This window comes from Nicotiana attenuata, chromosome 3 (genome assembly GCF_001879085.1).
Source record: "Nicotiana attenuata strain UT chromosome 3, NIATTr2, whole genome shotgun sequence".
Taxonomy (NCBI): Eukaryota; Viridiplantae; Streptophyta; class Magnoliopsida; order Solanales; family Solanaceae; genus Nicotiana; species Nicotiana attenuata.
The window spans coordinates 35,375,803-35,519,981 of NC_031991.1; the positions used below are offsets into that span (position 1 = coordinate 35,375,803).

A 144,179-nucleotide genomic window follows, 5' to 3' on the forward strand; every position below is an offset into this window, starting at 1 on the left:
TCTGTGTGCGTGCCTTTGATGGCATCAAAAGAGACACCATAGGCGAGATTGATTTGATTTTGACTATTGGTCCTGTGGATTTCGAGGTGACCTTTCAGGTCCTAGACATGGATACTTCTTTAATTTCCTCTTGGGAACACCTTGGATTCACGCGATAGGAGTCGTACCTTCCACTCTCCACCAGATGGTGAAATTTGAATATGAAGATCGGGAGATTGTAGTCATCGGGACCCGTCAGCCCCATCTCTCGAAGCTAGGGAAGGTAATGAACATATAGTATATCAAGCTTTCGAGGTTGTGATCACAGACCAATATGAAGAAGGAAGCCCTTGCCCTCAACCTTGTCTCTCAAATGCCTCAATTATGGTCGCCAAGGAAATGATCAGGCATGGTTATAAACCCAGGAAGGGGCTCGGGACATCATTGCAAGGTATCACAGAACCTATCACCCTACCTGGCACCAAGAAGTTCTTCGGTGTAGGTTTTCGCGCCACAGAAGCTGATGTGACAATGGCAAATAAACGAAAGAGCGATGGTTGGGTGTTACCTCAGCCAATTTCGCATCTCTACAGAACATTTGTCAGGACCAAGTACAATGAAGAAGAAGAAGATGAGGCCTTCACGGCCGAGGAAATTGAAGAAATCTATGGGGCTATGAGGCAAATGTTGTACGAAACCCACATGGTTCAGCCAGGAGAAGGCTCGAGCATCGCCGAGGAGCTGCATATGGGGCCCAATGCCAAATTGCAAAACTGGAAGGCTACTCCGTTTCCAATCAGGCGGGAATCCCGGTAGTCCAGTCTTGCCACCTTTTCTACATCACGAGTTATTTCAGGGTGTATCTTGGATGTTTCTTTTAGTTTATTGTCTTTAAATTCCAATGTAAACCCTGTTATCTTCAAAATTCAATGAAATGAAATCAATATTTCATCGTTCATCTCTCTTTATTCATTCTGATTTTTGTTACCTTTTCTTATTTCCTCTTTCAGTTCTAATAATGCGGCTATAAATAACATGACATGCTTGTGGACTTCATGCCCAGATCCCGACATGCTATCTAATTGTGAAATAATGAATCAAGAACCTGAATATGATGAAGAAGAGGCTTTTAGGTAAATAAATCGAGAATTGGAACAATTTGAGAATAAACCTAAGCTGAACTTAAATGAAACCGAGCCGGTTAATTTGGGTAGTTTTGAAGAAGTCCAAGAAACCAAAATAAGCATTCACACAGATGAAAGAACTAGGGACGCATTTATCCAACTTTTGTTTGAATTCAAAGATGTGTTTTCTTGGTCTACGATGACATGCCAGGATTAAGTGTCAATTTGGTGGTCCACAAAGTGCCGACCTACCACGATTATCCCCCTGTCTAGCAAAAACAGAGGAAATTCAAAACTGATATCAGTGACAAAATTAAGGAAGAGGTCACAAAACAGTTGAAGGCGGGAGTGATCCGAGTGGTCCGATACACTACATGGCTGGCTAATGTGGTTCCCGTGCCAAAGAAAGATGGGAAGACTCGAGTGTGTGTTGACTACCTAGATTTGAACAAAGCAAGTCCCAAGGACAATTTCCCTTTGCAAACATCTACATGCTTGTTGATAACAGTGCCAAACATGAGATATAGTCTTTCATGGATTGCTATGCAGGATATCACCAGGTGTTGATGGATGAAGAGTATGCGGAAAATACAGCCTTCACCATACCCTGGGGCACCTATTGTTACAGGGTCATGCCTTTTGGTTTGAAGAATGCCGGGGCAACTTATATGAGGGCCATGACCGCCATTTTTCATGACATGATGCACCAAGAAATCGAGGTGTATGTGGACGATGTGATCGTCAAATCAAGGACACAGGACGACCACGTTCGGGACTTGAGAAAGTTTTTTGAGCGGTTGCGTAAGTATGATTTGAAGCTAAATCCGGCTAAATGGGCATTTGGGGTTCCATCTGGGAAACTCTTGGGATTTATAGCCAGTCGGAGGGTCAATGAGTTAGACCCAACAAAGATAAAGTCTATTCGGGATTTGCCTCCTCCAAGAACCAAGAAAGAGGTTATGACTCTGCTGGGAAGGTTGAACTACGTTAGCCGATTCATTGCTCAGTTGACTTCTACATGTTAACCCATCTTCAAGCTGTTAAAGAAAGATGCAGCGATTAAATGGACGGATGAGTGTCAAGAAGGCTTTGACAAGATTGAAGTATATCCGTCGAACCCGCCAGTCTTGGTCCCACCTGAACCTGGGAGGCCTTTGTTTTTGTATTTGACAGTCCTCGAAAATTCCTTTGGTTGCGTCCTAGGGCAACATGATATGACCGGAAAGAGAGAGAAGGCAATCTACTATCTGAGCAAGAAGTTTACCAGTTACGAAGCCAAATACACTTTGATGGAAAGAACTTGCTGCGCTCTAACTTGGGTCGCTCAGAAGCTTAGGCATTACTTGTTAGCCTATGCCACTTACCTCATCACCAGGATGGATCCTTTAATGTACATATTTCAAAAGCCGATGCCCATAGGGAGGTTAGCAAAATGGCAGATCCTGCTCACTGAATTTGACATAGTCTATGTCACCTGCACGGCAATGAAAGCCCAGGCTTCACCTGTCGACGAGGAATATCAGCCATTGAGCACTTACTTCCCAGACGAGGAGGTGAATTAAGTTGAGGTACCATCAGAAGATACCAATTCTTGGAAAATGTTCTTCGATAGAGCTGTAAACGCAAAAGGCATCGGAATTATCTCACCCACTGGTCAACACTATCCAGCCACAGCTCGGCTTCAGTTTTTCTGCACAAACAATACTGCTGAGTATGAGGCCTGCCTTATGGGTATGAATATGGCAATCGACCAAGATGTTGAAGAACTATCGATCATGGGAGATTGGGACTTGATTATCCGACAAGCTCAGGGTGAATGGGAAACCCAGGATGTCAAGCTTAATCCCTACAAACAACATGAGGATGATCTTGGCAAGCAGTTCAAGTCAGTTGATTTCAGGTACATTCCTCGTTTTCACAATGAGTTAGTCGAAGCACTCGCTACTTTGGCCTCGATGTTGCCTTATCCGGGCAATCTCCACATTGACCCGCTGGAAATCCAAATCCGAGAAAAGCATTGTTACTGCAATACGGTTGAGATGGAACCAAATGTTCAGCCATGGTATCATGATATCAAGAGATTTCTGAAAACGAAGGAATATCCCGAGCAAGCCAATGGAGACAAAAAGAGAACCATTAGGAGACTTGCCGACAGTTTCTTCTTGAGCGGCGAGGTCTTATATAAAAGGACTCCAGATCTCAACTTGCTAAGATGTGTGGATGCCGAAGAGGCCGAAAGAATCATGCTTGAAGTGCACGAAGGAGTGTGTGGACCCCACATGAATGGGTATCACGGAACCTATCACCCTACCTGCCACCATGAAGTTCTTCGGTGTAGGTTTTCACGCCACAGAAGCTGGTGTGACATGGGCAAATAAACGAAAGAGCGATGCTTGGGTGTTAGCTCAGCCAATTCCGCATCTCTACAGAACATTTGTCAGGCCCAAGTACAATGAAGATGAAGAAGATGAGGCTTTCACGGCCGAGGAAATTGAAGAAATATGTGGGGCTATGAGGCAAATGTTATACGAAACCCACATGGTTCATCCAGGAGAAGGCTCGAGCACCGCTGAGGTACTGTATATGGGGCCCAATGCCAAATTGCAAAACTGGAAGGCTACTGTGTTCCCAATCAGGCGGGAATTCCGGTAGTCCAGTCTTGCCACCTTTTCTACATCACGAGTTATTTCAGGGTGTAACTCAGATGTTTCTTTTAGTTTATTGTCTTTAAATTCCAATGTAAACCCTGTTATGTTAAAAATTCAATGAAATGAAATCAACATTTCAACGTTCATCTCTCTTTATTCATTCTGATTTTTGTTAGTTTTTCATATTTCTTCTTTCAGTTCTAATAATGCGGCTTTAAATAACATGACATGCTTACGGACTTCATGCCCAGATCCCGACACGCTGTCTAATTGTGAAATAATGAATCAAGAACCGGAATATGATGAAGAAGAGGCTTTTAGGTAAATAAATCGAGAATTGGAACAATTTGAGAATAAACCTAAGCCGAACTTAAATGAAACTGAGCTGGTTAATTTGGGTAGTTCTGAAGAAGTCCAAGAAACTAAAATAAGCATTCACACAGATGACAGAACCAGGGACGCATTGATCCAACTTTTGTTTGAATTCAAAGATGTGTTTGCTTGGTCCTACAATGACATGCCGAGATTAAGTGTCGATTTGGTGGTCCACAAGTTGCCGACCAACCCCGATTATCCCCCTGCCCAGCAAAAACAGAGGAAGTTCAAAACTGATATCAGTGACAAGATTAAGGAAGAAGTCACAAAATAGTTGAAGGCCGGAGTGATCCGAGTGGTCCGATACACTACGTGGCTGGCTAATGTGGTTCCCGTGCCAAAGAAAGATGGGAAGACTCGAGTGTGTGTTGACTACCAAGATTTGAACAAAGCAAGTCCCAAGGACAATTTCCCTTTGCCGAACATCCACATCCTTGTTGATAACTCCGCCAAACATGAGACACAGTCTTTCCTGGATTGCTATGCAGGATACCACCAGGTGTTGATGGACGAAGAGGATGCGGAAAAGACAGCCTTCACCATACCCTGGGCACCAATTGTTACAGGGTCATGCCTTTGGTTTGAAGAATGCCGGGGCAACTTATATGAGGGCCATGACCTCCATTTTTCATGGCATGATGCACCAAGAAATCGAGGTGTATGTGGATGATGTAATCAACAAATCCAAGACACAGGTCGACCATGTCCGGGACATGAGAAAGTTTTTTGAGCGGTTGCGTAAGTAAGATTTGAAGCTAAATCCGGCTAAATGTGCATTTGGGGTTCCGTCTGGCAAACTCTTGGGATTTATAGTTTGTCGGAGGGGCATCGAGATAGACCCAACAAAGATAAAATCTATTCGGGATTTGCCTCCTCGAAGAACCAAGAAAGAGGTTATGAGCTTGCTGGGAAGATTGAACTACATTAGCCGATTCATTGCTTAGTTGACTTCTGCATATGAACCCATCTTCAAGCTGTTAAACAAAGATGCAGCGATTAAATGGACGGATGAGTGTCAAGAAGCCTTTGACAAGATCAAAGAATATCTGTCGAACCCGCCAGTCTTGGTCCCACCTGAACCTGGGAGGCCTTTGTTTTTGTATTTGACAGTCTTGGAAAATTCCTTTGGTTGCGTCCTAGGGCAACATGATGTGACCGGAAAAAGAGAGCAGGAAATCTACTATCTGAGCAAGAAGTTTACCAGTTACGAAGCCAAATACACTTTGTTGGAAATAACTTGCTGCGCTCTAACTTGGGTCGCTCAGAAGCTTAGGCATTACTTCTTTGCCTATACCACTTACCTCATCACCAGGCTGGTTCCTTTAAAGTACATATTCCAAAACTCGATGCCCACAAGGAGGATAGCAAAATGGCAGATCCTGCTCACTGAATTTGACATAGTCTATGTCACCCGCACGGCAATGAAAGCCCAGTCTTTAGCAGATCATCTAGCTGAAAACCCTATCGACGATTAATATGATCCATTGAGCACTTACTTCCCATACGAGGAGGTGAATTCAGTTGAGGTACCATCAGAATATACCAATGCTTGTAAAAATGTTCTTCGATGGAGCTGTAAACGCAAAAGGCGTCGGAATTGGGGCAATTTTGATCTCACCCACTGGTCAACACTATCCAGCCACAACTCGGCTTCGGTTTTTCTGCATAAACAATACTGCTGAGTATGAGGCCTGCATTATGGGTATGAATATGGCAATCCACCAGGATGTTGAAGAACTATTGATCATAGGAGATTCGGACTTGATTATCCGACAATCTCAGGGTGAATGGGAAACCCAGGATGTCAAGCTTATTCCCTACAGACAACATGTGGAAGATCTTTGCAAGCGGTTCAAGTCAGTTGAGTTCAGGTACATTCCTCGTTTTCACAATGAGTTAGCCGATGCACTTGCTACTTTGGCCTTGATGTTGCCTTATCCGGGCAATCTCTATATTGACCCGCTTGAAATCCAAGTCCGAGAATGGTATCATGATATCAAGAGATTTCTGAAAATGAAGGAATATCCCGAGCAATGGAGACCAAAAGAGAACCATTAGGAGACTTGCCGGCAGTTTCTTCTTGAGTGGAGAGGTCTTATATAAAAGGACTACAGATCTCAACTTGCTAAGATCAGTGGATACCGAAGAGGCCAGAAGAATCACGCTTGAAGTGCACACAGGAGTGTGTGGACCCCACATGAATGGGTACGTCTTGGCAAAGAAAATCCTCCAAGCGGGCTATTACTGGATGTCTATGGAAAAATATTGCTTCATCTTTGTCCGGAAATTTCATCAGTGTGAGGTACACGGTGACCTGATTCATGCACCGCCTACAGAACTGCATCCTATGTCAGCACCGTGGCCATTTGTTGCCTGGGGTATGGACGTCATTGGGCCGATCGAGCCAAAAGCTTCAAATGGGCATAGATTCATATTGGTCGCTATTGACTACTTCACAAAGTGGGTTGAAGCAATTACTCTCAAACCTGTCACCAAGAAAGCTATGGTAGACTTCGTACACTCCAATATCATCTGCCATTTTGGTATTCCTGCAACTATCATTACGGATAATGCTGCAAATTTGAATAGTCACTTTGATGAGGGAGATAAGTGTGCAGTTTAAGATCACACATCGAAATTCTACCCCTTATCGGCCCAAAGCCAATGGTGTTGTCGAAGCAGCAAACAAAAACATCAAGAAGATTTTAAGAAAGATGATCCAAAGTTCCATGCAGTGGCATGAAAAGTTGCCGTTTGCGTTGTTGGGATATCGCACTATTGTGCGCACATCAGCCGGAGCAACCCCGAATCTTTTGGTTTATGCCACTGAAGCCGTGATACCCGCAGAAGTTGAAATCCCTTCTCTTCGGTTCATTGTTGAAGCTGAAATTGAGGACAATGAGTGGGTCAAAACCCGTCTGGAACAGTTAACTCTGATGGATGAAAAGCGATGGCCACAGTCTGCCACCGATAGTTGTATCAACAAAGAATGGCCCATGCCTACAACAAGAAAGTGCGGCCCAGGAACTTTGAAGTGGGGCAACTCGTTTTGAGGCGTATTCTCCCTCACCACCAGGAAGCAAAAGGAAAGTTTTCTCCAAATTGGAAAGGTCCATACATTATAAGAAAATTGCTGCCAAAAGGGGCGTTGTACCAGGGTGACATTGAAGGAAATGACCCCGAAACAGCTGTCAATGCAGATGCAGTCAAAATGTATTATGTTTAGTCTTTCTGCAGCAACAACATTATCCGATTGGGATGACGAAGGCTTTCGTTCTCGCTACCCCAAACACTCCAATCCTTTGCTACCCCTTTGAGCCGGTTACCTTTCTTCATTACCCTATTTGGAACCCGAAAACATTTGTAATAAAAGGAAGAAAAGAAAAATAACAAAAACAACAAAAACAAAAGTTTTCCCTGAACTACGTTCGACTTGATTCCGAAAGGATACGTAGGCAGCATCTCTCTGGGGTTCAGTCATACCAAAACAAAAATGCAATTCCCAAAAAAAAAATGAAACTGGGGCAGATGTTATAATGGTTCGGCGGTGATCCTGCCTGAATGGTTCCAAAGTTGTAATTCGATCCAAATTCCTTTTACCCACACCTTGTTCAAGTCCTTCCGATCAATCGGTGAAAGATGTTCAAAATCAGAGAACGCAGTTGTTTGAACCCGATGCAATCAAGATAAGAGAAAAAAAATGAGAGAGTCTTATTGGTGAAAACCTACGGGCATCGTAAGGCGATGGTGAGCAGAGAAATTGAAATGAGAGAGTCTTTTTAGTGAAAACTCGTAAAGAGCACTATAAGGCGACGGTGAGAAGAGAAATGAGAGAGGTCGATTGGCGAAAACCCGAAAAGGGCGCCGTTGATCGGAAAGAAGGAATCCCTCACCACCATTGGCACTGAAAGAGTCCTGGCAAGGTTTCTCGATTTTAAAACACAGGTCGTAATGGGTTTATGAGAAGTTGGATAGTTGTGCAGATCGAGTATCTAGTCCAAGAAGTATGTCACGTCTATTGAAGTCTGCATGCACTCCAGATAAGTCCTTCTGTCCTCCCCGAAAGGGACACTTCTCTTTAAATTCACTTTCTTGTCCTTTGTTTGTTTTTCTTTGAATCCCTTTCGGCCTAACTCTGTCCTGAAACTAATACAAAGAAAAGGTGGCAAGATTGGTTTTACAGGGTTCTGCTTAATAAAAGCCAAATCCAAAGAAAAGCAACCAGCCCCAGCGGGCGCATCAAGTCAATCCCGACTGGCCATGATGGCCGATGCTCTAAAGTCAAAATTATTGAAAATAAAAGAAATCCAAAGTCAAGTGCCCATAGAGGCAGAATAAGATGAAAGGGCCAAAGCCCCATACGGTTGAAATGTCATGTGAAATTTTGGAAAGTTGAGTTCCTCGTTTTAGAAGAAAGATCAATCTTCAGAAAGCCAGCAAGCAACAGAGGTTCTCATTAAAAGAGTTGGGCCGAGATCAAGTGATCAAAAAAAATGAAGGCCACAAATCCAGCCACCATTTCAAACTAACAATTGTTCTTTGTTTGGAAACCTGAAACATGTGCAATTCAAAGCAACCATGCACGAAGCGGGTGCAGCCAAAAGAAAATGCGCAAGGGCTAAAAACAACTTTGCAGCAACGATCCATAAAGGGAAGTCCCCTCCAAACTCTTTCATACATAATACTCATTCCATGAAATAAAAAGAGAAAAAAAAAGAAAAATGAAAAAATGAAAAAAAATAGAGATAAAAAAAAATTCAAAAAAAAGGTAGCTTAGGACCCCCAATCTCAATTTTTACGCTTTTCCAACATAGGGTATCCACTCCCTAGTTGAGTTTATTTTTTAGACATAGGGTCTCCACTTCCCAGTCGCCTTTTGCCAACATAGGGTCTCCACTCTCTAGTTGAGTTTATTTTTAGACATAGGGTCTCCACTCCCTAGTCGCCTTTTGCCAACATAGGGTCTCCACTCCCTAGTTGAGATTATTTTAGACATAGGGTCTCCACTCCCTAGTCGCCTTTTGCCAACATAGGGTCTCCACTTCCTAGTTGAGATTATTTTAGATAGAGGGTCTCCACTCCCTATTCGCCTTTTGCCCACATTGGGTCTCCACTCTCTAGTTGAGTTTATTTTTGGACATAGGGTCTCCACTCCCTAGTCTCCCTTTGCCAACATAGGGTCTCCACTCCCTAGTTGAGATTATTTTACATAGGATCTCCACTCCCTAGTCGCCTTTTGCCAACATAGGGTCTCCACTCCCTAGTTGAGATTATTTTAGACATAGGGTCTCCACTCCCTAGTCGCCTTTTGCCAACATAGGGTCTCCACTCCCTAGTTGAGATTATATTAGACATAGGGTCTCCACTCCCTAGTCGCCTTTTGCCAACATAGGGTCTCCACTCCCTAGTTGAGATTATTTTGGACATACAGTCTTCACACCCCTAGTCGCCTTTTTCCAACATAGGGTCTCCACTCCATAGTTGAGATTATTTTTGGACATAGGGTCTCCACTCCCTTGTCTCCTTTTGCCAACATAAGATCTCCACTCCCTAGTTGAGTTTATTTTTAGACATAGGGTCTCCGCTCCCTAGTCGCCTTTTTCCAACATAGGGTCTCCACTCCCTAGTTGAGATTATTTTAGACATAGGGTCTCCACTCCCTAGTCGCCTTTTGCCAACATAGGGTCTCCACTCCCTAGTTGAGAGTATTTTAGACATAGGGTTTCCACTCCCTAGTCGCCTTTTTCCAACATAGGGTCTCCACTCCCTAGTTGAGATTATTTTAGACATAGGGTCTCCACTCCCTAGTTGAGTTTATTTTTAGGCATAGGGTCTCCACTCCATAGTCGCTTTTCCAACATAGGGTCTCCACTCCCTAGTTGACTTTTAGTATAGATATACGGCTCCACTCCCTAATCAATTTTTCCCAAGGATGCACAATCCTGATTTTATTGCTTTCAATAAAGAAGTAGTTTAGAACTTTTTTACAATAACTCAAGTAAATTTTCCTAGTGAAAACTGGGGCAGAAAAATTTTGTTCGTTCGTTTGTTTTGGTGTCTAAGCAGGTTTTACCTCGAGGCACAGGGTTCGAGACGACCAAATGAATGAGTCTCAATCCAGAATAAAGAAAAGAAGAAAAAGAACAAAAAAAAAAGTGAACTCAAAGTGGAGAAGCAGAGAAAGATGCGGACTGCTCAAGATATGATTGAAGTCACAAGATTCGAATGTCCTGCCTTGATCCAAAAGCTGAAGAATGAACCAGCAGTCGTAGCTAATGAGCTTCATGATTCAGATCAGAGTCTGCAGGAAGAACCAGTCAAGACTCAAGATCTTGTTTCAGAAGATTTATAGATAGGAATCTTGTAACTCGTAGTTGATAGGCTTAGCTAGCTTAGCTTTTTATTTTCCATTTTGGTGTAATGAGGAGTTCAGCAAGCAGCAGTAGCAGCGGCAACAGTTGAAATCATAGCTTCATGGTTGTCCCAGCTACCGAAACTTCCAGAACTACACTGACCTGATTCCTTTATAGCCAAGGATATGTGGGCAACCTCTGAAGCAAGGTTCGGTCAGACTTTTTCAAAAAATGCTTCTCATGGAGTTTCAAACGGGCAAAAATCCCTCATAATTGCTCAGTTTATCTTTGCCCGAAAACCCTTCGTGTCTCAGAGCAAAGAGGGGAAGCTGTGATCACGTGATTTTTGCCCTATATGAAATACTCCTACAGAATCCCAAAGAAATAGATTTTTCTTTTAATTGTTTGTCATTTTAGGAATTATTGTAGAATTTTTCTTTATTATTTGCATTTTTTTGTGCATGTTCAATTTCAATTCATGAAAATACAAAAATACTCTGCATTTGCATTTAGGATTTATTTCTATATTTTTAGGGTTAATTAGTGAATCAGTCATTTTTATAAAAACAAAAAAATCACAAAAAATGACTCTCTTTGCATTTTAACTTTTTAGTTTCTAATTTTATAGTTTTTCTTTTAGTTTAGGAGTTAATTAATTATTGAAAATACTATGATGAGTAATTAGTTTAATTTGGTAAGTTATTTGAGTATTAAGAGTTAATTTAGGTTTTAATTTAATTTGAAAAGGAAAAAGAGGAAAATTGAAAATTAAAAGAAAAGGAAAAGATTCAAATAAGAAGGTTGATTTTTGGGCCAATTCAGCCAACCCAATTAAAATTCCCCATGACCCGTTCAAAATCCGGCCCAAACCCATGCCTTTACCCGGACCAGTCTTCACAGCTTAACCAAACAACGTTGTTCTGAGTTTGTCTGATTTGAACAGATCCTGGCCCTTCGTCTTCCATCATCCAACGGCCAGGGAAGCCCCGTTGAATTCATTTAAAAATGTCCAAACAACCTAGGACCCAGTCATTCCCACTTCATCTTCCTCATCAGACCTCTAACCCTAGCGCCGCCGTTGAAATCCTTCACCATCTCCCGCTGGCGCGCGGCTTCCAAATCCTCTCAAAACTTAACCACACAATCCCCATACCCCATGTAACACGAATCTAACACTAATATCCCCAAAATCCCCACTCTTACCCTCAAATCCCAAATCTAATGCCCAAATTCGAAACCCTAATTTTGCTCCCTTTTTCCAAGTTGAAGCAGTTTTCCTGGGCCGATAATGAGTCGAGACCTATGCCAGTCGACTATTCTTTTTGAGGATGAGTGATTAGAATGGATTTCAACTTGTTTCGAAGTCTACCAGCCCCATGCAAGGCCAAAGACCGGCAAATCTTGCCAATGCAAACCTCACTCATGTGTTTCTGGTAAGATAGTACATGTCTTCTCCTTTTGATTGTATACCCTTTTCTTCTTTAACTTTGTTTGCCTCTCGATTCTGGTTTCACCTCTTCTTTTTACCATTCTTTCGTTCATTTATTTCTGCCATGGTTTATTCAAACTAGTAGGTCGAGTTCCTCTTGTTTTCTTTATTTAAATCAGAGTTCCGTTAAGTTTGTAAATGGTACCAGTATGCTCAATTATACTATGCTTCTTTTGCTCTTGTTTTTCTTTCTGGCTGTATTAGTCATTGGGTTTGGGTTCATCACGTCTGGGTTCTACAGATTATTTTGTGCTTTGTGGGTTTTACTCGATTTGTTTCATTACCTTACTGATTTGGGATCATGTTTGGGGTTTATGGTGGTCCAAACCCGGGGCATTAGAAGCCCATTTATTTAGGCCCAGGATTGGGATTCAGGTAGCCTACTTTGGCTTAGACTAAGAAGGTTAATAATGGGAATTCGAGGGGTAATTGGGAATTTGGATAAGGGAATCTTCATTAACTGATTGGGAAGCTTCTAGGAAAGCGGGGATTGGGACGGACTTAGCAAGCAAACTAGAAAATCAGGGTGTAAAGTGAACAAATTAGAAATTGGGAAGGGGTAATGGTTAAAAATGGCAAAACCAATTCTGCTGCCCTACAGGTCCTCTATAAGAAGACTATTTTCCTTCTTTGTCAAGCAGATTTCAGAAGATTTTAGAGAATACAATATTAAAACTTAGAAACGGCTGAAAACTTGTTCTGAAAAATACAGAAGTCCCTGCACCATTCTGAGGTCAAATTGCTGGAATTGGGTTTTCAATCTAACTTTTAGCAGTAATCAAAGAGTTTTCACAACTTTTTTTGACTTATTTGGTACTCAAAATGGTTTGATGAAGCTAGTTTTGCTGAGTTGTTTTGCTGAACTGCAAGCTGCTACTGTTGCTGATTCTTTCACTTTCCTTTTGCTTTGATTTTCTCAGGTACTTCATGAATCTTCTTAATGTGAGAAGAATCTTTGGAAGCCCTGTAATTGATTTCATTAGTTGTGGGTGAATGTTCACTGAATACTAGTCTATATTCTTCAAGTTTACTTGGTTGTTCATTATTGAATTGGCTTTACTACTTCAAACTCTAGTGTATTCAATCATGCTTAAGCAGTGCAATTTGGATTGTATTCGAACTCTCTTTGCCATGTAATTAATTTGGACTGTTGTAGCATGGTTTTATTGTAGACAAGTAGTATCTTCTTTCATGAAGTTGTTGACTGAATTGTTTCCAATCGAGTAATCAGTCTACAATGATTTTTCTCATAGTTTTGTCGTAACTAATAGTAGTTATATTTGGTAGTAATTATTTGGGTTTGTTTCCTTTCAAAGTTTGGTTCTGAATAAAATTGCAGCTCTAGTATTGTAAGTATGTGGGTAGATGTGGATGTTATAATGTTAATCTTCGAATAAGCCTCAGAAGGTGATATCTTAGTATGATTGATAGCATGCCTAGTGAATCATTGTTAAGATTAACAAGTGGCTTTGATAATTTAGACCTTATGATTAGCATGAATGGCAGTATTAATTTTAAATCCTTTAACATGGTTATTCTTATGACATAATTTTCGAAATGCATTTGGAATTCGGTTGGGTACAAGGTAGTCAGTTGAGCTTTGTCAAGGCTTGCATGTTTGATTGACATCGCACTTCCCCAATGTGTATTTTATGTAAATCTCATTCAGGCTGTGCAATTGGGCTGTTGTCGTTGGCTCAGTTGTACCTAAAGTATCCCATTGTCGATTATATTCTCAATTTGGGCCTCATGTTGAGCCCAGCTTTGCTCTCGTGCTTGTCATGGAGTTGGCTCATGGCAATTGGGCCTGCAGCCAGCTTGGGCCCCTTTAAACAACCAAATGCCGGTTTCATTTACTTCTTGTCCACTAGTTATTGAGTCTAGCTTAAATATTTGCTTAGAATAAATTAGAATTCCCTTAATCTTTTAATCAATTAATTAGACTCCTTTAATTAGATCGAGGTGCGCCGTATTAGCAAAAACCTATAATTTATGGTCCTTGAAGATTAGATCAAGACCTCTTATAGAACAATTGAGGTGTGCCATGATAAACATAACCCTTAAGTCCATGGCCCTCATATAATAACTCTTTTAAAATCGAGGTGTGCCATTATCAAACTTTCCATGGCCCTCGCAAACGTTGTTATTAATTTGAAATTTCGTTGTTGCTTTAGGCGCGCTATTTAAATTGATATTATTTTATTTATTAAATTCGGGTGTGCATTTCATGTGACCTAATTTCAATTCTTAACAAAGTTAAATAGAACGTGTCGCAAATCACGGGTGCATTTCATGTGGCATGGTTCAAGGCGTGGTTCTATTGCAATATGTCTAGTTGGATAGTATGCGGCCTTGCCGGCTTCCAATTTTGAGGTATATAGTTGTCTATTGCAGCCTTGTCGGCTTGCCCTGTATATATATATATATATATATATATATATATATATATATATTATATATATATATATATATATATATATATATATGTGTGTGTGTGTGTGTGTGTGTGTGTGTGTGTGTGTGTGTGTATATAGATATATACATACATATATATATATACATATATATATATATATATATATATATATATATATATATATATATATATATATATATATATATATATATATATATATGTGTGTGTGTGTGTGTGTGTGTGTGTGTGTGTGTGTGTGTGTTTATGTGTGTGTGTATGTGTGTGTGTGTGTGTATATAGATATATACATACATATATATATATATACACATATATATATATATATATATATATATATACATATATACACACACACGAACATATCATACAAAAATTAAAAGCAGCTCCGGATCAAGTGGAGCACGCCAACTCTCGCTGATCAAGGATCCTAAGAAGGGGAACTGTCAGCTTGCGTACCTGCACTTGCGGGCACGAAACACAGGCCCCGTGAAATCGGGCGTCAGTACGAAAAATATACCGAGTATGTAAGGCATGAAAATCAGTACATAAATGACATAGATGAAATATGGAATAAAGAAATCCATCTGTAAATCTGAATAAACTTTGTAAATTCTGAAACATTTATAATATCATGCACATGCGTATACGTGTCATGCATAGGTATGGGTGTACATAATATCATCAAGCCACTGTGGGCAACATCATCAACATATACCAACTAATCGGGTGGTGGTGCGTATATAACGCCGTAACCTTTTTTCCATATCCCATATATATATATATATATATATATATATATATATATATATATATATATATATATATATATACGCGTATATAACGCCATCTGGTCATGGGTCAATGACATATATAAATGAATGAAATGCATGAAAGATATGTAATAATCTCAATATTCCTTCCGGATAAACTTTTTCAATTGTATATTATTTTGAGACCCATGAACAGAAGATATAACAATATGTCACATGGGGAATCAAGAACAAAAAGACCCCTAGTATTTCTATGAACAGAGTCATTTATGAAAACTGTGCGTTTGCTCATTTCTTCTGTATAACTTGGACCATGCCAAAACGGAAGAAGGGATGGCCTTAACATACCTGGAGTAGGGAAAACTCCGTATAATATTATTTGTGAAGATTGCACTGTAATCTTTTGTAACCGCAAAATTTTGATGGAATTACGCTTCTGTGCCTTGAATTATTTTGAACGAAATGAAGCTTTTGTTTCTGTGAATTATTTTGAACGAAAATGAAGCCTTTGTTCTCTGAAGTATCTTGAATTAGAAAGAATGGAACATGTCTCTTATTTTATAATTTTTAACGTTTTTTGGTTCTTCTTTTGTCCAAATGGAATGGACGAGATTCTATATTAAACCTTACTTGAATGTTTTAATTGTCCCAAGATTAGACACCTATACATGGAATGACTTAAGAGTCATTCCTTTATTTGTGGCCTTCTGCCACGTTACTTTTCTCGTGGGGGAGGGGCGGGGGGGTTAATCTGATCTCATTTTTTTAATTATTAACTAGGTGAGGTCCCGTTACCCGGTAATTAACCAATTACCCGTATAATTAAGAATTATCTCAAATTACCTAAAAATACTACTTATTTTTAATATACTTTATACATTATACTACCGTAGTCATATGGTACATTGCGTGGTACTAGTTCATAATTATCGGGTATTGTCGCTCGACCCGTATTTTATCCCAAATTGGCCACTTTCAACGAAACTCGTTTTCTTTAATTCGTGGACCCTTCATCCTTCATGACACTTACTTATCGGTTATTATAAGTAGCGTAAATACGTTAACCTCAAGATAATCTCATCCCAGAGTCTACGTCGATCAACTGAAGACGAAACTTCTAACGTACGAAAATGCGAGATGTAACATCCTTCCCCTCTTAGAAACATTCATCCTCGAATGTTCAACTCCCCGGGATCTATATAACATTGGCAGGGTCGCCTTTGCAACAATGCTACTACCCACTCTTCTTGTAGAAACTCAGTAATTTAACGCCATATAGGACCATAACTATCAATAACTACAATGGCCTCACACGACCAACGACAATAACCAACACAAGAATTTGTACACGTACCTTATTGTTGTGATGTCCCAGTCGGACCCTTTTCTGGAGGAGGAAATAAGTAGGGATATCTAGACTTCATGTCTTCCTGGGCCTCCCAAGTCATTCCTTCCACATTGTTGTTTATCCAAAGTATTGTCACAGAGGCTATCCTCTTATTCCGCAGCTTACGGATTTGTCGGTCTAGAACGGAAACTAGAATTTCCTCGTATGATAAGTCCTCATAATCTGTACATCATCTGTGGGAACCACTCAGATAGGATCGCCCATGCACTTCCGTAACAGGGATACGTGAAAAACCGGATGGATAGACTTCAATTCCGAGGGGAATTCTAACTCATAAACTACTTGGACACTCTCCGAATGATCCTATAAGGCCCAATATATCGTGGACTAAGTTCGCCTTTCTTGCCAAACCTCATCACACCCTTTATAGGTGACACCTTTAAGCATACCCAGTCATTAATCCCGAACTCCAAATTTCATCGCAGCATATCAGAATATGACTTTTGACGACTCTGAGCTATCACCGGTCAATCCCGGATAAGCTTTACTTTTTCTATGGCTAGCTGAACCAGGTCTGGCCCATGTAATCAATATTCTCCAACATCAGACCACCATATAGGCACCCTATTCCGTCCGTAAAGAGCTTTGTATGGAGCCATATGAATACTGGAATGGTAGCTATTATTATATGCGAACTCAATAAGCGGCAGATTATCATCCCAGCTACCTTTGAAGTCTATTACACAAGCTCGTAACATATCCTCCAGTGTCTGAATAGTACGCTCAGCCTGTCCGTATGTCTGGGGATGAAATGCTGTACCAAGACTTACTTGAGTCCCTAATCCTTTTTGGAAGGACCTCCAGAAGTTAGTTGTACATTGAGATCCTCTATCCGAGATAATAGAAACAGGGACACGATGCAGTCGTACTATCTCCTTAATATAAAGCCTTGCAAAATCCTATACGGAATATGTAGTCCTAACGGGCAAAAAATGGGCTGACTTTGTAAGCCTACCAACAATCACCCATATCGAATCGAACATACGATGGGTACTAGGTAAGCCTACGATTAAATCCATATTGATTACTTCCCATTTCCAATTCGGAATCTCCATAGCCTACAATAACCCACCGGGTTTCTGATGCTCAATCTTAACCTGCTGACAATTAGGACACTGAGTAACAAACTCCGCTATATCCTTTTTCATTTCGTCCCACCAATATACTTCCCTGATATCATGATAAATCTTTGTTTCTCGTGGATGGATAGACTAACGAGAATAGTGAGTTTCTCCCATAACATGCTGACGCAGCCCTGCAATATTAGGCACACTTAATCTCCCTCGATATCTGAGGACCCCATCTTCTGTAATTTCAAATGGTGTCTTCTCCTTCTGAAGGGTGGCATCCCTATAATGAACTAACACATGATCCTCGTACGGGCGTTTCTTTACTTTAGTTACTAAAGAGGATGTTTGTATACGGCAAAATCGGAGGGTCCAATTTCCCGTCATCGAGGCATTTCGGAAGATCGCTTCGAAGCCTCGAGCCTGCAAAGATGCACTCGAGTCTTCTTCTTCGGTGCTCGTTGGGCCTGGTCTACATAGAATATCGGCCGAGACTAGAGTAAAAATGGGGAGTCCCCAAGACGCGGCTAAGTCTGACAAAGCCTAGCCAGGCTACTCTGAACCCTAATCGGGGTGTCGCATCCAGCCGTCCAATCTCCACACCTTTACAACTAATGTATGCCTTACCATATAAGCTTCCCCCCTTCTATATAAAGGGGATTCTTACTATTTTTTAAAGGACTGATGTTGCTCCTACTACTCGATAAGAAATATATGATAACTCTCTCTCTCTTTTCTACCTAATACATTCTCTCGATATTGTTGCTCTATTTTATTATCTTCATACTTGTTCTTCATTTATTACTTATAATTGGCTATAAAGAGACTCCTTTAATATTATTGCATCTGTTAGCCCTTCCCCGATTGCCCCTGATAGCTCGAGCCCGAGGTCGAAAATCGACCCCGAGGCCCTAATCTGCCTAGCTCGAGGCCCTGAACGACTATCTTTCGGTTCGATTGCCTCTCCATTTTAGCTCGCATCTCACCCTTAAACTTCACACACATAGCATCAACTACTCCATAACTAGCATAAAAATAGATCACATATTTTTAGAATCCCATCATCAAATTTAATTGTTATTACCATTTTCACGGTAAACAGTTTGGCGCCCACCGTGGGGCTAAAATAATAGTGATTATTTTCTTGCTAGTTTCGTTGCACAACACAAGTTATCTTTAGCACTTCTTCTTGTCCAAGATCTTCGATTTCAGGTCAAAATGTCTGGCTCAGTGAACAGAGTTGAGAACAACAACCTCGAAAACCACGAAGAGAATGGTATGGCTATTCCGATCGTTGGCGCGACACTGCTGAACCCCGATAACGCACCTGGACCGATTCCAGCGGACACGGGTTCGCAAGACGCCCAGCAGGTCGACGAAACCTCACACACCGACAGAAGCAAACAGTAAGACGACCAATAGGAAGCCTAAAAAACCCCAGCTCGGGAAGAACAGGAAGTTAGACTTCATGTTATTTTTGAAATGTTGCAGGCACAAAAGCTGGCTATCACCCAGCTGCAAAGCCACAAAAAACTCCCAGCGCCGTACTACCGGGAGAAGCTCCCCCGGCCGAATAGGTATCGGAGAGACTGAGCAATAATGGTTCGATAGTCAACCCTGCTATCGTAAAATTGCTTGAGGATCTTACCAGAAGGATCGAGTCGGGCGAGAAGATGATAGCTGCCAACAACAAGAAGGTCGAAACTTACAACTCCAGGGTCGACCAAATCCCGGGCGCGCCCCCGGTCCTGAAAGGCGTAGATTCGAGGAAGTTCGTGCAGCGGCCGTTCACGGAGGAAGCTGCTCCGAAACGCATCCCAAAGAAATTAAGAATGCTGGAACTCCTGAAATACAACGGGACCTCACACCCCAACGAGTACGTTACCGCCTACATATGCGCGGTAAAAGGCAACGACATAAAAGACGACGAGATCGAGTCCGTCTTACTGAAGAAGTTCGGGGAAACGCTCTCAAAGGGGGCCATGATGTGGTACCATAATCTAGCTCCCAACAACATAGACTCATTTGCCATGCTGGCAGACTACTTTATAAAGGCACACGCGGATGCCATCAAAGTAGAAACAAGGAAGTCTGACGTATTCAATATCAGACAAAGGGAGAACGAAATGCTGCGGGAGTTCGTATATCGCATTCAAACAGAATGAATTGAACTACCCCCGGTCTCCGACGATTGGGCGGTATAGGCCTTCACTCAAGGCTTGAACGAGCGGAGTTCAGTGGCCTCAAGGCAGCTGAATGAAAATCTGATCGAGTATCCTACTGTAACCTGGTCGGATGTCCACAACCGATACCAGTCAAAGATTAGGGTCGAGGATGATCAATTTGGAGCCCATTCGGGCTCAGTATACCCGAACATGCTCTTAGCAAAGGAGTCGAAGCCAAACAAAGAAAGGTATCAGCCATACACCGAAGACAGGAGAAACGCCCCAAGACTCAACCCGCCTCGCAACGATCGACTGGTCAACCGAGGGCAGAATCCCCGAGGTTTCATTAACAGAGCCGGATTCGACGGAAACACGGGACCAACAGGGGCACCACGCCTGTCAGAATATAACTTCAATGTTGATATTTCAGACATCGTGTTCGCCATCGGCAATATCAAGGATACCAGATGGCCCAGACCTGTACAATCGGATCCTTCCCAAAGGAATCATAACTTGGTATGCGAATTCCACAACACGCATGGCCACATAACCGAGGATTGTTACCAACTACGAGAGGAAGTGGCCAGGTTACTCAGCAAAGGTCATCTCAGAGAATTATTGATTGACCGAGCCAAAAATCAGTTCCGAGAAAGAGAGGCAGCCAAGAAGAACGAAGCAAACGAGCCGCGACATGTTATCCACATGATATTAGGGGCCGTCGACGCTCCTTAGGAACCCGTGATGAGAAGGACAAAAATATCCATCACCAGAGAAAAGCAAACCCGGGGATACGTACCCGAAGATGCCCTCACATTCAGCGAGGAGGACTCCGAGACCCTGTCCCAACCTCATAACGACGCACGGGTAATCTCTTTCCTCTTAAATACGTTTAAATTAAAACGTGTACTCGTGCATCCAGGTAGCTTGGCCAACATTATCAAGTCGAAGGTAAGAGAGCAGCTCGAACTGCTAGACCAAATCATGCCCGCCACTCATGTCCTAAACGGATTCAACATGGCAAGCGAAACAACAAAAGGAGAGATCACTTTCCCGATTAGCGTGGCCGGCAAAACTCAAAATGTCAAATTCCATGTCATCGAAGGAGACATGAGGTACAACGCCTTGTTCAGACGATCGTGGATACACTGCATGAGAGCAGTACCGTCCACCCTCCACCAGGTGATGAAATTCCCAATAAAAGATGGGATTAAAATCGTCCACGGGGAGCAATACGCGGCAAGGGAATGTTCGCGGTGCACGACGTGGCACCAGCTCCAATATCTCCACTCTCGAGAGATCCTAAGGATAATCAAACTACATCTTCGGCTAAGCCCGATTGAACACAGCGGAGGACCGTACCGAGTCCTCATTACAAACAACAGGGGCATACCAGACCTCGGAACGTCGCCAAGCGCATCCCTCGATATGGTATAACCATCTCCCTATTTATTTTATATTTTACACTAATCCTTTATGCAGGCACTCGGTCAAAGCAGTTAAAAGCGCTCACCCGGCCCGAAGACCTTAAGGTTTTAAAAGCATCTATTGCACTCTTTTCCTTCGACCGAGCTTTTGTCCAGAAGAGGGTTTTGCCGGCAAGGTTTTTAACGAGGCAACACCTATATGCTACCTAAGGGGAATCCAACAAGTCTTCAAGGCTTCTTTTGCTATCTATCACGAGCGCCGAAGGACATCCTTTCGGAAGATCACCCGCTCAGAAGAGCCAAGAAATGCCAAACAGGGTCCCAATGGGAAAATGATTTACCAGACCAAACGGTCAAATGAACCATGTGCGCACAACCAAGCCCCCGATGGCAGAAGCACATGTACTAGTGTCAAATAATCAAAGAATGCTTTTTTACCAACATGACTCATGCTCCAAAGAAAATCCAGCATTTTCGCCAGAACGATTCCTCCATCAAAAAACGTCCCGAATACTCGGAGACTTGCATCGATAATTCGGCACCCGCATGACCTCAGGGTCGAAACTCCAAACTAGTAAGCCCTCCACAGTGCAACACGGAAATCATGAAATATCTCCCAAAAGAAAGCGTCCCGAATACTCAAAGACTAGCACCAAAGAACTCAGTATACGCGCGACCTCAGGGTCAGAATCTCCAAAAGTCGTAAGCTCTCAATGAGGTGATCCCGAGCTCACAAGTAATGATTCTCAAGCAAAAACGAACTCGATGACTCGGAGACTGTCGCCAATCGCCATTTAGCAAAAAACTCGAGACCATAAGACCCTGAGCAGGCAGACTCGGTCTTGTAAAACTTACACAAAGCAACAACACAAACTGTAAGACCTCAAGCAAGGCATGAATCATACTTGTACCAAGTATCAGCAAAAACTGTAAGACCTCAAAAGGCATGAATGTTTTGTAAGACCTTACTACAGGCATAAAATCGATCTCGAAGTTCGGGCTATATATCAAATTTGTAATACTCCTAAAAAGGCATACTCTCGATATACACGCCTAAACTACTATACCCGAGACCAAAAAATGGCTCCGGCCAAACATAAATCACTACGGTTATATGGCTGCACCAACCAAATTAACACGACTAGGGGACGCCCGACCGTCGCCACAAAATCATAGACCATTAGTTCGAATCTACTTCGGAAAAAACCGGTTAAATAGGTTACCCTCGAAAAGAAAAAGAGCTTCGACCATGTCAGCTCCAAATCATAAGGCTTCGAGCTACTCAGCCTACGAGCCAAACATTACGAGGTGCTCGAACATCGCCGCAAATGACTGGAAATGAAGGTTCTTCCCGAACCGACGACAGGTCAGGCAAAATCATTACAAAAGTCCTTAGTGAGAGGAAAATAAAGCCTACATATGCCTAAGGGCTAAGTGTAAGAGCCATTGTCGCCAGCCTAACGAGCCTCAGGGCCACACATATGCCTAAGGGCAAAGCGTAAGAGCCGTTGCCGCCAGCCTAACAAGCCTCAAGGCCACACACACGCCTAAGGGCAAAGCGTAAGAGACATTGTCGCTAGCTTACATAAAAGATCGCTCCAATCGAAGACGTAAGAGCCATTGTCGCCCGCGCAATACAAACATAAAACTTGAGGGTCAAATGAGCTCGAGTAGTAGCCCGACTCGGAGACTGAATCCAAAGGAGTTAAAGCGTAAGAGCCATTGATGCCAGCACATGCAAACACAATAAGCCCAGGGCCATTCACGTAAAAGATCGCTTCGATCAAAGGCGTTAGAGCCACTGTTGCCGGCCCATCCAAACATAAAAATCTTGAGGGATATATGAGATTGAGTCGAAACCTAACTCGGAGACATTACCCAAAATATTTGAGCCAAAGTGTAAGTGCTCAAATGCCTGCTTACACTAAAGGTCGCATCGACCGAGCGCATAAGAGCCCCTGGGCCTGCCTAATGAGCCCCAGGGCCGTATCACGAATCTGAGGATTCTCACTAACTCTGAAACCAGTCCACCTGGCCATAAAAAAACCAGAAAGGGGGTACAGAAGAACTAAAGCCACAAAGGGTTTTTTCTTTTTGTGTACATACGCAGAAAAATACATTCTCCGTCTACAAACATACTCTAAAAAGGTACTACATACGGGATGGTGAGGTCTACGCCCCACCCCCGAGAGCTACGGCCTATCAGGCCTCATCTTCACTCTCCTCGGCGTCGGATAGGAGTAACCGAGCATCGCGCTCGTCCGCCCTCGCCCGCGCTAACTCTTTCGAGAGAACAAAACCCTGGCGCTGATTTCCTCGACAACCTTTCTCCGAGATTTGCAACGAGCATATTCTTCGATCTTCTCTCCACGATCGAGGACCCTCTTCAACTTGGCTTGGGCATCGGTAGCATCCTTCAAATGAATCGCCACCTCCTGATCGGCCTTAGTATGATTCAGTGCCGCCTCGGTCCGAGCATCAACGATCGCAACGCTAACCTTCGAAAGTTTGGATTCAAGCTTAGTGATCATATCCACTTGAAGTGAAGCGTTGTCACGAGCTAAGCGGAGTTGGACCCCGAGGGCCAGAAGTTTAGCCAAGGCATCTTTCTCCTCTGAAGCTTGGACCTGCGCCCGAGCTCTCAGCTCGCTACAGTCATTCCTAAGTCGGTCGGCCTCGCCCCTAAGACGCTCCAGGGCCTCCATCTTCTTCTGCAGCTGAGATAGGCGAAGGGTTAACCTCAGAAGTTAAAAAGCAAAACGCATACTCAAGCAGGACGGGAAGTTACCTGCTCCATCAAATAACTCTCGTAATTCAAGCTCCGATACACCTCACATCGCCAGTGTGCCAACTCGACTTCCTTCTCCTCGCAAAGGAGCCTAAAGGATTGACCCTCATCCAGAGCTTTCCCTAGCCTAGCTCCATGATGGAGCAGCTCAGACCTAAGCCTGTCAAAGGCCTGCAAAATGAAAAACCCGATAAGGAAAGGAAGATGCGGATTTAGGGGGCCTATGTCGAAGCTCACCGCAAAGTATAGTCGGAAGACTTCCTCGAAGGCCGAACACACATCTATTGATCTAGTCCCCTCGGCACCGGAAGAATCAACCTCGGTCGAAGCAAGATCGTCCGGAGGAGCCATCTTTCTAGAACCAGAAAGCTCGGGCGCGATAGACTCGGGCGATGTTTCCGTCTCAGAGGCCCGACCCCGTTTCGCCTTGCCATGAGCACCATCACCCTGCAAGTACATTTCCAGCTTATTATTATCGTCCTTTGGCTCGAAAGCCGGCAACCCCTCCTCCTCTTCGGAGGGGCACAACCTCGACTTTGGAGGCTCTCCGATACCTACGACAGCAAGATTAATACGTAAAAAGGGAATAATATCTCTCCAAACAAAGAAGGGACAAGGTAAAAGTAGTATACACACGCACCATGATGTTTTGCTTTCCATCTGCCCCGAGACGCAGCTCGCCACCTACGCTCGTCGCCAGTGGAGTGGGTCGCCAGCTTCCGAACCTAACAAGGCAGATTAGGAACTTCGCCCGGCACCCATGAAATCGCTGCAGAAAAGAAGGAAACATGAATACGAGACTAGCTTCCACCTTGAACAAATCTGAGAAGGCACGGAACGTTCCACTCACGTGTATAGTTCCATCCTTCAGGGAATGGCATAAACTCTACGAGGATAATGTCAGCCGTCCGGACCCGGACGAGCCGACTAGTCCACTCCCAATCCCCGTCTTCATCATCATCAACAACAAAAGGCATGGACGAACGACACCGCAAGGTTAGCATACCTCGGTTGTGAAAGGGCCGGTACAGCCCGACGAGATGGCTAAGCGTGAATTCAAACCCTGCCTTCTCCGCAAAAAACCTCATCATCAACACTATTCGCCAAAACGACGGGTGTACATGCGCCAAGGTAACCCGATACTTTACACAGAAGTCGAGCGTGACCCTGTCGAGAGGTCCCAGTGTGAAAGGATACGTGTACACATTCAGGAATCCATCGTCAGAGTCAGCGATACCCTCAATCTGGGGAAAGCACCTGTAGCACTACCTCCTCCCCCCATCCGCAGTCTCTCCTCACCAACTCAAGGTGTTCCTCCTTTATCAAAGACATAGTATTCAAGATAAACTCCCGTGGGTCCTGAGCTCTGGGAGCGGAACTCTCCCCTCTCTACCAGGCAAACTCCGAAGTAGTAGTCATAACTATGGCAAGACTAGAGAAACTAAAGCGGGAACCTACACAAACACTCTATTGCTAAGATAACGAAGGGCTCGACGGCAAAATGGAAGGAAATATCTTAAAAAGTGGGATCTCCCAAGAGGCGGAAGCAACCCCATATATACGTAGAAACATCAACGATCTGCCTGCCCGAGATATGTCGCGGGAGGCCAATGACTTCGAACGCGAGTCCCTAGGTGGTACCCGACCTCGAGGACCTCCATCAACATGAAGCTAGGCTTAACAAAGCCAACAACGCCATCTATAGTCCCGAGGTGGTACTCGACCTCGAGGACCTCCATCGACAGAAGCTAGGCTTAAAGAAGCCAACAACATCATCTCCAGTCCCGAGGTGGTACCCGACCTCGAAGACCTCCATCAAAAAGAAGTTAGGCTCCGGAAAACCTCCAACACCATTACAGGGCTCGAGATGGTAGTCGAACTTGAAGGGTCCCCCACCCAAGAAAGAGGAACAGGCACTTCGAGCTCCGCCCATAGAGGCTCAACCTCTGGATACCGCCTAAATCTGGGTAACCTATCACCTAGGACCTATCCACAACGCCTTAAAAAGTTATCTACGCCAAACTCAAAGTAAGTCTTCACAAGCATAAAAGATAACCCTCACTCAGAGACCGCTCTCAAACACTTCAAATCTCGAGGTGCTATCTTCGTATGACTCGGGGGTCCCAGCGGCCCGGGTCTATCAGACCACTTCAAGCTTGGTCCGAGGAACAACGGTGGGCTCAGAAAGGAGCCATTTCTATCAACCAAAAACCGAAAAGAATACTCGCATTCGAGTTAGATATTGACAATCGTCAGTAGAGGCCTACATTCAGGATCCCCACAAAGTTAAAAGGAATATGGCAAGAATCAAAGGCAGAAGTCAAGAAATATCTTCATATTTATGAAAATTTTCTTACAACAGCCCTCGAGGGGTCCTTACATATGATTACAAAGTCTTACAAAGGGTCCCTAAACGGAAGCAAAAAAGCAAAAGGGGAATACATAGTAAAGGATCAAAAGCCTAGCCTATTCTTAAAGGTGTATCATCCCCTACGGCACATGACCTCAAAGACAATATCTTCCAAAGCGCTATCCCCCCGAAGCCTTACCTCGACCCTCCAGAATGGCATCTTCAAAAGGGAAGATGTAGAAGGGGAAAGCGATGGAGAAGAGAAAATTGATAAAGTGGAGGCCGGAAAGAGCGAAGAAGTGGCTGGGTGAAAAATCTGGCTGGTGCGAATTCCGCCAGCATCGCTAGTGTAGAGCCACTTCTTAGGATGTTGCCCCGGCACGAGATGCAACAGTTAGTACATGAGCGCCACCACACCCCAAGGAATCCAAACGTGGTGTAATGCACCGAGCCGGGGAAGGAGGGTGAGCAGAAGAGTATAGTCCGAGCGCCCTCATGAGCAGCGGTGTAGAGTCTGAACATCCATCTAGATCGAAAGAAGTAGGTCGTCCATGTATCTTCATCTCGGTACGACAACAACAACAACAGCAACAACAAAAGGAAGTTCAGGGGGTAAAACCTTGGCACGGCCGATATAAGCTCGGTCAGACGAGTGCGAAGACATGGACCTTAATCACGGCGAACGATTGTTAAAGATGGAAAGAAAAGAAGATGTGGCAAATATAGAAAGGTATTTGGGTGAAAGATTAATCCCAAGAGGCTCCATTTTTAGGAAAAGGGGGAGGGGAAGCGTAACCGACAACGCCATTATCATCCTTGAAAAACGTAACAGCAGGCGCGTTTAATGCATCCTGGGGAGCTGAATCGATGGTGACATTATGAATTTGGAGGACGAGAAACCACAAGGCTTTGAATAACCCTGGAAAAGTGAAACCATGGAACGTTTTCGGTTATCATAATGGCTTATGTCACATGATGCGTCGTTAGTGTGATGTCATCACAGGGAGCCCGAAGACCGGGCATCAAATTCGTTTCCTATCGCTTCGCTCTAGGAAATGCGAAGTCAATCTGTATATGGCAAAAACGGAGGGTCCAATTTCCCGTCATCGAGGCATTTCGGAATATCGCCTCGAAGCCTCGAGGCTGCAAAGATGCGCTCGAGTCTTCTTCTTCGGAGCTCGTTGGGCCCAGTTTGTAGAGAATATCGGCCGAGACTAGAGTAAAAATGGGGAGTCCCCAAGACGCGGCTATGTCTGGCAAAGCCTAGCCAGGCTACTCTAAACCCTAATCAGGGTGTCGCATCCAGCCGTCCCATCTCCATACCTTTACGACTAATGTATGCCTTACCGTATAAGCTTCCCCCATCTATATAAAGGGGATTCTTACTATTTTTTAAAGGACTGATGTTGCTCCAACTACTCTATAAGAAATATATGATAACTCTCTCTCTCTCTTTTCTCTCTAATACACTCTCTCGATATTGTTGCTCTATTTTATCGTCTTCATACTTGTTTTTCATTTATTGCTTATCATTGGCCGTAAAGAGCCTCCTTTTATATTATTGCATCTGTTAGCCCTTCCCCGACTGCCCCTGATAGCTCGAGCCCGAGCTCGGAAATCGACCCCGAGGCCCTAAACTGCCTAGCTCGAGGCCCTGAACGACTATCTTTTGGTTCGATTACGACTCCATTTTAGCTCGCATCTCACCCTTAAACTTCACACACATAGCATCAACTGCTCCACAACTAGCATAAAAATAGATCACGTATTCTTAGAATCCCATCAACAAATTTAATTGTTATTACCATTTTCACGGTAAACAATGTTATCGTATCATGAATAGTAATTCCAATATCACCGGAGTCCAGTAACCGAACCCCGAGACTAGCTAGCTGATGAACCTCATGGGCTATTCCCCTCTTTTCTGGTTGTAAATAAGACAGGCTACCCAAAGATCTACGGCTAAGGGTGTCGGATACTACTTTCGCCTTCCCCGGAAGCTTCCTGGCCACTTAAACTTGTAGGGCTTTTTAAAGTCGTACATGAACTTTGGTTTTTCTCATTTGTACACCTCTACTTGAGAAAATGTCTACTAATAAACACTTGTCATGGTGTGTGTTGTTCAATCTCTGCTGACATGGATTTAATTTAATATTTTATATAGCCACATCTTCCATTCATTCACATTTGTGGCAACCTGTATGTTCAAGGTCCCACTTCTTTTTTATTTGGTCAAATTAATTTTTTCTGCATAAAACCCTTGTACCCCCAAGAACTGCATCCTCCTTCCCTATTGCAAGATCTTCTAAAGAGACAGTACGTGTGTGTAATTCATCACGCAAGCGAAAGCCATAAAACCACCTCCCGAGCTTCCACCATTGTACAGGTACTTGCCTTTGTGAAATATTGCAGTTGCTTAGGACTTCTACTCCCTCAGAACCCGCCAAAAAAATATTCCCGAATTGAAGTCCGACACGTTTTTTCTAGCAAATCAGCAAAAAATTTCAACAAATCAAAAGGCAACGAACACTGTTGCTTTTCAATTTCTTATTACCCATTCTTACTCCAAAAATTTGTCCAGATCTCATCCATCTTCCTTCATTCGATGAATTTATTTTATGATACTAGATGTTGTCTTTTCTCTATTATGGAGTTTTTGGATGTGATTGATGGTTAAAACTTGAAGAATAGTCAGATATGTGGGTTGAATATGGAGCTTTTGAGTTTGATTTATCAAAAATTTTGTTATGGCTTTAATTAAGAAGAAAAACAAAAGACGGGAAAGGCAGAAGATAAATGAAGGAGGTGAGGAGATAGGTGCTAAGATAAATGGAGGGGGCGGTTTTTCTCTAAATCTGACGCCATGAACTTTTCTATTTTTTAATATTAATTATTTATCTTTTTTAATTTCTCATCATATTCACGCGCTTAATACATGTGATTAACACGCAATTGGCCACATCATCTATAATATTACCACATAAGCGTAGTCAACCGTCAAAGGTGTTTATTAGTATACAGTTTCTCTAGTAGAGGTGTTCAAATGGGAAAATTCAAAGTTCATGTATCAGCTTTCAAAATCCCTACATGTTTAAGTGGCCAGGAAGCCATTTCGCCTATAAAATATCAACGTCATAGTCTTTAAGTAGCTCCAACCATCTTCTTTGACGTAGATTCAATTCCTTTTGCTTGAAGATGTACTGGAGGCTCTTTATGATCCGTATAGATATCAACATGAATGCCATACAAGTGGTGCCTCCACATCTTTAGTGCATGAATCACTGCGGCTAACTCTAAATCATGCGTTGGGTAATTCTTCTCATGCTTTCTTAGTTGTCTAGGAGCATAAGCTACCACTTTACCATGCTGCATCAGCACACAACCCAATCCAACGTCTGAAGCGTCACAATAGATAACATAACCATTGGTCCCTTCAGGGAGCGTTAGTACCGATGTTGAAGTTAATCTATCATTCAATGCCTGGGAACTCCGTTCGCAAGCATCAGTCCATTAAAACTTGGCTCCCTCCTGAGCTAACTTATATGGGTGTTCTAACCTTTCACAATTCATGAAATTCCCCTCTTCAAACGCCCAAACTTCATCCTTTATTTATCACAATTACGCCCTTACTCCACTACCAGGGCAGCGTTTCATCTATTCCAAATGTTACTAGTCTTAGAATCTTTTGAGTTCATTCAGGATATACTGAGCCTTCTATCACTTATAGAAACTGATGTTCTAAACGTCAATACCACACAAGAGGGGGGGGGGGGTGATTTGTGTGGTACCCAATTTTCGCTCTAGAAGAACCTGGTTCTTCTAGGTGTTCTAACTATTGCAGTTTGCGGAATAATAAATGCATAAACTAAAGAACACAGAGATTTTTTACGTGGAAAACACCTGGCTCAAAAGGTGAAAAAACCACGACCTACTACTCAGTAGGATTTTCCCAAACTTCCACTAAAATCATTGAGCCAAAACAGCATTTACAAAAACTCTTTGTAAACCTAAGGATTAACTCTAATCCCAGTGTGGCACACAGCCTCAACTGTTGCGACACTTTCAAGTTAACTCGAACTTGAATACTCAAAGTACCTAATACAATTGCTTCTAAATAAGCTGAAAGGTACAAACAGAAATTCCTACTACAATTGAACTAGAATAAGAATAAACACAATGGAACGGGTTCTTCTCTCTCATTCAAGTAGCTTCAGGAGTGCATACTTATATCTCACATATATTGCTTTCAAAACAGACTTGCTCTTTTGCTCTCAATTATGTTTNAGAGAGAGTTGACAAATCTACAATGTAAATATTGTTAACTCTCTTTCCCTGCAAAACAATCTTGTCAGTAGTAAGGTTAATCACAAAGCATTTGGTAGAGGTGAAAGCTACAAGATTACCTCTGTCACACAGTTGTGACACACTTATCAGGCTATATTTTAAAAGCCATCTATCAAATAGACATTCTCGATGGAATGAGAGTCTGTCTTTCCTACCTTTCCAACCCCAATGATCTCACCTTTCTTTCCATTTTCAAAGGAGACATTACCTCCTTTTAGGTTCTCAAGTGAAAGGAACTGGTCCTTGTTCCCAGTAATATGTTTTGAGCAGCCACTATCCATGTACCATATTTGGCTACTCCCCTTCACTTGGACCTGCAAAATGAAATCATGGGTTAGTCTTAGGAACCCAAACTAGTTTGGGTCCCTTTCTATGGGCAAAAGGATGAATTAAATTTTTCGCCCAACCAGGCAGTTTGTGTTTTTCTTGAACAAAGGCTTTGTTCTTTTGACTGGCCTTTTTTTTTTTGCATTGCATTCATTTTTGTAATGGTCAGTCTTACCACAGTGTGTGCAGATCTTATTTTCAGGAAGTGTGAGGTACTTGTTTTTGGGATCCCATTTTGGAGCTTGTGTCCCAAACCCAAGTCCTCTCTTGTTGCTACTGTGATGTTCTTGCAGCCAGGAGAGTGCATCAGAAGCCTTGTTCCATTTGCATGTTCTGTCTAGTTCATGCTTTACCTTTCCTAAATCTTCCTTTAGGGCCTTAATCAATTCATCTTTCTTATATAGTTCATCTTTCATTTTTCCTAGATTTTCTTCTAGTGTGAGAAATGATTGATCAACCATTTTCTTTCCTGTCCCTAATTTCAGTTTAATATTTTCAGATCTGAGTTCTAGGACATTATTTTCAAGTTCATGAACCTGGTTCTTCAACTCAGCATTTGTGTTGTCACTCTCATCAGCCCTAGACTCTATCCTTTTGCATTTTGCTTCTAGGATAACACATTCCCTAGACAGAACATCCTTCTCACTATTTATTATTTCAGACTCATCAATGAAGTCCAATAATAGCTCCGCCAACCTTTCTTTAGACAAAAATTTAATCTTTTCTTTAAGATGTAGGATACTTACCTCCTGTTCATCCTCTGATTCTCCGATGGCCATGAGAGCTTTCTCATCTTCAGCTTCAACTTCTGAGCCCTCATCTGAGGTTTCTCCCCATGCAGCAACCATAGCTTTAGTTGAACCTTTGTTCCTTTTTGGTTGGACCTGTTCCTTCTTCCTGTTTCTCCGTTCAGCTCTTTCTTTCTTCCACTCGATCTCCCATTGAGGGCAATTCTTGATCATGTGGTCTGTCTTACCACACTTATAGCAACCATCATTAATCTGCTTCTTATGAGCCCGAGATTTGTTGGAGGTTGTTCCTCTTGAAGGACCCTTTCCTCTCATAAGATACTTTTTGAAATCCCTGGTTATCATAGCCATCTCATCATCTTCAAGATCTGATCCTTCTGAGATTCTGAGAGCTAGACTTCTTTCTTTCTTTGGAGCATCCATCTTCATAGTCTGCCTTTTCAATTCATAGGCAGTCAGATTTCCAATCAGTTCATCCAATTTTATGGTAGCAATATTCTTGGATTCCTGAATGGCTGTGATTTTGCTTTCCCAGGAAATTGGCAGAACTATAGTTAAGATCTTCTCAACTTTGTCTTCTTCCAGGATAAACCTTCCAAGAGACTCAAGTTCATTTGTCAGTATAGTGAACCTGGTATACATCTCTTGGATGGTTTCTCTATCCTTCATAGTAAAATTCTCATATTGAGAATATAGCAGTGTTCCTCTTGACCTCTTCACTTGAGGTGTTCCTTCATGGGCCACTTGTAAGGTGTCCCAAATTTCCTTGGCAGTGGTACAGCTTTGGATCCTGCTGTACTTATCTGGACCAAGTCCACGTACTAGCCACTTCTTGGCCTTAGCATTCTTTTCCCACTTCTTTAAGTCTTCAGCAGTGCAATCAGCTCTTGTCTTTGGAACATCCAATCCTTCAGCAGTTTTCTTTGTTGTGGCTAGAGGACCATCAGTGATGATGTCCCAGAGCTCATAGTCTTCTCCCATGATGTGGTCTCTCATTCTATTCTTCCACCAGGAGTAGTAGAGACCATTGAAAAGTGGAGGCCTAGTAGTGGATTGCCCTTCCCAGTTTCCAGGTGGTGCACTCATGTTGATCTTTCCTAAGGTGTTAACCTCTTCAAGCATAACCCGCTCTGATACCAATTGATGTTCTAAACGTCAATACCACACAAGAGGGGGGGGGGTGATTTTTGTGGTACCCAATTTTCGCTCTAGAAGAACCTGGTTCTTCTAGGTGTTCTAACTATTACAGTTTGCGGAATAATAAATGCATAAACTAAAGAACACAGAGATTTTTTACGTGGAAAACACCTGGCTCAAAAGGTGAAAAAACCACGACCTACTACTCAGTAGGATTTTCCCAAACTTCCACTAAAATCACTGAGCCAAAACAGCATTTACAAAAACTCTTTGTAAACCTAAGGATTAACTCTAATCCCGTTGTAGCACACAGCCTCAACTGTTGCGACAACTTCAAGTTAACTCTAACTTGAATACTCAAAGTACCTAATACAATTGCTTCTAAATAAGCTGAAAGGTACAAACAGAAATTCCTACTACAATTGAACTAGAATAAGAATAAACACAATGGAACTGGTTCTTCTCTCTCGTTCAAGTAGCTTCAGGAGTGCACACTTATATCTCACATATATTGCTTTCAAAACAGACTTGCTCTTTTGCTCTCAATTATGTTTTACTTCTGTGTATGTGCAATACCTGTAAAAGAGAACAAACTCAGTTATTTATTGAGTTAGTAATTAGAGTTTGATTGAGACTCTATTGTTTATCCTTAGACGATTTTGAGTCCTTGACCAATACAAACTCCAACCCTTATCCTAGATTAGGATTGTGTTCTCTCCTCATAAGGAGACTGTTCTCCTTATCCCAACTGCAATCTTTTCGGTTTAGTTCAGAAGATATTGTTGCTTGATCTCTACGATATATCTTCCTCACGTGCATTTCATATGCAATGGTTGATAAACACTGTGTTTCACCAGATGGACCAGGTCCATTACTGAGTTCATTTGTCAATCTTCAAAACTTCAACTGAACTTGGGCCAACAAATGAGAAATGAAATTACATGAAGAAATAACTCAGAACACATAAATAGCAACAGGGGATCTCCTGGGATACCGTCCCGTAGTCCCAAACATAAATTTACAGAGTATCTCCCGGGATACCGTCCCATAGTCCAAATAGAAATATGCAGAGGGATCTCCCGGAATACCGTTCTGTGGTCCCAAAGTAAATATCCAGTACATGGGGATCTCCCGGGATACTGTCTCGTAGTCCCAAATATAAATGTGTAGGGGGATCTCCTGGAACACCGTTCCATAGTCCCAAAGTAAACATGTAGGGGGATCTCCCGGAATACCGTTCCGTAGTCACAAAGTAAATACACAACCAAATCAATACACACAATTGTCTCAACAAGGAATATACAGTTCTAATCAAGTTCGTATCAAAGAGACAAGTAATTCCTACCCTAAACATGCTGCACAGAATCCAAGTGAGCAGTTAAAGCAGATAAGACAATTAAGTCACGTAAGCATGCTTTCCAAAGATAAAGAGGAGGCTTCATATACTAATATTGCTCAATTAAAGGAAAACATAGATATTTACTTAATGAAAATGAGGTTTTTCAACAATTAGCACGTGTACGCACTCGTCACCTCACGTACACGACATTCATATAACAACAGTACCAAAATCTTAAGGGGAGGTCCCCCACACAAGGTTATGCAAGCCACTTACCTCAAACCAAGCTCAAATCAATCCAATATCACGCTCTTTCCACGAGTATCCAACTCCGAGTGGCCCAAATCCACTAATTTCCTCTTCAAAACCTCACAAAATTTGCCTTCTCCCGAGCTCCAAAAGTCCCAAAATTGAAAATGGGACAAAACCCTCGACTTGGCCCTTTTTCTACCAATGATCCCACTTTTGCGAGGGGGCCACCGCATCTGCGGTCCCGCACCTTCAGAAAAACCATAGCAGGTGCGGAAATCACTTATCCAGGCTGGGGCCGCATCTACGCTCATTGGGCCGCATCTGCGGTTCGCATCTGCGATCTCCCAGCCGCATCTACGATTTCTGATGCACAAGTCAAATTTCGCTTTTATGGTTTACTCAGCCACTTCTGCAGCACTGCACCTGCGGTCCAAAATCCGCAGGTGCGAAAACAACAGGTTCAGCAACTTCAAAAAGTTTCCTAAGTCCAAATCAAGTCAGTTAAGCATCCGGAACTCACCCGAGGCCCCCGGGACCTTGATCAACCAATCCTAAAATATCATACGAACTTAGTCGAGCCTCAAATCACATCAAACAATGCTAAAACCACAAATCACCCTCCAATCCAAACCTAATGAACTTGAAACTCAAAATTCTACAACCGATGCCGAAACCAACCAAATCACATCCGATTAAACCCAAATTTTTCACATAAGTCATATTCAACACTATGGACCTACTCTAACTTTCGGAATCGGATTCCAACCCCTTTATCAAAAATTCCACTATCGACCCGAAACTCCAAAAATTCAACTTTCGCCATTTCAAGCCTAAATAAGCTATGGACCTCCAAAACACAATCCAGATACGCCCCTAAGCCTGAAATCTCCCAATAGAGCTAACGAAATCGACGGAATTCCATTTTGGAGCCGTCTTCACACTGCTCCGACTACGGTCCAAATTCTAAGACTTAAACTCTCATTTAGGGACTAAGTGTCCCAAAATACTCTGAAACTCAAAATGAACCATACCAGCAATTTACAATAGAAGAAATAGACACGGGGGAAGCAGTTAATAGGGAATCAGGGCGTAAATTCTCAAAACGACCGGTCGGATCGTCACATCCTCCCCCTCTTAAAACATGTGTTCGTCCTCAAACGAGCATAGAGACATACCTGAAGTGGTGAAAAGATGAGGGTAATGGCTGCGCATATCCTGCTCGGTCTCCCAAGTCGCCTCCTCGACCGGCTGACCCCGCCACTGAACCTTTACTGATGCAATGCTCTTTGACCTGAGCTTTCGAACCTGCCTGTCCAATATAGCCACTGGCTCCACAACATAAGATAGATCCTTGTCCAACTGGACTGAACTGAAATCCAAAACGTGAGACGGATCGCCGTGATACCTCCGGAGCATCGAAACATGAAATACCGGACGAACTCCTGCCAAGCTGGGAGGTAAGGCAAGCTCAAAAGCAACCTCCTCAACACGTCGCAACACCTCAAAGGGGCCAATAAACCTTAGGCTCAACTTGCCCTTCTTCCTAAATCTCATAACGCCCTTCACACGCGAAACCCGAAGCAAGACCCGCTCTCCCACCATAAATGAAACATCGTGAACCTTCCGGTCCGCATAACTCTTTTGTCTGGACTGGGCTGTGCGAAGTCTATCCTGAATCACCTTAACCTTCTCCAAAGCGTCCTGAACCAAGTCTGTGCCCAATAATCTAGCCTTGCCCGGCTCGAACCAACCCATCGGGTATCTACACCGCCTAGCATACAGAGCCTCATACGGTGCCATCTGAATGTTGGACTGATAACAGTTGTTATAGGCAAACTCCGCAAGCGGCAAGAACTGATCCCAAGAACTTCCAAACTCCATCACACATGCACGGAGCATATCCTCAAGAATCTGAATAGTACGCTCGGACTGTCCGTTCGTCTGGGGGTGAAATGTTGTGCTCAACTCCACCCGAGTACCCAACTCATGTTGTACGGTTCTCCAGAACCGTGATATAAATTGAGTGCCTCTATCTGAAATGATGGAAACTGGAATACCATGCAGACGAACAATCTCCCAGATGTAAATCTCCGCCAACCGCTCTGAAGAATAGGTAGTACACACAGGAATGAAGTGGGCGGACTTAGTCAGCCGATCCACAATCACCCAAATGGCATAGAACTTCCTCAAAGTCCGTGGGAGTCCAACTACGAAGTCCATGGTGATCCGCTCCCACTTCCACTCCGGAATTTCTATCTACTGAAGCAAGCCACCCGGTCTCTGATACTCATACTTCACCTACTGACAATTGAGGCATCGAGCAACAAACCCAACTATATCTTTCTTCATCCTCCTCCACCAATAGTGCTGCCTTAAATCCTGGTACATCTTTGTGGCACCCGGATGGATGGATTACCGCGAACTATGGGCCTCCTCTAGAATCAACTCCCGCAGCCCATCAACATTGGGTACACATATCCGACCTTGCATCCTCAATACCCCGTCATCACCAATGGTCACATCTCTGGCATCATCATGCAGGGCCTTATCCTTGAGGACAAGCAAATGAGGGTCATCAAACTGACGCTCCCTGATACGATCAAATAAGGAAGACCGAGAAACCACACAAGCTAGGACCCGACTGGGCTCCGAAATATCCAATATCACAAACTGGCTGGCTAAGGCCTGGTCATCCATCGCCATGGGCCCCTCTGTTGCTGGTAGATAAGCCAAACTCCCCAAAATCTCTGCCCGGTGACTCAAAGCATTGGCCACCACATTGGTCTTACCCGGGTGATACAACATAGTGATATCATAATCCTTAAGCAGCTCTAACCACCTCCTCTGACGCAAATTAAGGTCCTTCTACTTGAATAGATGCTACAAACTTCGGTGATCAGTATAGATCTCACAAGGAACACCGTACAAATAATGACGCCAGATCTTCAAGCCATGAACAACAGCAGCTAACTCGAGATCATGGACAGGATAATTCTTCTCATGCACCTTTTGCTGTCTGGACGCGTAGGCAATCACCCTACCGTCCTGCATCAATACCGCTCCAAGGCCAATCCTCGAGGCATCACAATAAATAGTATAAGACCCCGAACCTGTAGGCAATATCAATACTGGAGTAATGAAACTGAATCAAAAGTAAATAGGTAAAAATCATGACTGAGGATATGCTTTCGAATCAAACAGTGTGAGGAAAGTAGTAAAATACCCCTGAGGGTCCAAATAGTCCAGCACAAGGCCCCAAACATGGCATTCAACCCAAATTAACAGATTCATTTCTAAAACACATAGATATCATATAGAGTTTATCAAAATAAGCAACTTTACAGTTACTACGGGACAGACAAAGTCACAATCCCTGCCGGTGCACGCCCACACGCCCGTCACCTAGCATGTGCGTCACCTCATTTATCAAAATAGTACGAAATTCCGGGGTTTCATACCCTCAGGTCTAGATTTACAGTCGTTACGTACCTCAAATGGGATGAAAACCTACTCCGCGATGCCTTTGCCACTCAACTCGGCCTCAAATCGCCCCGAATATATCCAAAATCAGAATCATAACATCAATATATGCTAAAGGAACAAAACCCACGCGAAAATAATCAAATTACATCAAAAATCTCGAAATTGGCCAAACCCGAACTCCGGGCCCATGTCTCGGAATCCGATAAAAATCACATCACTAGAAACCTTATCCTCCCACTAATTTCATGTCTAATCAGTTAGAAATCACCATAGAATCGAGTATTGAGTTCGAAAACCTTACCTCCAAGTGTTACCCCTCGAATCCCTCTTCAATTACTCTCAAAAAGCTCCAAGTCCGAACACAAATGGTGGAAAAATGACCAAATTTTGCGAAGGAAAGAACTTATATGTTCTGCCTAGGGATTCCGCACATTCGGCTCCTTTTCTTTCTCCTACGGTCCACTTCTGCCCCCAAAAATCTGCACCAGCGGAATTCACTTAACTTCTCAGACACAGCACCTACGACCCAAGTCTCGCACATGCGGTCTCGCAGATGTGGCCAAGCCTTCCGCCCCTGCGACCAAAGTCACTCCTGCGATTTTCCTTCCGCTTCTGCGGCTCGCACATGTGGTCCCCAATCCGCTGGTGCGGTTATGACAGAAACAGCAGCTGAAGCTGCTCAACTCCAAGACCAAAATTTTTGACAACCTTTCGAATTCATCTCGAGGCCCCCGGGACCTCAACCAAAAATACGAACAAGTCAAATATCACTATTCAAACTTATTCCAACCTTCGGAATACTCAAAACAACATCGAAACATCAAATCACCCTCGGATTCAACCTAAGGATTTCAAAACTTCCGAATTCCGCAACCGATCCAAAAACCTATCAAACCTCATCCGAATGATCTGAAATTTTGCACACACGTCATGAATGACACAACGAACCTACTCCAATTCCCGGAATTCCAATCCGACCCCGATATCAAGATTTCCACTACCAACCGGAAAATGCCAAGATTTCCACCCTCGGATTCAAGCCTAAATCTACCACGGACTTCTAAAATACATTCCGATCACGCTCCTAAGTCCCAAATCACATAACAAAGCTATCCAAACCATAAAAACCCAATTCCGATATCATTTACCCACAAGTCAACTTCCGGTTGACTTTTCCAACTAAGAGGCCAACTTAAGAGACTAAGTGTCTCATTCCACTTCAAAACTAGTCCAAACCCGAACCAACCAACACGGTACGATGAAATGTAGCTGAACAACACATGAAGAAGCAGAAATGGGGGAAACGGGGCTGTAACTCATGAAACGACCGGCCGGGTCGTTACACAAGATGGCTCCATATTCTATTGATGTCCAAAGAGATGTTGTTATTGCATGTTTTACAGTCCATAATTTTATCAGAAAAGAGCGACTAAATGATGACTTGTTTAATCAATATGATTTACCTCAAGTAATATTTGAGGAAGAAGGAGAACACAAACAAGTGTTGGATGAAACAATGGACCTAGCTGGACAACTAAAGATTCGCAATTTATGAACAATATGTGTGAAGAACTTGCACTTCAGCCAATGCAAGGAAGAGGAAATGCTTGATAATTTTATATTTTTGTTATTAGAAATATGCTTTTAATGTTTGAACATTAGAATTTGAAATAATGTTAATTATCTACTTTATTTGAATTATATATATGCTATGTTTAAATATAGATAAATTGCACATATTCAGATACTAAAAACAAACAGTCTTAATCATTCAATGTTCAACTCCAGAGACAGCATATTTGTCACGACCCAAACCGAAGGGCCGCGACGGGAACCCGGTGCCTTACTCAACCGAGTACCAACGTAACATATCTTTCCTATCATACTATCATGAGTAATTGAGCTAGAAAACCCTTCATGAGATAACAAGAATAAAACATAAGGGAATACTTAACGTATGATGACCCAACATGATATACAAACTTATACATGTGACATACGGGCCTATAAGGCCGACATGACCATTTGTAAACTCAAAACATAGGCCGACAAGGCCATACAAGTATCCATACACCTTACATCTGTCTACAAGCCTCTAAGAGTACATAAAATCATAAAGGTCGGGACAGGGCCCCGCCATACCAATCAATACCTATCCAACGCATACTGACCAAATAGGCAACTCCGGAGCAAGTGGATTGCACCAACACTTCCGCTAAGCTGATAGCCTACTTGGAGGACTGTCAACCTATCAATCGGGACCTGCGCGCATGAAACGCAGTGTCCCCGGCATAAGCGACATCAGTACGTATAAAGTACTGAGTATGTAAGGCAGGAAATCATAAACAAGAACAGTAATGTAAAGAGAGATAGGGGAGATACAACCTGTAACATCTGAGTGCCTCTGGGGGCTACTGATATGAAATGCATAATACATATATATACACAAACGTTTAAAAACATTTGCCTTTGTGGGCATCATCATCATCATATCGTACCCGGCCTCAAAGAGGACTCGGTAAAAATGTACCCGGCCATCATAAGGCTCGATAGAGTCGTACCCGGCCACGTGGAGCTCGGTAAACCCAACTGATCAGTTGTTGCACAATAGGTGTCGTACCCGGCCAACTATAGCGCGACTTGGTAGAGTAAAATAGATACATATATAAAATGCATGTAGGACTCATTTGAATCATATTTTGAACCTTTCAGAGTGACGTAACGTTGATATTCTCCGTACACGTTATTAGGAATAAGTCTTCATCAAGAATCTTATAAGAATCAGGAAGTACCAACAACATTGATAACATAAGAATAAGAGAAGCAACCTCAACATCAATTGTTCCATAGGAAGGGAAACAATGTAAGTACTGCTAGCTTCTAAGAGTAGTGTACCTTTGGAAGCTCGTTCATTGCATTATGTGCAATCGAAGTCATGCAAAAGAAGTAAAGGGATAGCCTCACATACCTTGTATATGTATTTTGCAACCTCAAGCTATGCAAATGTCATGACTCTTTAGTCTACCATAAGAGAAATGACACTGTCGTTATCGCTTAAGCGTCGTAACTATTATGTATCGACCACAACCTATTTTACGATGAAACAGAGAACACCTTCCCTATATATATGACTTCACACAAGTCAAAACAATTACCAAATAGCCCAACATTCCCCTATCACTTCATACACAACACGACAACAATAATAATGTCAAACAATCCGAAAATGTTACGACGAACGACTAGCAAACAACCCTACCATTATGTTGTGTTTCTCCACACCCTACCTCCTTTCAACTCCGTAGAAACAGTAGCAAAAGAGACAACACAATAGCAACACGAAACAGCCCACAAAACAGTCCCACAAGTTCAGCAACTCAACATTAATTTTTCAGTTTACTTAAACACGTTTCGACTTGTCTTTTCTTTCAAATTGAGAAAAACAGCCAATAGTACATAATTATACGTCTTATCCAATAAACCAGCCATGAATTCAACTTAAAAATAGGTTCACAACAAGCCAACCATGACACAAGAACAAACAACATACCACTCTTTCGAAACTCGCTAGGTCTATTCTTTATGATCGAGTTACAACTCGCGAACGCATAGATAATGGAAGGAGAAGCATAACTTTACCTTGTAATGACTATAAACCAACCTGGTCCTTCTTCATCAAAAATCAGTTCCTCAACGCGGCTACAAGAAGGAGAAAGAGAAACTAGCAAGCTGTCCGGACTTTTCAGCACAAGAATCACGTCGTAACACCCGAAATACCCTAGGGTTTGTGTGTGATTTTTGGGGAGGAGGTGCAGGGGTTCAATCTGATTTTGGGTCTGAGAAATAAGTGAATGAAATGAGTTAATATGTCCTTAAAACACCCCTCTTGGCCGACTTTAGGGCTTTTAATTGTGGCCTCTCCTTTTGGAAAGTAGGTGATGCACCTACTTGACACCTACCATTTTGCGCAGTCTCGCAAAAATAAGAATATATCTCTACTAAAATATTGTATCAATGAATGGTTTAATCCGTTGAAAACTAGACTCGTAGATCTTCAATTTGGCAGGTAGATCATCCCATAGTTCCAAGTACATTGGGAGAAATGCTCAGTTACATTTGACAAAAATTTCACCATATTTATGAATGTAACTTGTGATGACCTTTTCCAACTTTTGTTTCACAACTCGCTTGACTTCAAAACATGACACCCGACTATCATACGACTAAAATAACTCATAACATAATCTCCTTATAAGGTTAAGCACCCTAGTCTCACCCCAAAAGTACATGTTATAACATTCCCAACTTGTCGACTTTTGACGAAACTTATTTTCATCAATTCATTTAGCTTCGAAGCCTTCAAACCCTCTTAGTACATGGTATTCATGATCTTATATATTTGTAACCTCCATTGTAGAATGATTTACTTACTTTACGTACTTTCAAACTTGAGCTCATTTCTGAGCTTACGTCAATTGACTTACGGATACTCTAACGTATGAAAACTTGGGTGTAACACCCTTGAAGGAGAAAGGGGGCTCACGAAGACATTGAGAGGAGGATACTCCGCTATGCGTGATGGGCACTGTCCGCTATGGAGCCACCTACATTCATTCAAAAATGTAGCACCCCCGGCAAAAGAGACGTTAGTACCATGGAACAGTACTAGTATGTATAACTAAACACTATCCTGTTAGAAAGAACAACCATACAAGAGTAAAAAGAAATCATAAGGACTACAAAGCTTCAAAAAATCACCATGTTAGCAATATAAAGGGGTTCATACAGTTTTCACATAGTTTCTGTGACTTTAGGTTGGGGCATTTCATATTATTGCATCATTATTCTCAATACCACCGCTTTCTTGAGAGGAGTCCGATCACGGCCCGATCGGCTAAGCCGTCTTACCAAGACGTTACCCATATTTCATTCTCACTTTCAAGTTTCAATTATCAATACAATACCACCATGTGTGTGTAACATGGCGTCCGATCACGGCCCGATCGGCTAAGCCGTCTCACCAAGACGTTACCCTTTTCCGCTAATCATCTCACTTCGATTTTTCGTTTCACATGTATTAGTTTATCGGCACTTGGGGCCACAATTGCCACATCATACTTGGCACTAGGCCACATTCCATAACTCACGTTTCACATTATTCAATTTTCACCATTAACCTTGCCATTTAAGATCATAGGCACATACAAAAGCAATTCAAGTTATAAGCATAGAGAGGAATTCATCTAGTTCGGCATATTAATCACAATGTAACCTTGACTTGAAAGTTAGGCAATTAGCACATGGCTCATGTTCTCCACACATCCTCAATTTACAAAGAATAGCACATTAAACACATGGAGAAACACCATCCACATACATTTTCACCACATCAATTTATTTGACATAACAAGTACTATATCAATGAAATTTCGGACTTACAATATTTGCACGGACACCATGGAAGCTCAATTTCTAAGAGGAGGGGGTATTAGCCATACATACCTCAATAGAGCTTTCCTTAAATCCTTACAATATTCCAGAATTTCCTAGCAACCTCCATCTATTTTATGAAAATTGCAAGTTGAACCAATAATTAGAGATATGATTAAGGTTCTAGCTTATTTGAGCATAATAGCAAGCACTAAGTGTGCATTGTGATTTTTAGGACCCTTTTGTGAAAGATTTCAATCATCTTACACCCCTATCGCTATCTTTTTAGTTCACAACCTCCCCATACCCTATTAACCTTTATGCATGCAAGAAAATCCATTATTTATACCCATAAACTCACAAGCTAATTACTCATTCTAGTGCGAATTTCGAAACCAAAGATTATGGCTCAAGTTCTTACCTCTTGGGCTAAAGGCCTAGCAGCTGTACTTGAAACTCTTAAAGGGTTTAGGCAAGGATTGGGTGGGGACTTGATGAAGATGACTCTCTCTATAGAACATCCCCTCTCACTCTATTTGCAGTAAAAATAACATAAAAGGGGTCTAATTGGGTGTTTTTAATGGGATGGGTTCGGGTTTTAAAAGTTAGAAAAAAGGAGCCCCGACACAATCTGCGATAGCATAATGGACATGCGGCCCGCAAAAGGGACCGCAAAAATGGCTTCAAGAACCTGAATAAACTGCCCGGGTATGCGACAAGAATGCGGTCCGCATACCTGTTCTGCGGTCACATAATGCAGCACAGAACTGCGCCTCGCAAAAATTCCAAAGGGATTATGCGATGACTATGCGACCGTATAATTGGCGCATAGTTGACCTTAAAATTAACCATCAAACTGTCTGACTCTGCGGTGACTATGCGGTCCGCATAGCTGTTATGCGACCGCATAATGGACCGCATTAATGCACTTTTCTAGAAAACATTATTCCTTAACTTTTTAATGCATAGATCAGTCCAAAGAGTCTGAACCGCGGCGAGTTCTAACACATGTTCCTAACTCGGCACTACGAGCTTTTGGGTTTTGAGTAGAAATTTTCACGGGGCCTTACATCCTCCCCCACTTAGGATCATTCATCCTCGAATGAGGATCAAGGTTCACTCATTAGGAATCTTTATGCAACCTCAGCTTTTCACAACATGAAACGTATCAACAACCCCAAATTTGGCTAACTCCCTAAATTTCCAAAAATTTTGCCAGAGTTTCCTTGGTACCTAGGACTATCCACCTATCAGAGAGCCCCAGAAACATATTCTAATAGCATATACATAATCCATAGACATAATATAACCAGTACAAATTTCTAACACATATTCCTAACTCGACACTATGAGCTTTCGGGTTTTGAGTAGAAATTTTCACGGGGCGTTACACCTGCTTTTCTCGCTCGACCTCATTTTTACTAGCTTTGGCCAAATCTGCCGAAGGTCCTTGAGATCCTCCTCCTTTTGGCGACAAAGGAATTTTAGAGCCTTCCCTTCATCCGATGACTTATTTAGCTCGGCCCTAAACCTAGTAATGGCCCATGTAGAAAAAGAGATATAAGATGGGACAAAAGGAGAAGAATAAGTTGCAGCAATAGGAGTTAATGCTTACCCGAGAAAAAAAGACAGTGGGCCTCTTTGAAGAGGGTAGATGCGTCGTTGAGGTCTGCGGCATCATCGACCTGTTAAAACCCATATTCACGTATTTTGATTCATGCCATAAGGTAGTCGACGTAAATCTGTGAAGAGATTAACTTCGAGACGAAAAAAAGTTAATCCTATTGGTCTTATATAATACAAGGGTGTATAAGGGTGGTTAACAAGTATTAGAAGTTAAACGAATCAAGGATGTTGTAACCCGTATATTTTGGGTAACCCTAGGGGTGCTAATATTCTCAAAAGGTCTTATTTTAAGTTATTTGAATCATATAATATCTGTATCATAATTCTTGAAGTCAAACGAGTTATGAAACGAAAGTCGACAAAAGTTGTCGCAACTTATGTTCTCAATTTTACTTAAACTTTAGGTCAAATGTTACTAAGCTTTTTTCCCAATTTACTTGGAATTACGGGGTGATCTACCCACCAAATTGAATATCTATGAGTCTAGTTTTCTACGCATTAAACCATTTGTCAATATGATCTTGGTGTATAGAGATATTCACATTTTCGCGAGACTGCGCAAATTGGTAGATGGCAAGTAGGTGCATCACCTACTTGCCAAAATGAGAGGACTCAATTAAAAGCCCCAAAAACGGCCAAGAGGGGACTTTTAAGGGCTTATAAACTCATTTATTTCACCCATCTTTCAAACCTTAAAAACCAAATTGAACCCCTGCAACTCCTCCCTAAAAATCCCACACAAACCCTAGGGTATTTCAGGTGTTACGACGTGATTCTAGTGCCGAAAAGTCCGGACAGCTTTCTAGTTTCTCTGTCTGCTTCTTGTAGCCGCGTTGAGGAACTGATTTTTGATGAATAAGGACCAGTTTTCGTGGGTTATACTCAATACAAGGTAAGGTTATGCTTCTCCTTTCATTATCTATGCGTTTGCGAGTTATAATTCGATCGTAAAGAATAGACCTAGCGAGTTTCGAAAGGGTGGTATCTTGTTTGTTCTCGCGTCATGGTTGGCTGGTTGTGAACTTATTTTTAAGTTGAATTAATGGCTTTTTTATTGGATAAGAGGTATAATTATGTACTTTTGGTTGTGTTTCTCAATTTGAAAGAAAAGACATGTCGAAACGTAATTAAGTAAACTAAAAAATTAATTTTGAGTTGCTAAACATTTGGGACTGTATTATGGGCTGTTTCATGCTGCTATGGGTTATCTCTTTCGCTACTTTTTTAATGGGGTTGAGAGGGGAAAGGGTGTGGAGAAACACCACATAATGCTAGGGCTGTTTGCTGGTCGTTCGTCGTAGCATTTTCGGATTGTTTGACACTATTATGGTTGTTGTGTTGTGTATGAAGTGATAGGGGTATGTTGGGCTGTTTGGTGATTGTTATGACTTGGGTGAAGTCATATATATATGGGAGGTGCTATCCGTTTCATCTAAAATAGGTTGTGGTGGATACATAATAGTTATGATGCTTAAACGATAACGATAGTGTCATTTCTCTTATTATAGACTAAGGAGTCGTGACATTTGCATAGCATGAGGTTGGGCAGTACATATACAAGGTATGTGAGGCGATCCCTTTTCTTCTTTTGCATGACTTCAATTGTACATAATACAATGAACGAGCTTCCAAAGGTACTCTACTCTTAGAAGCGAGCAGTACTTACATTGTTTCCCTTCTTATGGAACAATTGATGTGGAGCTTGCTTCTCTTATTCTTTTGTTATTAATTTTGTTGGTACTTCCGAATTCTTATACGAGTCTTGATGAAGAGTTATTCCTGTAACGTGTACGGAGAATATCTACCTTACGTCACTCTAAGAAGTTCAGAATATGATTCCAATGAGTCCTAAATGCATTATATATACGTATCTATTTTACTCTACCGAGCCGCGCTATAGTCGGCCGGGTACGACACTTATTGTGCAGCCACTGATCAGTTGGGTTTTACGGAGCTCCACGTGGCCGGGTACATTTTACCACGCCTATTACGGCCGGGTACTATATGATGATGATTCCCACAGAGGCGTAAGTTTTAAAAGTTTATGTATATATATGTATCTATCATCCATTTCATGTGAGTAGCCCTCAGAAGTATCCAGATATTACAGGTTGTATATTTTCTATCTCTGTTTACATTACTATTTTTACTTATGCTTTCCTGCCTTGCATACTCAGTACTTTGTCCGTACTGACGTCCTTTATATTTCTGGATGCTGCATGTCGTGCTGCAGGTCCTGATAGATAGGTAGACGCAGCTCCCCCACCACAGTAGGCTTCCTAGTTCAGCGATTATTGGCGAGATCCCTTCTCCAGACTTGTCGTGGTCTTAGTATGCATTTTTGTCATAGATATTATGGATATGTCGGGGCCCTGTTCCGGCAATGTTGCAGCACTTATGCTCCTTTATAGGCTCATAGACAGGTGTTGACTCATGTATAGTTTGGTATGCCTTGTTGGCTGATTTTTGTTGTATAGTCTTTCATGGGAGCATGGTAGCTCGTACCTTATATATAGTTGCTTGGCAGTCTTGTCATCCCATGTTATGTATGTTCATTCGATTATCTTTTATTTTTTGTTGTTCATGATCCATATCTACCATTTATAATGATCTCGTCGCCCCTTAAAGATAATAAGGAAGGTTAGATAAAATGTACGTTGGTGCTCGGCAAGTATGGCTCGGGTTCTAGTCATGATCCCCTAGTTTGGGTAGTGACAAACTTGGTATCAGAGCAAGTCTGTCCTAGGGGTTGTCTATGAGCCGTGTCTAGTAGAGTCTTGATTATGGATGTGTAGTGCGCCACATTTATAATTATGAGGCTACGTGACATCTAGGGCTATTACCTTCTTCCGGAATATAGATCGTGCGTAGAGTTGAGTCGTAAGTGTTCGTCTCTAATATCACCTTGTTTACTTTCACTGATGCCCTCGACTAAGAAGCAAGCGATTAGTAGACGTCTTGATACAGTTGCGGGAGAGGGTACCAATCAGGAGCCTCCAGCCTGAGCAGGCAAAAATGAGGCTCAGAGTGAGATGCCGTCTCATACCTCATCTACTCCGTCTCCTCTAGAGGATATTAGGAGGCACCCAGCACTACCGTTTCCGTCGTCTTGCACTACAGACAAGGATATGCGGAGTGGAGTGCGGTTGTTAACTAGCTTGGTAGCTGCTCAGGCTTAGAGGCAGAATACTAGTGCTATTGATAAACTGGCTAGTACGAGAGTTCGTAATGTTATTGATCTAGACCCTCCAGTGTTTACCAGATCAGACCCCAAGGAGGACCCGCAAACTTTTATTGATCAGGTTCATCGTACACTACGGGTTATGCATGCTACTAACACAGAGGCAGTAGAGTTGGCTTCTTATCTGTTACGAGATTTAGCGGTTTTCTGGTATAATAGTTGTGAGAGATCCAGTGATCTGAACGCCCCTCCAACTGTGTGGAAGGAATTTTCTAAGGCCTTTCTTCGTCACTATTTGCCAGTTGAGATACGACGAGCTAGAGCTGATATGTTCTTGAACCTTAGATAAGGTAATATGAGTGTGTGAGAGTATAGTATGCAATTTGATTCTTTAGCAAGGTATGCTCTCCATATGGTGGCTGAGATGAGTGATAGGGTGCATCTGTTCGTGAACGAGTTGGGACCACATCTGCTAAATGAGTGCACAACAGCCTCCTTTGTAGAGGGCATGGATATTTCCCATAATAAAGCTTATGCCCAGACCCTCGAGGATCGTAAGCGCAATCAAAGGGCAGATAAGAAGCAGGATAGGGGCCACAATAAGAGTCCGAGATTTGTAGGGTATTCCGTTGACTTCAGAGGCAGTGTTAGGCCCCAGTCTTCAAGGTGTTCGGCGCCACCTATAGCTAGTGCTCTTCCACAGTTTCAGAGGCCTCGATATGATCGATTTACCTATTCTGGTCCATGTTAGAGTTCAGGGGAAGTAGGCTCGCAATATCACAGGGATACTAATCAAACGAGACCCCCAACACCATGTTGTGATCAGTGCGGCAAGGCCTACTTTGGACTGTGTCATCGAGGTTCTGATGTGTGCTATTCTTGCGGACACCCTAGCCATATGATGTGGGATTGTCCTAATAGAGGAGGTGGTGGTATGGCTCAGCCAGCTAGATCTATGTTTGGTTCTCCCTCATCAGTTCGACCTCCAGCACGGGGTTTTCAACAATCGACAGGTTGTGGTAGAGGTAGAGGTGCAGTACCGAGTTCGAGTGGTGCTCAAAATTGAACCTGTGCTCTAGTAGGTTGATAGGATCTCGAGTCATCTCCGGATGTTGTTACAGGTATATTGTCTGTGTTTTCCTACGATGTATATGCGCTGATTGATCCGAGATCTACATTATCATATGTTACACCCTTTGTGGCTAATAAGTTTTGCGTTGAAACTGAATTGATAATTAAACCACTTGCGGTATCTACTCTGATAGGAGATTCTGTGGTTGCTAGAAGGGTATATAGAGGTTGCACAGTGATAATTTGTAGTCGTCAAACCTCGACGAATTTATTTTGAGTTAGAAATGGTTGATTTCGATGTAATAATGAGAATGGACTGGTTGGCCTCATGTTATGAAAATGTTGACTATCGTACGAAGATGGTTAGGTTTCAGTTTGCTGGTGAACCCGTCATTGAATGGAAGGGGAACATTGCGACACCGAAAGGTAGGTTTATTTCCTATCTTAAGGCAAGGAAGATGATCTCAAAAGGTTACATTTATCATCTTGTTCGCGTTAGGGATAAGGAGTCGAAGCAGCCTACTCTACAATCAATCCCCGTGTCAATGAACTTCCAGATATTTTCCCAGATGAACTCCCAAGCCTTCCTCCTGGAAGGGAGATTGAGTTTAGCATTGATGTGTTGCCTGACACTCAACCATATCTATTCCTCCGTACAGGATGGCCCCTATAGAGTTGCGAGAGTTAAAGGCTCATTTGAAGGACTTGCTAGATAAGGGCATCGTTAGGCCTAGACTTCACCTTGGGGTGCACCAGTTTTGTTCGTGCGGAAGAAAGACGGGTCGCTAAGGATGTGTATCGATTATCGACAGTTGAATAAGTTTACTATAAAGATCAAGTATCCACTTCCAATGATTGACGACGTGCTTGACCAACTCCGGGGTGCCAAGTATTTCTCCAAGATTGACTTATGTTCAGGGTATCATCAGGTGAGGGTTAAGGAGAAGGATATTCCTAAGGCGGCCTTCCAGACAAGACATGAGCACTTTGAGTTTTTGGTGATGTCATTCGGGCTAAAAAATGCCCCAGCAACTTTTATGGATTTCATGAATACTGTATTCAGGCCATATCTTGGTGTGTTCGTGATCGTATTCATTAATGACATTCTGGTGTATTCTCTTTCGGAGGCGGAACATGCGGGCCACTTGCGGATAGTATTACAGACGCTTCAGGATTGTAAGTAATATGCTAAGCTCTCCAAATGTGAATTCTAGCTGAACTCAGTAGCATTCCTTGGCCATGTGATATCTAACGAGGGTATTAGTATCGACACTCAAAAGATCGATGCAGTAAAGAATTGGCCGAGACCTACAACACCATCAGAAGTCCGTCGCTTCTTGGGGCTAGCAGGATATTATAGGCAATATATAGAAGGGTTTTCCTCAATATCGGCACCATTGACTAAGTTAACACAAAAAGCTACTAATTTCTAGTGGTCTGACGCTTGTGAATGAAGTTTTCAAGAGCTAAAGAATTGATTGACATCTGCGCTAGTGCTCACTCTCCTAGAAGGAACAGAAGGTTGTGTGGTATATTGTGATGCCTCAAGTATAGGTCTGGGGTGCGTATTGATGCAACATGGGAAGGTGATTTCTTATGCATCAAGACAATTGAAGAAGAATGAAAAGAATTACCCGACCCATGATTTGAAATTGGCTGCAGTAATATATGCTTTGAAGATATGGCCGCACTACTAATACAATGTCCATATTGACATCTACACAGATCACAAGAGTTTAAAATACATCTTCAAGTAGAAGGAGTTGAATTTGAGGCAGCGTAGGTGACTTGAATTACTGAAAGATTACGATGTCGAGATATTGTACCATCCCGGTAAAGCCAATGTTGTGGCAGATGCTCTCAGTCGTAAGTCAATGGAAAGCTTAGTACACATTGAGGCAGGTAGACAAGGGTTTACAAAAGAGCTTCGTCAGTTTGCTAATATGAGAATCAGATTGTTAGACTCTTATGATGGAGGTGTTATTGGTAGGAGTTGAATTTGAGGCACTATATGGGAGGAGATGTAGATCACCACTTGGATGGTTCGAAGTCGGTGAAAAAGAACCATATTGGCCAGATTCGATTCACCAAGACATCGAGAAGGTGAAACTGATACAAGAGCGGCTGAGGATAGCGCAAAGCAGGCAAAAGTCTTATTCTGATGTCTCACGTTGTGATCTGGAGTTTGAGGTTGGTGATTGGGTTTTCCTTAGGATATCATTGATGAAGGGTCTTATGCGTTTTGGGAAGAGGGGTAAGCTGAGTCCGCGGTATATCGGTCCGTACAAAATTCTTCGATGAATTGGACAGGTTGCTTATGAGTTAGAATTGACATCCGAATTGGAATTTTTCCACCCGGTATTCCAGGTATCTGTGTTGAGGAAATGTATTGGAGACCCTTCTCGGGTCGTCTCTATCAAAGATGTACAAGTTACAGAGGATCTATCATATGAAGACGTGCCAGTGGCTATATTAGATCGACAAGTCCGCAAGCTGAGAACAAAGGATGTAGCTTCCGTCAAAGTATTGTGGAGGAACAAGAATATGGAAGAAATGACATGGGAAGTAGAAGAAGAGATGAAGTCTAAATACCTTTACCTGTTCCAAAATGAAGATAACGAGGATGCCAGGGAATGCAGGACCCATTAGAAGGTGAAACGGCTCTATGAGGTAAGTAATAGCTTGAGAATACTCTTCCTTAATACTAAATGGTGATATGCAGATAATGTATAAATCCATAAAGCTTTCTATAGCCTTGTGAGTCCATACGTTGGGTTTATCTGCTTGCATGTTTCGCCAGTGTCCATTTTATAGGGGAAACTCGGCAGGAAATTTCTGTTGGAATCCACGATGATTTAGACTCCCCATATACCCTTACATTCGAGCACGAATGTTCCTAAGAGGGGGAGAGTGTTACCACCCATATTCACGTACGTTGATTCATGCCATAAGTTAGTTGACGTATATATGAGAAGAGATTATCATTGAGATGATAAGAAGTTAATCCTATTGAGGTAGTATAAGGGTGGTTAACAAGTATTAGAAGTTAAACAAATCAAGGATGTAGTAACCCATATTTTTTGGGTAAACCTAGTATTCTCAAGAGGTCGTGTTTTAAGGTATTTAATCATATAATATCTGTATCATAAGTATTGATGTCAAATGAGTTATGAAACAAAAGTCGACAAAAGTTGTCGCCACTTATGTTCATAATTTTACTTAAACTTTAGGTCAAATGTTACTAAGATTTTCTCCCAATTTGCTCGGAATTACGGGGTGATCTACCCGCAAAATTAAAGATCTATGAGTCTAATTTCCAACGCATTAAACCGTTTGTCAATACGATCTTGGAGTATAGAGATATTCACATTTTAGCGAGACCGCGCTGATTGGTAGGTGAGAAGTAGGTGCATCACCCACTTGCCAAAATGAGAGGACACATCTAAAAGCCCTAAAGTCGGCAGAGGTGACTTTTAAGGGCTTATAAAATCATTTATTTCACCCATCTTTCAGACCTTGAAAACAAAATTGAACCTATGCAACTCCTCCCCAAAAAATCCCACACAAACCCTAGGGTATTTCGGGTGTTACGACGTGATTCTTATGCCGAAAAGTCCGGACAGCTTGCTAGTTTCTATTTCTCCTTCTTGTAGCCGCGTTGAGGAACTGATTTTTGATGAAGAAGGACCAGGTTTTGTGGGTTATACTCAGTAAAAGGTAAGGTTATGCTTCTCCTTCCATTATCTATGCGTTTGCGAGTTGTAATTCAATCGTAAAGAATAGACCTAGCGAGTTTCGAAAGAGTGGTTTGTTGTTTGTTCTTGCGTTATGGTTGGCTGGTTGTGAACTTATTTTTAATTTTAATTCATCGCTGGTTTATTGGATAAGAGGTATAATTATGTAATTTTGGTTGTGTTTCTCAATTTGAAAGAAAAGACAAGTCGACACGTGTTTAAGTAAACTGAAAAATTAATTTTGAGTTGCTGAACTTGTGGAATTCTTTTGTGGGCTGTTCGTGTTGCTATTGGGTTGTCTCTTTTACTATTGTTTTCATGGAGTTGAGAGAGGAAAGAGTGTTTTATACAGGCGAGATCTGGAGGCCCAATTTCGCGATCATTGCGCCTCTCCCATAGCATCGAAAAGGCCCCGAAGATCCGGGGACGCAGCTCGAGACTTCGACCTCGAAGGCTCTTCAAACTCGATCTCAACACAACATGAGTCTGCGGTTATCGAAGGTAAGCGGGAAGTTCCCTAGGTATGTGGTCCAAACTGACATCGCCTGCAAGAATAGTACCAGTCTGCGCTAGATTACTAGGTAGCTGTGCCAGCTATCTTACTTTGTGATAAACGCCTCTGTATTACTTTGGGTTCTCCCTCATATAAAAAGGGGGTCCTTGTCATCTGTAGGCTATCTGTTGCTCAATACTAAATACACAAGAACATTCTCTGTGCTCCCTAACATATTCTCTTGAGCTCATTACTTCCATTTATTGTTTACAATCGTTGTGTTCTATTTATTGTTCTTCATTTATTGCTTGTTATTGTCCATAAAGAGCCATCATTAAATCTATCATAACTATTAGTCCCTCCATCGACTGCCCACAGCAGCGTACAGGACTCGACCTCAAGGCCCCGAATAAGCAAGCTCAAGGTCCCGCTTATCAGCCTATTGGTTCGGTTATCACCTTGTTTCCAAGCTCTCATCTCGATTTCCAATCTCTTACTTAACATTTATAGACTAAAAAACTAGCATAAAACTAGATTATGTATTTTTATAACCAAAAAATCAAATCTAATTGTAATTACCATTTTCACGATAAACAATTTGGCACCGACCATGGTGCTAAAAATAATAGTGTTATTTTCTTACTAGTTTAACTACGTAATGCAAGTTATCTTTGACACCTTTTCTTGTCCAAGATATTTGATTTCAGGACACAATGTCTCACTTAGTAAACGCACGCGAAAACATCAATCTTTAAGACCATGGAGAAAATGGTGTTGACGTCCCAGGTGTTGGTGTGCCACCACAAACCCCTAAGAATGCACCAGAACCAATTCCCCTGGACGCGGTCTCACGCTACGCCGATCACATCGATATAAGCTCTCACATTAACAAGAGCGCACACCGAGAGATTCAGTAGGAAACTCGGAGAAATCCGACCTGGGCGAAAAGAGAGATTCCTCAGCATGTCGTCCATACGATCGTCGGAGGGACCGACATCCCCCAAAGACCCGTGATCAAACGGATAAAAATATCCGCTGCAATAAAAGAGCCGATCCGAGATCCCATGACCGAAAACACCCTTGCATTCAGCAAAGAAGATTTCGAGACCTTGACACAACCGCACAACGACGCACTAGTAATTTCATTTCACCTAAGTAACATTCGAATTAAACGTGTGCTAATGGATCCAGGTAGCTCGGCCAACATAATCAGGTCAGGGGTAGTAGAACAGCTTGGGTTGCTCGAGCAGATCGTACCTGCCTCCCGGGTCCTCCACAGCTTCAACATGGCAGGCGAGGTAACGAAAGGGAAGATCGCCCTCCCGTTCGACATGTCCGGTACAGTTCAGAATACCAAGTTCCGTGTCATCGGCAGTGACATGAGGTATAACGCATTACTTAGCATGCCATGGATACACAGCATGAGGGCAGTACCGTCAACTCTACACCGGATGATGATGTTTCCAACAAAGGACAGTATAACAACCGTATATGGAGAACATCATGCAGCAAAAGAAATGTTCGCGGCCCACTGGGAGGCATCGAATCTAACACAGTCTACCTCTAATGAGTCCGAAAGTATGCATACCCCCAAGTCTGATGAAGAAGATTTCATCACTCCTCGAACTTTCGTCGCCCCCAAAGAGTCCAATGTAATGAAATCGACTATTGAAGAGCTGGAGCAAACAGTTTTGATCGAGCATCTCCCAGATCGGAAGGTATACCTGTGAACGGGGTTAACCCCCAAACTCAGGAAAAAACTCATTCAATTCCTTATTAATAACATCGACTGTTTCGCTTGGTCCCATCTAGATATGATAGGAATCCCGCCGAAGATAACCACCCGTTGACTGAGTGTCGAACCCAGGTTCAAACCGGTGAAGCAAAAAGGAGGCCACAGTCCGATGTAAAACACACATTCATCAAGGACGAGGTAACGAAACTCCTTAAAATAGGGTCCATTATAGAGGTAAAATACCTAGAATGGCTGGCCAAAGTAGTGGTAGTGCCCAAAAAGGGAAATAAGTTAAGAATGTGCGTAGATTATAAAGACTTAAATAAGGCGTGCCCTAAGGATTCAGTCCCATTGCCCAACATCGATCGTCTGATCGATGCCACAACCGATCATGAGACCCTCACTTTTCTCGACACTTACTCAAGGTATAATCAAATTCAGATGAACCCCGTGGATAGGGAAAAGACTTCGTTCATCACGAAGTATGGTACCTACTATTACAATGTAATGCCCTTTGGGCTGGAAAATATGGGGGCTACGTATCAACGTCTAGTCAATAAAATGTTCGAGCATCAAATAGGCAAATCCATAGAAGTTTATATTGATGACATACTAGTTAGGTCCCTGCGCAGAGGACCATTTGACTCATTTGCAGGAAACGTTCGACATCCTCACAAGTTACAACATGAAGCTTAACCCCGAAAAATGTTCCTTCTATGCGGGTTCAGGCAAATTATTAGGGTTCATGGCGTCAAACAAGGGAATTGAGATCAACCCCGATAAAATCAAAGCCACCGAAGAAATCACGGTGATAAATAATGTAAAGGCAGTACAACGGCTGACATGGCAGATATGGGCTCTAGCCAGGTTCACATCGAGGTCATTAGATAAGAGTCATCATTTCTTCTCTTTAGTCAAAGATAAGAACAACTTCAAATGGAATCCAGAATGCCAACACGCCTTAGAGGAATTGAAGCGATATCTGACTAGTCCGCCTTTGCTCCACACACCAAAAGAGGATGAAATGCTGTATCTATACCTTGTCGTATCCGAGATAGTAGTAAGTTTTGTGCTAGTTCGATAAGAGCAAGGTACACAATTCCAGGTCTATTATGTAAGTCGGAACCTGGGGAATGCTGAAACCAAGTATACGAACCTAGAAAAATTAGATCTTGTGCTAATAAGCGCATCGCAAAAATTGAAACCTTAGAGTGCCACTGTATTTGCGTTTAAACAACGTACCTTCTCCGAAGCATATTGCACAAGCCCGAATTATCGGGTCGGTTGGCCAAAAGGGCCATCGAACTCGGGGTGTATGATATTGAGTATCAACCCCGAACGACCATCGAGTCCCAAATTCTGGCGGACTTCATGGCCGACTTCTCGCCCTCCCTCGTGCTCGAGGTAGAAAAGAAGCATTTACTGAAAGCGGGCACATCCTCCGAGGTGTGGACCCTGTTCACTGACGGCGCCTCGAACATAAGATGATCCTGACTCGGTATAGCCCTGAAGCTGCCTACGAGTGTCATGATCAGGCAATCTATAAAAACTGCAAGATTGACTAAGAACGAAGTCGAGTATGAGGCTATAATTGCAGGTCTAGAATTGGCCAAAAGCCTGGGAGCTGAGATCGTCGAAGCAAAATGCGATTTATTTCTGGTAATAAATCAGGTAAATGGGAGCTTTGAGTTCTGAGAAGACAGGATGCAAATATACTTGGACAAAATCCAAGTCACATTACGCCGTTTCAAAGAATGGAACCTGGTCCATATACCTCGAGAGCAGAACAGCGATGCCGATGCCCTCGCTAACCTGGGATCATTCTTTGAAGAGGACGACCTGCTCCCCGGGGCTGTTGTTCAGCTATCCAAATTTGTGGTCGAGGAAGGTCATGTTGAGATTAACTCTACTAGCCTAACATAGGATTGGAGAAATAAATATATTGACTATCTAAAATATGCGAAACTACCCACAGATCCGAAGAAATCGAGGTCCCTACGCACCAAAGCAACCCGATTCTCGCTCGATGAAAGTGGAACTCTTTATAGAAGAACCTTTGATGGCCCTCTAGCAGTACGCCTGGGGTCGGGAGATAACGATTATATGCTCAGAGAGATCCACGAGGGCACCTGCGGAAATCACTCCGGTGCCGATTCCTTAATTCAAAAAATAATCAGGGCAGGCTACTACTGGGACACCATGGAAAAGGACACCAAAGAGTTTGTCCGCAAATGCGACAAATGCCAAAGATTCGTCCCAATGATCCACAAACCTTGTGAACAACTACATTTAGTTTTGTCACCATGGTCGTTCATGAAATGGGGGATGGACATCGTCGGACCTCTACCAACGGCGCCGGGTAAAGCTATATTTATTTTATTTATGACTGACTACTTCACGAAATGGGTTGAAGCACAGGCCTTCGAAAAGATAAGGGAAAAGGAAGTCATCAATTTCATCTGGAATCACATCATATGCCAATTCGGAATTCCTTCCGAGATAACGTATGATAACGGAAGCAATTCATCGTAAGCAAAGTGACTCAGTTCCTCGAGGATCACAAGATTCAAAGGATCCTGTCAACACCATATCACCCATGTGCAAATGGCCATGCCGAATCTACAAACAAAACCATCATAAAAAATATAAAGAAGAAGTTGGAAAGCGCTAAGAGAAAGTGGAGAGAAATATTGCCCGAAGTGCTATGGGCATACCGAACGACCCCAAAACCAAGCACAGGGGAAACACCTTTCTCTCTAGTATATGGTGCCGAGGCTTTGATACCCGTAGAGGTAACAGAGCCAAGTGCCAGATTCCGACACACTACCGAGAGCTCGAATAACGAGGCCATGACTATGGCCCTCGAACTATTGGATGAAAGGCGAGAAGCCTCATTGGTCCGAATGGCCGCCCAGAAATAGAGGATCTAAACGTATTATAACAGGAGAACAAACTTTCAACACGTGAGTTGGGGACTTGGTCCTAAGGAAAGTCACCCTCAACACCCGAAACCCTAAAGAAGGGAAGCTAGGCAAAAATTAGGAAGGACCGTACCGCGTTCTCGGCAAAGGATCCTACAAGCTTGGTACCATGGAAGGCGAACAACTTCCAAGCAATTGGAACATATCAATGCTGAAACGATACTACTGCAACGGTATCCGATGGAAGATTCCGAAACATCATCCGGCTCAAAGGCCATAGGTTTCAAAATCATGCGTTGCACTCTTTTCCTTCGACCGAGTTTTTATCCCAAGAAGGATTTTACCGGCAAGGTTTTTAACGAGGCAACATCTATATGTTACCTAAGGAAAACTCAACAAGTATTCAAGGCTTCATTTGTAATCAACCTCGAATACTGGGGGGCATCCCCCTGGAAGGTCACATACTCGGAGAAGCTAGGATGCGCTAAATGGGGTCTCGATTGGAAAAAAATGTACTGGCCCAAATGGTCGAACGAACCGTGCCCGCATAGAATAACTGAGCCCTCAACAGCAAAGACATGTATACTACAAGTAATCAAAGAATACTTCAAAAAAAAGAAGCATTTTGCGTTTCAAATAAGCTCGGCATTTTCACAAAAATGGCTTCTCTATCAAAAATGTCTCGAACACTCGGGGACTGGCGTCAACAACTCGGAACAATGCAACCCCCGGGGCGGAGCTCCAATATAAGCCCTCAATAAGGCAACGTTAGGATAACAAAACAACTCTTGAGCCAAAAACGTCCCGAACACTCGGGGACTGGCGTCGAAAACTCAAGGCCACGTGACCTCCGGGTCGAAAACCCGAAAATCATAAGCCCTCAATAAGGCAGCACTATGATTACAAGTAATAGCTCCTGAGCAAAAAACCTTCGATGACTCGGGGACTGCCCCCAACCATCACCCCCATCGACTTATCAAAATCCGAGGTCACAAGACCACATGCGGACAGCCTCGGTCCCGTAAGACCTATAGAAGGCAACAACAATAACTGTATGACCTCAAAGGCATGTAAAATCTACAAGACCTCAAGCAAGGCATGAACCGCACTTGTACCAAGTGACAATAACCGTAAGACCTCAATGGCACGTAAAACTTGTAATACCTTACTAAATGCATAAACTCGATCTTAAATTTAAGGCTATATATCAAACTTATAAGACCCCTAAAAAGGCATACCCTCGATATAGATGCTGAAACAACTTCACTCGGGGACAGAAAGGCTCCGACCAAACGCAAGGACTACGGTTACAAGGTTGTACCAACTAAACTATCGCGACTCGGGGACGCCCAACCATGGCTATAAAATCGCAGGCTTTCAATTACTTCAAATATACTTCGAAAAGAACCGGTTAAACAGGCTACCCTCGACATAGGCAAAAGACCTTCGATCACGTCAGCTCCTTACTACAGGCTTCGCGATACTCAGCCACCAAGCCAAACCTCCCAAGGTGCTCGATCATCGCCATATAATGGCGAACAATCGAGGTTTTATCAAACCGTCGAAGATTCGGGAAAACACAACTTCAAAAATTCTTAACAAGGGAAAAATAAAGCCTATATTAATGGTCGCATCGACTCTCTGCATAAGAGCCTAAGATGCCAGCTTACACTAAAAGGTCGCACCGACCCAATGCATTAGAGCCACTGTCGCCTAAATTAATATCAAAGGTTGTACCAACCCAGCGCATAAGAGCCAGGTCTAAACTGAGAACACTAGGGGACTGACCTTTGACCGTTACGAGCCGCTCAGCAATAGCAAAAACCCGAGGATCTAACCCAAGGTCAAAAATCTCAGATCGATTATTACATCACATATTACTACCAAAAGGCAAAGGAGAAAATGAGTGATAAAAAACGAAAAGACTTTTATACATATTGCTCATGGAGGCACGTTTACAAGACCTTTAATAACCCTTACAAAGAAGGAGCCAAACAGAATCCTAATCTATCACCGAGCTTACATCTTTGGTGGCTTCGCCGGAGGTTGTGCCCTGACAGTTCCGGGACCTTCAACGGCCTCTTCCCTTCTGGGATTCTGCCTTCATTCTCATCATCTCCTAAGCCACCACCTGACACACCTCCAGAAGCAAACAGGGCAGTAGTTTTCCTCTCTAGGGTCATCACCCTCTAGAGCTTGGCAGACAAATTGATACCCCCCGCGTGTAAATCCTCGAGAATTCGCCTCTGAGATTCTAACCGAGCATGCTCTATGGTTCGAGTCAATTTCAATTCGGCCTCCTCAGGCGCTCTCCCGACTTGAGCGTTCACTTCAACGGCATCCCCTTTGTGCGGAGATGTAAGCGCCTCAGATTCAGTTTGGATTCTGGATAGTGCAACAACTAATTCGGAATGAAGACCTCTATACTTGTCACTATCAGCCCTCGCATCATGAAGCTGGTGCCCGACTAACACCATCCTTTCCTGGAGGGTATCCCTCTCAAAAGTTATCTCGCTCATGTGCCGTTTGTGTTCGAGAACTTCGGAGTCTCTAGCTTGGAGCTCCTCCCTCAATAGGGCACTTTCCCTCTTAAACTGCACGAATCAGATCAAAAATGTAAAATGCTAGGATCTGGCAAAAATTCAGACAATAGCAAACAGAAGCTAGGTAACATGTTCAACGAGATGAGTCTTCTCACGCTCGTGACGAGTCACCTCAGCCTGAAACCAGGCGAAGGTCTGAATATAAAGAGCCCTGGCCTGAAGCCATGAAGAAGACAAGTTAGAAAGATAAAGATCAAGACGACATGCACGATTTACAAAAAGTATATGCTCATAAAGCATGTTCATCTCGCTGAAGACGAGCGAAGCATCAAGCTGAGGGATTCCCTCGGGAGCGGCTAAAGGCCATTCAAACGCGTCTCTGCCTCCAGTGGGCACCCCCACATCGGAAGGTTCTTCATTCAGGGCATCTTGCGTCCCCTTAGGAAGTAAGATCGTTACCTGAGGAGAATCACTCACAACGACAACACCAATAGGGTCAGTCGGGGCCATTTCTTGTCCCTGCAGGGCTTAGAACTGGTTTCCTCCAAACCACCTGACGAATGCGTCTCAGCTCGAGGGATATTTTGGCCATTAGCCGGCTCAGGATATCAACCAATATTACCCAGTGTCCCTTTCAACCCGAAGTCGGACCACTGCGACATCAAGCTCCAGCACGGGAGCCATCGTCTCTCCGACGTGAGGGTCGATTGGGTTTTCCCCTCCCTCGGGAGCTATCAAGACATTATTTTCTCCCTCGTTCAGTGCGGGGACTTCCCACTGCTCCTGGGGCTAAGGCTGCTGGGTCAGCCTCAGTTTCTTCAATCTTCGTTTTCTTGGATTCCGAAGGTCCATTCGACGGACCCCTTTGTCTTTTCTTCCCTTTGTCGGGTCTCAAGGTATCCTCTTCACCAGTGATATTTCCTTCATCAAGGGAACCTCCCCCAGACCTACACGAATGCAAGAGGTAAGCACAGAGAGTAAGGACGCTACCAATAGCAATTCAGATTAAAGGGTACGACTACAGTAAGAGTAAAAGCTCACCATGATCCTTGGCTTCCCATCGAGATTGGGACAAGTTATGCCACACTCTCTAAACGTATGGGCGAATCGAGTCCAGCCGACCAATCCAGCCCTAGTGGTCCGTATTCGCGCCGGGGTAAACTACTACGGCTGTATCATTAGAAGAAATTAGCGCATGGAATGATGTACCAAAAAGATGTAAGGCGATGATAGATAACATATCTACTTATGTTCCATGTTCCATGTCTCCAGGAACGACATCCTTTCCACCGGGATCAGGTCCGAAGTCCTAACACGGACAAAATAGCTCATCCACCCTCCGTTCCTAACTTCGTCGATGCAAGCAAAAGGTGCCCTTGACGCTCGGTAGTGGAGCTTAATCAGGCCCCCACGGAAGAGATAGGGTTGTACATCCTGACCAGGTGGTCGAGGGTGAAGGGTATCACCCAATCATGTTCACATAATACCTGATCATATAGAGAATGCGCCAGAACGAAGGGTGAATTTGGCCGAGGGTCACTCGATACCGTCAGCAGATGTCGAGAACCACGGGATCTACTAGAGGCGAGGATGGCCCCACCGGCCCAAGGGTAAATGGGTAAGTGTACACACTGAGAAAATCAGCTTTGTATGTCGTTATAACTCCTCCCGGGAAGGGACCTCCACAAGCACCACGTCCCTACAGCGGCAATCAGTCCTCACCCTTTCGACGTTTGTTATTGAGCTAGTATATTGAGACACGGGCTTACGACGCCCAGGCTTCGAAGATGGTTTTTTTACCTTGATTTTTGAAGCCGTTGCAAAGGACCTTGGAATGCATTCCTCAACACAAGGAGGCACAGCTTCTTTGCCTTTGGATTAAAGTGAGGAGGAGGAGGTTACATTCTCCTGAGAAGTAGAGGCAGAAGTTTTCGCCATTCTTAAAAGATTTAAGAGGAGAAAAGGAAATTGCGCTTCAGAGAAAGAACAAGAGTGAACTATAAGGAATGAGAGAAGAGGTATTTATAGAAGTCCAATACGCACGATGAAGGGGGCCAAAGGAAAGCCAGCCGCTATAATCAATACGAAGGCTTTTAAGGGTTGTGTGTACTCGACCTTTTGGAACCTTATTCTATCATGTCAGTCATTTGGCAAGATATGAATGTTGTTGTTACGGAAGTACCAGGGGGGCATGAATTCGAGGCCGTTTATTATCGTTACATTCAAAGAAACGTGGGGACTATCTGTATACAGGCGAGATCGGGAGGCCCGATTTCACGATCATTGAACCTCTGCCTCGAAAAGGCCCCGAATATCCAGGGACGCAGCTCGAGGCTTCGACCTCGAAGGCTCTTCACACTTGACCTCATTGCATCATGAGTCTGTAGTTATGGAAGGTAAGCGGGAAGTTCCCTAGGTATGTGGTACGAACTGACATCACCTGCAAGAATATTACCAGTCTGCGCTAGATTACTAGGTAGCTACGCCAGCTATCTTACTTTGTAATAAAAGCTTCTGTATTACGTTTTGGTTCTCCCTCGTATAAAAAGGGAGAGTTGGTATTTGTAGGCTATCTGTTTCTCAATACAAAATACACAAGAACATTCTCTCTACTCTCTAACATATTCTCTTGAGCTCATTACTTCTATTTATTTCTTACATTCGTTGTGTTCTATTTATTGTTCTTCATTTATTGCTTATTATTGGCCACAAAGAGCCATAATTGAATCTATCATAACTGTTAGTCCCTCCATTGACTGCCCACGGCGGGGTACATGACTCAACCTCGAGGCCCGAATAAGCAAGCTCGAGGTCCCGCTTATCAGCCTATTCTTTTGGTTATCACCTTGTTTCCAAGCTCTTATCTCATTTTCTAATCTCTTAATTAACCTCTATTACCTAAAAAACTAGCATAAATATAGATCATGTATTTTTAGAACCACAAAATCAAATCTAATTGTAATTACCATTTTTAAGGTAAACAGGTATGGAGAAACACCACGTAATGGCGGGTCGTTTGTTGGTCGTTCGTCGTAACATTTTTGGATTGTTTGATACTATTATGGGTGTCGTGTTGTGTATGAAGTGATAGGGGTATGTTGGGATGTTTGGTGATTGTTTTGACTTGTGTGAAGTCCTATATATAGGGGAGGTGTTGTCTGTTTTATCTGAAAATAGGTTGTGGTCGATACATAATAGTTACGACGCTTAATTGATAATGATAGTGTCATTTCTCTTATTGTAGACTAAGGAGTCATGACATTTGCACAGCTTGAGGTTGGGCATTACATATTAAAGATATGTGACGCTATCCCTTTCCTTCTTTTGCATGACTTCGATTGTACATAATGCAATAAACGAGCTTCCAAAGGTACTCTACTCTCAAAAGCTAGCAGTACTAACATTGTTTCCCTTCTAATGGAACAATTGATGTTGAGGTTGCTTCTCTTATTCCTATGTTATCAATTTTGTTGGTACTTCCTGATTCTTATAAGATTCTTGATGCAGAGTTATTCCTAATAACGTGTTTGGAGAATATCGACCTTACGTAACTACGAAAGGTTCAGAATATGATTCCAATAAGTCCTACATGCATTTTATATATCTATCTATTTTACTCTACCGAGCCGCGCTATAGTCAGCTGGGTATGGCACCTATTGTGAAACCACTGATCAGTTGGGTTTTATCGAGCTCCACGTGGCCGGGTACATTTTACCAAGTCTTTTACGGCCGGGTACGATATGATGATAATGATGCCCACAGAGGCGTATGTTTTAAGAGTTTATGCATATATATGTATGTATCACACATTTCATGTCAGTAGCCCTCAGAGATATCCAGATGTTACATGTTGTATATTCTCTATTCGTGTTTACATTACTATTCGTACTTATGCTTTACTGCCTTGCATACACAGTACTTTAATTGTACTGACGTCCTTTATCTTTATGGATGCTGCATGTCGTGCTACAGGTCCTAATAGACAGGTAGATGCAGCTCGCCTACCACAGTAAGCTTTCCAGTTCAGCGGTCATTGGCGAGATCCCTTCTCCGGACTTGAGTGGTCTTGGTATGCATTTTTGTTATAGATATTATGGGTATGTCGGGGCCCTATTCCAACAATGTTTCAGTGCTTATGCTCTTTTAGAGGCTCATAGACAGGTGTTGACTCATGTATAGTTTGGTATGCTTTTTCGGCTGATTTTTGTTGTATAGTCTTTTGTGGGAGCGTGGTAGATTCTACCTTATATGTAGTTTCTTGGCAGTCTTGTCATCCTATGTTATGTATGTTCATTCCATTATCTTTCATTGTTTGTTGTTCATGATCCATATCTACAATTTATAATGATCTCGTCGGCCCTTAAAGATAATAAAGAAGGTTAGATAAAATGTACGTTGGTGCTCGGTAGGTATGTCATGGGTGCTAGTCATGATCCTCCAGTTTGGGTCATGACACAACCCTAGTAAACCGATCCCGGAAAAGATCATCCTCACCAGGGACACCGCACGGGTTAGGCGTTCACAGAGCTTGAGCTTCCCTTATTTCCTCCTCAGAATAAGCTGGCAGAGTAGGAGAGTGACCGATTGTCATGGCCCCGAGTATGTCGCTTGGGGTGGTCTATTCCGCCTCGGGGATCTCGGTACTTGCCTCCTTTGGTATGCTTGTCGAAGGCTGAGGAACAATCTTGACGTCATGCGATTCAGGGGCTTTGTCCATGTCTTTCTTTAGAGTCTCCTCACCTCGAGGCAGGATCTTTGGGTCGGAGGGCTTGACGGCTTCAACTGGCTACCTGGCTCAGGTAACCAGCGCCGATTCTTCGCCCTCATTTTCTTCTTGATCATTCAGTTGATGGACTGAGTCTACATCCACGTGAATGAGTTTCCTCCTTTGCCTTCGAGTAGGGGCCCTTCTATCTTGGGGATCTTCGGGTTTTGAAGCCTTTTTTCTCTTATTATCTTTCCCCGAATTTTGAATCGGGGACTTGGTCTCTTCCCCGAGCGGGGCTGGCCTAATTTTAGATACATCTCCAGTACAACCACAAGTGAAAATTAAGCATAACCAAGATGACATCTCCAATAAAGGGGAAAGCATCAAAGACTTGGGAGAAGAACTAACCATGATGCTTGGCTTCCCATTTGCCCCTCACCAAGTCACGCCATTTGCGTTCATCATATGAGGAGGTTGCAACTAATTTCTGGACCCAATCTTCAAGTTCGGTGACCGCATGGGGTATCCAAGCAACCGCTCCAAAAAAAGAGAAGGCATCACACAATGCGAAAGCATAATGGAAGAGGATACTAGGAAAGGACATTACTTATGATTGGGGTTCTATTTCTCTGGGAACGACATTTTTTCCTCGGGGATGACGTTCGAGGTCCTCACTCGTACGAACCGGCTCATCTTGCCCCGGTCCTTATCCTCGTCATTGCTAGCAAAGAAGGCTTTGCTCGATCGACGTTGGATCTTGATCAACCCTCAAAAATGTTGAGGGCGATACAATCGGATTAGGTGATTGAGGGTTTACTCTAGTCCCTCGACCTTCCTAGAGAAGTAGTGAAGCCTAATCACTATTTGCCAAAAATAGTGGTGGATCTGGCCAAGGGTGACTTGATATCTTTTTCAGGAGTCGATCACGATTGGATCGAGGGGACCCAGTGTGAAGGAGTAAGTGTAAACACTTAGGAATCCCTCCACGTGAGTGGTAATGCTCTCCTCGGGGTCGGGGATCTGTACCACGACCTCATCCCTCCCAGCGACAGTCTTTCTTCACGGCCTTATGGTGCTACTCCATTATCGAGGTGGTATATCGGGATACGTGCCTGCATCGGCCAGGGACCGTGGGGGGATTTTTAACGTTGAAGTCTTTCTTTATAATGTAGGGGTCGGCGCCACAAGTTTGGCCTACCGGGAAGAGGAGGAGGAAGCTTTCTCCTTTTGATGAACTATTTTGGAAGGTTTTTCCATTGATTTGGATTAGCAGAGGCGGAAGTGGGCGGAACTTAGTGTTTTTTTTTGGCGCTAAAGTGAATCAGGTAACGAGAGAGATAAGATGAAGAAAGGGAGAGGTAAAAGGAGTCTCAAGGCAGTCTAAAGATTGAAGTAAAGTTTTTTTTTCAAAATTGAACTTGTATTTATAGGCATGCAATGATGATTCGACGGTGTTAGTGGCCGACCACCATTAGGGAAGAATTTAATATTTTGGAGACCGAACCGACGGGACATTTTGGTCGCTTCGATTGCCTACATCACGTGAATGACGTCATCATCAAGGACCACAGAAAATGGTGGCTCAAGTCATTTCATATCTTTTTATTATAAGAAACACGGGGACTATCGGTACACGATAAAATCATGGGTCCTCGATTTTGTAGGCTCGAGGGGTGGCATCGAGAAACAAGTTCGATATGGGCTGGTCTCGAGCCCGATGGCAGAATACTATACTCGAAGATCGGAATGCTCGATGAACACTGTGGCCGAGTATGACCAACCTCGAGATAATTCTGTTATGGTTTTATAACAGAAAGAACGATATTCCCGCGGTGGCCCTAAGATCACGGCGTTAATTCTGGAACAGATTCGTACTAGGCGGTTAGACAGTTGTATAATAAGATTCACTACTACAATTAGAATTGTACCTATTTAGGATTCCCCTACTATATAAAGGGGACCCCAATCATATGTAAGATTCCTTCAATCATTGAGAAGAGAATATACATTTTTATTTTCTTGCCTACTGTTCATGTGAATCGTCTTATTATTATTATTGTTCTTGATATTCTTGTTCACTTGCCTCGAGGTCGCCTTTACTCGAGGTTGAGGTCTGCCCACACGACTGGTTTGATTTAACTTATTTCTTTAACTTATACATTTGATTCCTAGTATATCAATTAGTATTTGATTAAATCACATATCTTTAAAACCACAAAACAAGTTTAGTTATTACTCGGATTTTAGGGTAAATGGTGTTGACAATACTGATATTTAACAATTCGTAGTAAGAAAAGCATAATCCGATCGTTTGAAATGATGTGTAACCACCCGATCAATAGTTTTGCATTATAGATTTTCGTTCCTCTATTTTTTTAGAAAATATACGACTAGGCAGGCTACCTAGTGGCTAATATATAAATAAAATCCCAAAGTGGGTCCAAAGCTTACGAGATGTCCATACAAAAATAGAAGTTGCCCGAAGCTACTAGCTTCTAAAATGATAGAAAGCTAAAGTCTAATGAACTAGCTATTACAACATTGTCCGCTGAATGCTTCCTTCTCCTGTCAGTGTATGTGAATCCAATTGCCAGTGGCAAATACCAAGGAGCACATATCAAGCTCTCACCGGGCGCTAGTGTATCCAGTCTATAGGCTAGAATGAATTCCAAACATCTCCACCACTGAATTGAAGCCAACATAGTCTTCTAATCACTAGTGTTGCTATAATATGATCTCCGTAGGCAATGTACTAACTCTATCCAAGTATAAATCATGTGGTTGATCCTCAATATTATCATGTATAAACCATGGCTACACCTATCTTTAGGCTGGCTTTAGGAAGGGTTCGCAAAGCAAAAGCCAGGCTGGGGCTGGCTTTATACCGGCTTTGCAAGGCAAAAGCCAGGTTGGGACTGGCTTTAAGCAGGCTTTGCAAGGCAAAACCCAGGCTGGGGCTGGCTTTAAGCAGGCTTTGCATGGAAAAAGCTAGGTCGGGGCTGGCTTTAAGCAGGCTTTGCAAGGAAAAAGCCAATCTGGGTCTGGCTTTAGGCAGGCTTTGCAAGGCAAAAGCCAGGCTGGGGCTGGCATTAAGCATGCATTGGAAGGCAAAATGCAGGTCATGACTGGCTTATGTTGGCGACGCTAGGGTAACGCTGGGGTATCATCAAGCTTTAGCCTAGCGCCGCAAGGCCTGTGGAGTTAGGTGATTTTATGTTCTTGTAAGCTTAGATCCTTCTCTTCCCGAACCTTTAATGTAGAAATCATTCTAAACATTGCTAAACCATCCTCAAAATTACCATGAAGACATGTTAATACCACTGAGAAATGATTCAACAATCTCCATCAATTCCACATAACAGATTTAACCTTTTCCTTAACATTTGAACGTATCATAAGTAGATTAAATTCTACCATCCAATACCTGCTTAACACATTGATCCTGTACACTATCAAACCACCCACAGAATGAGAATATCACTATGCTAATACAACTGGGAAGTACCTTAATAGCATACGGATTGAGACATAAAAGAAACATGCAGGTGTGCGCAGATGCCAATCCTATGAAGCCATCAGTCTGGGGCTCTTCTTTTTGCTATTCTAACCCTAAGGATGGGAGTTTTATACTTGTCTAAATTAATCAACCTCCTCCTTGCACTAGGAATTTCAGAGAATAAGTGAAACTCAGATGTACCTGCAAAAGAGAAAATAATGTTAGGTGTAAAATCCGCCACTGAGTTGCCTTCTCTGAACACATGTTGAAATGTCACATTGAAGTTGCCTTTCATCTCTCTAATTTTCTTCACATCATTTTCAATTACCCAAGGAGGATCCCATTCCCCTTCTATCACTTTTTTCATCACTAATGAATCAGTCTCCGATATGAGAGGGTGAATATCATGTTCCATACAGTATTCCAATCCTTGAAGAATAGCCTTAGCTTCAGCCACCACATTAGTTGTCATCCCCAGGTCTACCTCCCTTGCATACACCACATCACCTTCATCATTCCTCACACAAAAGCCTAATGTGCTAGGACCAGGATTTCCTTTTGAGGCTCCATCAGTATTGCATTTGTACCAACCATGAAAAGGAAGCTGCCTTGTTACTCTTGTATTGATCAATATAGGTTTATATCCAAGCGTACCTCACCCTTGCCAGTTGATGCATTGTCCTATTGATCTCATGAATCACCCTATTTGTCGACACTAAACCCCTATGTTTACCTGCATTTCTTCTCTTCCAAAGTTCTCAAGTGATGATAGCCGGTACTACTTGAAACAATGGCTTTAGCTTTGGACAACATTAAGCATACCACTAATGCCTTATAACCTGCTTCAATTGAATCAGTGGCACAGTAATTCCAGCAGCCCCCATGAACAAGTTCCATACGTTAGAGGCAGTTAGACTTGTGATAAATATATGCTCAATAGATTCCTCTTGGGATGGTGACAACACCAACACTTAGACATTACCATTTTCCCTTGCCTCCTCTATATGTCATCAGTGGCTATTTTCTTCCTCCACAATATCCACAAGTAGAAGAATATCTTGAATGGTAAGCCTTTAATCCACATTAATTTGAATTCCTAATTAGGATCAGCTCTATGCCTTAATATTCGCCAAGCACTGCTAACACTGAACTTTCCTGAAGGAGTCTCCATCCAGTATGGCCTATCCCAGTATCCCTCATTGCCTTCAAAATGTACATTTAGCCTTATATGTTTTGCAATTTCCTCATTAAAGGTTTGATCTAGCAGCCGATCATTCCATGTTTCACCTTGTCTTAATTCTGCCACATCCTGAAGATCATGATTGATTGGAATGTCTACGGGTAATATATGATAAAGTGCACCCAATCCAATCCAATTTTCATGCGAAATATTAGTTGTTCCACTCTTTAATTCCCATAGGATCTCATGTTCTACTTCTTCCCTAGCATTCAACATTTGTCTCCAAACATTAGACCCCCTCTAAAATGCACCACCGTTGGTATCTCCTTCTTGCAATACTTATTCCACATGAAATTAGACCACAAAGATTTTGTGGTCCTAAAACTCCACCATAGTTTAGCAAACAATGCCCTCGACACATCATTTAAGGACCTAAAATCTAGGTCCCCTTCCTCTTTAGGAAGGTAAAAATTTTGCCATGAGGCCCAATGTCTGCTTCTCCCTTCTTCCTTTGTGCTCCAGAAAAAACTAGCGAAAATCTTATAAAGATGATCCAGGACATTTTTTGGTAGATGCAGAACTGATAACATGGGGACTAGCATACTTTGCAACACACTAGTAATGAGTGTTGCCTTTCCTCCAAATGACAACAACTTTCCTTTTCATGAATGCAATTTAGCCATTACTTTCTTGATAAGATACTCATAATATTCCTTCCTCCTTCTAGTGTAGAAAACAGGGCACCTTAGATATGTGAAGGGGAATTTACCTTTTGCAAATCCAGTAATAGCTCCAACCGCCTAACACAATCCATTAGGGATCCTTGAATACATGTAGTATGAACTCTTATCTTTGTTTATCCTCTGGCCTGATATCTTCGCATAGTTCCCCAACACTACCGTAATCTTTCTCAAGGATGGATATGAGCAAAAGCAAAGATAATAGTATCATCAGCATATGCCATGTGGTTTAAAGGATCAGACCACTTAGGCATTCCAAATCCCACAAATGACCTGTCTTCAAATATCTTATTCAAAGATCTGGAAAGTACCTCAGCTGACAGAATGAACAAAGCTGGTGATAAAGGATCCCCTTTCTTCACACCCCTTGTAGACTTAAAGAACCCTGAGGACTGCCCATTCACCAATACTAAATACCAGTTATTTGACATCAAGTTCCACACCATGTTGATGAAGTGCTCAGAAAATCCCATCTTCCTTAGTACGTGCAATAAGTACTTCCATGAAACCCTATCATAGGCCTCAGCCATATCAAGCTTGATCACCACATTAGCTGCCTTTCCCCTTAACCTTATGTCAATATCAATTTCTTGAGTTAATAACATGTTCCTAAATATACTCCTACCCTTCACAAATCCGGTTGATTAGGAGATATCAGAGAAGGCAAAAAAATTCCAATCTATCATGTAACACTCTAGACAAAACCTTGTTAATGAAGTTGCTCAAGCTAATAGGTCTTAAGTCAGAAAAGGTCTTAACTCTAGGTTTCTTAGGCAGCAATACTAGATTGGTGTGAGTGATGGATTTAGGCAGTGCAGCTCCGCCATAGAAGTGTAGCACCATGTTGTGTATATCAGCACTAATAACATCCCTGCATGTTTGTTAAAATAGGCCAGTGAATACATGTGGACCACTAGCACTCTCCCCATTAAGCTAAAAAACTGTTGTCCTTACCTCTTCAATTTGGCAACCTGCTATGTTCCAAATTATGTTCCATAGTGACCATCGAAGGTACATTATTGAGCTGGGAAGAGTCAGATGCATTACCTTCATTTGTGAACTGTTCCTGATAAATGTCAACTGCAGGTGTAGCCAATTGCTCCTGGTCTTCAAGCCATACCCCACTTCAACTTTTGGTCCTCTTCAGTTGTAATTTCTTTCTTTTCCCATTGACATGATTATGAAAGAAACATGTATTCCTATCTTCCTCAGCAAACCAAGTCATCCAACTTTTTGCTTCCAATACTGCTCCTCAATACTCAAGTATTTCTTTAATTTATATTGTGCCTTTTAAAGCACAATCCTGCTCTCAATGGTAGGCTCTTCTTTAAACAACATCTCTTTTACCCTATATAACAATGTCCTCCAAAATAGCCAACTGCTTGAACATATCACCAAATGTTTCCCTACACCATTTTGATAGTGCTGCCTTCACCCTCTTGAGCTTCTAATTGAACATCATAAACGGATTCCCTGTGAAATTAGCTTCCCAATTGTGCCTCACAATATCCATAAATGTAGCATGTTTAGTCCAAAAGTTCAAGAACCTGAAAGGGTTGATAAAATTGGCGGTCTGCTCCCCACATGTCATTAACAATGGTGCATGATCTGATCAAGTTCTAATTAGATGTTCAACTTCAATAGTTGGCAACATATTATGAAAGGGCAAATTCACAAAGATCCTACCCAATCTTTTGAATATACATGCAACATCGGATCTCCCATTCCACCATGTAAATGGACTTCCTTTGTATCCTTGCTCAAACAAACCACAAGAATTTACACAAAATGCAAAATCCTCATATTCAGACGAGTGTACTGGTAGTCCTCCTATTTTCTCATTTTCATGTAATATCACATTGAAATCCCTTCCTACCAACCATGGCAATTTCATATCACTTGCTAAGTAATACAAGTGATCCCACAATTCCAACCTCTCCATTGTTGAACATTTTGCATAAACAAATGTCATCATCATGTGCTGCCCTGGGTCATGGTGAAGCACTCTCACAGTCACACGTTGCACAGTATCTTGCTAAGTAATACAAGTGATCCCACAATTCCAACCTCTCCATTGTTGAACATTTTGCATAAACAAATGTCATCATCATGTGCTGCCCTTGGTCCTGGTGAAGCACTCTCACAGTCATATGTTGCTCAGTATCCTCCACTAATTCCCATTCCACCACTGCATCAAAGAACAACCATATTTGCCCATTAATATTTGCATAAGTCATCTCCATATTCAACCTTCTTCTATATCTATCAATGAATCTCTTCTTTTGAAAAGGTTCCACAATGCAACTATACGAAAGTTATGCTCCTTATTCATGTTGATCATCCTAGGAAAGGCATGTTGTGTATTCACAGACCTCATGTTCCATATTAATGTTTTGATCATCATTTAGATAGAGAAGATGCCCTCCTAGGCATTATTCCTAAAGGTTGTTGTGGCTGTTTATTCCGACTCATCTTTGTTTTCTTTCCTCCTTTAGCCCTATTTGTAGGTTATAGATCACCATCCCTAGCCATATGTTTGAAGTTTTCTTCTGTTGATTTATCACCTGCTTCATCCTCCATGGGATTTTGTCACATTACGTCTTCATCAATTGGTGCCACATTGTGTGTAACTAAATCATGTAGATATTGCAGTGGAGTCTTCAGTGGTACATTAAGCTGCAGCGGCATAATTTGATCAGTGCCATATTCCATAGGCACTTCCTCTATTTCCCTAGATGCTCTTGGAACAATTGCATGCTCATCATTCTTTTCATTGTTATTCTCTGATCCTACTGTATTATCCCTAACCTTCACATTATCATCATGTTTTTTCTCCAATGCATACACCGGAACATCATCTACATTGGCCAACATCTTACCATTTGCACTAGGGATAGGGTTTACTATCGAAGCGTCATTAGGTGACCCTTGCGCCTGGCCTGGCGTCGCCAGCCTAACGCCTGGGTACGTGGCTTTAGGCCTGGCGTTGGCATCCTAATGCCTTGGGAGCCTAGCTATAGGCCTGGCATCGCCAGCCTATCGCCAGGTGGGTTGTTGTCCTTCACTTTGTCTCATGTTGTCTTTGTCGTGCCTATTTTATCAACCTCTACCTCAATTGCATCACTCCCTACGGCCTTTGTTGAGTTTATATCATCAAGGTTCTCAAGCTGCCCAGAATCTGAAAATTTATGAGACGACATATCTTGACATGATTGGTTTGTAGTCACATTGAGTTTCCTTAGCTCCTCTTTGCTAGTTCCAAACCTTCTATGAACCTAGTCGATTGTGTATTCCTTATTAGCCTTTTCATCAGTTCTTTTATCACTAGGAACAATAGGATTAGCCTTAGCTAAGTTCCCATTGTGCTGATCTTCGAACACTTTCTCAACTGCTTCCTTTTTCACACGCCTATGTTCTTGTTGATTACTATATCCCGCTGGTTTTGTATTAGCATCCTTCCCAACCCTAACCCTAGAATTCTTAGGATTAGGGCTTGAAGCTCCGGTATTGCCTTCTTTTTCCTTCTCATAGTCCTTCTTTGTTTGATTTTCCCCATGTTCCTTCTTCTTACCATTGCTATGATCCTCACCTTTGCCTTCAGTAATTTTTAGAATAGGTTGATGAGCTTCCTCCACCTCTAATGCATTAAACTTGTTATTGGTTTCTACTTCCTCAACTTTTGCCTTCCCTTTACCCATGTCAGCTTCCTTACCTTGTCTGTTATCAACAATGTGACCCATATTATCCCGTTGGTATTTGTTCTTCCTTTCTTGTATCCATTCCTTCTTGGCATGATTAGTAGCAGGATTACCAATCACCTTTCCACTTGACAGAACCTTTGTTGAATCTGCAGCTGTACCAATTACTTCAGTACTCACCACAATTGTCTTCTCCTTGCCTTGATCCTCAACATCTTCATTAAATCTCTTGTGTAACTCAGGATGAATTACCCAACATTCTGCCTCACTATGCTCTTGTTTCTTGCAAGGCTTGCAATATTTAGGCATATATTAATATTTCCTAATACATTTAAACTCTTCTGGCCCAGATTCATCAGCGTTTTCAACAATCTGAATACGTTTAGGGAAATTACCTATCAAATTAACTTGCACCTTCACCTTAGCAAAACTAGGTCTAGTCTCGTTTTGAATTTCTAGGTCTACATGTAATGGGTTACCAGCTGCACAAGCTAATGAAAATACACATTCCTTACCAAAGAAATTTGGAGGAAGTTCTGGAAAGCTAATCAAAGCTATGGCAATTGGAGTCTCATCATCAGGTGTCAACCATGGATTCCATTTTGCACAACGTATATGCCACATGTCTGATTGAGCCTTTAAGTAAAAGGCTGGCTTTAAAAGAAGATGAACATAATCCTCCAATAATGTCAATCTAATTAACACATGATTTTCTTTAATCAGACCAACTAAGCAATGACCCTTAAACTCACATTGAATTGGGATCACTTTTTGTAATTCACCAATAACAGGCTTTCCATGCGGAAAATTCCCAAAAACTGCAAGTTGAAGCCCTTGTTGTACGATGGATTGTTTCACTTCTTGCTTTTTCCACTTCACAACTGGTTCTCCATGCAGGAACTCAACAGGTTTCAGTGGTGGCGTAGCTAGGGTTTGCATGGGGGCATTAATGGTTGTAGGTTTTCGAAGTTTCAAATAATACATGGGTTGGGGATTTTTGTTTGTAATTGTGGATGTCTGGGAGATGGCGGGGGAAGGTTGAGGGGGCAGCGCCACCACTGGGGGTGGCCGGCTACCGGCCAGAGTGGCCGTGGAGGGCAGCGCCAGTTCTCTCTTGGTGATCACCGGTTTAGGGTTTGCTAGAGAGCTCTTTTCGTTCCCCTATTTAAGACTTTGTGTATGTTATTTTACTGTTTATGACTTGCGGGGTGGTTGGTTTGGTTTTGGAAGGGTTCGGGCAGAATTGGTAACACTTAGTTACATAAAAGTGGTCTAAGGTGGCCAAATTTGACTTGAGTCAACACTTTGAGTGAATGACCTCGGAACCAGTATTTGAAGGTTTCAATAGGTTTGTATTATGATTTTCGACTTGGGTGTATGTTCGAATTGAGTTTCGGCTAAACCGGGAGCATTTTATTGCTTATTGTTTAAAGTTGGTGCCTTGAAGGTTTTAGAGTTTCTTAAATTTTGCTTGAAGTGGACTTTGGTGTTATTGATATCTGTTTGGGATTGGGAGCCTTGGAATAGGTTTGTATTGTGAATTGTGACTTGTGTGTAAGATTTAGCATCATTCTGAGATGGCTACGTATGGTCTATCGCGTTCAGAGCTAGTTGAAAGAGTTTGAAGTTCAAAGGTTGGTTAATTTGGTTTTAAGATGTGATTCTTGGTTTCGGCGTTGTTTTTATGTGTTCCGGCACTTGGGGGAGGTACGGATTATGTTTATGAACTTGCTAGTGTGTTTGGATGGGGTTCTGGGTGTATTTCGGACCACGTGTAGCTAAGTCCAAAATGGAAGAATTTCTACTACTGGTTTCCTTCTTCACAAACGCGGAGGGAGTCTCGCGTTTGCGATGAAGGATATAGGCTAGAGGGTTTTTGTGCTACGCATTTGCGATAGTAGAATGCTTCTATATTATTTGACCCTGGTTCTACTTATTCGTATGGATCATCATATTTTGCTCGTTATTTGGATATGCCGCGTGAGTCCTTAGTCTCACATGTTCATGTGTCTACGCTGGTAGGTAATACTATTGTTGTGGACCGTGTGCATCGGTTATGTGTGGTGACTATTGGGGGATTGAAGACTAGAGTTGATCTCTTATTTCTTAGTATGATTGCTTTCGACTTAATTTTTGGTATGGATTGGTTGTCTACATGCCATTCTATTCTGGGTTCTCACGCTAAGATTGTGACGTTGACAATGTCAGGATTAACGAGGTCGAGTGGAGAGGTTCTCTACATTATGTTCCAAGAAGGGTGATTTCATATTTGATGGCCCAATAGATTGTTGGGAATGGGTGGTTGTCATATTTGCCTTTGTGAGAGATGTTGGTGATGATACTCCTACTATTGATTCTGTCTCGATAGTGCGAGACTTTTCGGTTGTGTTTTCTGTAGACAAGTCGGGCATGCCACCCGACATGGTTATTCATTTTGGTATTGACTTGGTGCCGGGTACTCAACCCATCTCTATTCCTTTGTATCGTATGGCACTAGCAAAGTTGAAGGAATTGAAATAGGAGCTTCAGGAGATCCTTGATAAGGGGTTTATTCGTCCTAGTGTGTGGCCTTGGGGTGCACTGGATCGGTTTGCGTAGAAGAAGGATGGTACTATGCGGATATGAATCGGTTATAGGTATTTGAACAAAGTTACAATCAAGAACAAGTATCATTTGCCGCACATTAATGATCTATTCGACCAGCTTCAGGGAGCGAGCATGTTCTCTAGTATTGGTTTGAGGTCTAGGTATCAACAGTTGAAGATTCGGGACTCGGATATTTTGAAGATGACATTTAGGACCCGTTACGGTCACTATGAGTTCCTTGTTATGTTTTTTGGGTTGACCAACGCCCTAGATGCATTCATGCATCTGATGAACGATGTATTTCAGTCATATCTTTATTCCTTTGTCATAATATTCATTGATTATATCCTGGTGTACTCACGTAGCCAGGAGGAGCATGCCCATCATTTGAGGATTGTACTATTGAGGTTGAGTGAGGAGAAGCTTTATGCTAAGTTCTACAAGTGTGTGTTTTGACTTAGTTCGGTGGAGTTCTTAGGGCATGTGGTATACAGTGAGGGGATTAATATGGATCCAACAAAGATAGAGGCGGCTCAGAGTTGGGCCAGACCGTCTTTAGCTATTGAGATTCAGAGCTTTTTCGGCTTGGCTAGGTATTATCATCACTTTGTAGCGGGTTTCTCATCCATTGCAACGCCTTTGACCAGGTTGACCTAGAAGGGTGCTCCATTTAGGTGGTCGGATAAGTGTGAGGAGACCTTTCTGAAGCTCAAGACTGCCTTGACCACATCTCCACTTCTAGTTTTATATTCAGCGTCAGGCTCTTACATAGTGTATTGTGATGCTTCTCTGATCGGTATTGTATGTGTCTAGATGCAGGAGGATCGAGTGATAACTTATGCTTCACGCCAGATGAAGCCTCATGAGAAGACATACAATGTTCATGATTTGGAGTTGGCAGCCATCGTTCATGCATTGAAGATTTGGAGACATTATCGCTACGGTGTATCTTGTGAGATATTTATGGATTATCGGAGTCTCTCGGCACTTGTTCGAATAGAAGGATATAAATTTGAGGCAGTGGAGATGGCTGGAGATGCTAAAGGACTATGATATTACAATTGTATTTCATCCCGGGGATGGCCAATGTGGTGGCCGATGCCTTGAGTCGAAAGGCGGTGAGTATGGGTAGCCTTGAATTCATTCCTGTTGGTGAGAGACCTCTTGCATCACATGTTAAGGCCTTGGCAAAACAGTTCATGAGATTAGATGTTTTAGAGCCCAGTCGGGATCTAGCTTGTGTGTTTTCTCGGTCTTCCTTATATGATCGCATTAGAGAGCGTCAGTATGACGATCCTCATTTGCCTGTCCTTAAGGACACGGTTATGAACGGTGATTCCAAGAATGTTACTATTAGAGATGATAGGATGTTTCGGATGCAAGGTAAGATTAGTGTGCCCATTGTGGATGGGCTACGTGAGTTGATTCTTAAGGAGGCCCACATTTCGCGGTATTCTATTCATACGAGTGCCACAAAGATGTATCAGGACTTGAGGCAGCACTATTTGGGGAGGATGATGAAGATAGACATAATGGGGTTTGTCGCTCGGTGCCTAAATTGTCAGCAGGTGATGTATGAGCATCAGAGACCAGGCGAATCGCTTCAGAGGCTCGAGATTTCAGAGTAGAAACGGGACCGTACCACCATGGATTTCGTAGTTGGGCTCCCACGGACTTTGAGGAAGTTTGATGCTATTTGGATAATTGTGGATTTATAAGTAGGGATTTTGACCGCTTATTTGATCTCCTTTACTTGCGTTTTAGCTTAAAAATGCTTTAAGGTATTCCCGGAAACTAACGAAATGTGCTTACTTGCTGGAATATTGGGAAAGGAGCCATAGAAATCAAAATCAACTCATAAATGAGTCAAAAGTGAACAAGAACCAAAATCGGGCAAAAAGACTAGCAGTGCAGACCGCAAAATTCTAGTGTTGCAGCAGAATGAAGAATCAGAGAGTAGTGTTTTGGCCAGCTCAGGGAGTGCGGACCGCACAAAAATTGTGCGGCCGTAGGAGATCAAGTGTGGCCACAATCATTACTATGCGGTCCGCAAGATTGATGATTCAGAGAGCTGTTTCTAGTCCAAAAGCAGAAGAGTGCGGACCGCATATCTTTTGTGCGGCCATATAATTAGAAGTGCGGCCGCACCTACTTTTATGCGGACCGCAGAAGCCTGAAGTTGAAAGCCCAAATTCGCAAGACTGCGGACCACACGATAATTGTGCGGATCGTTCTAGAATTATGCAGCCGCACAACTTTCGTAGGGGCATATTTGTCTGATATTTTTAGCTTAGTATAAGTAGAACTTTTTTCATTTTTAGGGGAATTTCGATTCGCAGAAGTACACCTGAGCTATTTTCTTTACTTTTTAGAGTAATTTTGAACTAGATTAACTTCTAAACATTAGATTTTCTTTGTCTAATCAATTATTATGAATTTTATCTTAATTTTTTCTTGTATGTCTTTATTTTTCATGAGTAGCTAAATCTGTATCTAGGATTGTGGCTCAAACCTAGTGTCGGTACTTAATGGGTATTCAATTTTATGGCTTGTTTGTGATTAGGTTAGTGATATTTAGCCTTGTTTATGCTTGAATTCTAGAATTAATGGTTGCGAACATTGATTCATGCCTATTTGACCTAGTCTTTAAAGAGAGACTATGTTTAGGAAAGCTTGGCTAACAAGGAATTGAGATGAACTCAAGAAATTGATAGTCCCAATTAAAGGGTCAAATCTAGAGATAGTAAGACCCGACTTGAGCATATATCACTTGATGTGCAATACCAATTTGGGCTTGAGAAAGCCAAATTTGGAAAAATAACTCAAGCTACCGAGAGGTATAGAGTGAGCAATTGTGTGTGATTGCTATACTACGATCCCGATTAATCAAACATGCCCAATAGTTTACAACGCGTTCGGTAGCCACCAAGTTGGAAGTCACGACCCTAGATCCCTTACCATTTGAAAAACACCTAAAACCAAAAATATAGTCTTCTAGTTTATTATTGGCAATCATTAGTTAAAAGTAGAAACAGAAACAACCACCAAATATGTGGAAGGCAATCTTAGGCACATCATACATTTACACTAGGTGTATACCTAATCCGAATTCTAACTCCCTGTGGATTCCACCCCGACTTGCGTTGGGTTTTTATTATTGCTTCGACCGCCTCACTACCTATAATTGTAGTGTGAGTTTGGGCGAGATAAATCTCCAGCACTGCGGAGCTAAAAGGATTTAGCTGTATATCTAGGTTTTTGTGTGCTTTGTCTTCTTTTCCTTCCGAGTCACTAATTTTGTGTTTTAATTGATTTTAGGTATGAAAATGGCTCTCAACAACGAGCCCATCGGAAATGTGCCATTGGGGGAGGAAGTGGACAATGATGCCATGGATGAGGTTCCTCTTGAACCTCAAGCTAATATACGAGGCCGCCCGCCTCATGATAATATACCCGCCCCTCCCCCACCTCCACCAAGAGCGGCAGCCCATTGACAATTACCAAACGAGGGTGATGCAAGTGCTATAGTCCCGCCCCGCATTAGGGCGGGCAACTTCTAAATCACCAACGTGATGCTTACACTACTTGAGCAACGAGGATTCTTCACCGGGGCTCCGAATCAAAATTCCTACAAGTATCTCAAGCGGTTCGTCGATACTTGTTGGGGGAGCAAGGAAACAAATGTCTCTGAGGTTGAGTCTATTTCCCTTTTTTCCGCGGGGAAAGGCATTGGACTAGTTAGAGAGGTTGCCCAACCATTCCATCCATACTTGGGATGAGTTGGCAGAAAAGCTTATTTCCAAATTATTTCTCTAGGACATATGGCAACGCTTCGAGATGAGATTCTTGCTTTCAAGAAAGAACCCAATAAGCCATTACACGAGATTTGGGAAAGATATCGTACACCATGGTTAAAGAGTTCCCGAACAACAATATGAGTGAGGCCATGATCCAACAGACCATCTACAGAGGGATCAGCACAACTAATCAATGTGTGGTTAACCAACATGCTGGGGGAACTTCATGAACACGTCATATGTCGAGGCTTGTAAAATTTTTGATGAGATGGCGGATACCTGTTCAGCATGGAAAATTAGATCCAATGTTCCGCAAAGTGACCCTAATGTTATTCACATACACTAGGAGCTACATGATCATGGGCAATCTATTGCCGAGTTGAACCCTACCATGAATCAATTGCCCAAACCTCAACTTCAACAAGTTCAAGGGCTGAAACAAGTGCGTGAAATGGATGGTGTGAATATAATGGTAAACAAAAGACGGCAATAAGGTCAACAAATGGAAAACCGTTTGGAACAATTTATGCAAGATGATAGTGGTTATGATCAAGGTGATCCATTCAATGAGCAAGACGAAGATGTTCAATATGTCAACAATTATCAAGGTCAAAGATACAATGCTCAAGGGCAAAATCAACAACAATGGATGTCACAACGGAGCCAATGTAATTGAAACAACCAAAACCACCAAGGAAATTGGAGTGGTGGAAATCCTAATCAAGGCAATTGGAACAATCAAGGAAATCAAGCCAATTGGAGAAATCGAGGCAATTAGGGTGGAAATAACCAAGGAGGGTGGAAAAGCAACAACAATCGGGAGTCGGGTTTTCAAATGCCTCTGATGTTCCAACAACCGAGAAATCCACCTCCCTATACTTCTCAAGGCCCGAGCTCTTCTTCCAATGAGATGGGTAAAATTGAAAAGATGTTTAAACAGATAATGGAGAAGAATGCCGACTCCGATGCTCAATTAGCCTCACACAACACTTCTATTCAGAATTTATAGGTTCAATTAGGCCAAATCTCACAAGTTTTGAACACTCGTCCTAAGGGGGCACTACCTACTGATACGGTGGTTAACCTGAAGGGTGACAAGCTATGGCCGTAACTACTAGAAGTAGAAAAGATGGAGATGTAGCCACCTCAAATCAAAGAAGGATTGTGGATGAAGATGTTGTGGTTCAAGAGGATAAAATTCCAACAGTGTGGTTCAAGCTAATGAAGAAGTGAGAATTGATATAGATGAAAGTGTGGAGGGGAGTCAAGAAGAAGTGAACCCATCTAAGGAACACATGATTGACATGCTGGAACCGGTAGTGCCCAAGGCTAAGGCATCAACACCTAGGCCTCCTCCTCCATACCCTCAAATGCTTGCAAAGCAAAATAGTGAAAATCAATTCAAAAAGTTTATTGATATAATGAAGAGTTTGTCAATTAATGTGCTGTTAGTTGAAGCATTGGAACAAATGTCGATATATGCAAAATTCATGAAATATTTGGTAACCAAGTAAAGATCAATGAATTGTGAGACCCTCAAGATGACTCATCAAGTGAGTGCTATTGTGCACTCAATGGCTCCAAAGTTTGAAGATCCGGACGCTGTCAAAATCCCTTGCACTATTTAGAGCGCTGATTTTGCCAAAGCATTATGTGATCTCGGGGCAAGCATCAACTTGATGCTCTATTCAGTGTTCAAAACTTTGGGAATTGGGCAACCAAGACCCATATCCATGAGGTTGCAAATAGTGGATCGAGCAATAAAGAGGTCTTTGTTCGAGTTAACAAGTTTATCCTCCCAACGGACTTTGTGATTCTTGATCCTGAAGTGGACTATGAGGTGCGTATTATTTTTGGTAGACCTTTCCTTGCTACGGGGAAGGATCTTATTGATGTGGAAGTCGGTGAGCTCATTTTTCGGGTAGGTGAAGAAAAGGTGGTTCCATGTGTGCAAATCAATGAGGCAACCGAATAGTAATGAAGTTTGTTTGTTCGTGGACTTGGTGACAGTTGTGATTGTTGATGATGCGAGTGCCAAAGTGAATGTGGAAGAAAAATTTGAAGCCGGTTTTATCAACCTTGATAATGATGAGGAGAGTGACTGCTATGTGGAGTGTGTAAATTCATTGCAAGGCATGAGGTCATACACTTATGAGCCCCGAAAGCTATCTTTGAATCTTGAAAATCGGAAGACTCCTCCAACAAATCCCTATATCGAGGAGCCTCCTATCTTGGAGTTAAAGCCATTGCCCCCACATCTTAGGTATGAATTCCTTGGCCCTTCTTCTACTGTACCAGTTATCCTTTCTTCTTGCTTAACTGACATGCAGGTAGATTCCACATTGGAGGTGCCACAAAGGAGAAAAAGAGCAATCTGATGGACTTTGGTGGATATCCGGGGCATAAGCCCCGCCTTTTGCACGCACAAGATTATTTAGGAGGAGGATGCCAAATCCCCCGTTGAACATCAAAGAAGGCTTAGTGAAGCAATTCAAGAGGTGGTGAAGAAGGAGGTAATCAAGTGGTTAGATGTCGGGGTTGTTTACCCCATTTCCGATAGCTCGTGGACCTCTCCGGTGCAATGTGTCCCAAAGAAAGGGGGCATGACTGCAGTAACAAATGACAAGAATGAATTGATCCCAACAAGAACCGTTCCCGGGTGGAGAGTGTGCATGGACTATAGGAAACTCAACAAAGTCACTCGAAAAGATCATTTTCCGCTTCCATTTCTGGACCAAATGCTTGATAGGTTGGTGAGACATGCTTTTTATTGCTTCCTTGATGGATACTCCGGCTAAAATCAACTTCTTATTGCTCTTAAGGACCAAGAGAAGACCACTTTCACATGTCCTTATGGTACTTTCTCGTTTTCAATGATGCCATTTGGGTTGTGTAATGCACAAACAACTTTTCAATGGTGTATGATGGCTATTTTCACCTACATGGTGGAGGACATTCTTGAGGTTTCTATGGATGATTTTTCTATGGTTGGGAATTCGTTTGAAGATTGTTTCACCAATTTGGATAGGTTATTGGCTAGATGTGAAGAGATAAATTTTGTGTTGAATTGGGAGAAGTGTCTATTCTTGGTCGAGGAAGGCATTTTCCTCGACCATAAAATTTCAAAACAAGGTATAGAGGTTGACCAAGCCAAACTTGAGGTGATCTCCAAACACCCTCCTCCTACATCCGTGAAGGAAGTGAAAAGCTCTTGGATCATGGGGTTTCTATCGTTGATTCATCAAGGACTTTTCCAAGGTTGTGAACCCATTGTGCAAACTTTTCGAGAAGGATGCCAAGTTCCATTTCAATGAAGAATGTATGAAGGCATTTGAGTTGCTTAAGTTCAAGTTAACTACTACTCCTACTATTACTGCAGTGGATTGGAGCTTGCCTTTTGAGGTCATGTGTGATGCTAGTGATGTTGCGGTTGGAGCGGTGTTGGGGAAAAGAATCCAAAAAATCTTCCATCCGGTCTACTATGCTAGCACGACCATGAATGATGCCCAGGTCAACTACACAGTGACCGAAAAGGAGTTACGTGCTATTGTTTTTGCCATGGAGAAGTTCCATCCATATTTGATGGGTAATAAGGTAATTGTTCACACCGACCATGCGGCGCTTCGGTATTTGATGAGAAAGTAAGATTCTAAGGCAAGATTGATGCAGTCGGTGCTACTATTGCAAGTGCTTGATTTAGAGATTCAAGACCGCTAGGGTAGTGAGAATCAAGTGGCGGACCACTTGTCCCAATTGGAGGAGGAGGGGAGGCCAAATGATGGCCTTGAGATCAATGATTCGTTCAACGATGAGCAATTGTTAGCCATTTCAATGACCGAGATGACATGGTTTGTCGATCTAGCCAATTATCTTGTGAGCAGCATTGTACCGAATGAGTTCTCTTCAAACCAAAGGAAGAAGCTCAAATGGGATTGCTTGGATTATTATTGGGATGAGTTGTATCTGTTTTGGATATGTACCGATGGCGTGATCCGGCGATGTGTGCCGGAAGAAGAACAAATGGGGATTTTGAGGCTTGCCACTCTTCACCGTATGGTGGTCATCATGGTGGATCTAGAACGGCTACAAAGGTTTTGACCTGTGGATTCCGTTGGCCTACCCTCTTCAAGGACGCTAGTCAGCTTGTCAAGCGTTCTGATTAGTGCCAAAGGGCCGGTGGGATTTCTAAGAAGAATGAGATGCCCCTTACCACCATTTTAGAGATTGATATCTTTGATGTTTGGTGTATTGATTTCATGGGACCATTCATGAGCTCTTGTGGGAATATTTACATTTTGGTAGATGTGGACTATGTGTCAAAATGGGTTGAAGCCATGGCTTTACCCAACAACGAAGATCGAAGTGTGGTGGCTTTTTTAAAAAAGACCATCTTCACAAGGTTTGGTACTCTGAGGGCCATTATTAGTGATGGGTGTTTGCATTTTTGCAACCGAGCTTTTGATACCTTACTCACAAACTATGGTGTCAATCATAATGTCTCAACCCCCTCAAGCAAGCGAACAGGTTGAAGTCTCCAACCGGGAGATCAAGAGTATTTTTTTCAAAGACTGTGAATGCTATCTGAATGGATTGGTCAAGAAAACTTGATGATGCTCTTTGGGCTTATAGAACGACCTACAAGACGCTAATTGGGATGTCTCCACATCGATTGGTGTTTGGTAAGGCGTGTCGTCTTCCAGGTAGAACTTGAGCATAAGGCCATGTGGGCGTTGAAAAAGGTGAACCTTGAATGGGATGTCGCTGCAAACCTAAGAGTGGCACATTTGAATGAGCTTGATTAATTTGATACCATGCCTACAAAAGTTCGTCGCATTAGAAGGAGAAGATGAACTACCTCCATGAAAAGTACATCCATAGCAAGGAGTTCAAAGAAGGCGATCTTGTGCTATTGTTCAATTCCCGGTTAAGGATGTTTCCATGCATGTTGAAATCAAAATAGAGTGGACCCTTTGAAGTGGTGAATGTAACCCTCTTTGGTGATCTAGATTTTATAAATATGAAATATGAGGTTTTTAGAGTCAATGGGCACCGGGTTGATGATGGCCAAATTGTGATCGTTCTTCATTTCAAGTGATTGGTAAATTGTGTCGTGCTGCGACGTTAAATAAAGCGCTTCTTGGGAGGCAACCCATGTCTTTTTCTTTTGTTCATTATTCTTCTTTAGATTAGACAGGCTTTTATTTTTGCTAACCAGTTTTGAAGTGTATGCAAGAATGGGTGTGCATTGCAGGGACTGTACATGAAAAATTTGGCAAAGTGTCAAAATACATGGTCTCTGAAGTTGGCCTGTCAAAAATGCTTAAGGCATTGCGGACGCACACATTTTTGTGCGGTCCGCACTAATGCTACGGCTGCACTCATTTTTGTGCGGTCCACAACCTGACTTCTCAAGGGCAGGTAAGGCATGTGGACCACATAAAAATTATGCTGCCGCACTCAGGTAGAAATCTGGGTCCCACAGGTAAAATTATAAATAGGACTTCTCTCTTCCTTTTACACTTTTCAATCTTCTAAACCGTGAAGCTAAGCTTGCACATTAAATTTCCCCATTGCTCTCAAAATTTTCCTTCATTTCATCACATGCATCTTCATTACTGGTATGCTTAATTCCAACTATAGATTCTTCGTCATTTGTTTTGTTTTGTTCTTAGATTTAGGGTTACTTCAATGCCTAAAAATGTCAATGTTTAGTTGTTTTTGCTTAGAATCATATGGGTAGCTTTTTGAACATTAATTGGGGTATGGGTAAACAGCTAATGATGTTTGATTGCTAAAACCATGACAATTTGAGAACAAAAATTGCGTAAACCCTAGGCCAGTGCCCGTGGAATTTGAATTATGCGGCCGCACAGACTTTTGGATGGTCCGCAGCCCTCTAATTTATAAAGGTTGTGTGCTTGACTTGTGGGGCCGCACATTGTGTGGTCCGCAATGGAATTGTACGGCCACACTCATTTTTGTGCGGTCCACAGTGATGAAACTTCAGAGACCCTAGAAGTCTTAACCTCGGGTTGTGCGGTCGTACTCAATTTGTACGGTCCGCACCGCCCCTTCTGAGAATGTTTTGCTGCAACTTTCAATCATACTTCGTTATACATTATGACCTTCAATTGTAACTGATTTATAGTTCTTATGTGTTGCAGACAATGGTTCGCTCACGTGTAAAAGTAGATATGTCAAAAGAGAGGGTAGAAACTTCCCGAGGCCGGGGTCGAGGCAAAGGCAATCTCCCCCTAGCACTCAAAAAGGTCACAAGTAAAAAGGCACAGCTAATAGAGCCCCTGATACCTCGGAGACCAGTGAGTATGTCCCATCCGGGGAAGTTTCCGAGGGTAACTCCGCGCAAGCACAGCCGGAAGCCCAATCACAACAAATCCCAGGGAGATTTCATTTGTTTGATGAGTCTTCTTCAGCTGCCAGTTCGTATGATGGTTCAAAAAAGGGTAGTCAAGATTCTGAGCCCTCTTCCTCAAATGTTCCACCTGCACCGATCAACCTAGACGATGATGATGATGATGTCCCAGTCGATGGTAGAGGGGCAGATATCGCGGTTGAGAGGTCGAGGAGGCCGGAGATATGGGGGACCAATTTGTCAGTGCCAATGCGTTTGCAAAGTTTAGGGAATGGTGGCCACAGAGGTTGCTCACTCTTGACCGAATATTCTTAATGAAAGTTTTGCATAAGCACAAACCCAATGTTCATAGGCAATTCCAGGAGCGGAAAGGTTGGAAATGGTTCACCAATAGCGTCCTTGATGCGAATGAGAGTGAGCACGTGATTTTTGCCCTATATGAATTACTCCCAGAAATTCAAACAAAATAATTTCGTTTCATTAGTTGCAATTTTGTGAATTTTTGCAGCATGTCATGAAAATCGTTTGCATGTTTGTTTGTGCATTTTAATTCATAAAAATACAAAAATATGTTGCATGTGCATTTAGGAGTTATTTTTGCATTTTTAGAATGGTTTAGTAATTAAGCTTTTATAAAAAGAAAATCACAAAAACAGTCATTTCACGCCTTTTTCCAATTTGGATTTTAGTAGTTTTTCTTTAATTTCTTAACTATGGTAATTAATTTGCAAAAAAATAATTTGAGTAAAAAACAATTTAGGTCTATTTTTAGTTTATTCTTAAAAGAAACTTAAAAAAAAAGAAGAAGAAAGAGTTAATTTGAAAAGAATAGAAAATAAGAAGAAGGGATTCAGCTGGGCCAAGTAATTTCAAGCCCAAACAAATGAGCAAATACCCGTTCCAGACCAGGCCCAGACGCCCAAACCCGGTCCAGCCTTTCTTCCAATCAATCGATGTTGTTTCAGGTCTATTGGATCAGAGCCGTCGAGGATAGTGAATCTAACGGCTCAGAAGTGATGGTCTCCGGTATTTAACTGTCTGAATCGTCCCCCCCCCCCCCAATCTCTCATCTCTCAGAACACGCCCCTCTCAAAACCCTAGAGACGCCGCCCTATTATGCTCCGTCAAAACTCGCCGGCGGCGACGACGGAAACCACTGCAATAACACCCAAAATCACACCAGAGCACCCCCTTCCTTCCCTTATCATGAATCCGTTAGTCTCTCCCCTCAAATACCATTAGAACCCCTCGAATCTTTGAAATACTAGTCACCGTCACTGCCGCCCATGGCGGCACCGCCACCCAAACCCTACCAAACTCACACCCCATACTCCCGTCACTCTCCTCCACCTGAATCCCCAAGTTATTGTTCCCAAATGCATTCAAAACTTTCACAATTTTGGATCTAGGGTTCGAAGAATCTGGACCTTTTTTGGGTTTTCAAAGGCTCAGGTTGATTTCAATTGATGTCGAGTGTCCAAATAGACGCATAACAGTAACAAGATTAAAAGAAGTCGGATTAAAGTGCAAAATCAGTGAGTGTTTCATAAATTTCTTTTGCTTTTTCTATTTGTAGATTTTTTCCGTTGTGCTTTAGCTTTCCTGATTGTTGTTTTGTTTCTGCTCGTCTTAGTATTCCTTCTATGCTTAAGATTGGTTTAGGGTTTGATTGATTTTGTTCAGTATTTAGTTTAATCAGTTTAATTGGGTTAGTATTTTGGTCTTCAATCTTGTCTCCATTAATCAGTTTATTTGTGACAATTTTTGATTGCATCTTGATTCTGGGGAAAACAATTAGAGTAATTTCAGTTTCTTTTAAATCTAATGGTTAGTTTGTTATTGTGTTAGTCTAATTATATTTCAGTTAATTAGGATTTATTCCCAAAGGCCAATCAGTTGGATTTGGTTATGGTTTAGTCGTTCTCATTGCTTTGATTAGTCAACTATAGTCAGTTTCTGACCAGAATGAAAAGAACTAGGGTATAATTGTGTAGGTTAAGTAATTCAGGGAAAAGGGTAAGGGTAATATAGGTAATTCAGCATGAGAAATCTGTAGTAACTAGAATAGAAGTCCTTGGAAGCTTCTAGATGGGGGTTTAATTTAGAATTTCAGTAGTTTTAGTAGTATAACTTGAAGAATAAGACAGTCCCTTAGGGACTTTTAAGAAAAACGAAAATTAAAAAAAGGGACTACAATGAAAAACTGAAAATCTGAGGGCTGCCCTCATCTTTGACTATAAAAGGCATGTCCAATCCCTTAATTCACAAGTTTGGAGGCATCTGAAAATTCCCCTACAAAAAAACCTGAACTTCTAGAGTTCCACAACTTCATCCTAGGTCTAAATCTCCAGAAAAAACCAAAAACAAAAGAAAAAAACACCACAGAAAACTCAAAAATACTGTGCTACTGAGATTTTGGATTCAGTTTCAAGTTGTAGGGTTTGATTTGGCATCATTTAGCTTAAAATTTGATTGTTGAAGTTTGCTAGAGATTCCTGGGTTAATTTCAAGTTGAAACTGGTCTACTCGAGTCAATTCTAGGTCAATTTTACTGGTTTTCATGGCTGAGACTCCAAGTTGAAACTGCTGTGATTTCCTGTTGTTAACACTGCAAATTTCTCGTCATTGCCGCTGACTCCTGCTCCTTTTTGTTGTATTTCAACCTCCAGGTACATATCCTGCCTTTGAAGCAAATGTGACTGTCCAGTTGCAAGATGAAATAAAATTGTGGCCTGATTTTGTTATGATTTTTTTGTGGTTTGTTAAATGTTCCTATTGTAAATAGACTGAACTGAATTAATTTGGATTATTGAGGTTTGGTATATTTGGACTGTTAAAATCGTACTCTACAACCAGCTTTTGTTTTAGTTTGTATAGATACAACCAGTTAGTCTAAATCTAGTATAATTCAGGTCATTTAGAGTTTGGTTGATAGTGAATTATGGCTATGTTGAAACAGATGAGTGTTAAATGAATGATAACTGTAATGTAGTAAATGTTAGTCGAACTGTGAGATTAATTCGAGGTTCAGCTTTAGATTGCTTCAGGTTTATACATCTGCTGTTAACATGAGGTGTTTACATTTAGCCTAGTTATTATTTCCATTTAAGTTAAACAAGCACCAAAACATGAGTAAAATCCGTAGTTCGATGTGAACAGCCTTTACATTTTCAGTTGGAATCAAAGATAGCATTTCCATATAAATACTCCAATTATCTACTTCCTCAAATATTTGTAGAACTTTGTTAATACAGCAGAATAAATTTTGTTAATGGTTATTGGACCAATTAGATTTGAATTTTCATTTTCTTTTTCGTTATCCCCAGCCCTTAAATTCGTTCGGGCCTTATTGGCACTAAGGCCTGGCCCAACGATCTTCCCCATTTCACTGAGTGGGCCTGTGCTGAGACCCAGAGCTGATAACAGCTCAATGAAAGACAGATTCCGTTTCTATCATACTGGGCCAAGTTCAAAATTTGGTATCGAGGACCTGAATGAATATTAAAGACGAGATTAAATTTATAACATAGGCTTTGGACCTCCTAGTTAAGTAGCACGCTTGAGTTAAGAGGTTTATCTCTTGTTCAAGTGTGGACTTGAACTTGAGGTCCAAATTCCTTGATCACTTTATACAATAGCAACTAATAAAATTAATTAATTAGGGCCCTTTAGAGACAAATCCAATAGAAAATCATAGTTGCTCTAGGATGGACTTTAAATAATAAAATAAGGTGAGCCGCGCCAAATGAAACCCATAAATTGCGTGGCTCTCTTTAAATGCTTATACTAAAATAGCTAGAATTTGGGACGTGCCGTTTAGCGAATTTTCACGGCCTCCCGCAAAGATAATAACACGTTAGTCGCTTTAGGCGCGCTTTAAATAATTTTACCTTCCTAAATACGGGTGCGCATTTCATGTGACCCAAATCCAAATCCCAAAACATTGAATAGAAATGTGTCGAGGATCCGGGTGCATTTCATATGACGTGATCCAAAAATACGTTTTTAAACGACGTTCACATTCTTAAAATTTTTAATTAAAAGCGGTAAAAAATTCTAAAATTGCACCATAAGGATAACATGTATTAAAATTAGATTTTTAGCCAAATATAGCAGTTGAGCGACCGTGCTAGAACCACGGAACTCGGGAGTGCCTAACCCCTTGTCCCGGGTTAACAGAATTCCTTACTCAGATTTCTGGTTCGCGACTGTAATACAGAATCAAACCCTTTCCTCGATTCGGGATTCAAACCGGTGACTTGGGACACCATAAATCTCCCAAGTGGCGACTCTGAATCTCTTAATAAACGAATCCTGTTTCGATTGTCCTTTAATTGGAAAAACTCCCTTTGTTATACCCTTCGCGGGGTGTAGTAGCGAAAAAGGAGGTGTGACAGATCTGGCGACTCTGCTGGGGACAAGGACCCAGAACTTTTTGTTCAGGGTTCAAGAATTCGAGCTCAGTTAAATTGTTATATTTGGCTTTATCTGAATTTTCTACATGTTCCATGCTATATGTGCAAAATATTTTACCGCTTTGATATTTGTTGAATTGTATACTGTTACGAATCCCTTCCTCTCTCTGAGTCTTCTACATCATGGAGAAGGGTGCACTTAGTGTAGCTTCTCTTCTGTTTAGAATCTTTTCCAATTTAGAATGAGGTTTGGATAAGTTGCTAAGCGCGGATCTTCTGTATCCCCGGTACGCTGCCTCTCCCTCGGCCCGAGTTGTCCGCTCGGCTAAGCCAGGTCTAGACCAATAAACCTAGGGTTTAAACCTAGAAGAACATAACCTCATGGCGGATCCCTAGTAGGAACGCTTGTTTGCATCATGAGCATTTGACTTAGGGGACTCAACACAGGGGTTGGGTCCGTCTAGGACAGGTGACTTGAAATGAAAAGACCATCCTGATGCATCTTACGTGCTACTTGTGCATTCGTTTGCTTTGGATTTGCATGTTGACCGCCTTGTACATAATGAGAGAAAATTGAGAAAAATAGCAGTGTCAGGGCTAAGTGAGGGCAATCACTTGTTTGGAAAAAACCGATGCCCAAATAGTACCGAAATGCTGCTAGATTTTTGAAAAATGAAAAGGAAAATATTTGAAAAAAAAGATTGTTCAAAAAATATATTTGGTTTTGACAAATTTGACCGAACTACGCTGGTTTAATTCTCACCGGGCGTGAGATACGTAGGCAACCCTCATCGGGTCCAACCTCCCTTTTGCAAAAATAGCCTAGTCTGATGAATATTCTCCTAAGATAGAAGACCTAGTCTGATGAACTTTCTCCTAGGATAGAAATCTTAGTCTGGTGAATCTTTCTCCTAAGATAACAAAAAGGGACCTAGTCTGACGAATTTTCTCCTAGGATCAAAATCTTAGTCTGATGAATCTTTCTCCTAACATAGAAAACCTAATCTGATGAACTTTCTCCTAGGATCTAAATCTTAGTCTGATGAATCTTTCTCCTAAGATAGAAAACTTAGTCTGATGAATCTTTCTCCTAAGATAACAAAAAGACCTAGTCTGATGAATTTTCTCCTAGGATCTAAATCTTAGTCTGATGAATCTTTCTCCTAAGATAGAAAACCTAGTCTGATGAACTTTCTCCTAGGATCAAAAGCTTAGTCTGATGAATTGTTCTCCTAAGATAGAAAACCTAGTCTGATGAACTTTCTCCTAGGATCAAAATCTTAGTCTGATGAAATGTTCTTCTACGATAGAAGACCTAGTCTGATGAACTTTCTCCTAGGATCAAAATCTTAGTCTGATGAAACTTTCTCCTAAGATAGCAAGATAACAAAAGACCTAGTCTGATAAATTTTCTTCTAGGATCTAAATCTTAGTCCGATGAATTTTTCTCCTAAGATAGAAAACCTATTCTGATGAACTTTCTCCTAGGATCTAACATCTTAGTCTGAGGAATCTTTCTCCTAAGATAGAAGACCTAGTCTGATGAATTTGCTAGTCAAATATCCTTGGTTTTACTCACAGGATCATGCATTCCAGTCAAGTCTTTAGTTTTACTCTCATCATTGCATCAATAGCTTAGGTGATCTACATTTTTCTAACAAATCACAAATCTTCCTAGTGCAAACTGGGGCAAGAGATTTTCTTTGTTTTTGTCTATTTTGTTGAAGTCAGGAGCCCGCCTGAAGAACAGAGGCATACATTTCAAGTTTCAGCAGTCAGGAGCCCGCCTGGAGAACGGAGGCATACATTTCAAGTTTCAGAAGTCAGGAGCCCACCTGGAGAACAAGGGAATACATTTCAAGTTTCAGTAATCAGGAGCCCGCCTGGAGAACAGAGGACTACATTTCAAGTTTCAGCAGTCAGGAGCCCGCCTGGAGAACAGAGGAATACATTTCAAGTCTCAGCAGTCAAGCATCACTCAGAAAAATAGCAAAACATCTCATATCATAATTCAAGGCAACAATAAAAGAATTCCGTCGGGAGAATACAAGTTCACAAGGCAGCAAGAACCATAAGATCAAGTTTGAAGACATTAGATAGGATTTTGTAATTCATAGATCATAGCTTAGTCTAGCTTCTTTAATTTTGACATGGTGTAATAAGGGAGGTCAGCAAGCAGTAGCAGCAGCAACAGTAGTGAAATCACAGCTTTATGGTAGTCCCAGCTACCAGACATTCCTGAACTACACTGACCTGATTCCGTTTTAGCCAAGGATATGTAGGCAACCTCGGAAGCAGGGTGCGGTCAATTCTTTCAAAATGCTTCACACGGAGTATTCAAACGGGCAAAAATCGCTCGAATCCGCTCACTTATCTTTGCACGGAAACTCTTTGTGTTCCCGAGCAAAGAGGGGCAGCTGTGAGCACGTGATTTTTGCCCTATATGAATTATTCCCAGAAATTCAAACAAAACGATTTCTTTCATTATTTTGCAATTTTGTGAATTTTTGTGACATTTTGTGTTAATTGTTTGCATTTTGTTTGTGCATTTTAGTTAATGAAAAAATATACTTGGCATTTGCATTTAGGGCTTAATTTCGCATTTCGGGATTAATTAGTAATTAGGTTACTCTACAAAGAAGAAAATAACAAAAATAGTTCATTTTGCATTTTAACTATTAATTGTTGGAATTTTTCATGAGTTTCCTTTTTAATTAGGACTTAGTCAATTTTGAGGAAATTAATTAGTGTAATTTTAGAATCAATTTCGGTCTCTATTTTTAATTTTTTTGCATTTGACAAAAATCTGAAAATACATTAAAAGGAAAAGACTGGTTCAATAGCACACCCAGTCTTGGGCCAAAAATCAGGCCCAAAACCCTCAGATCCCATCAAAATTGATCCCAGCCCAAAGGGTCTCGACCCAGTCCGGTCCAGCAGGTGCCAAAAAGGCGTCGTTTCATCGCAATCAATCTTGGCCGTCTATGTTTCTTGATCGGACTGTCGAAAAGCACACACTAATAACTATAAAATGGTCGGAGACCTCCCCCCCCCTACCCCCTTCTCCGTCTCTCTCATTACTCCATATCCAAACCCTAATCCACACCGTCCTCCGCCGCATTCCGCTGTCTGCCGCCACCGGAAATCGCCCACGGCGGCAGCAAAGCTCCAACCCCGTCCCAAATTACACCTCCCCCTCATCTCAACCTCCTCAGTATGAATCCGACCTTGGTTTTCCCCAAATCACTGTCAAAGGGTTCGAATAATCCAAACCCTAGATGCCGTCGCCGCCGCCCACGGCGGCACCAACACTAAACCCGTCCAAAATTACACCACATGATCTCCTTACACCCCTTATCCCAAATCCACAACCATTAGCCTTCGAATCATCCCCGTTTGGTTCGAATTTTAAATCGAAAAATGACCTAGAACACTAATTGCTTAAAGTTTGGGGGTTTTTCGATTTTGGGCTATAATAGCCCTTAATCTTGTGTTTTCTCATTGAAAACACATGATTAAGGACGGTTTTAACCCAAATAATGCCATAAAATCTGCCAGTGTTCGAGTTTGGTCAGAAATTTCAAGGTATTTTTATTCTTACTTTCTTCTCTGTTTTCATCCATGATTTTTGTTTTTATTTTTGTTTTTGTTCTGTTTTACTTTTGTTATTTTTGTGATGTTCGGGGTTTCAATTTAGGTTTCTGATTTCTTTTTACCATATAGTTTAGTTTTATTGTTAGTGATTTGAATCGTTTGATTTGATTCCATGTCTATCTATTGCTTTGCATTTTATGATTTTTCTTCGTTTATTCTTCATAGTTAGTTTCAGTTTGGTTTGTTTTATTATAATTGATTAAGTTTACTGTTGTATTAGTTCTATGATACATTTAGGATTCCTATTATTTAGAGTTTAATTTTAGTTTGATTAGCTAGATTAGTTAGTTCAATTTTTAATTGTTGTTTGGTTATAGCTGAGTAGTTTCTAGTTCATAGTTAATTAAGCATGGTTAATCTAACTAGGATAAAAGGCTGGATTAATTTGACTAGACTTGGTAATTTCAGAAAAGTTCAGGGGAAATTTAGGAAGCTAGAACCTTCTATGACCTTCTAGACTAGGACTGTAGTTGGAATATTAATAACTTAGGGTAATAACTTAGGCAACAAGTCAAGACTTTAGGACTAAGGAATAAAATCTGAAAATAAAAGAGGGGAAAAAAGTGTGAGTGAAATCTAGAAGCTTTCCCCTGAAATTTGCCTATAAAAGGCAGCCCCCTTGCCTTCATTTACAAGTTTCACAGACCTGAAAATTCGAAAGAAGTTTTTTGAATCTGAAAAATTCCCCAAAAAACCTCCAGCATCCAAATTTTCCCCCCAAAACATTTTCAGTAAGCTTTAGCCTTAGAAATTTGAATTTCAAATACAAAAACTAGATTCATTCTAGATTAAAAACCTTCAAAAACAAAAACAATAAAAAAAAACCGAAAATGTTTTCTGTTCTACTGAAATTCCTTAGATTAATCTCAAAGTCCAGTTGCTGATTCGAGTTTTTAATATTAAATGTCCTTATGTCCTGATTGCTGAAGTTTGAGAGTTTGTTCTGGGTAATTTCACATTTGGTTTGGATTTGTTCAAGTTGTTTGGGTGGTCTACTTGTGCTATTTGGCTGGTTTGATTGTGTTTCTGGGTTTACAATTGATCAACGAGTTGTTGATTCCTATTGTTGCACTGTTACTGACCTTACTGCTGACTCCTATTTCTCCTTGTTGTGATCTGGTACTCAGGTACACTTCCTTAACTTAGGAGTCCTGGAAACATGAGTCATTGTGTATGCACGACTTTGAAGCTGAATGTTGAAGGAATGTCAAGTTTTATTTGAATCTGTCCTGATAAATCTTATTAGTTTTAATACTAGTGAAGACAACTATGCCTATTTGTAATTAAACGGACTGTTTGGACTGCTTGTAGTCTCGCTTGTTCAGTTAGTGTAGTGATAATACTTTGAGATTCATACTACTATTCATTTCTGCTGGAAGTTAGTATGTTTTTAGCTTGTTATGCATGTTAAATTACGGGTTGAGGCTCACACGTTTAAGGGATATTGATGGCTTGTAATTATACTTTGCGTTGAGTAATTCAATCAGTGATTATTTGTTTTAGAGTATCAGTTAGTGGTTGGATTTTGAATATCAAAGCCTAATAAGTTAGTAAAGGGATGTTTGATGCTTCTCTATTCTATAACAAAATTAAATCTGAAAAAAAAATTAATTAAAAAAGAACCTGCGCCTGTTTCGATTCGAATTTTATGTGGCTATATAAATATGTCGATTTGTTGAGACTAAATGGCCTCAATTTCTGAAACTAATCCTTTGTTCTCAAATCACCAAGCTATTTATGTTCATCACATTGTGTCTTGCATATGACAATTTACTGCCTTAATCTCACCTCCATAATAGCCTGATGCCGACATCGAAGAGTCCAAGTGTAGTTGATAGCCATGTTAGTTAATCTCCTTGGACGTGTTGATTTACTAGCCTCATGAATCTGATTGTATGTTACACTCCTAGGCCAACCTTTTTAAGCCCAATATGCTACAGAAAAATTGAAATATCTTTTGGCAAATTTTTTAGTGCAATTTGGACTTGAACTTGGAACCCGAATTTTATAGTGTTAATTAATTAGGTTTTTTTTAGAGACAATCATCAATAGAAAAATAGTAGTTCCATATAGGATTGCATTTAAAATAAAACGAGGTGCGCCGCGCCAAATAAAATGCATAAATTGCGTGGCCCTCTTTAAATGCTTATGCTAAAATACTTAGAATTCGGGACGTGCCGTTTAGCGAATTTTCACGGCTTCCCGTAAAGATAATAACACGTTAGTCGCTTTACGCGCGTTCATTAATGATTTTACCTTCCTAAATTCGGGTGTGCATTTCATGCGACCCAAATCCAAATCCCAAAACGTTGAATAAAAATGTGGCGAGGATCCGGGTGCATTTCATGTGACGTGATCCAAAAACACGTTTTTAAACGACGTTCACTTTAAAATTTTAATTAAAAGCGGTAAGTAATTTTTAAAATTGCACAATAGGATAACATATTTTAAAATCCGATTTTTTCCGAATATAGCAGTTGAGCGACCGTGCTAGAACCACGGAACTCGGGAGTGCCTAACCCCTTCTCCCGGGTTAACAGAATTCCTTACCCGGATTACTGGTTCGCAGACTATAAAACAAAGTCAAACCCTTTCCTCGATTCGGGATTCAAACCGGTGACTTGGGACACCATAAATCTCCCAAGTGGCGACTCTGAATCTCTTAATAAACGAATCCCGTTTCGATTGTCCTTTAATTGGAAAAACTCCCTTTATTATACCCTTCCCAGGGTGTAGTAGCGAAAAATGAGGTGTGACAGCTCCTCCTTTTTTGAGTACCTGGTCAAGGAATTCTATGCAGGTGTCTCTCAAATCAAATAGGCAACTAAGGTGACAAAAGTGCGGAATCTGAAAATCCGCTTTGACTCCTGTGCACTAAACACATATGTGGGGTTTGCAAAAGTGGAGGCAGTGCAGTATTTGGAGAAGCTAGCTATGGGTGATGCAGCTCGCCCGTGGCTAGCTGAGATTCTGGCAATCCCAGGGTAAACACCTCTGTGGCTCACAGCAGGGGTTCAAATTGTCCGGGCCGCCCAAAACGTTGAAGAAAAAGGGTGGAAAACGTTTGTGTGTAGCCGCATTGACCCATGACTCAATGAAAACATGCTCCCACTTCCCCATGCAGTCTTTTTGGATTCAATTATGGCTAGGTATCCAATAAATGGTGGTGCCATCATGTCCACCAACATCATTTTAGTTGTCCATAAGGGTTAGAGATCCTATCCGTACCCGAACATCCTCACTGAATGCTTCAAGGATCAAGGGGTGGAGCCGAAGCATAATGACACCGAGGTAAAGGCCAAGATGTTTTTCTCATATTACCACCTCTAAGGAGCTGACAACCCAAAGTTCAAGGGTAAAGCTACTACCTCTGCTGGCTACTTTGAGGAGCTAGCGGGAGTAGATACTGGTTCAGCTATCGAGCCTTCCACAACAGCCAGTACTTCCACCGAGAAAGTAGCCATGCCACCTTCATCCTCCGGACTAACAACTTCTGCTAGATTATTAGTGCCATTACCAGTGCCAACTTTCTCTACTTATCCTCAGATTAGGCGATAGTTAGGACACTTTCAAACCTTAGGCTCTAATACCAAGTTTGTCACGCTCCAACCTCGTGAGGCGTGACCGGCACTCGATCGAGTGAACCCAACCGAGCAAGCCTTATCACACACTTCCTACCCCACTCTTTATGAATAATTTAACCATGAGAGTTCATTTTATAATACAGGCTTAAACCATAGTTAATGTTAATATCTGAGATTCCCATAAAGTTACAATGTATAGATAGCAGGAGTTTATAATTAGAACATAGTTCATGAACCCCACAACACCCATACATGACCCACACATATGTCTATGGAGCCTCTAAGGATACAAAAGATGAGTACGACAATGCCGGCAACAAGGCCCCGGCTATACCTCAAAAATGAAAGTCCACAACAACAAAAGATATACAATACAACCCCTTGAAGGAGGAAGTGGGCTCACCAAGTCTTGGAGAAGAAGGTAACCTGCTCCGCGCGATCGGCACTATCCGCAATGGAGCCACCTACATTCATTTAAAAATGTAGCACCCCCGGCAAAAGGGATGTTAGTACCATGGAATAGTACTAGTATGTATGACTAATCACCATTTTACTAGAAAGAACTATCAATCATGATAAATGGAAGTCCACAACAACACACTACTAGAAAACGAATTTACTGGAACGGTTTTTGGGCAACGGTTCTGTAACTGTTACAGTAGATCATATTTTGGAACGGTTTTAACCGTTCCAATACAGTCAAAAGGCTTATGGCACACTTTTGAAGAATAACCGTTCCAATAGTGTAGTAACTATCACCATAAGTAAAGATATGGAAACGGTATTGAAATGCGATACGATAGAGTTATTTGTGGGAACGTTTTTATGAAACAAAAGGCTATCGGGAAGGTTTAGTTTTCCCTTCTTACTTTCCCTCCTAGGCATTCATTAAAAGACCAACATAGAGGACCCAATTAATATTTTAATAACTCTAAAATATAAAAGCATAGAACACGTTGACTTCAGCTAGCGACTCCCCCAAAATCTCAAATATCTGTCTCTCTCTATTCATCAACCTAGAACACATCGACAAACTGTATCGACCAGCTCCAGTGAAGGACGATAACTTCCAGTGAAGGACGACCATTATCGGCTAACATACCGCAATCTCCGAGGTAGGCTATCGATTTTTTTACTCTGTTCGATGTTTGCTATCACTGTTCGATTATTGCTTTCTTCTTCCCTAGTCTAATAATTTCTTTCATTGCTCCTTCTATTTTCTTTCTTTAATAATATTTCTGATAAACCAATTATTTTGCTGCTTTGTTTGTATTATACGGTATATTTTCATTTTTAGTTTGGAAATTGGGGGATTTATTTGTTAGGTTTTGATTTTGTGTTAGAAACCATGAGATTTCCCTTGTTCGATGCTTCCTATCGATGTTCGCTGTCTTGTTCGTTACTCTGAAAATTGTTATTCTGTATTATACGGGGGAATGGATGGAGTAAATTTTGTTGACAAATGCTATTGATGCCAATGGCTCTTAGAGTATACTTTGGAGTTTGCCAATTTTCCCCTAGAAAAGTTTCAGCCTTTCTTCTGAGTTTGCCAATTTTTAATAAGGCAATGGTTTTCTCGAAGTGGATCTTCAATTATTCTTTTGTCATGAATTGTTTATGACGAATCAGAACTTCTATGATGTAGAGCAGCAGTATACTTTTTAGTGCAAGTGACAATCCCTTTGTGGAGGTGAATATTGGATTCTATATATGTTAATCAAAGATAGGAAAGATGGTTGATATTGTTTACATGGTTTTCTAATTAATGCATTTGAAGAATTACGGTTGGTTTAGTTCAAAGAATGACTTATGGTCTAACCCATGCATGTGCACAGAAATGCTATACTTTATGGTTAATCAATTAAGTAAGTTTTCACCACCTTATCTGTCAAATGGTTGATAGTGCAAGCAACAAGGAGTAAGAAATCATTCTTTCCTTTCTTTCTCCATTTACTTCTCAAAAGGTGTGGCCTCCAATTTCTGTTAATTGGTTCTATAAAATATTAATTTTTAGCATTAATTTAGCTATAAATACTACTACTGTTAAGGCAATGGGGATGGTTTTTGGACCACTACTCTTCATCACTGTTGTAATATTACTAGGATATACTATATTCACTGCTTTTCAGCTACTGCTTTGCTAGCTGTAAGCCACGACAAAGTTTGGTTTCTTTTATTTCACTCGATACGAGTATATTGCTTGGAATCTTTAGAGGTTTTTGCGATCATGGTACGTGAAAATTCGAGTATTGGTTTCTTGTTGCTATCGTTCAAATTTTTTATCACTGAGTATTTTGAAATTTGTTTTGCTTATTTACTGCTTCCCAACCTCTGTTCGTTTATCGGTATTTGAATTTATGGTTTTCTTATTAATTCGGAGCTTTGTAAATTGGTTAGTTTCTCGTCGATACTGTTTTTAGCTTCCTATGCTTTAGTTATGTGTAAAGTAGTAGCGTTCGTTGCCATTTCTTAGTTTCTTATGTGGTAGTCGTATGTTGAGTAGTTGATTTAAATATTTATGCTTCTTGAATGCTATATTAATCCTGAAAGCTCCTAAGAGTGTCATGTTCAAGGCAGTGTTATTAAAAGCGAGCGCTTCTCGCTTATAGCGCAGAAGCGAGGCGAGGCGAGGGGTCTACGCTTTTCTACCCTGAAGCATGTAAGTTTCTCTTCTTCTCTTCTCTTCTTCTGCTTCTTCTCTTTTTTCTCTTCTCTTCCTCTTCTGATATTCTCTGCTACTGTTCGACTCCTCTCATCTATTCTCTTTCCTTTCTATTTTTTTTAGTTCTTCTTTTCTATCCTGCCTTGTTTCTCTTTTAGGGTTCTGCTCTATTGTTTTTCTAAAATTTCTGCTTTTCACTATGCTTCTGCTCTATTTTTCTGCTGTTCACTGTTCTGACCTGTTGTAACAGTTATTTTTTTTAGTTGTTGAAGAATAGGATATTGCTCCTTTTGTGATTTGGTTTTGCATTTGCTTAATATGTTATGACTTCTGAGGATTATTGACTATCTAGTCTGTGTGAGACGGTGTTTCTGACTAGATACTGAGGTCCAAATACTAATTTGATTCATTTAGAATGGCGGAAAGAATAGCAAGGTAATAATGAAAAAGTTATTTTTAAAAAAAATGATATTGCAAATTTGCACCCCTAGCAATAGCAATAGATCGCTTAACTATCTGTGCTATATCTTTAAGCTCATCGCTCATCCACTTTCTTGATTGTATTTTTGTCTAATATTCATATAGAAATTATAAATAAAGTAAATTGTTGACCTCAAGATGATGGTAGTTAATTATAAGGCTGGTCAAAAGAGTTATTTATTCAGCCTTAATCTACTACTAATACTTTTTCTGTTTTCAACTACTTTTAAAGCCAACTGTTCTGGAAAAAAAATTCAAAAAAGCACATTGTTTTTCAAAATAAACCTAGCAAAACCAAATTAGGAAAAGATGCAATAATATTACAGCTGAGATCCATAATATAAAAATATACAGTTGTAAATTAAAATCAACGAAAGATGCTTAATTATAAGCTATTAGCTATAAGGTATATAATACAGAGATGTAGTGTTGCCATAGGTTTGTACGTAACAAAGAAAGAAAATTGAAGTGCATAAAAAAGTACCTTGCTCTGGAAAGGGTGAATCAAAGAGAGAATAGAAATGAGAAAACAAAGAATAGAGAGAGGCAGATAAGAGAGTAACTCTGATTCACTGTGCTTGTGTAGGATGAAGAGAAATTGAATAAAGCCTTGAGATTCGCAAATACATTCTATTATTTACTTCTTGAAACACTTGCTTAATGTATTAAATTGCGGTTCACATGAAAAAAGTGTGCGCTTCACACTGAGCACATCGTGGCAAGGGCGGTTTTCTGATCTACTCTCCAGTAGGCAGTTGTCTAGGAAGTACTTCACCTGGGAGGCTTGTTACTTAAACTAGTCTTCGTTCTCCTAGAACGAATCTCTTAGTTGTTCAGAAGGTTAGAAGAAAATGATGTACAGTGCTTAAACTTACAAGAAACCAGATATGAAAGTATTGTTTCTTTTTAATGAAGAATAATACACATATTTGGAACTCTTTTATCTCATTTATCGTCTGATCTTCACCCATTTACATGCTTCAGTATTGTTACTAGGAGTAAGCAATGTAGCCTTTCTTCACCATAATTCCGCACTTCCGTTTTAGCTAAGTTCATTCAAATCTACAAAATCTGACTTTGACTACAAAATCATATATCTTTCCGTTTGATAGCATAAACAATATTTTCGACAGAAAAGTTTTAGGCATCTGCTTGCTGTTGAAATGGATATAGCATATCTTTCTATGATACTCTAGCTGCTTGTTGAAAATGGATAAATATATAGTACTCTTGTTGAAAATGGATAATAGCTTTAGGCATCTGATCAACAAGAGAAATATTCTGAAAGGTAACATATAGTACTTTAGCTGCTTGTCTCTGGTCTTCCATGGTGCTGCTGTTTTTTTTTTTCTTGTTATTTTACTGTTCTTCCATTATTCTTCTATTGTCTTTCCTGTATACTTCTCAAGCTCTACTTGCAAGTTTTTGTTTGGTGCTTCTTTCTTCCTGCAGAAAATGTCCAAAACTGATATTGAGAACCGGAAAAAGTTGAAGAATCCTCACACTGCTGGAAAAAGGAGTTTTGCTTTTGTTGCTCTAAGTTGGTGTGTAACTAGCAAATCATAGAAAAATATTTCTCAGTTTTGGCTAATGTTTAGTTTATGGCAGATCATCAGGAATAATAACGCACTTTCATGTGAATAGGAAAATGATTAGGAAACTCGAATCCTTTAACACCAAAGGAAGTCTTTGTAGCTACAAGAAAAAGGAAAGCTGGACGATCATACGTGTGCTCGGATGAAGACACAACTAGTAAAATTGTGTGGATTATACTTAACTATTGTTATATCGAGATCAATCATACATTTCTATTAGTTTACTTGAATTCTATATTTTGAATTTGCTTTGTAGGCTGAAATGGAGGATATTGAAGCACAACAAACTGAAAATGGCAATGAGTCCGTAGAGGCATTTGCAGCTGTCATGGGACCTGAACATCCGGGGCGTTTGAGGTTGTATGGATGGGGGGTTACAAGAGCTTCTTTGAGAGGGAAGGTAGGATGTTTTGAACACTCTTCAAATTCTACAAATTGTTTGCAAAAAGTGGAGGAGAAAATACAGAGAATGTAAGAAAAAATTGAGGAACAAAAGACAACTATTCGTCAGGAAGTTGTTGTGGATGTACTTGCATGACTTCAATGTTCAGGAATTAATATTGATGCTAACATTATTCTAGCAGTATTGGGTGATAATTCACCGGGAGAAGTTTCATCTTCACAACAAACAACTTTGCAACCAACCCGTCCATCTACTGGTAGCATCAAAGAAGGCCAGCTCATTACAGGTATTAACTCATTGACAATTTAGTAGTTTTTGTGAGTTCCTGATGTCTTAGGTTGTTGAAATAATCTGTTCATGTAGTAATTTCTGGAGAGTTGAATTATATCGTTTGTCTATTGTTGATTCTGGACTTTTAGGCAGATTGTTTTAAGTGTCAGTTAGCATAGTGAAGTGACCTTTGGTTACTGCATCTGTACACATTATGTCAGTTAGCATGTGTGTTTGTGTTCCTCTATTTTTAATTGTCAAATGTTAGATTCTGCATTGTAAATTGACAGGAGCTAGAGTTTTCCTTCATTATTTTGGTCTTCTATTGGAATTGAGTTGCTTTGAAATGAAGTTGGAGGCTTTGAATACTAATGTCATTTGAAAATGTAAAACCTGTCAGTTCTCTTATGGAAATATTGGAAGTTAGAAAATATTAAGCTTCTTGTTTGACATTCAGGCTTTGAATACTAATGTCATTGGAAGTTAAAAAGCTTATTTAGAATAAAGCTGCAATTAGCAAACACTAGTGCATTACTGAAACCTTTGTAAAAATAAGGGCAAACCACGGTCCAATAGATCCACATCTATTATATAAATATGAAATGAAAGTCAGTGTAGGAAGTAAATCCACTCCAAGGATCTTATATGATCAAAAGGTATTGAAGGCCCACGCATACTTGGTCACTCTCATCCTCAAATCTTCATTAAGTCTTTGGGTTGAGAAGCTAGATGCGGTTCAGAAAATGACCTCTTCGGTCCTGTATTATAGGAAGAGCTGCCTCAATGAGTCTTCTAAATTCAATTCTCTTCCACTTGGCCAATTCCGCTTCCCACTTTGATGAGTTTAGTCACAGTGGAGTAACATGTAAGTCCTGATTGCCTTAAAATATTAACAAAAAAAACATACTTATGGATGTTCCATCTCATTTAGATATTGTGTAATGAAGTGTGGGCATTGCTTAACCCACACCCAAGTAATAATTATGCGACTTTGGAGTACATCTGTGTGTATGTTTGTTTCTTTGTTCCCTCTGTTTGAAGTTTAAAAAAAAAGTAGCAATATACAGAGAGGTATTTATATACTTCCACCAGTGGCGGATCCAGGATTTTAAAGTCGTGGGTGCTCACTATAAAAAATTTGAAAGAAGAGAAAAAATGAGATTAGTTATGTTGCTCAATCAATATTTATCTAAATATTTTTATAATTACCTATACAAATTTATTAAATCTTGTCAAAGATAATGGGTGCTTGAGCACCAAAAATCAGCATGTAGATCCGCCCCTGACTTCCACCTTGTTGTGGGGGGGGGGGGGTCGGATTCTCCACCTTGTAGTCTCCTCCCTATTCCCCTTCTCCTCCTCTAAGAATAATAAAAAATATTTTTTTAAAAAAGTTTTTGTTGTGATGTGGAGATAGAAAACACCTCCTTGGGGGGTTTCTTGTTCTAATCGCTCTCATCAGTATCCTCGGGGTCTTGCATATGATTTAGATGTCATCATATAGTGTATTGGTCATTTATTTGCTTCATCGTATTTCCATTATGTTATATCTCTTTGACCTCTTAATTCAATTCCGGAGAGAAACTCTACTGGTGGAAACTTTGCTTTGTCCGTATGGATTCAACTATCTTCTTTCTGGACCCTAGAACTCTCTTGGTATGTTGTATAGCTGTATGTGATTTTGATGTTGTATAAGTTTTCACTTCAAGTAACAACTTGCATAGGAACCAACTTCATGGCTCTTGGGATCGGATGTTGTTGTGGTTGACCCTCCGAGGAAAGGGCTGGACCCGTCCTTGGTGAAGGAACTACGGCATATCTCAGCATTGGAACTGAGAACCAATTCATCTAAAAGGTAGAGTAAAAGGAAATTCTGGGAAGTAAATGGGTTGCTATATCGTTATGAAAATTCACGATCATTGATGTGCTACAGCATTCGATGATGTTCTTGTCATCCACTTATGTTTTATTTGTTATGGTAGACCTGAAAAGGTCAGAGACAAGAAGAGACTGTGGGTCCTGCGTGCCAGAGAAGCTTTAGTTCAAATTGAAAACACAACTGTACATGAGGAAGATCAATCATTGCCTCAGACTCTTATCTATATTAGCTGTGGTTGGGAAAGTTTTAAAGAGGTACGTGGCCTTCCTTCAAATCCATATTAGAAAACTCAGATTGAGATGCAGCTCTTTGATCTCTCTGTCTTAATACAATTCGTTTAAACTACCATTTAATTTCATCAAGTTTTTTGTTCATAAGGTGTATTCAACTTTGGACAGTGAACTATGTCATCTTGAAGCTGATTATAGGCCCTTTTCCATGCAGGATTGCTTGTCACTGCTTGCTAGTAAAGAATGACATTTGCAAAAAGCCCACGGCTTTAATTTCCTTCCTGGAACACAAAGGTTTTGTCTTTCCCTCTTTTAATTCAGGTAGTCCTACTGACAAATTTAAACTTGATCTGTGTCAACTATTTAGGAAGCTGTTTTCACTCAAGTTGATGTACTGAATATGGACAGATTTTCTATCAAGAAGATGTACCAAAGACTGAGAGGGACATTTAATAAGGTATTTAGGAGGAGATTGGTATGTAACAATTTTGATTTTCGCAAATGGATAATAAACTATACACAAGGGATAGATTTAGAATGAGGAATAAGTAGCAATCAAGACTGTGTACTATGTAATGCATGCAGTAGATGAATGTTTATTGAGATGTTCATACTCATATATATTCAGTTTCGTCAAAACTTCTGAATTATAATAACATATACAGAGACAAGTTATATACAATGACCTTATAATTAATTACAAGTATTCATATGTTGTTAGCCTCTTCACTCTCCTAATGGGTTGCTTGTATTTTAGCTTGTTGTTTAAGGAACTATGACAGTAAATAAAGTTCAACTTTGTTAGGTAAAGCATCGATAACGAATCAATTACTTTGTGATTCAAACATCTTCACATTTTCTTTGTTTAATCATTTATTGATCGTCATTTGTAGGTGCAACGATTGCAGATGAAAGCAGTGATGAAGACCTTACTTGAGTGTTGGTGATCGTTGCTAGACTATCTCATTATGTTCTAGGATATTTTAGTTTAGAACTTTTTGTATGCTAACTCATCTATTTCAACTTAGAATTGTTGATCAAACAATGTATTCATATCTTTTTTTTTGTATATGGATAATGCTAGTTTGATATTTCAATGTTGTTTTGTAGTTTATATAAGTTATGGTGTACAAAATTTTGTTACATTGGCAGTATTATATATATAGTTACTAACAAGACTCGTTGCAATAGACAATATAACCGTTGCAGTAGAACTAGCAAACAATAATTGCAGCCCCTAATAACTGTTGCATTAGACTATAGATAATTGTTGCAATAGATCACGAAAACCGTTACAATATATTACAAAAACCGTTGCGATAGCCTTATAATATCGTTGGCACAAATATACCAGAACGGTTTATAACCGTCCTATTAGAATAAAAACCGTTCCACAGATAGATGTAACGGGTTCATAACTGTCACAATATCTATATATGGGGACTGTTTTGTAACCGTTCCACATAACCGTTCTAATAGACCTATGGTAACACCGAATCCGGGAACGAGTGCTAAACCGTCCCAGTAGCTCTATAGGGTCGGTTAGTGTATTTACTGCAACGGTTTTAGAAGGATTGCCATTAGCCATATTTCTAGTAGTGACAAAAGATATACAATACAACCCCTTGAAGGAGGAATGGGGCTCACCATGTCTTGGAGAAGAAGGTAACCTCATACGCGCGATCGGAACTATCCGCAATGGAGCCACCTACATTCATTTAAAAATGTAGCGCCTCCGGCAAAAGGGACGTTAGTACCATGGAATAGTACTAGTATGTATAACTAATCACCATTTTACTAGAAAGAACTATCAATCAAGAACAAGAAAATCACAAGAGTAATTCAAAGGTTTTAACCGGACACCACATCATCACATAAATGAACCATATAATCTTCCACATAATTTTCATAACTCAATATGGGCACTTCTTTGACATACTCATCACTTTTCTCAACACCACTGCTATATTGAGCGGAGTCCGATCACGACCTGATCGGCTAGGTCGCCTCATTCGAGACATGTACCTCAGTCATCATTTCATTTCCCTTTTCTGAAATTCAACATTTTGCACATCACCACCATGTGTGCGGTATGGTGTCCGGTCACGGCCCGATCGGTTAGGCTGCCATACCTAGGCGTTGTTCCTTTCTCATTATTCATCTCATTGGAATCTTTATTTCACATATATCATATCCATTCATTGGCACTTAGGGCCACAATTTATCACATCATTTCCATTTTCAACGTCCATCTAGCAATTTGTGATCATAGGCACATACAGAAGCAATTCAAGTTGCAAACATAAGTAGGACTTCACATAGTTAGCACGACAAACTCAGTTTTAATCTTGGCTTATAGCCCAGCATGTCAACACATGATTTGTATACTTCACACATATTTAAATATCAAGGATAGTTGATTACACACGTTAAGGCACATTCTTCATGTTGATATATATATAATTGCAAACCAATTCATGTGAAATAATAGTCGGTACATCAACAAGTTCTAATCTTACCACATTTGCATAAACGCCAACGGAGCTCAATTTCTAATAAAAGGGGGTTTTAGCCATGCATACCTCAATATAGATTTCCTTAATCCTTGCAAAATTCCGGAACTCCTAGCACTTCGATCTATTGTGTAAGAATTAAAAATTGAACCGATAATTAGAGACGAGATTGAAATTCTAGCTTGGTTCGAGCATATCATCAAACACTAAGGGTGCATTATGATCTTACGCCCCTTTTTGTGAGGAATTTCTATCATTTTATACCCTTAATTGCCTTCTTTTTAGTTTTCTACCTTCCAATATCCTATGGTGTGATATGCATGCAAGAACTACATTCTTATACTCATAAATTACTTCACTACTGACCCCTTATAGCTAAGTTATAGAAATAAGAGTTGAGGTGATGAATCTTACCTCTTGGGAATGAAAATTCAGGTGTCTTCACTTGATTTTCTTCAATGTTTTAGCAAGGCTCAAAGAGTAATTTGATGGGAGACACTTCCCTCTCTAAGAACCTCTCTCTCTCTCTCTCTCTCTCTCTCTCTCTCTCTCTCTCTAAAAGCTTCAAAAGATATGCTTAAAATGAGCTATCATACCGAATATATCGATAGGGGGTCGGGTTTATAAATTAGAAAATTGGAGCCCCGAGTCAGGTTTACGATCGCAAAGTGGAAATGCGGCCCACAGAATGGACCGCAAAAGTGCTCCCAAAATCTGATCATTCTGTCTAGGTTTGCGGCAGAAATGCGATCCGCATACCCGTTCTGCGGTCGCATAATGCACCCCAGAACTGCCCTTTACAAAATTCCAAGATAATTATGCGACGACTATGCGGTCCGCATATCAGTTATGCGATCGCATAATGGACTGCATTTTTTACCTCAAATTTGGCTAACACACTGACTCACTTTGGGATAAAAATGCGGTCTGCATACTTGATTTGCGACCACGTTCTAGACCGCATAATAGCACTTCTATAGAAAACTCTGATTCTTGATCTTCAAATGCTTAGCTCAGTACAAAGGGTCCTAACACATATTCCCAACTTGGCACTACGAGCTTCTAAGTTTTGAGTACAAGTTTTCACGGGGCATTGCATCCTCCCCCACTTAAAATCATTCGTCCTTGAATGAGGATCAAGGGTCACTTATTAGGAGTTCTTTATGCAATCTTCTGCCTTTTACAAACTAAAACCTGTTAATAGTCTCCAAATTTGGCTAACTCCCTAAATTTCAAAAAATTTCGCTAGAGTTTCCATTGTATCTAGGCCTATCCACCTGTCAGAGAGCCCCAGAATCACATCCTAACAGCATATACATGTTTCTTAACATAACATGACTTGTACTGTACAACACCAACCATGGCCACATAGGCAACATATATATAACCAAAATGGGACAGTTTTTCATTGATTAAATTACAAGATAAGAGTTCGTAGGAATCAAATGCATAAAAAGCTATTACATGACTATTCAAACAAATGCGGGTACTTCTTTTTCATTTCATCCTCGGCTTCCCAAGTGGCTTCCTCAACTTGCTGATTCCGCAATAATACTTTCATGGATGCAATTTCCTTATTTCGCAATTTCCGAACTTGCTTATCAAGAATGGCAACTGGAACTTCTTCATACGACAGTTCTTCATTGACTTCAATAGTCTCAACCGGCACAATAGGGGACGGGTCTCCCACTACCTTCCTCAACATAGAAACATGAAAGACCGGGTGTACCAATGACATTTCGGGTGGCAGATCGAGCTTGTATGCCACCTAACCAATCCTCTGAATAATTATATAGGGTCCGACAAACCTCGGACTCAAATTTCCCTTTTTCCCAAACCGCATGATACCCTTCATAGGGGAAACCTTCAAAAATACCCAATCATCTTCCTTGAACTCAAAATCTCTGTGACGAACATCTGAGTAAGACTTTTGGTGACTTTGAGCAGTTTTCAATCTTTCCTTAATAATCTTGACTTTTTCCATGGCCTGATGCACGAGGTACGGCCCTATCAATTCCGATTCTCCAACCTCGAACCACCCAATGGGAGGCATGCATCTCCTACCATACAATGCCTCAAATGGTGCCATCTAGATGCTAGCATGGAAGTTGTTGTTGTAGGCAAATTCTATGAGCAACAAATGGTCATCCCAGCTACCTTTGAAATAAAGAGTACAAGCACGCAACATATACTCAAGTGTCTGAATAGTCCGCTCTACTTACCCATCAGTTTGAGGGTTAAAAGTTGTGCTAAGATTTACCTGCGTACCCAAACCTTGCTTAAACTTCCTCCAAAAGTTGGCAGTGAACTTAGCCCTTCGATCTGATATGATTGAGACTGGTGTTCCATGTAACTTGACTATTTCCTTGATATACAACTGAGCATACTGTTCCGCTGTGTCAGTAGCTTTAACTGGCAAGAAGTGCGCTGATTTTGTGAGTCAATCCACGATTACCCAAATTGAGTCAAACTTGCACGGAGTGCGCGACAACCCTACCACAAAATCCATGTTAGTCCTCTCCCATTTCCACATCGGAATTTCTATGCGTTGAGCCAATCCATCGGGCCTTTGATGTTCGGCCTTCACTTGCTGACAATTCGGACATTTTTCCACAAAGTCCGCCACATCCCTCTTCATGTTGTTCCACTAATAAACCTCCTTGAGATCATGATACATTTTCGTAGAACCCGGGTGGACGGAATACCTGGAAGTGTGCGCCTCTACCATGATCCTTTCCCGAAGACCGTCAATATCAGGAACACATAGGCGGTCTTGGTACCGTAGGGTACCATCATTCATGCCTAAGGAAAAAGCTATGGTCTTGTGTCTATGAATCCCTTCTCTCAGTTGTGCTAGCAATGGATCATCGAATTGCTTTTCTTTCACCTCTGATACGAGCGACGATTCGGCTCTATTTTGAACAATTATCCCTCCTTCACCAGAACCCGCCATGCGAACTCCCAAATTAGCCAGATGATGAACCTCCCTCACCAACAGCCTCTGGTTTGCCTTCATACGAGCTAAGCTCCCCTTAGATTTCCGACTAAGAGAATCTGCTACAATGTTAGCCTTTCCTGGGTGATAGAGAATGTCGATGTCGTAGTCCTTAAGTAACTCTAACCATCTTCTCTGTCTCAGATTCAACTCCTTTTGCTTGAAATATATTGAAGGCTCTTGTGGTCCGTGAATACATCCACATGGACCCCGTATAGATAATGCCGCCAAATTTTTAGCGCAAACACCACTGCCGCCAATTCTAAGTCATGAGTTGTAATTCTTTTCATGATTTTTTAGCTGCCTGGATGCGTAGGTTATAACCTTGCCATGTTACATTAACACACACCCAAGCCCGATTCTCAAAGCATCGCAATACACCACAAACCCCTCTGTACCCTCTGGCAGGGTTAATACAGGTGTTGTTGTCAACCTTGATTTCAATTCCTGGAAACTCTTTTCACAAGCATCGGACCATTGGAATTTAACTGCTTTCTGTGTCAATTTAGTCAATGGAGAGGCGAGAGTAGAAAATTCCTCCACAAATCTCCTGTAGTACCCAGCCAAACCCAATAAGCTACGAATCTCCATTGGAGTGGTAGGTCTAGGCCAATTCTTCACCGCTGCTATCTTTTGAGGATCAACCATAATTCCTCCCATGGAAACGACATGACCAAAGAATGCGACAGATTCTAGCCAAAATTCACATTTTGAAAATTTCGCATACAATTGATGTTGCTGAAGAGTCTGCAAAACTGCCTTGAGATGGCCAGCGTGGTCCTCCCGACTTCGGGAAAATACCTGAATGTCGTCAATGAACACTATCACAAAGGAGTCCAGAAAGGGCTTGAAGACTCGATTCATAAGATCCATGAAAGCTGTCGGGGCATTTGTTAACCCAAACGACATCACCATAAATTCAAAGTGCCCATACCGACTTTTGAGAGCTCTTTTTGGAATATCCCGCTCCCTTATTTTCAACTGATGATACCCGGACTTCATCAATCTTTGAGAAACACGTAGCGCCTTGCAATTGATCTAACAAGTCATCTATTCTTGGCAGAGGATATTTGTTTTAGATTGTGACTTTGTTGAGTTGCCGGTAGTCAATACACATCCACAAATATCCATCTTTCTTCCTTACAAACAAGACTGGTGCGCCTCACGGTGGCACACTCGGCCAGATGAACCCCTTTTCTAGCAAATCCTTCAATTGTTCCTTTAGCTCTTTCAATTCTGTCGGTGCCTTTCCGTAAGGTGGAATTGATAGAGGCTGCGTGCCTGGCATCACATCGATCCTGAAATCAATCTCCCTGTCCGGTGGAATCTCAGGGAGCTCATCTGGAAAGACATTCGGAAATTCATTTACAACTGGTACAGATTCAAGGCCAAGTGCCTCGGAATTGCTGTCTACAACCCGAACTAGATCATAGATACACCCCTTCTTGATCATCTTTGCGGCCTTAAGGTAGGAAATAAACCGACCTCTAGGCACTACATTATCTCCCTTCCATTCAATAACGGGCTCATCAGGGAATTCAAGCCTAATAGTTCTACTCCGACATTCAAGTTTGGAAAAGCATGAATAAAGACAATCCATCCCCATTATTACATCAAAGTCAACCATTCCTAACTCAACAAGATCGGTCGTGGTATCCCTACCCCGCACCGTGACAATACACCCTCTATAGACTCGAGCAGCCAAGATTGACACACCCACCGGGGTAGATACTAAGAATGGTTCATGAAGTTGTTCTGGTTTTATCCCGAATTCCATAGCAACAAAAGGGGTAACATAGGACAGGGTGGAACCGGGATCAATAAGTGCATACACATCATGAGATTGGACAATCAGAATACCTGTAACAATATCTGGAGAAGCCTTTACAATCTGGTGACCACTCATTGCATAGAATCGGCTGGGTCCTCCTGAACTCTGCACACCACCCATAGCTGCACCACGCCCTGCGGGTGCTGGGGAACCTCGAGCTGGAGAAGGGCTGAAGATGTAGCAGCTGCTGGACTAGATGGCTGAGCTGTGTCCTTGCCCGGTCCCTGGCGGGATACACCACAATGTCACTGGATATGACCCCCCATCCCACATCCATAGCACATAGGTAACTCTATATAGAAAATCCCCAAGTGCATCTTCCCGCACCTGGGTCACGGGAACCTCTACTGCTCCTGGGACCTCTCTTCTAATCGACCCCGCTGATGGGATCCCCTGTTGCCCTGACCGGGCCTTAAACGGCTCCACTGCTGCTGGCTGGGCCCTGATGGCGGTGCACTAGCTGAAGACTGGGCAATAGACTGAGAAGGCCTTGATGATCCTCCCCTGAAAGCTGATCTTCCCCCACCTTGTGACTCTCCCATGTTGCCCGTAGACTGGGCCTTGCTGTTACCCTCTCTCTCCATTATGTTCTTCAATTTACGGCTCTCTATGGCCTAAGCAAATGCGACCATCTTCTCGTAGTTCATATTCGAATTCAATGCAGCCGTAGAAGCCTCATTAATGGTCAAAGGATTGTGGCCCTGAACAAATCGGCGCACTCTGGCCTCCATTGTGGGCAACATATGAATGGCATACTTGGACAAGCGAGCAAACTCCATGTGGTACTCCCACACACTCTTGTTACTTTGCTTCAAATTTTCAAACTCTGCTGCACGGGATGCCCTTGTCTCGGCAGGCAGGAAGTGATCTATGAAGGCATCTGCGAACTCACTCCACCTGGCCGAAGGGCTCCCCTCCTCACGGGAATCCTCTCATAACTCAAACCACGCATAGGCCACCCCTTTCAGACGGTAGGCAGCCAACTCTACTCCCTCTGTCTCAATCGCACGCATAACCCTGAGAGTCTTATGCATCTCATCAATAAAATCCTGAGGGTCCTCTTTCGGATTGGCACCCGAGAATACTGGAGGGTCTAACTGAAGAAATCTGTACACCCTGGAACTGGTGGAATCCCCTTGCTGGCTAGATGATGAACTGGGTGCAATACCTGACCTCTGGGCTTGAGAGGCCACTAGCTGGGTCAACATCTGAAGAGCTCCCCTAAGATCCCCATCAGAAATACCAGAACCGGAAGCTGGGGCTGGAGGCGGGACAGGAGTATCAATGGGAGGGATAGTGGTACCCTCCACCGGTGTAGGAACGGGGGTAGTCTTCTCTGGAATAGAGGAATTAGGCAGAGTAATAGTAGGGCGACTACCCTCACCCGCAGCCTCAAGCAGTGAATCATCAGCCACTCCTGAGGTGGCATTGGCTGCTTGGCCAATTCTTGCTTTCTTCTTAGGTGTCATTTACTGAAAGATAGAACAACGTACTGATTAGGGAGGGAACAATTTTACCGCACGATCCAGAATATCAAAGAAGGGTGGAATTCCTAAACGTCCGAATAGCCTCCAACATATAGATGTGGTCGAGTACGCACCGATAAGAAGGACTCTACTAGACACGGCTCCGAGACATCCTAGGACACTATAAAATCTTAGGCTCTGATACCAAGTTTGTCATGCCCCAACGTCGGGAGGCGCGACCGGCACTCGATCGAGTGAACCCAACCGAGCAAGCCTTGTCACACACTTCCTACCCCACTCTTTATGAATAAGTTAACCATGAGAGTTCATTTTATAATACAGGCTTAAACCATAGTTAAAGTTAATATTTGAGATTCCCATAAAGTTACAATGTATAGATAGCAGGATTTTATAATTACAACATAGTTCATGAACCCCAGAACACCCATACATGACCCATACATACGTCTACGGAGCCTCTAAGGATACAAAAGATGAGTACGACAATGCCGGCAACAAGGCCCCGGCTATACCTCAAAAATGGAAGTCCACAACAACAAAAGATATACAATACAACCCCTTGAAGGAGGAAGTGGGCTCACCAAGTCTTGGAGAAGAAGGTAACCTGCTCCGCGCGATCGGCACTATCCCCAATGGAGCCACCTACATTCATTTAAAAATGTAGCGCCCCCGGGAAAAGGGACGTTAGTACCATGGAATAGTACTAGTATGTATGACTAATCACCATTTTACTAGAAAGAACTATCAATCATGAACAAGAAAATCACAAGAGTAATTCAAAGTTTTTAACCGGACACCACATCGTCACATAAATGAACAATATAATCTTCCACATAATTTCCATAACTCAATCTGGGGCACTTCTTTCACAGACTCATCACTATTCTCAACACCACCGTTTTCTTGAGCGGAGTCCAATCATGACCCGATCGGCTAGGTCACCTCATTCGATACATGTACCTCATTCATCATTTCATTTCCCTTTTCGAAATTCAACATTTTGCACATCACTACCATGTGTGCGGCATGGTGTCCGATCACGGTCCGACCGGCTAGGCCGCCTTACCTAGGCATTGTTCCTTTCTCATTAATCATCCCATTGGAATCTTTGTTTCGCATATGTCATATCCATTCATTGGCACTTAGGGCCACAATTTATCACATCTTTCCATTTTCAATGTCAATCTTGCAATTTGTGATCACAAGCACATACAGAAGCAATTCAAGTTGCAAACATAAGTAGGACTTCACATAGTTAGCACGAAAAACTCAGTTTTAATCTTGGCTTATAGCCCAGGCATGTCAACACATGATTTGTATTCTTCACACATCTTTAAATATCAAGGATAGTTGATTACACACGTTAAGGCACATTCTTCCTGTTGATATATATATCTATATATATATATGTATATATGTATATATAATTACATACCAATTCATGTGAAATAACAATCAGTGCATCAACAAGTTCTCATCTTACCACATTTGCATAAACTCCAACGGAGCTTAATTTCTAATAAAAGGGGGTTTTAGCCACACATACCTCAATATAGCTTTCCTTAATCCTTACAAAACTCCAGAACTCTTAGCACTTCGACCTATTGTGTAAGAATTACAAATTGAACCGAGAATTAGAGACGAGATTGAAATTCTAGCTTGGTTCGAGCATATCATCAAACACTAAGGGTGCATTGTGATCTTAGGCCCCTTTTTGTGAGGAATTTCTATCATTTTATACCCCCAATTGCCTTCTTTTTAGTTTTCTACCTTCCAATATCCTATGATGTGATATGCATGAAAGAATTTCATTCTTATACTCATAAATTACTTCACTACTGACCCTTTATAGATAAGTTATAGAAATAAGAGCTAAGGTGATGAATCTTACCTCTTGGGAATGAAAATTCAGGTGTCTTTACTTGATTTTCTTCAATGTTTTAGCAAGGCTCAAGGAGTAATTTGATGGGAGACACTTTCCATCTCTAAGAACCTCTCTCTCTCTCTCTCTCTCCAAAAGCCTCAGAAGATATTCTTAAAATGAGTTATCATACCGAATATATCGATAGGGGGTCGGGTTTAAAAATTAGAAAATTGGAGCCCCGAGTCAGGGCGATCGCAAAGTGGAAATGCGGCCCGCAGAATGGACCACAAAAGTTCTCCCAAAATCTTATCATTCTGTCTGGGTTTGCGGCAGAAATGCGGTCCGCATACCCGTTCTACGGTAGCATAATGCACCGCAGAACTACCCTTTACAAAATTCCAAGATAATTATGCGACGACTATGCGGTTCGCGTATCAGTTATGCGATCGAATAATGGACCGCATTTTTGACCTCAAATTTGGCTAACACACTAACTCACTTTGCGATAGAAATGCGATCCGCATACTTGATTTGCGACCGCATTCTAGACTGCATAATAGCACTTTTCGGGAAAACTTTGATTCTTGATCTTCAAATGCTTAGCTCAGGACAAATGGTCCTAAAACATATTCGCACTTGGCACTACGAGCTTCTCAGTTTTGAGTACAAGTTTTCACGGGGCCTTACAGATACAACTTGAGGTCGAGGTTGCTGAGGATCCTATGCACACTGAGACCACAGAGAGAGTTCTCTTAACTCTCTACCCTTTCCCTGTTCTTATTTTTGATAAGCATTGCAGACAATGCTTGTTTTCATTTGGGGGTGGTCTATTTTGACTATATGACATTTGGGTTGTAATAACTTTGATACTATTTTTCTTTCATCTTTATTTTCCTTTGGTATGTATATATTCTCTCCATTTGATGTAAATATTCATTTCCCTTATGTATATATTCATTTTACTTCGATTTGTATATTCATTTATCTCGCTTTCTGTAGTTTATTTCATAGCTTCTTTAGTTTGCTTTTCCTTAGTAGTATAGCTTCTTATTAACTTTAGTAGCTTCTTTTGAATTTGCTAGCTTCTATTCACCTTTTGAGTGAACAATAAGCTTTTGGTTATTTTAATGTCACGGTTCTTTCCAAAGGTTGATTATGTGGGAACCGGGTGGCTCTTCCAAACGATGGATGGCGTGAGTACCTTCTTAAGGGATTGAGTCCATTTTCTTTTATGTTTCGGAAAATATAGTAGTAACGAATAAAAGGGGTCTCAAGCATGCTTCACTATGTTCCAACACATTTCCCTATGATCGTATGGTGAAAAACAAGTTGTTGGCATAAAATAACTCTAATTGTGACTCTTTTGACTCTTGTGCTGACTTAAGTAGTCATTGAGTGATTCAAATCGAGCCATTTTTTATTCTCAATCTTAGCTAGGGTTGTTGAGGGTCCTTGACTCGGTTCTCTTTAGCAATCCAGAAGTGTGAGAGCTGAGATGTTTAGATGCAAGTCCAAGTACCCGTGCTAATGATCTAAAACTTACCCCGAATGTGTTTCTAGGCAGAATTCTAAGTGTAGCTTGGCTTGAGAAATGATTGTAGGCTCTCCTTGATCCAATTTAAAATTTGAAATCTTCAATAGCCTACCAATGTGATTTCCCTAGTCAACCCCTTGAGCCGAAGCCCTTTTTCTTTCAATAACCACGTTACAAGCCTTAATCCGTTTCGGACCCTTCTTGGCACCCGATCTTTCCTTAGCATCTTTTACAAACAATTAGCCAAAACATAAGTTTGGGGGAGAGAAGAAGAGTTTGAAAGTGATGAAAGGTACAAAGAAGAGAAATAAATGAAGAAAAAGGAAGGCAAAGAAAAGAAAGAAAGAACAAAAAGAATAATGCCAAAAAGAATGTGAATAAAGTGAAGAGTTTAAGAGAATTTAAAAGAAAATAAGGAGGAAGGGCTAAAGTAAATAGAAAAGGAGAAAATGAATGTCATGATCGAGAAAGTGTGACGTTATGTCTCTCTTGTTCCCCCGAGGAAGAAAAAAATGACTAAAAGAGTCGAGAAAGTATGAGCCCAAAAGAGAAAACGGAGTGCTTAAGGAAATATGAAACCATTCTATTCCAACAAGTCCTACCTTGATCCAAAAGCCTTCAATGCATCCCGCAAAAGCATACATGATTTCAAGTTGAGTGAGCTTACATTAGTGGTGATTTACATAAGGGGCAAGCTTATGGTACTTAAAACTGGATTGATGACTTTCTTTTGAGAGAGATGAGCGAACTTTTCACAATCCTCGTTTCGAGTGTTACATTCTAAAGTGAGATTTGCTAATGGAAAGTAGAGAAGGAGGAGTTTGGGATCTACAATGACCTACATGAAAGAGAGAAATTCCTTGATTAATGAAGACAACCCTTGATGCTCTAGTGTCACACTAGAACTATGGTACTCAAAAAGCCATATCATGGTGTTGTTAATAATTCAAATGTGTTGTGGGTAATTGTTGGTCCCAACTGATGTGTGATCGACTCACCGTTGGCTAGATGAATTATCCCTTTTTCTAGTAAAGGTGAGAATTGCCTTATTTGCTTGAAGACAAGCAAAAGCTTAGGGGAGTTGATAAGTAGGTATTTTGACCGCTTATTTGCTCTCTTTTACGTGCGTTATAGCTCGAAAATGCTTAAAGGTATTCCTTGAAACTAATGAAATGTGCTTACTTGTAGGAATATTGGGAAACGAGCCAAGGAAATCACAATCAACTGATAAAGGAGTCAAAAGTGAACAAGAACCAAAATCGGGCAAAAAGGCTAGCAGTGCAGACCGCATAATTCTAGTGCGGGCACAGAATGAAGAATCGGAGAGTAGTATTTTTGCCAGTTCAGGGAGTGCGGACCACACCGAAATTGTGCGGCTATAGCAGGTCGTGTGCGACCGCAGTTATTATATGTGGTATGCAAGATTGAAGATCCAGAGAGCTGTTTTAAGTCCAAAAGTAGAAGAGTGCGGACCATATCACTTTTGTGCAGCCGCATAATTAGAAGTGCGGCCGCACCCACTTTTATGCGTACCACAAAATCCTGAAGTTCCAAGCCCAAATTCCCAAGACTGTGGACCGCACGCTAATTGTGCGGCCGCAAAAGCCCATTGTGCGGACCACACCAGAATTATGCGGCGGCACAACCTTCGTAGGGGCATTTATGTTCGATATTTTTCACTTAGTATAAATAGCTATTTTTGTCATTTTTAGGGGAAGTTCAATTTTTAGAAGTGCACCTGAGTCGTTTTCTTTACTTTTAGAGTAATTTTTTACTTGATTAACTTCCAAACCATAGATTTTCTTTGTCTAATCAATTATTATGCATTCTATTTAATTTCTTCTTGTATTTCTTTATTTTTCATGAGTAGCCAAATCTTTAACTAGGGTTGTGTCTCAACCCTTGCGTGGGTACTTAATGAGCATTTAATTTTAGGGCTTGTTTGTGATTGGGTTAGTGATATTTAGCCTTGTTTATGCTTGAATTCTAGAATTAATGGTTGGAAACATTGATTCATGCCTATTTGACCTAGTCTTTACGTGAGAAAGAGAGACTAAGTTTAGGAAAGCTTGGCTAATAAGGAATTGGGGTGAACTCAAGAAATTGATAGCCCCAATTAAAGCGTCAAATCTAGAGATAGTTAGACCCGACTGAGCATATATCACTTGATTTGTGCAATACCCATTTGGGCTTGAGAAAGCCAAATTGGGCAAAACCACTCAAACTACCGAGAGGTATAGAGTGAACAATTGCATGTGATACCTATACTACGATCCCGATTAATCCAACTTTCCCTATAGTTTACAACTCGATAGGTAGCCACCTAGGTTGAAGTCACGACCCTAGATCCTTTACCATTTGAAAAACACTTAAAACCAAAAATATAGTTTTCTAGTTTATTATTGGCAATCATTAGTTAAAAGTATAAATAGAAACAACCACCAAATATGTGGAAGTGCAATCTTAGGCACATCGACATTCACACTAGGTGTATACCTACCCCAAATTCTAACTCCCTGTGGATTCGACCCCGACTTAAATTGGGTTTTTATTGTTGCTTCCACTGTCTCACTACCTATAATTGTTGTGTAAGATTGGGCGATATCATGGATTGGTTGACCAAGTACACGCATTTTATTCCAGTTGGGACTACTTATTCTTTGGAGCGGTTGGCTCAAATCTACATCCGCCTGATATTTTGCCTTTACGATGTGCCGTGTCCATCATTTCATATCGGGGCACACAGTTTAAATCATAGTTTTGGAGAGTAGTGCAGCAATAGTTAGGCACACAGGTTGAGTTTAGTACATCATTCCACCCTCAGATGAACGGATAGTCTGAGCGCACTATTCAGATATTGGAGGATATGCTACGCGCTTGTGTCGTACAATTCGAGGGTTCTTGGGATCATTTTCTACCGCTTTCGGAGTTTGCCTACAACAACAACTACCAATCAATCATTCAGATAACTCCGTATAAGGCTTTGTAAATGACACGATGTTGGTCTCCAGTGGTTTGTTTGAGCCGAGAGAGGCTAGGCTATTGGGTACTGACTTTATTCGTAATGTTTCTTACATGGTGGGGGAGAAGGTACTACTCAAGGTTTCACCCATGAAAGGTGTTATGAGATTTGAAAAGAAGGGAAAGTTGAGCCATCGGTACATTGGTCCGTTTGAGGAGCTTGAGAGGATTGGAGATGTGGCTTATCAGCTTGCATTGCCGCCTATTCTATCGAGTGTTCACCCAGGGTTTCATGTTTCTATGCTCCGAAAGTATGTCGCCGATCCATCTCATGTTTTGGATTTTAGCACGGTTCAATTGGATGGTGATTTGAATTATGATGTGGAGTAGTGGCCATTTTGGATCGGCAGGTTCGAAAGTTGAGGTCATAGAACATAGCTTCAGTGAAGTTGCACTGAAGAGGTTATCTAGTTGAGGAGGCTACTTAGGAGACCGAGCGGGAGATGCGGAGCAGATATCCATGCATATTTAAGACACCGGGTATGATTCTATACCCGTTTAAGGACGAAAGTCTTTTTTAAGAGGGGGATGTGACGATCCAGCCGGTCATTTTGAGTGTCATAGCCCCATTCCCCTATTTACTGCTTATTCTTTCCTCAATTGTTATTATGTGACTTTCCGGGGTAGTTGCTCTAGTTCCATGGATGTTTCAAAATGAGTTGGGATGCTTAACTCCAAGGTTGAAAGCCTAAGTTGAAAGAGTTGACCAGATATTGAATAATATGTAAACGGCTCTGAAATAGAGTTTTGATGGTTTCGATAGCTCTGTATGGTGATTTTGGACTTAGGAGTGTGTCCGGATAGTGATTTGGAGGTCTGTAGATGATTTTCGCTTGAAATGGCGAAAGTTGAAAAATTAGAAGTTTGGAGAGTTTAGTGGTTTGACCAATAGTTGATCTAGGGTCAGCGGGCTTGTATTTTGGTTCCAAAAGTTTTAATAGGTCCGTTGTGTCAATTACGACTTGTGTGCAAAATTTGAGGTCAATCGGAGTTGATTTGATAGGTTTCGGCATCGATTGTAGAACTTGGAATTTCTTAGTTTTCATTAAGCTTGAATTGGGTTGTGATTAGTGTTTTTCATGTTGTCTTATGTGATTTGAGGCCCTGAGTACATTTTTATTGTGTTTTAACACTTCTAGTATAATTGGTTGAGGTCCCGGGGGCTTTTGTTGGATTTTAGATGGTTAACGTTTAAAATTTTTAACTCAAGGCATGGGTGTGGTGTTCTGGACGGTGTGATCAGACCTACCAGGTCATGGTCGAAAGTGTGAAGCTGCAGAAGTGAAAGGGGGGGGGGGGGGTTTGCGGAAACGAGGTTGGCAGGGCTGCTGATGGGTCGCAGATGCGAGGGAAATGCCGCATTTGCGAGCATGCGGATGCGTGTGTGTTTCACAAAAGCGGACGGTGAGTTAGAACTAGAATTTCGCATAAACGAATCTTGTTGCACAGGAGCGGGTCCGCAGATGCGGGACTTGGACCACAGAAGCGGTGGGGCAGAATTTAAGTGAGTTCGACCGCAGAAGCAGTATCACATAAGCGATGAAATAGCCGCAGGTGCGAAAGGCCTAGACAGAATTATATTCGAAAGGTTTTCAGGATTTTTGTCACTTTGGACTTTGCAAGCTCGGATTTAGGCAATTTTTGAGAGGGGTTTCGAGTAATTTCTTGAGGTAAGCAACTTTTGATCATTTTTATGCAATAATATTCATTTCACATTGAATTTACCACCTAGTTTGTGCGTTTTGAGGTGGAATATTGGGAGTTTTGGGCTAGACACTGGAGAGTTAAATTTGAGGATTTGAGTGATGATTTGGTGACGGGATTTGGTAAATTTGGTATGGTTGGACACGTGGTTGAATGGGTGTCTGGATTTTGTTACTTTTGTTGGGTTCCGAGATATGGGCCTGGGTTGACTTTTTGAGTTGACTTTTTGACTTTTGATTAAAAACTTAGCATTTTCGTATGGAAATAAATCCAATAGCTTGAACTTATTATATCGAATTGTTTGTGCCTAGATTCGACACGTTCGGAGGCCGATTCGCGAGGAAAGGGCTTATTTGAGTAGAGCTTTGCACGGTTTGAGGTAAGTAACACTTCTAAACTTGGTTGTGAGGGTACAAATCCCTGAATTACATGTTATGTGATTGGTGTTGAGGTGATCACATGCTGGGTGATGGACGTGTGGGCGTGCACCATAGAAATTGTGATGCGGTTGATTCCGTGGTACTGTGTAGTCATCAGCCCTTGTAGCCATTCATGTGATCTCTACGTGTTAGAGTAATTGAGCTGCCGATTCATGTTGGAAATAATGTTAAGGTATGTGTTTTTCCTGTTGAGACCCACTGTGGTCATTTATGCTGTTGAATTATTTGCTTAGATGGCAATTTTGTACTTAGTCACATCCATTATTTGCATATCATATCTCAGTCTCCATTACTCTATTGTTGTGTCATATATCATTGTTTGGACTGATTGGCATGAGATTTGTGAGCGCGAGAGACTGGAGAGATTGGTGACTGAGTTGGGGTTTGAGAGTCGCGTTGTGAGTTAGATTTGTGGATCGAGTTGCACGCCGCAACAAGTCTTATGGCTATATCTGGATCGGGTTACGCATCGCAACAAGCCATATGCCTATATGTGGATCGGGTTGCAAGCCAAAACAAGACTTATGGCTATATGAGGATCGGGTTGTGAACCGCAATAGGACTTTTGGCCAATGTGGATCGGGCCGCACGCCGTAATAAGTACCGTACAGTGCTAAGTGAATGAGTGTGACGAGTGAGAATTGAGAGAGTCAGATTGAGTGCTCTGAGAGTGTGAGTACTTGAGAGGTTTTCATTGTGTTGCATCACATACGTATTCATATTGGTATGTAGATATAGAGATGTGATATTCCTCATATCAGTCACACTTGGCATATTTTATCTGTGTTGAAATTCATTTATAAACCTGGAAGCATGTCTATATTTTCTGTATTGTTAAAACTCTGTATTTTTATTGTATTGGTTGAGCTCGTCAATGCTTTCAGCCCAAAGGTTAGACTTGTTACTTATTTAGTTGGTTGTACTCACGCTACACCCTGTACTTCGTATGCAGATCCAGGTATTTCCGGACACGGTGGTTTCTAATCTTGGAGTATTTTCTCGTTCGGAGATCATCGAGGTAGCTGCATTGGCGTCCGCGGACCTTGATTCTCCACCTCTATCTCTTAGTTTTTCTTATACCGTTCTACCTTCTTAGACAGTGTTTTAGACTATGTTATTGTACTGATGCTCATCTACTCAGTGACACCCGGATTTTGGGAAAATTTTATTCGAGTGGCAGTTATTGATATCGGCTATTTATGTGAGTTTTTACTGTTAAACTTGCTTCATCTTATTTTTAGTACAAAATGCGCATTTTTTATTTTGAATGTTGGCTTACCTAGTTCTGTTATAGGCGGCACCACCACATGTTGAGTTTTGGATTGTGGCACTTGATATTAAAGATTGTAGTCATTATCATATCAGTGATGAGTATGAATACATATGGAACAATGTAAAGATGCTCAAATGGGTAAGTGAAAGACGTGCTAAGGAATGAGGTGTACAACAGGCATAATCGTGGAGGTTAACGGAGTAGCATGGATTGTCTAGGTAGGCAAGTCAACATAAAAGGACAAAATTCAACTCGTCTAAGCGAAGTATTTATTATTTTAACATTTCTATATTTATGGAAGACAAAGTTTCAAAGAATATGATATAAAAGTCTATTAAGTGGTCCATTGGAGCAGTTGAGTGCGCATTGATTAAAAATGTTATAAGGGTTGAATATTTTGAACGGCATATGGGGCTATGTTTATACATCTGATGAGTTGTAAATATTACATAAGCGAGCTAAAGGGAAGGAGAACAGTAATGATACAGTTTGGAAGTCGAAGAGTCTCGACTGTTCTACTGGCAGTGATTTCTTATACATCCTAAAAATATTGTGGTGTGAATAAGGCTAAGTTGTACCATATGAGATACGAAATTATTCACTGTGTCCCCCATGTTATATCCCATGGGTAGTGGGGATATACCCCAGAAATTTACATATGTGGACATGATCTGAAAAGCTATATGGCATATGAAGGTTAGATAGTGAGTTACTTTCATTCATTGTTTGGAAAATAAGGTTTACTGTGACAAACTGCACAAAGACAATACACAAATTTCTCATGAAAGAGTTGAACTTATTCAAAATTATTGAGCTTCGACTCAATGACAGAAAGGAGTTGCACTTTCCGATGATGTATTCAAGCTTGGATTCTAAGGCCTAATACAATATGCCCCAAATAATCAACTTATTTTTGAGTAATAATATGCCCCAAATAATCAACTTCTATTACAATAAATATATACTTGCTGAGCTTAACAAATAAAATGTAATGCCTTAACAATTTGAAAGCATTTTCTAAATGCATTAAGTGGTTCAAGAAGGGATATATACCAATATGTCATCAAAGGAAACTAGGTTAAACTTTCTGAAGTAAGATTAGAAAATTTTATTTACCAAACTCTAAAATGTTGAGGGTACATTAGTGAGCAAACTCATAATTGCTATTATTGATACCTGAATACTGCCTTCTCAATGTCTCTCAGCCATCCTAATCTGGTGATATCCAGATCTAAGGTTCAATATAAAAAAATATTGGAACCTCCCAACTCATCCTAAGCTCTTCTTAGTAGGAATCAAAAATTTATCTTAAACAATGTAGCTTTTAAGCTATCTATAACCAATAAACAATCTCTAGGAGCCATCCTTTTTCCTTACTATAATTATGGAAGAAGAGTAAGGACTTACACTTGGTCTAATGTCTTGGAGTTCGCCATGTGCTTCCTTCTCACCTTCTAGGCATGCCGCCAGATCGTGATATTGATTTGGCTCCAGGCACCCAGCCTATATCTATCCCACTGTACCGTATGGCTCCGAAAGAGTTGAAGGAATTGAAGAAGCAGCTTGAGGAGTTGTTGGCAAAAGCGTTTGTGTGACCAAGTGTATCATCTTGGTGTGCACCAGTGTTATTTGTGCTGAAGAAAGATGGTACTGTGCAGATGTGCATTGATTACCGCTAGTTGAACAAGTTTACCATCAAGAAAAAGTAACCGTTGCCGTGTATGATTTGTTTGACCAGCTGCAGGGTGCTAGGGTGTTCTCTAAAATCGACTTGAGGTCAAGGTACCATCAGTTGAAGATTCAGAACTCAGATGTTCCGAAGACAGCCTTTCGTACTAGATATGGCCATTATGAGTTTCTAGTGATGTCCTTCGGCTTGACTAATGCCCCACCGACGTTCACGGATTTGATGAACCGCATGTTAAGGCCTTATATTGATTCCTTTGCTACTGTCTTCATTGATGACACCTTGATTTACTCACATAGCCTGGGGGAGCATGGGCAGCATTTGAGAGTGGTACTTCAGACAATGCGAGTACAGAAGCTATATGCTAAGTTGTTCAAGTGTGAGTTTTGGCTAGAGTTTGGGCATTCATAGGGAATGTTGTATCTGGAGACGGTATTAAGGTGGATCCCAAGAAGATTGAGGCAGTTCAAAGTTGGCCTCGTCTCACTTTGGTGACCGAGATCAGGAATTTCCTGGGGTTAGGAGGTTGTTATCACCGATTTGTGCAAGGTTTCTCATCTATTGCAGCACCTCTGACTAGATTGACCCAAAAGGGTGCTCTGTTCCATTGGTCCGATGATTGAAAGGCGAGCTTTCAAAAGCTCAAGATAGTTTTGACTATAGCACCGGTTCTAGTGTTTCCTTCCAGCTCGGGATGTATACGGTATATTGCGATGCTTCACGCGTTGGCTTGGGTTGTGTATGATGCAGAATGGGCGAGTTACTGCATATGCTTCACATCAACTGAAGATTCATGAGAAGAATTTCCCTGTGCACGACCTAGAGTTAGCCGTGATTGTTCATGCTCTTAAGATCTGGAGGCATTATCTTTATGGGGTTTCATGTGAGGTTTACACTAATCATCGCAGCTTATAGCATTTTTTCAAGCAAAATGATCTCAATTTGAGGCAGCGTAGATGGCCTGAGTTACTGAAGGATTATGACATCACCATTCTTTATCATCCGGGCAAGGCAAACGTGGTCGCGGATGCTTTAAGTAGAAAGGTAGAGAGAATGGGTAGCATGGTATTCATTTCAGCAGAGAAGAGGCCATTAGCTTTGGACATTCAGTCCTTGGCTAATAGACTTGTGAGGTTGGACATTTCAGAGCCCAGCTGAGTTCTTGCATATGTTGTTGCCCAATTTTCACTATTGGAGCAGATCAAAGCTCGACAATTTGATGATCCACACTTGGCACTCAGAGAGACGGTACTACAGGGTAGTGCCAAGGATTTTTCTGTGGGCGAGGATAGTGTCATGCGACTCCAGGGTCATCTATGTGTTCCTAATATCGATGGCTTGAGGCAGAGGATTCTAAAGGAGGCACACGGTTCTCAGTATTCTCTTCATCCAGGTGCTACGAAGATGTCTTGTGACCTGAGAGAGCATTATTGGTGGCGGTGGATGAAGAAAGACATAGTTGAGTATGTGGTTAGGTGTCTAAATTTCCAGCAGGTCAAGTATGAACACTAGAGGTCAGGTGGCCTACTTCAGCAGGTGACTATACCTGAGTGGAAATGGGAGCGCAATACCATGGACATCGTAGTTAGGTTGTCGTGGACCTTGCGGAAGTTTGATGTTTGGGTCATTCTCGACAGGTACACCTAGTCGGCACACTTCATTCTAGTTGTGACTACATATACTTTAGGGAAGTTGGCCCTGATTTATATTCGGGAGATAGTTCAGTTACACGGTGTGCCTGTTTCCATCATATCGTATAGAGGCCCTCAGTTCACTTCACATTTCTGGAGAGCTGTACAGAGTGAGTTGGCGATTTGTGGAGAGATCAGCATAACATTTCATCCGCAGACCGATGGGCAGTCAGAGTGGACAGTTCAGATATTGGAGGACATGCTAAGAGCATTTGTGATTGACTTTGGGGGACAGTGGGATTAGTTCTTGCCTTTGGCCGAGTTTGCTTACAACAACAGTTGTCATTCCAGCATCGAGATGTCTCCATTAGATGTTTTATATGGTCGGCGATGTCGTTCTCCTGTCGGGTGGTTTGAAGCCGGCGAGGCTAGGTTATGTGGCACTAATTTGAAAAAGGATGCCTTGAAAAAGGTGAAGTTGATTCAGGAGCGACTTCGCACAGCACAGTCCAGATAAAAGAGTTATGCAGATTAGAAGGCGCGCCCGATGTATCATTTATGTTCGACGAGAAGGTTCTCCTGAAAGTCTCCCTTTTGAAGGGTATTTTGAGATTCGGAAAGAATGGCAAGTTGAGCCATAGGTTTATAGGCCCATTTGAGGTGTTGAGGCGAGTTGGGGAGGTTTCTTATGAGCTTGCTTTACCTCCCAGCCTAATAGGGGTTTATCTAGTTTTTCACGTGTCAATGCTCCGGAGTTCACAGATGTGTTGAATTAGGAGCGACTTCACACAACACAGTCTAGCTATTGTTGCTAGAAAGGATCGCTAATTGAGATCCAAGAGGATTTTCGCGGTAAAGGTTCGGTGGAGGGTCCAACCAATCGACGAGGCGACCTGGGAGTCCAAGGAGGACATGCGGAGTAGATATCCACACTTATTAAGCACTTCAGGTATGAATCTAAACCCGTGCAAGGACGAATGTTTGTTTAAAAGGTGGAGAATGTAACGACCCAACCGGTCGTTTTGCTTTCTAGAACCCCGTTCCACTAAATAAGACTTCCCGTACTTGCTTTTACTGATTTATGACTTGCGAGGATGGTTAGTTCGGGATTAGGAAGATTTCAGATTGAAATTGGACTTGGGCGTATGATGATTTCGGACTTGGGCGTATGTTCGGATTGGGTTTTGGACGACCCGGGAGCGTTTTGGCGCCTAATAGTGAAAGTTGTTTCTTGAAGAACTTTGAAGTTCTTTAAATTTGGTTTGGAGTGGGTTTTGGTGATATTGAGGTCCGAATTGAATTTCGAGATCGGGAATAGTTCCATAATGTCATTCAAGACTTGCACGCAAAATTTGATGTATTCCGAGTAGTCTAAGTATGATTCGACGCATTCGGAGAATTTGGTTTCGAGGCATGATTCTCGGTTTTGTTGTTTTTTTTTACGTTTCGAGAGTTTGAGCAAGTCTGTATTATGATTACAGACCTGCTAGTGCCTTTGGACTCGGTCCTGAGTGTCTCGGGTGAGTTTCGGACGCCTCGGTGGAGTATGCAAGAAACCAGAAATGCCCAGTGCTGGTTTCCTTCTTTGCGAATGCCAAGGGACCATCGCGTTCACGTAAAAGGAGTTGGGACTGGGGTAAAATGTGCTACGCGTTCACGATAGATAATCCTGACTCGCGAAGGCCTGTGGCTAGTGACCTTTGCATTCGCGTGAGGCGACTCGTGTTTGAGTAGAGTAGCTGGGCAGTGCTGGGGCCAGTTTGTTCTCCGCATTCGCGAAGAGTAGGCCAAGCCAACCTACGCGTTCGCGAGACCTTGGTCACGTCCGCGATGAAGGGTCTTCGGGGGCCTGAGTCATTTGCCTTCACGAATGCGAGGCCTCTTTCATGTTTACGAAGGAGGCAGTTGGGTAGTGAGTTTAAAATTGGGACTTAGGCATTTTTGAGGTCATTTATTACACTCTAGAGCGATCTGAGAGTTGTTGAGGAGGGGATTTTGACCTAGCTTTGTGAGCTAAGTAATTTCTACCTAATGTGAGTTTAATACATAGTTTATGGGTATATTATAACATGTAAATTAGTGAAAATCATGGGTTCAGGGGAAAATCTAGGTTTTTCATAAAAATAGTGTTTTACTACAAAAATTGTTATGGAATTGAGGAAAGTTATGTTATATTTATATGTAACCGCGTCGCAACTATATTCCGCAAGCGGGGTGACTATTTCAACTACTCTCATGGGAGCGGGGCATTCGGCTCACCAGGTTAATAGATGCATCTATGGTTCTCGCTGCTCAACCCTCGACAGTGCACAATTTACATTTTATGTTGGATGGGGCCGAACGTCCTCGGTGGAATTTGTGTGTGATAATAGAACTTGATGCCCTTTTTATAATTGGTATAAATTTACTGTTTAGAGATCATTTGTTTTAAATGAAAGAAACGTTTTGGTTTCTTAAATATGATGGAAGAACTGTTCACTTATTTCTTGTTCTGAGTTTATTGTTAGTTCTATATATCATGCTTAATTAGAATCATATATTATTATATTGTTGGCCCTAGTAAGTGTGGGAGTCGACCCCTCGTCACTACTTCTTCGAGGTTAGACTAGATACTTACTGGGTACATATTTTTATGTACTCACACTACACTTCTATACTTGATTATATAGGATTTGAGGTAGGTGCATCTGGCCACCAGTCCGGCGCATAGACCTGATTCCCCCAGCTTGAGACTTCCTGGGGAGTTGCCCTTTTGAGCCGTTCTGCAGCAGCTGGAGTCTCTTTTATGCCTTTATTTTCTGTCTATTTCCTTTTAGAAAATAGGCTAGCATTGTTTTGTATATTCCACTAGATTTTCCATATACTTGTGACACCAGGTCTTGGCACACACGCTTGTAGACTTATGATTTTGGTTTACTTACATGATTAGGATTTGTACACATTGCTTACATTTATTTATGTTAAAATTGTAAACTTCTAAATCTTTTGTTTTGTAAGGAAAAGATATCACTTACAAATCTATTTAAAACGAGAAATCACTAGTTGATCAGTGTTGGCTTGCCTAAAAACAGTGTTGGGTGCCATCACGGCCTGTAATGGAATTGGGTTGTGACAATCCTCCTCCTCTCTCCCTCTCGTCCTTCTCCCTCGTCCCCAAGAACAATGTATGTTTGCTCTCTCTCTCGCATTTGGTCCTCCCTTTTCCCTCTCCTTCGTCCTCCTTTTTCCCCTTAATTTGTTATGTTTTTTTATCTGTTTTGCAGCAGTGGTTGGCGGCGACGGCGGCGGTAGCTTCTCAGTCGACTTCTCTGGCATTTTTCCATCGAGATAAGTATTTTGTTGACATATATATCTTGTTTTCATTGTTAAATTTGTAGTAATTTTCTATATATGAACAACCTAGCTAGTTTAAGTAGGTATGATTTTTTTTTTGAGCAAACATGAAATATATATATTAAAGGTTAAGGAACATGCGGTACATGAGATTCATAGTTAGTGTCGCATAGGACACTTTGTTAGTGTCGCATAGGACACTTTGGTTACCTAGGCTTGCTAAATTTTTACAAGCATCATAAGATAGTAATTTTTCAGAACATATTGTTCTAGTAAATCACTTTCTACTAGATTTTTTACATCATCTGGTGGTTCCACAAGAACTTTCTCCTTCCTGAGATCAGCAGTTGCCTTCTTTGCCATTAGGTGAGCTACCTTATTCCCTTGCCTAAACTCGTGCTGGATGATTACCTCCTTCTATGGGTGCTTTAACAACCTGCATTTGTTGACAATGTTAGTATAAAGATTATTACCCTGTTGGATTGACATGATTACCTCCATCGAATCTGTTTCAATTTTGAGAGAGAACATTTCCCAAGTATGAGCTATTTTAAACCCTGCTAGTAATGCTTTGATCTTAGCATGTAGTGACCCACGTGCATAAGCTAATTTTGCAATGCCAATTATCCAGTGACCATTAGCATTTCTTATTACTCCACCCAGGCCACAATTTCGCGAATTTTTGTTGAAGCTTGCATCTATGTTTAGTTTGAACCAACCCTTTGGGGGTGTATGCCATTTAATATTGATTTGGATTTTTGGAGAAGTGAGAATACTATTTTCAGTTAAGAGGCGAAATTCAGTAGCCCTAGCAATGATGTGGTTAATATTGATTGGGTTTTTTGTATTGTTTTGATTATTGTTATTCCTATTAATCCAAATGTGCTAGATAGCAAATGGGAAGAAGAGATTCTAAATTAAAAAAATAGTTTTTTAAGAGGCAATCAAAGTTTTTTAGTTGGATTAACCAATGATCACCGTGCTCCTTATAGAAATTTTGCCATCCAAGGCTGTCCCAAAAATATTTACTGGCTTGGCAGGTAAAGAAAATGTGCGTTATGGATTCTTCTATATGATCTCTACATATAGGGCAGTTTGGGCCAATATTTAGGCCAATTTTAGCTAAGTATTTTCTACAGGGAATCCTGTTATAAAGGTATTGCCATAGAAAGAATTTAATCTTATTTGGGCATGTTAAATCCCAAATCCACTTAAAATCAATTTCCCTGTCCATATTAGAGTCCATGATAGTATAGCAAGTTTTGCTTGTAAAGAAGCCTTTCGTAGTTAGAGACCATATTGGGATATCACAATTTGGTTTTTTGAGGATTTTAACCTTTGAGATGTTATCCTTGATTTCTTTGGCAATGTTGAGGGATATATTGCAAAACCTCCAATCTTTACCATCAAATATGTCTTTTATTTTTAGTGAGTAATCTTTTCTTAATAAGGGGACTTCTATTGGTTTCCTAAGACTCCCCAAATTCGGAACCCAATAGGTTTCCCAAATGATCATGTTTGATTGGTGGTGGGGCTGCCAAATAATACCTTTGGAACGTAAATCTCACCCCTTTTGAATGCTTTTCCAGACGAAAGACTTTTTACTAGTGGCATAATTGTTAGCATAATTACTAATGATTAGGTTTGCGCATTTCCCGTGGAGTGGTAGCATTAGTAAGGATTCTCTAGACTAGGCTAGCAAGATTGCAAAGATTCTTATCTTTTGCACTGTGGAGTCCAAGGCCTCCCTTGCTTTTTGGCTGACAAATGGTGGACCATTTGATTAGGTGAATTCGTTTCCTCTCATTGGTAGTTCCCCATATGAAATCCCTTTTTACTTTGTCAATTTTGTTAAGAATTTTTGTAGGAAGTAGGGTGTATTGCATATAATGGTTAGGGATTGAGTTTAGACAAGAGAGGGAGAGAGTTTTTCGTCCAGCTATATTAATAAAATTCATTTTCCAAGACGTTAGTTTGGCTCTCATTTTTCAATTATGAATTGGTAATCCTTTGGCCTAGGGTATTTGTTTAAAATAGGAAAACCTAGATATGTGCCAAAGGAGTCACTTCTTTTAATACCCAAACTATTGGTAACCTCTTTCATGAGAGTTTGGGGAGAATTGTTAGAAAATATACATTTGGACATTGAAGTGTTGATACATTGCCCTGATAGATTACAAAAAAGATCTAAACCTTTTTCGATTGCATGGCACGATTTCATATTGGCTTTAGCCATGAGAGTGAGATCATCCGCAAAGAAAAGGTGGGAAAATTTGGGACTTTTTTTTCCTATGGTTATTGGATCCCAATTTTTAATATCAACTTGATGGTTTATGTATCTTGAAAGCATTTCTAGACAAAGTATGAAGATATAAGGGGATATAGGATCCCCTTGCCTAATTCCCCGTCTTGGTTCAAAAAACATACTAATGGAACCATTAACTAGAACTGCTATGAAACTAGTTGAGATGCAGTTTAAAATGAGTTTTTTAAATCTTTAAGGGAAATTGAAGTAAGTTAATGTGCGATGGACAAATGACCATTCCAACTGGTCAAAAGCTTTCTCCAGGTCAATTTTAAGGAGCATGTGACTTTGTTTTCCTTTTAATTTATGTAATTTTGAAACTAGTTTCTGAATGATAATAGCATTGTCAGACGCCCTTCAATTTTTTGTAAAACTAGCTTGAAAAGGCCTGATAACCTGTTCAAGGAAAGGTTTGAGTCGATTTGCTAGGATTTTAGTGATTAATTTGTAAATGGTGTTACAAAGGTCAATAGGTCTAAAATATTTAATGTTATTGGCATTGAGAATTTTTGGAATTAGGCAAAGGTAAGTTTTGTTAATGTCTTTGGGAATCTCCTGATTTCCAAAAATGTTGTGCCTCAAGTTTGTAACGCAGAGTCCTATAATATCCAGTATTTTTGAAAAAAAAAAAGGGTCGAGGCCATCCGGACCAGGCGCTTTGAAAGGTTTAAAAGAGAAAAGAGCCCTTTTGATTTCAATATCAAGCAATGGGTTATCAAAGAGAATTAAGGTTTAAAGAATTTTTTGAGATGTTTTTAGAGGACTAACCCAACTTGCTTTGTTCTGAGGTGTGGTAAAAGTATTAGTAAAATAGTTAAGTACATGAAAAATAACTTGACGAGGATCATTGATCCAATTTCCTTCTTCATCTTTAAATAAGTTAATTTTATTTCTTCTTTTTAAATTGGAGGTTGAGATGTGGAAAAACTTTGTGTTGGCATCTCCCTCATTTAGCCACATAACCCTATATCTAAGCTTCCAATAATCTTTTTCGATTTTGAGTAAGTCATTGTAATCTCTTTTTAGATTAGTTTCTAGGGTTTGGAGGAAGGTACTATAAGGATAATGCTTGGAATTTTGAATTCCTTGAAGGCGGGCTAGGAGCTTTCTTTTTTTTCCCATTATATCACCAAAGGTTTTTTGTTTCCAAACCTTAACTTTTTCTATGAAATTACTGCTAGCCTAAAACAGTCAGTATTTGCCCAATTGTTTTGAACTAAAGGTTTGAATTCTGGATGTTTGCACCAGAAAGTCTCAAGCCTAAAGGGTTGCTTGTGGAGAGAATTATTTTTAGGGATCAATTCTACTAGGATAGGGTTATGGTCCGAATGGGTCTTAGGAAGGTGGATAATAGAACTTTTTGGAAAGAGATTAATCTACTCCTCATTTTCTAATACCTTATCAAGCCTTTCCATAATGAGACCCTTATTTTTATGTCTATGGTTGGACCAAGTATATTTACAACCTTCAAAACCTAAGTCAATTAAGTTGCAATTATTAATTTTTGACCATAGATAATTAGCCCTATTGTCATTTTTAGATTTCCACCAAATTTCTCATTTGAGCCCAAAACATCATTAAAATCTCCCCCCAACAACCATGGTCCATTATAATTTTTGCTAATATTTTCAAGATTATACCATATCATATTTCTACTGAGCATATTAGTACTTGTATAAATAGCACTAGAAAGCCAATATTTACGTAAAGGGGTTACCTCAATCATTGCATGAATTTCTTGGTCCCTTCGAACAAAGTTCTGAATAGTCATAATTTCATGGTTATACAGCACCACTATACCTCCTGCTTAGCCTTCCGCTGGCAACTCTATCAGCTTTGTGAACCCAAAATCATCAAGCAACTCCATATGGTTTCCCATTCTAGTTTCTAACAGTGCCACCATGCAAGGCCTATGGGTATCTACATTTCCTTGAAGTTTATCCTAAAATTATCATTGTTCCCTCCCCTTTGTTCCAAATAATGATGTTTGTAGGTCGATTCATTGTGATATTAAGATTCGAGTTTGATGGATCCCCATTCTCCCTCACTACCCCTAGGACTGGGTTTCTTCTCAAGGATGGAACTAGGATCTTGGCTCTGTTGCCCACTGTTGGATCCTGAGGTGGTCTTATGTCCATCGAGCTTTTGTATAATGCTTGTGGGCAACTGAGCTCGTGCCTCTTCTCTTGCTTCTCCGTGAAGAGGAACACTTTTACTCCGTCCGTACTAGAGATTTCTAGGAGTCTTTCTAAGAGTAGATTGAGGGGTTCCTCCTCCTCCTCCATTTCTGCCTGTACTGGTTCTGGTACCTGCACTTGGTTGTGGGGTGGAGATGGAGTTTCTTGATGAGGTGGTGGAACTGGTGGATCCTGGGCTGGCTAAGGTTGTTCCCATGGCAGGAATATGGGATTCAGATGAGTTAAAGTCTCTGGCATGAAGAAAGGCATGTCCAGAAGAGCATTCTGTGGGTAGATGGGGTTGAAGTGTGGTGGTAAGTTCCATTGGTTCCTCATTGCATGCACTAACTAGGGGTTCACTGACGGTGCTAGGGGTTGAAGGATATTGTTGAGCCAAGCCTGATTGAAGTATTTGTTTATGGCCAACCTCATACCTTCTGTTACTAGTTGAGCTAGGTACTAAGTGTCGTAAAGAATGATGATCGAGTGCTGACCATTTATCTGGACACTGAACGAGCATGCATGGCCCATCAGACTCATCTCCATCCATGACACATGTTGGTAGTCCTGTGCTTATGGTGGTTGAACGTAAAGTATTTGTGGGTTCTCTGGTTGAGGGGGTAGAGGTGGAAGGTTTTCCATAGAATGGTTTCTTTGTTGGCGAAGGATTTGAAGGAGTCTGTGTCTCCTCCTTAAAGATGATGGTATTCTGGGAATTATGGATAGAGGTTTGGATACTTAAAGGGTCTAAGTTAGGCGTGGGGGAGGGGCTATTGGATATATGGGAGGGATTGGTTGATAGAGTAATGATTGGAGCTGCATTTTGCATGGCGTTTGAGTCCCCAATGTTGAGTTTTATAGGCCGATCTTCCATATCCTTTGTGTGCTCAAGGTTGGAGGACATTTGTCCATTATTATCTTTTTCATTTGCCATTTGGATGGCATGCTTAGGGGTGGAGAGATTATTAGATCTTAAGGATAGATTTTGCTTGAGGTTTTGGGTAATCGAGGGTTTTTTACCAATTTGCTTGTTAGTAAGGCTATTTTTGTAATTTTCATAATATTTATTAGAAGGGGTAGCATTGTCAGTTAGATGGTTATTTTGCATGGCAACATTCTTAATGTCATTAGTAGCACTATTAGAGCAAGACACGTTTATTTCCAACATGTCAATGTCCTTGTTAGGTGAGGACATTTGTTCCATTGCATGACAATTATTGGTATTTTCTTTTAGAATTTTTTCTTCCTTGGTGGTTTCTTCCAAAATCATTGGCTCCTCACTTAGAAGGGAAAAGTTATTTTTTGTTGCCATGTTGGATTGTTCTTCAACCATAATGGCCGTAGATTTTGAATTGTTTTTATCTAATGAAGGAGAAAGATTCTTATGATCTTTAGATTTATATTGCAAGAATTATGTATCTAAGTACTTACTAGTGTTGGCATTGAACAATTTGACTGGGATACCTGGGCCATTGGAGTTTTTGATCGGATTTGCATTGGTGTGCTTTTGATTACCTCTTGCACCTTGATGCCTTCCTTTAGTAAAAAATATTATTTCCCATCTATCTTGATTCTCCTCTGCCTTTGTTGTTGTTGATTGCTCCATGTTTGGTTCCTCATTATCTTTGATATTATGTGAAATGTAAGTACATTGTTTTGCTATGTGTCCTAGTCGTCCACAATTTTTACAAAGAAAATTTTCTCCTTCATAATGGATTACTTGTTTGTGGTGGCCAAATAGAGAAAGGGTTGGACTGGGATTTCCAACGGGAGCTCCACACATCGTCTTGCATAGCGACCCCTCAAGGTGGTTGATGTACAAACGTCTATTTTTAGTAGACGGCCAATTGCATTACCAACTTTTTCCAGAATTTTCCTATCGTAAAATTCTGTAGGCAATTGAGGGAGTCTAACCCATACTGCCGAGTTAGTTACTTTCTCTTTATTAGCAACAAAATTTGGTTTCTATTTTATAATGGAGAGAAAGTGCCCGTTGATGAACCAAGGTCCTTATTGTATTGCTTTATCCATATTTTCCTTTCTCTTAAATTTAATGATGTGGTAGTCTTCCCGAGATCAATCAATTGGAATTCTTCCATTGTCCTCCATATTTCTTGAATTTTTTTATTTAAGTAGTGGTGTAACATGCGTTTGCCCACTAGTTTCACAGTGATGGAATTTTTCCATGGCTCATAAATTCGTTGCTTCTCTTCTTCTGTGAGTGAGATGAATTTAATACCTCGTGTGTGTGTTAATGTTGAATGATCAACCATATGTTTCTCTGAGCCTAATTTTGGGAATTCCATGTTGGGTTGATTGTCACAAGGTGTAAAGAGCATTGGATTTGAGATGGTTAATATTTCTTTGAAGGTTTGTTTGATCATAGGATTGTTAAGTTTGGGAATATCTTGATCAATGTTTGGGGGTTTGGGTGGTATTGTGTTTTGAGATGCATAAGGCTGGTGATCCATTTTGGGAGAGAGAAAAGTAACCCAATGTATCATGAAGTAGGTATGGTTTAAATTTTAGGGATTTTACTTTTTTAATGATACTTAATATAAAACAAAAAGAGAGAAGAATATATTGAATTAGGTATGGTTGAAATTTTGGGTTAATCAAGAATATGTTAAGAAATCCTAAATCTAATTTTAAATTTGTTAAGAATATGTTGAATTAGTGTTTGATTAACTTAATTATTTTTTAAATAAAAAAGGTGACATGTTGGCATAAAGTAATTGAGAAAGCAACGAGAGGAAAGAAGGAAAACGAACTTTCACTTGCACTTCCAACGGTAATTATATTAACTAGTTATAGTTTAAAGTTTTGGTGTAAGTTTGTTGTACTAGGTTTATTGTTGCTTGTTAGTTTTATTATTAGACTGATATTAAATTTAAATTTTTTCAATTTCAACGTTAAGATTAATTTGTAAATTTGAGAAATCAATATGGATTATATAAACATTTATGAAACTATTCAAAATTTAATTATTATAATTAATGACTTATACTATTTAGAATAGGGATTAATGTAAGATTTCGAATGTTAAAAAAATATAAATTGAAAAAAATAAAATATATTAATTAAGGTGCTTTGGTACAATGATATATATATATATATATATATATATATATATATATATATATATATATATATCATTGTTGAACCTTTGAACGAGTATAACTTTGTAACCAGTTTAAATAAATCAAATTATTTTAAATATCTCATTTCTAGATTTCTATTTGTATAGATGGAATTGTGCATTGTAGATGGATATATAGTAGGAATCATCCTAATCGTGTGGGGTTGAGGGATAAATTTATTGCTAAGGCTCAAACACTTGATGATTTTCTTGTTGGAGGAAGGATTAGGTGCCCTTGTGTGAAATGTATGTGTGTTAAGTTATTGAAAACAAACGAAGTTAAAGTTCATCACTACAAGAAAGAGTTTGTAGAAAATTATTATATATGGACTGTTCACTGGGACTCATGCTAGTTTAGATGATGTTAACTTTCATAATTCTTTTGGTGGTGAAGGTAGCCCCATTGCGGAGCATAATGTTAATAATTCTCGATACAATGAAATGATGAGGGATGCTTTTGGGATGTTTTCTGGGGTTCAATCCAAACCAAATGATGAGGCTAAGTGTTTCTATGAACAGTTAGAGGAAGCTAATCATCCATTGTATGAAGGCTCGGTGCATTCAAAGTTGTCTGTTGCGGTTAGATTGCTAAGTACTAAATCGGATAGTTCTATTCCCAAGCATGTCGCGACACAATTTCCATTATAGGACGTGATGACACCCAACAACGTTGTTAGGCAAGCCAACACCGATCAACTAGTGGTTTTTCATTTAAATAAATTATTAAGTAGCAACATTTTCCTTATTTGTTAAAAAATATTTAGAAATTTGAAAGTGAGACATAAATAAACGGAAGCAATAAGTGCTAATCAGAATCATGTAAGCAAATTCAAAATCATAAGTCTGCTAGTGAGTGTGCCAAGACCTGGTGTCACAAGTGTGTGGGAATGTAGTAGAATATACAAAAGAATACAGCTAGCATACTGTCTGACAGAAAGTAGACAGGAAAGTAAAACATAACGAAGACTCCAGCTACTGCAGATCGGCTCAGAAGGCAGCTCACCGTGACGTCTTGAAGTGGGGACCAACTACGCGCGCCGGATAGGTAACTAGATGTACCTGCCTCAGATCCTGTACAATTAAGTACAGAAGCGTAGTATGAGTACATAAACAATACGTACCCAGTAAGTGTCCAGTCTAACTTCGAAGAATTAGTGACGAGGGGTCGTCTTGACACTTATTAGGGATAACAATAATATATTAAAATGTTATACTAAGCGTGGATATCACGAATAATACCGAAAGTTCAATAACAAAAGTGATAAGTTCTTCTTTACAAATACAATTTCAGTCATTGTTACAACCCATATTCACATACGTTAGTTCATGACATAAGGTCGTTGACGTAAATCCATGAAGATATTATCTTTAAGATGATAAGAGGTTAATCCTATTGGTCTTAAATGATACAAAGGTGTATAAGGATGGTTAACAAGTATTAGAAGTTAAACGAATCAAGAATGTTGTCAGCCGTATTTTTGGGTAAACCTAGGGGTGCTTAATACTCTCAAGAGGTCGTATTTTAAGGTATATGAATCATAAAATATCCGTATCATAGTCTTGAAGTCAAACGAGTTATGAAACAAAAGTCGACAAGAGTTGTTGCAACTTAGGTTCATAGTTTTACTTAAACTTTAGGTCAAATGTTATTAAGCTTTTCTCCCAATATACTTGGAATTACGGGGTGATCTACCCACCAAATTGAAGATCTATGAGTCTAGTTTCCAACGCATTAAACCTTTTATCAATACGACATTGGAGTAGAGAGATATAGACATTTTTGCGAGACTGCACAAGCTGCTAGGTGACAAGTAGGTGGGTCACCTACTTGGTTAAATGATAGCCCAAAAAGAGGCAATTTCGGGTCAGACAAAGAGCCCATTAAAAGGCTTATCTTCTGCAATATATCCCTCATTATATTTCACAAATAACCAGACCTAAACCCCTGCAAATTTCCTCCCAAAAATTATCCACAAACCCTAATTGATTTTCCCTCTCTTTCAAGTTCAAATTGGGGGTAAACCCTAGAGTTTGAAGAACCAAGATAAGGGCTGAGTTATCCAACAAGTAAGGTGAGTTTACTGCTATCTTTCATACATTTATTCTGCTGTGAATTCATGGTAATTCGTTCTATACATGTAAGAACTCACGGGACGGTGATCGGAAGCCGTGAGTTCGAGTTATTCACTTGTAGCGGACTGTTTTGTGGACTGTTTTGTGTTGCTGTTGGGCTGCGTGTTTTACTACTGTTTTGTGGAGTTTTGGAGGAGGAAGGGTGTGGAGAAACACCATATAGATGTAGGGTTGTGGGCTGGTAGTTCTTCGTAACATTTCCGGGTCGTTTGACACGACTACGGTGGCCGTCGTATGTATGAAGTGATTTGGTTGTGCGTGGACTGTTTTGGGAGGCTCAATATGATTATTATTGATGTTGTTTGGGCTGTTTGGTGATTGTTTGGAATTGTGTGAAGTCATATATATAGGGGAGGTGCTGTCCGTTTCATCGTAAAATAGGTTGTGGTCGATACATAATAGTTATGACGCTTGAATGGTAACTATAGTATCGTTTCTCTTATTGTAGACTAAGGAGTCGTGAAAATTGCATAGCTTGAGATTGGGCCAGTATATACAAGGTATGTGAGGCTATCCCTTTCCTTCTTTTGCACGACTCCGATTGTACATAATGTAATGAACGAGCTTCCAAAGATACTCTACTCTTAGAAGCTAGCAGTACTTACATTGTTTCCCCTCTTATGGAACGATTGATGTTGATGTTGCTTCTCTTGTTCTTATGTTATCAATGTTATTGGTACTTCCTGATTCTTATAAGGTTCATGGTGAAGAGTTAGTCCTAATAATGTGTACACAGGATGCCGACCTTACGTCACTCCGAAAGGTTTAGAACGTCAATCCATGAGTCGAGCATGCATTATATATATGTATCTATTTTATTCTACCAAGCCGCGCTATAGACGGCCGGGTATGGAACCTATTGTGCAACCATTGGTCAGTTGGGTTTTACCGAGCTCCACGTGGCCGGGTACGATTCTACCTATCCTTATGATGGCCGGGTACATTTTTACCGAGCCTATTATGGCTGGGTATGATATGAAGATGATGATGCCCACAGAGGTGTATGTTTTAAAATTTTATGTATATATATATATATATATGTATCACGCATTTCATGTCAGTAGCCCTCAGAGGTATCCAGATGTTACAGGTTGTTTATTCTCTATCCCTGCTTACATTACTGTTTGTACTTATGGTTCCCTGCCTTACATACTCAGTACTTTATTCGTACTTACATCCTTTTATTTGTGGACGCTGCATGTCGTGCTGCAGGTCCTGATAGACAGGCAGGCGCAGCTCCCCCACCATAGTAGGCTGTCCAGTTCAGCGGTGATTAGCGAGATCCCTTCTCCGGACTTGCCGTGGCCTTGGTATGCATTTTTGTTATAGACATTATGGGTATGTCGGGGCCCTGTTCCGGCTATGTTACAACACTTATGTTCCATAGAGGCTCATAGACAGGTGTCGACTCATGTATAGTTTGGTAGGCCTTGTCGGCTGGTTTTCGTTGTATAGTCTCTCATGGTAGCATGGTAGCTTGTACCTTATATATAGTTTCTTGATTGTCTAGTCATCCCATATTATGTATGTTCATGCCATCATATTTTATTGTTGGTTGTCCACGACCCATGTCTACCATTTATATTGATATCGTCAGCCCTAAAAGATAATAAAGAAAGTTAAATAAAATATATGTTGGTGCTCGGTAAGTATGGTCGGGTGCTAGTCATGGCCCTCCAGTTTGGGTCGTGACAAACATGGTATCAGAGCAAGTTTGTCCTAGGGATTTTCTATGAGCCATGTCTAGTAGAGTCTTTATTATGGATGTGTAGCACGTCACATTTATAATCAGGAGGCTACATGACATCTAGGGTTGTTACCTTCTTCCTGAATCTAGATCGTGCGTAGAGTTGAGTAGTAAGTGTTCGTCTCTAATATTCACCTTATTTTCTTTCAGCGATGCCTTCGACTAGGAAGCAAACAATTAGTAGATGGCATGATACAGCTGCGGGAGAGGGTACCGGTCAGGTGCCCCAAGCCAGAGCAGGCCAAAGTGAGGCTCAGAGTGAGATGTCGTCTCATACCTCATCTACTGCGTCTCCTCCAGAGGATATTAGGAGGAACCCAGCACCTCCAATTCCTCCGCCTGGCACTATAGACCAGGATATGCGGAGTGCTTTGGAGTTATTGACTAGCTTGGTAGCTGCTCAGGCTCGGAGGCAGAATACAGGTGCTGCTGATAAACCAGTTAGTACGAGAGTTCGTGATTTTATTAATTTAGACCCTCCTGTGTTTACCGGATCAGATCCGAAGGAGGACCCGCAGACTTTTATTGATCAGGATCATTGTACACTGCGGGTTATGCATACTAGTGATACAGAGGAAGTAGAGTTGGCTTCTTATCGGCACGGGATTTAGCGGTTCTCTGGTATGATAGTTGGGAGAGATCCAGGGGTCCGAACGCTCCTCCAGCTGTGCGGAAGTAATTTTCTGAGGCCTTTCTTCGTCACTACTTGCCAGTTGAGATACGACGAGCTAGAGCTGATAAGTTCTTGAACCTTAGACAAGGTAATATGAGTGTGCGAGAGTATAGTATGCAGTTTGATTCTTTAGCACGGTATGCTCCCCATATGGTAGTAGAGATGAGTGATAGGGTGCATATGTTCGTGAACGGGTTGG

At 41.2% G+C, this 144,179-nt stretch overlaps 1 protein-coding gene across 1 annotated transcript; it reads left to right on the forward strand.

Annotated features, from left to right (window-relative positions):
- LOC109224277 lies at nucleotides 2,702-4,400 on the forward strand. The gene is made up of 2 exons (XM_019388864.1): nucleotides 2,702-3,165; nucleotides 4,283-4,400. The coding sequence occupies exons 1-2, from the start codon at nucleotides 2,702-2,704 to the stop codon at nucleotides 4,398-4,400; spliced, it is 582 nt and encodes a 193-aa protein (XP_019244409.1).

Excerpts from the sequence above, each read along its gene's own strand:
- LOC109224277 (XM_019388864.1), top strand. The coding sequence starts at position 2,702 with ATGTTCTTCGATAGAGCTGTAAACGCAAAAGGCATCGGAATTATCTCA. Across the intron at positions 3,166-4,282 it reads GAACCAAATGTTCAGCCATG|TGTCGATTTGGTGGTCCACA; the intron begins GTATCATGATAT and ends GCCGAGATTAAG.